This window comes from Anticarsia gemmatalis, chromosome 15 (genome assembly GCF_050436995.1).
Source record: "Anticarsia gemmatalis isolate Benzon Research Colony breed Stoneville strain chromosome 15, ilAntGemm2 primary, whole genome shotgun sequence".
NCBI lineage: Eukaryota > Metazoa > Arthropoda > Insecta > Lepidoptera > Erebidae > Anticarsia > Anticarsia gemmatalis.
In genome coordinates, this window is record NC_134759.1 from 7,449,344 (window position 1) to 7,571,239 (window position 121,896).

Consider the following 121,896-nt stretch of genomic DNA (forward strand, 5'->3'; position numbering starts at 1 on the left):
TTTCCTGGTAGCAACGAATATTAAAATCTCATTTTGATCTAATTCCTATTTTATTTCAATTAATTTAAATTATATTATCGATTATGTGTAATTTATGCGGTTCAGTTTTGATATCGGTTTCAAACTTTTTCTCAGTCTGAATTTGAACCAAATTAAATTTACAAACTAAATATTTCATTCTCCAACACTTGTATATTTTCTATTACGTTTCTATTTTGTTGTTAGGAGAAACGTTCATGCTACATACATCTACATAACTCTAGTCAATTTATTACCATTATTTTGTATTCAAATGTTATATGTCTTCCTTTTAATATGTATTTTACTGGAGTTTTATAACATTTAAACATTTCAGGTACTAGTTACTCACTACTAAATGAATACTAACATCCAGAGTCTAATAAATAGTAAATGCTACTTTGCTTTCTAAGAATACTGCAGGGAATTCTAAAAATTATGATTAATGTTGGACTAAATAGCCTCATTTATGTACAACTTTGAGTTAAATCGTAGTTTGTAAACGCCAGTCGTAATAAAACTGCCAGTATTTGTTTGAATAACGATATTTAGAATTAGAAAAATTTACTTGAACATTGAAATGCCTAACTGTGTGTAGTTTAATTTTTATAAGAAGTCTAAACAGTCTTAAATCAACTGTAATTTTACTAAAACAAATATAAAATAAGAGAAACCAAACGAAACAATAAAACGATATCGAAACAACAAAACTGTCAACTCAAGCACCAATTAGTCCACCGCTATCGAATTTCAAGCCGCAAATTCGCACTCCCAAAATAGGTAATGCATTGTAATTATGTTAAAAGCTGCACTTAATCGTAACGATTATACCGTACTTGAACAACCACTGTAAGTCATAAACACACTGTTAAAGGCCCATAATCGTCTCATAACCGACGAAAAGGCTCTCTGTTTGATAATTAACAGCACCGCAGGTAGCGTTCATAAACTGTGAATTCGCCCGTCGATACTCAGTGGCTTTCGATGATCAGTAAAACCCAATAAATCTGTAAAGAGCATCCTGGAATTTGCTGTTCTTTTTTAATACAAAAGTCTTTTTACAGGCTTTTTGTGTCTCTGTTTAATTAAGGTTCATTGTTTTTTCACACGTTTCTTTTAGTGTAGTATTTAATTAGTTTTGCTTTATTCGGACAAGTGATTTACTGACTTGGTTAATTATGAATCTTCAGAGTTTTATGTTTTTTTTGGATAGTTTTCATCGCTGTCCAGCAATTCCAGATTATCTCGTTGAAGCATTTTTTTAGGTAAGTTATAAAAGTGAGTGCTTAATTAAAAAAAAAACCTTTAAATTTTTTTCTCATTGAACCGAAAAACAAAAAATTGATTTCAATTCAATCGGTAGTCCGCAGACAATTTTAGCTCCTAAAAAAGAAAGTGACCTTTGTATTCCCTGAATTGGTAATATCTAAAAATAAAAATATGCAAATCGTTTTGAGGCAAAGTTAGAACGCAACCTTTACTACAAAAATCTAAATCGTCAAAATAAAATATTGTTATATTACGTCTATATCAAAGCAGTAGCGCGATTTTCTTTTCTACAGTCGGTTCTAACGAGTATCGAGAATTTGTCATTTCAAAAATACTGCAAAAGTAGTTCCTTTTAGGTCCGCTGGAGGCGCTGATTCGATCTTCATAGAACAATTCTTGATAGTTGTCGATAGTGGTAGAAAATTGCGATACTAAAGACTTTTAAGCTATCGAACATCACTGCGGTCTTCTTATAAAATGTTCTTTAAACGCAACAACTGATTTTGTTCCCATTCCGTTTTCTATCTTTAGCCGCTATTCACAGCCGAAACGTTTAAAAATCTGGTCCTCCAGATTCCTATCTATAGCATTGGAAACCATTAAACTGGTAGATAAGATAAAAACTTTTTGAAATAGCCTACAATAAATTTTTCCTCAGGTTTCCATTCTGCCTACCTATTTTATACTTTCAATGACTTTAGCACTGATTGCAGAAAAAGTTTTAAGATTCCAAAGGCATCGATAATTTTTGATGAATTTTAATGAGTGACCACTAAGGACTGGTTTAGAAAGAGTAATAGAATTTGACAAAATAAATGATGGTCACTACGTGTGCTCCCCAGTAAATAATAGTGAATGCAAAATTCGGCTTACAAAATAAGTCTGTTGTTGCTTTACATTTTGATAACATTTTCTGTGTTTGATAAAAGTACAAAGTGACTTTTAGCGACGTAAAAAGCTTAATGATGAAAGAAACTGTATTTCTCAACGGACTCCTAAGACTTCGTAATTAGCAAAATATATTTATAAAATATATTATTTCTTTGTAGCTAAAGAAATGCAGCTTACTTCCTTTACAACGGTAAAACCGGATAATTAAAAGTTTTAAATTATAAAACCTTTTTCATCGTACCTACTAGAAAATAGCGTCACAAATATTGGTTAAGCATTTATTTAACTACTTATAATATTCCTTAGCAACTAAGTACAGCATGTGACTATTGACCAAAACCGACAAAATAATATCAATATGAGTCTCTTCAATATCAATAATCTATTTTGTCTACTCAAGTGTACAGAAATACAAACATTTTTCCTTATTGTTCGCTCGCAACTGATGTAATTGAAAACACATTATAGTATTCCCAATGTCACTTAAGGTCACGGCCTTATGATGAATAGTCGCTTAAATTAACAGGAAAAAAGAAAAAAATAAGATGCGCCCCTCTGGCAAAAGCGCTTTCATTTTTCAGAGCTTGATAGGTACATTAGGAAGATACTGCAAATGTTCTGGAAGGAACGTACAATAGGCGTTCTTTTTTTGATCGCCCGCCTCCCTTTGTAGGAATTCTGGCGAAAATTTTAATGATAAAAAACAAACTTATTTGAGTGTTTTGATGTTAGGACGATTAAAGTTACTTACACCTTATTGTCGAGATATTTTATAAGCGAACAGACGAGGGAAGTGAGTGTTAAGTAGCAAAAGTGACAGTGGAATTAATGCTGCGATCTGTGAAATGTGTCTTTTGCGCAGTATGCTTTGTAACTTTAATGGCGTTAAAAGAAATAAACGCTGAACGACGCTCGTGAAAAGGACACAGAGATTTCATGGCTTGAGTTATTAAATGCAAAATAATATTGTGTTGTCTCCTAGCATGATTTTAGTTGCCGGGGATAATAACCTACAAAACACTTTCTACACATAGCTTGCGTTCTTTTTTAAACAGTTCTATAAGGATGTAAGCTCGCACAAAATCGACATAGCAATCTCGCTTTTTAACACCATACGAGACTTGTGCCTGGCAGTTACTTTTAATGTTATTTCAAACAAAATCAATGTTTGGTAATACATACTAAAACCTTACAAACCGTGACTTTAAATTAAGTTGACGTATTTAGTATAACAATTTGGAAATAAATAATGGTCTAATCTATTGCCTTATCTAAAGGAAGAGTAAACAATTCCTTCACAATACTTATTAACTTAGTTAATAAAGTACGGAACTCTTAACTTGCTTAAACTTGTTACCCACAATGGATTTATGCTTCGAATTTATTTTAAAATTTAAATAATTGTTTTCATCTTGTCAGGATTTGTCTGAGAGGCTGGTTAAAACAACTGATTGGCTTTTATGGAAAAGTTATAAATTAAGTTCTTATAACCGTTATCTACCTACACTAAACTAGTCATCGTTTGTCGTGTTTCAAGAAAATACTGATTGCTGTGAGAATATGAACGATAAAACAATCTATGCAATACGGTATTTTGCTTTTGATCAAATCAGCTACTCTTTATGAAACGTCAAAAACGCTTTTAATTATAGCAATAATAACGGAATGACGTCACTAGTCACTATGGTATTTTCGATGGGAGCTATAATAGTTTCTGTCTTTTATAATTCAATATTTTAATGTTATTAGGAAATAATATAACATAGCTTAAAAATTATAGAGTGTAGATATATTTATTTACACAAATTTTGAATTTTTTCGTTATGATTGTTTCCTATTGATACATTTCATCATAGATCTACATTATTAAATCTAACTCTTCAATATTGAATATACTGTTTATAGTGAAGTCAATATCCTAGAGGGGTGATACCTTTAAGTGTTTCTTGTCGAAGCTGCACTGCAGTGCTCTGAGATTGATCGCGAGCATACGCGTTGTCATGGCAACAACACACGCCGTAATAGAAAGCTGTGAGATGAAAAGTTACTGAATAAAGTACTTTATTAAGGTGAAAGTTAATAATAATATACGATCATATTACAAATGCGAAAGTTAATATGTTAGGGCGTTTGTTTCTTAGCGGCGGCAGAACTACTGAACAGATTTTGATGAAAGGTACACAGAAAGTTTATAACCTGTATTAATACATGAGAATGTTTACCCTGGTGAATCTTTTCACGCCAGCAGCTATATAAATTATTATCTAATAAACTTAAAAACAGGCTTCAGTTTTTAATTTTTAGTTCCTATCTAAAATCTTTCCGCTTAGGACAAATTTTAATAATATTTATAACCGACTCCCTGATAAGAAAGATAATAATATTATATTCAATTAAATGATTGCCCAGAAACTGTATTAATTTCAATAATTGTTTTTTTTTATTGTATATTTTTTCGAGAGACCCGTTTAAATTTGGCTCGAAAAGTTGAATTAAAATGTAGAATTGCAAATGCAAATTATGGGTAGGCATTTCACATGTGTATTTTAATTCAATCAATGTTTTTTTTTATTCTAAAACAAAATGTACAATTTCAATACGCAGAATCGGAACGGAGTATTGTTGTACTTTTTGAAGCTTTAATATGTTTTTTGCTTTTTAAAATTATATTCATTCATAATTTTATTTTTGTATCGAGGGTTAAAATAATTTGTATAAAATAGTACTAGCACACTTAATTGAAACTGTAAAAAACTCTGAGATGTGTAATTTTTATACCACAGTTTTACCTTTTTACTTAATCTAACAATAAAATGAATCACAAAACGTTTAATGATCGAATAACATTTTCTGCCACAAAGATGTTTTCCTTTTCTATTTAAGCAAGCCAAAAACATTTCCTAATATACTTAAAACTTTGAAAAGTCAGAGACCTTTCCTTTAAACCCTAATCTCTTGCGTAGGATGTTGAACGATTATGCCTCTTCGCTTTAAATAAACAAATATATATTACAAATCTATTCTAAAGTTTGTTTTATATTTAAATTCTACAAGGAAGTAATTTTACTTCAAATCCTTCCTCTATTTTAGAACAAATTATAGAGGTAATCTATGCTAATCTAATCTGCTTTATTACTATGGAAAAAAGAGTTGGAGATTTTTGTTAGCTTTTATTATGTTGAGATTGTTTATCAAAGTATTTGGAACCGTAACAAATATAAAGATCTGTCTATGGGACAATTTCCTACTCTGCCTCGACAACTGGCTCGAATTTTGTATTAAAACGGATCAGTGTGCCTAACGGACGCTGCTAAAACTATTTTCTTCAAGTAATTCTAAATGCATAAGCTGTTTGTAGATAGATATAATATGTATAAATGTAATATATATATTTGTATAAGTATAAAGTTTTGAAGGTAATCGTATTACTGATAGATAAAGTCTAAATTATGCCTAAATATGATGAGTTTCATTCACCACTGCCTGTCCGTGTACATATGTATGTATATTGTATATACTTGTGAAGTTGTAGAGAGCTGCTAGTATTTAATAACAATATAACAGAGTCTAATTCTGAAACAAACTTCTCCCGTACATTTGAGTACTGCAATTCAGATTGCAATAATCACAGTTAGCTCACAGAAACTTAATTATGTACTTACGTGAGTTCCCAGTCATTCGTAGTTTGTAATAACACATAGAGTTACTGCCTGTTAATAGAACAGCACAATACTCTTGTATAATTAAGCAGAATATTGCAGAATAGAGCCTTGCTTTAACTTACTTGTTACATTTGTAAGTAATGCATAATAAACGTCAAAATTCATTTGAATATGTTATAGTGCGTTCATAGTCTAAGCATTGTATGTACCTATGTAACTAAACTCTTATTTTTTAGGCTTTGATGATGTACCCGTATAATATTGTTTGGCGCCAACTTTTGCATAAAATGATGTGAAAGCATGCTTATCCTCTTTTTTATTTGATACTTCTTCATTACTATATATCTGGGGGCTTAAAGGGCCCCGCCAAGACAAGCAAAGCGAAGCAGCAGAAGCGTAACATCCTTTTATTGAAGCAGTAAGACCAATCTTTCCTCTATAACAAAATTCAATTTCCATCCAAACAAACAAGTAATACACGAACATGCTACAAGCTGGTGGTCATTCTCAAACTTCAAAGGTGGTGTGTAAACCGAATTGCTTCGCTCTCGTCTATACGGATGTGCGTGGGTGCGGAAAGTGTACGGAAGAGAAAGTTCCGGCGCATACGACTCACTCACTGCGTGCGTTGTTGCGTAAAGGTCGGCAAATAGCCGGACAACTGGATTTTAGTTTGATGGATGGTGTATGCTGGCATTACGCTGTAAGGCCCCACTTTCCTGTAACATACATAATGCATGCAGTTGATTTATATTATGGTGGCAAATGACGACGGTCATATCGTGTTTGCATAATCCATTGATATATTTTTTTATACAAAAAATATTTTGTTCGCGTAGCTGGGGATTTAAATAAAGCAAAAACTTTCTGAAATAGGTCAGCAGGCTTCAGATAAACAGAAAAAATAAGTTCCATCATGCTAAATCTGATGGACTAGTTGAAAGTGGTCTTAATTGGCAATTATTGAGCACCGATAAACTAAAACTGGCTAGTTAATTTAGGTAGACAAAAATTGACGAAACGAAATATACAAAGTCAAATGTTGTATAATGATGACAACCCATTATAAACTCATCCAATTTAAAAAACACAAACGAAACCGCGTACAAAAGCCACACTCGCGACAAAATATCTGCTTTGTCTCATAACGGGAGCGATTCAAAGGGACAATACAAAAATAAAATTCGTCGGAACAAAACCTGTGGTACAACAATACAATGTGTTGACTAATGGTCCCAGTGTGAGTGTTTCCGGGACCATGTCGGGCCCCTGCCGACATGGGCAGGACGGAATTGATTGCCTGGACGCCACACCTGGAGTTGTGGTGCACTTTTATTGCCCCTGTTTATTGTAGTCTTCTGTAAAAAAATGTTTGTTGGTTGTTTATTTTATTGGGCGGAAAATCTGTAGTACGGTGTTGATATACAAGTAAAAAAACAACAAAATAAGTTAAGATAAGATTTTGTAAAATTACTTAAATCATGACTGTACAGCACAATTCACTAGTTCTAAGTTTAGTTTATTATTTATTTATTTATTTATTTATTATTATTAAAACAGTGTTTCTTACATGAAACTTATACTTATGGTCCACAAAACTGTTTGAACAGTTTGTCTGTGGACACGGTCGAGTCTCATTTAATTATAGCAGTACTTAAGATGTACATATATGTATATATTGTATAAGAGCTTTGATTATATATTATAAGTTTATGTATTATAATGTATTTATATTGTATGTATAAGAGTAATATTATATGGTTCAGTAGCTTGTGTTTTATACATGTATATTTGTATGTATGTTTATAGATATTTATAAACTACTAAGTAGATACTTTTTTAATTTTTTAGAAAACTTATTTTTATTTCTTTCTGTTGCGATGTCCACAGGTAAACTGTTCATTACATATGGTATGCGTTTCGATAAAGTTCTATCACCATAATAATTATTAACTCTAGGCACATTGTATCTACCACTGGTTTTGGTTCTTGTGCCAAGTTTGAATGATAGGAAATCAGGAGAACTATTAAAAAATATTATTCAAAGCTTAATGAATTCTAAATCGCACTAAAATATAGTACTACCACTGTCATTACGCTAGCAAAAAGCTACGCTCTTCCCAAGCATAAATTTACAAAAGATACTAGCGTCAAAACACATTTCACAGTAATATAAAACACTATAACGTATCACGACTCCACAAAAGCCAGACTTTATAATAAGAAGAAGTGATCATGCAAGATTATACGACTGAGGAAAACGCTCCCTTGATGTTTTACACAAAACCTCAACGTTACATTGCTTGAGCCTTCATGTAGGTAATACCTTGTAATTGGATATAAAATATCTTATTTCTTGGAAGTCACGCGTCGTACCAAGAAGTATTAAGATACTGGAATTTAGGGCTTTTATAAAAACATCTGTAACTTTGAATAAAAAGGTCACATTATACTTATAGACATATTTGTATGTTAAGTAAATGGTTACGGTACGATAAACGGCCATGTAATATGGGACTGCTAACCATGATGATCGATTTTTTAAAGTTTGCGATTGAGTAAGTAATGACAGTACGGAGTTGATAACATTGGCTTATAACATGGATTTGCGGAAAGTGTTTTAATAAAACTTTTCATGAGTGAAATCGAAATCCAAACATAGTCATACTTCCAGGAAAAAGGTATTGAACATATATAAATGAAATTCAAAATGATTTATAGACTTACATAAATCAAACACAGTTGCGTCAAATAGTGTTTTCTCTTGTAGTTTCTAGTTTGATGTATGAAGTAACTTACTGCGCTGGTCGTAGGTGGTATGTGTGGGACGAAGTGCTAGCTTGAAATAGAACTGCGATACTGACCGAAATACATCTGTCAAATGTCCAGGGAACGTTGACTCGATGTAACGGAACACTACAACAAGTTAACTTTACCAAAACGAAATACGATGCAAGTTGTTTGAGACGGAATTTATAGGGTTTTGTGTACTATGGGAATGAAAGTGGATGCTCTTTAAAATATACTGTGTAACTATTACTGACAAAAAGCGATTCTTGCTCTAAAAGGTTTAAGTTTGCGGTTCAAATATTGCTGAATTAGTCCCAGCAAAACTGTAGTGTCGTGCTGTGACGCAAAATACACAATGTGAGTCAGCATACAGCAGTCATACCGCACTGCAAATAAACGCGTCGAACAATATCCCGGAACAATTAAGAAAATATACTATTTATACTTGAAATCGAATCGGCACCATCGTTCTTCCCATATTTATTTCGGTCTAAATCTGTTCGTTACCATGTCATATCCCTACGAACAACTAAGCAAAACAAAATTATATATGCATAAAAGTGGAAATCTGAGGATACTCGTGAACTTTTTAGGGGCTATAAAATTTATATTCTCTCTTTATGGCGTCGTGCCATAAGAAAAACAACTGTCTCAAATAATAATAGAGAGTTGCGAGTCTCGGACACTAAGGCTGCCTGGCCATCGATGCGGAGCGAAGCTGCGATGCGGAGAAACGGAGAATTATCAACCAATAGGAGTGCGTAAAATTTTCGTTTCGCTTCGAAAACTCAATCCTTTTTAATTTATCGTTTCGTTAATATTTCTCCGTTTCTTCGCATCGCACTCGCTCGCGCCCTCGCTCCGCGACATTATCAAGCGAATTTTATTTGACAAAGTAAAAATACCTAAAAGTTTATGTAATATATTCCCAGCTTCCATGTTTTATTTGTTTTTTCTACAATCGGCCGTTTGTGTGGAAATAACTATCAAATCGATTTCATTCGAATAATGGAGTGAATATGTAAATCGGAAATGCCAGAACCGTCGACCGAAATTTTATTAAAAACCAGACCTTCCAATCCGATATGCTGGCCGCGACGATTTATCTTATATATTCCTGCTTTATATTTTATTAGGAGAGGCGGGGAGACCTTGAACTTATTTCATAGTCGACAAAGAATAGTATTTTTACTCCGGAACGACGTTTTATTTTAGTTGTTATTTTATGTATTCTAAGAATACTAGTTTGATAGAGATTATTCTCGAAGAGACTTCTAGAACACAAAGATGTACAATTACATTGTCTTAGTTGTATTTTGTAGGAGTTGGATCTTAACAGTCGCGAATTGACATTCATTTTTCTTATTGTAGAACATTTTCATATGTGATGAAAGCGCTATTAATGGCCGCCTCTTTAGGCAACATTTTAAGCAAAAAAGTCATATCGTTTGAAGCCTTGTTTTGTAAATGTCAAGTGATTTTACTCAGGAAATATAATTTCATTCTGCCTTTTATCTTGAAAGTTAATTCGACAATATTATTTTTGTTTGGATAAAAGTACACTTACGTGATTTTTGAACAGATCCAAAATGTTTCACTCTCTCATAAACTTATTATGAAGAAATTCGATTTTGAGATACCAAAAGGTTTGGAAATTAATTTAACTAATATCCTTGAATCTTTGTTGGAGTACCATGTTGTTATAAAGAAAGCCGAGTTACTGAAAATGTTTTATAGGTAAATATGCTTTAAATACAAAAACAAAACATATGATGTTTACATAATTAACAAGGCAAAGAGAAAATAATTAGTGCTAGAAAATATTTCATTGAATATTTAAATTCTAGTCTTTATGTCTGTGTAAATAGCATAGTTTTATTTAAAATTATATTTCTATTGCGCTTGCTATTACAGCTTTCATGAAAAGCTATGGTATTAAATGAAGCAAAACAAAGCAAACTTGCTTTAAGCTGTTAAGGAGCTTATTCTGTGCCGTATATTAGCTGCTACATAAGCTTGGACACATCAACCGTTTGTAAGTATGCGATTTAGAATCAAAACGTCGTAAGTGGAGCAAACAGTATGTGCAATTTAATACATTTTGGTATTGAGCCTGCATTGTGCGTTCATCTATTATGAATATTATCGTACTAACTACAGGTGGATATTACTCACAATGTTTTAATACCTGTTCACTGTATCATATAGTGTGTGTTTTTGTTCAATTTTTATTCATATAAATGTCATAATACTGAGTTTTAAAAATGAAATAAAATTTTTAAAACTAACAATTCCATGAATGAATGCATTATACAAACTATGAACATTTTAAAATATTCTTTGTTCCGTATTCAAATAATTTACCTGAATTTAATGCTCTCTTCATTAGCCACTGCATGTCATTTTAGTTTTGTTGAGATGAACAAGTAGTTCTTTATACTCACAAAGTTATAAGCACATTCATCCTCATTAAGTCGACGTAATTACTAAGATTATAATTGCTCTTGCTTCATTTACAAATACTACTTTTGTAGTCCGAGTGATAGTCTATGCGACTTCGAATCAACGGGGTTATAAGTTCGATACCTAAAACTGTTATTTCCAATTTCTGTTCCAATATTTCTAATTCGTAGCACAGAGTTGGGTACCCTCCCAGTTTCTGTTAATGTCTGTCTTTTATAATTTAGCCACATGTGACATGAGAAGTGTGTAGTATTGTCTTCAATAAGCAAGCTCGAACTCGCAAAAAATATTAAGAGGCTAGCGGCCCGGCCCGTCTTCATTTGCGTATCTATGCAATACAATTTTATCAAGTTGATCCCATACAATCGTTGTCCTGACAATTACAAACACATTAAAGATATAATTATTTAATTTTCATTACTTGTTGAAATGTTACGCACGTCCACACATTTTTACTATTCAATGCAGAAATAACAGCATTTAGATTCTATTCTCTTGAAGAAAGTAGAAGAAAATCTTCAAAGGGAGAATAGATAGATCTTTTAAAGGCTTTTTAGTGTCGCCACGTCAAATTGAACGCCAAACAAGGAACCTAGTTTGGAACTTGGAGCGGAGTCAAAGTTTAAGTTTTAAGTTTATTTATGGAACATTTTTACTTTTGGCACGTACAGCGTACGTTTTCAAAGAACTCTTTTGTAGTATTCACTTAAACATTTTAACTAGATATTGAATTGGGCCTAACCTATTTTATACTGGAAGGTGACAGTATCTCGATTCTCTACTACTCTAGTACCAACTGTACAGAATCGTGCTACTGTGCAGTTACGGACGGGTCAGGAGTGAATTAAGTGCGATGAGTTGCATAATGTTCTCTCAGACGACCAGATGCAACTAGCCAACTAAAAAAATGGTTTTATAGTGACTATGTGCGCACATGGGCAACACACAGACAGTTAAATTCCATATTCTCCATCTCTCAAAAACAATCAAAATTACGTGTTTTTAAAAAATATGTCGACTACGATAAAAAACGCGTTGAAAATAAATCTTTTTCTTTTTGGACCTTTTAAATTTCCCATTTCATAAACCTTGTTAATTTAGCTAAAACCAACGTTTTGGCTTTTATTCATTTGACCGCTGTTTAACCTACTGAGTTCTGTGAAATCGTTCTCATTTTACTAAGAACTGGCACTGATTTCAACCAAGACAGCTGAAATGGTATGTTCTAAATTTTATTTTATTACGGATTTCATGTCGTAAATTATGGTCACTAGCTGAACCTCGGACTTAAGTAATGAGATGCTGAAATTCAGTTGCGCTCAGGGGTAAAAGCATCCTTTAGTGAACGTATCTGTATCTAACTAACTATCTACTACTCTTACCAACAAATACAAAACAAACAAGTCGGTGACCAGATAACTCAGTTTTTATTCTTTTAATACCAATTCTCAACAAACCGCAACATTAACTTTACACTACATCCAAGTCAAATTGTTAATACCCGCAAAATGAAACGGGAACATTCTATTTCTGGTCCAAAAACATTTTAAAACGGAATTATTATTGGAGTTACGTACAAAAATGGTTGTTTTCGTTGTCCAAGACCGCTCCGGGGGAAATTGAAGCGAACACAACAGCAGTTTCAGTGTGACAACGTTCTAGCTGCACAATGCAATGACACTATTCTGTGCTTATTGCCCGGTGAGCGCAAGTTGCACACTCATTGCTATTCCAAGACCCCTTTATGAAGGCGAAAATGTACTATAAAGAGTTCCGCTTGATTTCATTTGCGAGTATATTGTTTAATCAGATTTCTGCGGTCAGTAGCTTTTATTCGCGATGTCGTTTCAATTTTTTTATTAATTTTCAGTGTATGTGAATTGCGATAAAATATCTAGGGAAGTTTTATTGTTACCCTGCTATTCTTCATTAGTATATTGTGATGACAAACAAATATTAGTTGATCTGAAGTTCCTATAGAATAAATAGATATTTTTCCTAAAACATTATCATCAACATTTGTCATCGTCATAATCTGGTAAGGACTAAAAATGTATTCAAATAAAAACAACCTCATCCTGCCTGTTCTAAGACTTTCGTTTTTAATCCCCGGAAACGCCATTTACAAAAATCTGTCTCAAGTTCGATAACGCAATTAGTTTTTAGTCGAACTGTATGTGGCACGTTGTTACGACAGTTGAAACAGAGGGAGTTAAACTCATCTGAAATGTCAGGCTGTGCGCTTTGATCACGCGATCAAAGCTGCTAACAAATCACTCGCTGTTGAAAGACACGGCGTAAATTACAATCGAGGCACGCTTTCCACGTGTTTTTGTTGCTAGTCGTTATTGGGAACTTTAATTGAGTTTTAGTACGAAACAATCTAATTTATTAACATTTTTAAGTTTAGCATTAGAGGTAAGTAATCCTGTTAAATCCTTAAGGTTAAGCTTAAAAGCACTGTTAGGAATATATTTATGTAGGCATCGCAATAAAACGAGATATGTCATATTTCTAACGATAAGTATTTTACTACAGGTAAATAAGTACCAAGTATTTTTTTAAGACTTTGTTGTTAAAAAAATAAAACTATTTCTTTACTTCAAAATTTCGTGTTGCCTGACCTATAGCTAATATTGTATGAGGATTATTACTAAGAAGACCTAACATATTTACCTCGATTTTCGTATGAAATTGCGTCTTCAACGTGCATACAACTTGGAAACCAAACAGCAGCATTCAAAACACATAGAATCCAAAAACAATCAACCAGCTTATCCCACTAATGGTTCCAAGAATTCCCTTGAAGGCTGTGTTGTTCTCTCGTGTCACTTACAAACATCGCCGCGCCGATGCTTGCATTCAGGTCAAAGGCATTTCACACCCACTGAGTGTTATTAAGACGTCAAGAGGAAGCTTCTAGACTTCAAACTTCGAGTGATAGAACAATTTGAGCTGTTTTTAGTACTACTTTGTGGTACTCGGTGTGTGATGGTTTCGGTGCATGATGAATGGAACTGGTTTCTTTGGTATGACTTGTGTCTTATATTGCTAATACTTTATCGGATGACTAAATAGGTATGTGATAGCTTACCAGACTGAAATGTCTGCAAAATGTTTCCGCTAGTCGTCAAAGTTGTGTGATGAATCTAATTTCAACGCAATATCACAATACCTAAATCAGGTTATTTATGAATGTATATAAAGATATTTGTCTAATATTTAAAAAGAGTTTCTTTCTTTCATTTTTGATTTTTGCAAATTTAATTATTCTCTCAGCTGCAGTTTACATGAGTCTACATCACGAAAGACTACAGAATTCCATGCAACCTCAGTGAACCTTTCATATCTACACTAAATATTGTATCAACAACATATTATAATACATGTAGATCAATAGCCGTCCCCAGTTTCAACCGTATTACTCCCAGCAATAATTATTCGCAACACTATCCCTCGCAACTCATTAAAACCATATCAAATTGTCAATAGCAGCATAATATGATACCGGGTACTAATTAATTATCGCAATTAATACAGCTAACACTTCAGTACATTATATAATTCACTTGGGAAATTATTAAGACGCCATTGCGGTAGTGCAACGTATTTGCATAGACGTAACATGCCAACCGTTATGAGTATTATGTTATGATTGAGGAAGACGGTACTGCTTGTGTTTGACGTAAGCTGGCTGTAAAATCAGCGATTTTATGTACAGATGCGTCGTTTGTTCGAAAATTGGACGTCGGCTGCGTTTTATTGCAATTTTAGATTGAAATGTGGTTCCTATTATTAAAAAGCGATGTTCTACGGTCATTACAGTAACAATCAAGTTTTTGATTGGTCTTAATATTTCTAAAATACATAAAAAAATAGTTTTTAAACAAGTTGGTAACGTTTAAAATTGTTCGTAGAGTCTGCTACGACCGTAGCACATTGCGTAGATGATGCTACACACGTAGCTTGTGGCTACGAATACAACAGCAGTTTGCTCTTGCTTTGCGTTTTTATTAAACGCTTATATGTACGCTAAATTTGTGTTACCATAACTATTAGTCAGAGTAAACTGCATGAAATTTGGCAGTAACCATTCTCCAGCGTGGGGAATTAGATACAAAATTGTGTGTTTGAACATTTCGTGGTTTAGTGTAACACTGTGGTTCTGCACTCCTATTATCGTCTAATTTTGTTTAAATTTATATGCACTGCGTAATCGCTGTTAAGTCTGTTTAATGTGTAATTTATCTGTTTTTATCTAAACCTAGGTTTTAATTTACTAACAAACATTACCTTAGACATATTTTACGAAGGGTCCATTAAAGTTACGTAAACCTTAAACCGAGTTTTATTACTCGAAAATATCGTCTTGAACTGCATGTAACAAAACCAAACATATTCTGTGAGTTTCATTTCGTATCGGGTACAACAATATCCAATACTACAAACAACATACACATATAAAGCGTTTTCAACAACAAAAGTCAATACACAAACACGAATATCAAGACACAAATACTTACCGTGAACCGATACTCTGTGTTATTCTTTAATCTTATCCGAATATCGGTGGAACATGCACGCGAACACAGTGTATAATATAAGCAGTATGGAAATATGAACAGACGCTCGAAATTTCAACAAGAATTCAAACAGGACAACGCAGTGCTGTATGTCACTTACACATATTTCTATATTGCACAAATCTATAAATGTCAAAATTTCTGTTTGAACAAAGTCAAATCTAGCACAAAAACTAGTCTTTTCGCGCCGGGAGAAGTAGAATTTTACGAATATAAAATCAACGAACACAAAGTAAAATCATACAAGATAATATTTTTTTTTAGTCAAATCTTTGCTGCATGTTATATAATCTAACTCACAACTTCTACAAGTAGTGGCAGCGACGTGGTAAACCATCACGGATGTTAGTTATCAATACGTTTTTGCTAGTTTCCATACTGCTACTTTTACACTGTGACGTAACGTATCCGTTATCGATACGGGTTTGCTCCGAAAATTTTGCCACTGAAAAGTTCGGTGTAACCAAAGTGCATGCACCATTTACCGACCATGTTTAGAGTTGGAGATACGATCGTGTTCTTGTCACTGTTTGGTATTGGTTATAGAGGAGCTATGGTAAACTGTGCAGTTTGAGTGCCTTTGTTACGGAAATTTATTGACAAACGTTGTTGTTATTTGTAAGTTTTGCTCGTAGTTTTCTTATTATTATCTTTCTATTTCTTTGAAATTAGGCGTTCTGAGACAGACATAAACCAAGACAAAGCGTTAAGTATAAGAGACACCCAATGACCGCAGGTTTTAAGTCACTTTTTCTTTATGTCCTGGCACAACTGCAGCATTAAATAATAAAGATGTAAAAAAACCTTTCCGATTTTGGCACATTACTGGATCAAATCTTGTTAGTTCTACAAATTTAAGGCTTGTTTTACAACTTATTAATATAAAAGTTTCAAATAACCTATCTGCTTAATAAAATAAGAACTGTAAAAATTCCACTTGAAAAGCTATCTTTTATATATTTATTGCTGTCGAAACCGGGTCTTAATATGAATATAAACCCTATTAAAATGATGGCATGCCTATTGTAGTAGAATCAAAAGCACCGACACGAAATTTTATAATCCTAGTTACTATCTACATGTAGATTCAAGCTAAGTTTACATCGAAACTTACACTAGTTACAAGCGTCCATATAAGCACGTATCCTCGCTAACCGCGCAGTAAATCATAAGCAATTATCTGGGTATGAATATATTCTGTGGTTAAGAGACCACCTGCAGAGTCATGGTTCTAGTGCTGTATCATCCATCTTTAGGTAATGTAGATTATTATACTGATTAATGGTTTCAATAAATGTATGGTTTAGGAAGCAAAAGTTAAGTAACATTTGATTGATATGTTGAAAATATGCAGAGATCTCGGGTTCAAATCTAAGGTCAAGCCGCAAACACTTTTCAGAGAGCTATCTTTAATTTATCAGAGATTGTCTAGAGTCAGGAAGTTAAGGTCGATGACCTCCGTGTCTCGGTGAACACGTAAAGCCTTTGGTCCTGCGCCTGACCTCTCACTGGTCGTGTCGGATACCCGCCCTACCGGACTAAGAGTAAGGCAATTAGAGAATTTATATCGCTTTCTTCCAAATAATCATACAGGCATATATGTTATTTACGGGACTTCTGTACAATAATCTTGTATTGAATTACATTTGTGTAAATAAGAAACTTGACTGTAACATTTTTTATTTGTTTTTGTAATATTCTGGTATTTACGCGGTTTGTATTACGCCATTATAACTTCTATTGTTACGTATTACTGGAGAAAACGATACAAATAAAATGTTGTGTGCGAACATAGATTGGAATTTTCATTTGCGCAGTAAAATATTTTATTGTATTGCCATCGTAAATATTATATTCGTGTAGAAATAATTTCTGCTAACATAAGACAGATTGGTATTACGACTAGTCTGTAATCTGAAAAAAGATTCTGGTCATGAGAATTGCTTGTTCTCAGTTTATAACCTCTGCAATAAATTAATATAGAGATATACAAAGGGGCGGTTTTTTTACAACTATTGAATACTAGCTAACCCGCGCAACTTCGCTTGCGTCACGTAAGTGAGAATGGGTAATAATTTTCCCCATTTTTGTAACATTTTTTACTGGTGCTCTGCTCCATTTGGTCGTAGCGTGATGATATATTATAGCCTATAGTCTTCCTCAATAAATAGTCTATCTAACACTGAAAGAATTTTTCAAATCAGACCAGTAGTTCCTGAGATTAGCGCGTTCAAACAACCAAACAAACGAACAAATTATTCAGTTTTATAATATTAGAATAGATTTACAGTCGCGGAATGTTGTATAAAAAGGAGGTTCAACGTACCTCAAGAACAATGACGACATAAAAGAAGTTCTTAAACCAAATTAAAACAACTCTTAAGACCTCATTATGTTTCCGAAAAAAATGCTATGTTTCGGTTCAATTTTATTGGAAAATAATTTCTTACTTTATAATTGTACACAGAAACAAATAACGAACGTGACTAAAAGCCTTAAACAATACACCATTACACCGTAGCTTAAAGACAGCACCTGTGAAGACTTTATTGTACAACGCTATTAAAACGTTATTGTTAGTACTACCTTCGTAAATTAACTTGCACTAAATTTACACTTAAATGCTTACTCAGACACTTGTGGGCGTCACTTGCTTGCAACTTAATAATTTTGAAGGGATTTGTGTAGAGTGAAAACTTTCAGTTGGAACATCTTCACTGTTTTAACCACCAAATTTTATGACGTCATAATGCATTTTATCGGTCTAAGTTCGCGGGATAAAATATATTTTTTTGTTTTATTTTCAACGTATTCAATACATTTCCTTCAGATTTTCGTTTTTTATTTAAAAGCGGTCTTTCATGTCGTACTTTATAGTTTTGCGTATGACTGATGAACACTAGTAGGATTAATAAACTACAAATAATTATGAGAACTTTATAAAAAAACATACAAAAAAAAATCTGAATAAAATCTTAACATTTCAAAACCGACATACCTAGCTAGAATTATAATATTGTTACGCAACTGACAGCCAACATTTCGCTACAAAAAGTAGTCGGTGTGCATTTCCATAAAGTTTCAAATTAAGAGCATTCATTGAAGCATGCATGCTCCGACTGCGAATTTTACAGAACATTAAGCTCTTTAAGTTCAACTGCTACTGTATTAGCCCGCTTCATGCCGAATGTAAGCCACGTACTCTCCGTCTAAGTAATTTTAAGGCAAACTTTTTCTTAGTTACGAGTAGTGACATTTTATTTTTGTTGTGAATTTAATGTGAGATTATTACGTTAAAATTATTTCGTTATTATGATATTACTAAAGAATTAGTTTGTTTATCTATAGACCCATCCACTTATACGTAATTAAATATTGAATCAATTGCAAAACAGATTATTCAATGTAAATTTTTTTCTAGTGACTGTGACGCTTCAAATAAAAACCATGAATTTTACATTTGTAGTACCATCTTATTCGGGTTTCGTTTCGCTTGATACATGTTATAACCGTATAAAAGCTTCACATCCACGAAACAATAACACTAGAGTACAAGATAATAACGAATTAGTTCTAATAAATCAACGCAGTCATTTTCCCAACCACAAATTTGGCGAGCGTAGACGCAAAGGTATCCCTTTATCTCGCGTCGTTAACCATACTCAATAGTCCGGCAGTTAAGATATTACGGAGAACATTTATATATGTATCAACTGATATGTATACGTATATGTCAAATTTATGACCCCCGATTTGGGTTGCGTAGACGTGACGAAGCAAATTCGCTAGAAATTTCTTAGGCCTTACGATCAGATTTATTAAGTAATTTCCATTCTAAGTCACACGCAAAGGCCGGAGTTGTAACTTTGTATGGTCTCGGAGTAACATATGTATATTGATGTTTTTATGTTACACATCATTTTTTTATCCTTAGTGACAGCCGTAACTAATTTGAAATATGAATGGTTCATAAATAATGAATTTGCATTAAAATCAATTTTGTGCGTTTAAATAATTACTCATGATTTTAAACAGTCTATTATTTGAATATGATTGACGATAAATTATTATTCTAATAACATAAAATAATTATCTGTAACCTGACCATCCATTTACGCTACACTGATTTATTTTCGATTCACCGTTGCAGTAAAATGAATAAATATTTGCGAGACGAAACTAGTTTATCAAAACTTAGTTCAAAGCAAATGAAAGTGTTTGTCATACTTTGCTCTAAACAAATTGAGTTACATCATAGAAAGCTCTTAAAGTCTATTACAGTAATTAGATATCCTAGCTTGTGGTGAAACACTAGACTGAATTAGAAAATATAATAAGACTTTGCACGACTTACCTAAAAGTAAACAGCATTTTTAATAAAATATTTTAATATTATTTATATCAAGATGGCTTTCATCAAGGATTGAAGAGGTTAATGTATCTGCTGAAGCATTAACTGTAAAATTGCTAAGTTTGCTTGAGGTTCTAGAAGAGCGCAACAGTAGATGACTATCCCCAGCATGGTTTTACACTATCAAAGTGAAGAGAAAAATACTGGCAGTTCTGATAAAACTGTCATGAAGATGATAGTACAGCTAATGAAAATAGAATCACATTGTTTTTTTTCTACGCACATACCTTTTTTCAGTTGACGACTAGTGTACGTTAAATTAATAGCTATGTTTCAGTACATTGCTGCTTTGACGTATCGTGCTTATCATTATAATCTAAAGGAGAAGACAATGCAACAGCATGGTAGCTTTCAAATAGTATTCAACTGAGATACGTGATAGCCCCCCTGGGCCGCTTTAATTGGTTGTAGCTCTGGCTTTAGAACAATACATATATGTATAGTTTGGTTTTATTGCATCTACGAAAATAAATTGTTAAAAAATGGGAACAAAATGCTGCAATGTAATAGCGTGTAAATCAAAGTTTTGTGTATATTTTTATTAAAAATACCTCCACCATTTACACATCACTATAGTATGATGAAAACCGATAAAATTCAACCGGATTGTCCACAGCTATACAGCCTATATGGGCTTAGTTTTGAGTGGTTTTAGAGTACGTAGTGACGTACTTCCTGTAGCGACAGACTAAGCGGCAGTTATTTTATAGAGGCAAAAAAATAGCCGAGCCAGCAGTGAAGCCGTTAGTACGAATCGGCTGCAATTTTGCAAGATTTAGCCTATATTTTGTTCCGGTCAAATCCGATAAAAACGTCTCTGTATTTTGCTAGTGATTTATCTAACCTGTGTGTCTCTAATAGCTAGCTAGTCTATCCAAATATTTACAATCATGAATAGTTTAGCCTATCATAACCAGAAACAGGCAATAACGAAAAGTCAGTTTCAAATGGCGTTCAAAACTATATGAGACTGAAGTTGACTTAAGTTTAGCAGAAAATGGATGTGAGTATTGGCCATTAAGTAACGTAGCAGAGGCTCTGGTGGTTTCTTCATAATAAAATATTTGCGTTTTGTGACCTATGTTTTAGTTTCGTTTCAGATATTTAATATGATATTATCTGGGTGCCCATAAAACTCAGGACAAACTTACAAAAAGTATGTTTGATTCTCCTCTAACATACTTTTTAAAGGTCAGTTTTACAGCTGCATATGTGCTAAATAACCTATTCTATAGATAAAATGACAGAAAAGGTCTGATACGATCACAATGAAAAAACTGTCAAAATTCCGCTTTGTAAGTAAATTCTTTTAAAAGTAAAGAAATTTGTTATATTATGGCTAAAGAGTAAGTAATCTTCAAATTCATACATATTCATAAAATATCAAGCTTGCGATAACATTATAAGTATACGAATAAGTTATAATAACGTGCGTATGTATTTCTAAACAAAAGTTACATATATGTTCAAAAGTAAGTGCTTATAGACATAATAATGAGCCTTCTTGAGTTTGAAAATGCTAATTTTTGTGTGTTTGTTTGCAGATCACGTAAAATTTAATTGTAGATGAGTTTTTCATTACAAGAAATGCTTCTTTCATTATAGCTATATTATTATGTTTTAAATAATAGCTGCTCAATTTGTGTTTGTTTTTGCTAGGATCCTAGTCGATTTTAATCCAATAAACTCTACTCGTGTACCAATTTAGATAATCTAGAACAAACTAAAATACAAAGAGTTATAACTTGTTAAGATTCCTAAAGGTCAAACTCGACAACAACTTGATCAATTTTGATACATTTGCTCATAAATATAAAAGCTATTTTACTTTATAACCCTCAATAAGGTATTGACGAGTCTTGTTTGAAATGTTTGGTGCTGAAGGAAATTCAAAAACTTCAAGCATCCACAAACTTTGCTAGACACTAATTGCATCTGCTTACAAACTCGAATTTCGGCTTTTAACGAATATTACTCTTCAAGCTGTTCTCAAACATAGCAATTGCGAGAAAAATATTCTCATTTAAAAATATTTTTAGGCGCAGGCCACTTTACTGTGAAATTATTCTTTTCTTTTTACACCAGTCGACCGACGTCATTGTTTTTTTAAAGGCTAAAGGATAAACAGAAACGGTTTTTGTATTTTAATTAAGGTCACATTTTGCGAATTCAAAAGATAAATATGCGCTTATCATCATATTTGGGAATGTTTCCTTTTGGCGTTTTAAAAGGCCCGAATTGTCCCTGTCTAAACGATGTTATGACAATGCACGAATAGCGCAAAAACTCAAATAACCGATATATTTCAGGCGGTATTTCAATTTAATGACACTTTTTGTGCGTAGCCCGGGACATTATAAAGTCGCCATCAGTTGGCCAAAAATAATTTAAACTCGTGTTTGTTTATGCTCGCTTTTAGAACGTTTATTTATTTAGTTAAAACGAAAACATTTCTGTTGATAGCTGTCGTTTTAGGGATCTGATGGCATAGATTGATATATATTTGCTTCATACATAGATACTGGATAGGTTTTAAATCTATAATACGACGGTTAGTATATGTATTGAACAACACCCGACCCTGAATTCTCTGAACATTAAGCTTAGAAGTATCGCAATTAATTTAATTAAGATGTTTACTGGTATTAATATTTTAATCTTTGTTAACTAATACTTACGTATTCAAACAACTTGGCATAAACATTTCTGTGAGTCTAAAATAATAACCGTAACATTTAATGGTATATACAATAAAAGTCAACAGTAATCATAATTCACACCTGTTAATTGCAGCTTAATTCGAATCACATTGTTTATCTATTCAATTTGAAGTCATAACGATTCTGAAATCGATTAGTACAAACGTAATTATTCGATTAGAATTGTGCGAGTTTATGCGAGCTAGTTGCTATCACTATTTGAGGTTTAGGCGAGGTCTAAATGCAGGCTTACTGGGTGATACGGTTCACGAGCAAAAATTATGGGCAGTTAGTGCGAAGTAAATACTCGACGTTACCATTTGGTGTTTGTTAACACTCTAGCAGCGAAATGTTCGAAAATGAATTTGCTGTGGAAACCACACTGAACTGTAGAATAGAGGTGAATATATTTCCAACAGTGATTTACTGGTGTTTAGTATAAAATACTGGCTAACTTTTAAATTTCGTTCTACGCTACTTCACGTTAAATAAATCGTATTTTGAGAATAGGAATTCCAGCTAAGAAGAAAATAACACTGTTGAAAATTAATTTATTAAAAAAGTGCCTGCAAAAGTACCTACTTAGTATTTTCGTAATCTTGCAATAAGTAAAAACACATTCATTGGTAATAAATTGAGAAAGACAAAACTGAAAGTAAACGCTACTGTAGTTCAAATCTCTACAATCGGTACTATCGAATACGGAAAGCGTGACATTCAAATTGTGGCGCAAAAATAGGTTCTACGAAGTCCACTAGAGGCTCGGATTAGATTTTCATACAAAATTCCTCAATTCTCTACCACTATCGACTACCGACAACCGACCTGTCATCGAGAAATTTTGTATGAAAATCTAATCAGCGCCTCTAACGGGCGTCGTAGAAACTTTTTTGGCAATACATTCTAAATGTCAAAATTTCGATAGCTAGCCGGTTGCCGGTAGTCGATAGTGGTAGAGAATCGCGCTACTATTCAGTTAAATGCATCTATAAAACAAAATTAACGAAAGTCGTGTATCGTCGCTGTCCAAGTTGGATTGTTTATTTTAGAGTAAATCGCTTTCAATGCATGTTTATTTAGGAATTTGCTCGCTCGGCACTGTTGTATTAACAGTAATGTTATTGCGCACTTAATTTGCAGATACGTGCTAAATGTATGGTAATAAGTGATTTCCAATGATTTCAACTCAGCTTGGGTTTCACAACTACTGAATAAGCATCGATTAACTTGTCAGGAGTAATTTTAACTGACAGATATTTTTGTACATTTGCTGTACCCTTTATCTATCGAATAAGCTGGCCGAGAGAGTTCATATTAAAAATTGTTTGACGAAATAGCATACACATTTTTGAGCATGAAGTTAATTGTTTTAAAACTCGGCAGTCCCGTATCACAAAGCACTCCTTTGATATTTCAATGTGTCTCAAATAATAATTAGTGTGCTGCGTAGGTGTATAAGCAACAGTGATCTCAGGTATAAACGAAATATTATTACCTATATGCTTCATAAAAACAGAGCTCACATAATAATTCATAGCCAGGTGCGTTAAAAACACGTTATTCATACTTACGTAACGCTTCATAACAATGTAGGAGTTCAAGTGAGGCTACCGAACCCGCTTTCTATAATACTACTTATTTACTCTTACGAAGCATTTTTCCACGCCTCAGCTCCGATTATTCCTTACAAAGGAGCTTTTATCATTATTTTACTTCACGTTTCATTTAGTAGGTGGCTGGTAATCACGGGTGTCAGTGGGGATGATGAATCCCTTCCGCCTACGTTTTACTACCGCTAAGGTTCAAGTGAGTACAATATAAATAGCCATAATCAAGCGTAGCCATCATTTTTACGGTGCTACGAAGGTTCGTAGAGCGGTAAAAATGTTTGCTACGGAGGTTGATGTCTAGTTTCCATTTCGTAGCCGATAGATATCACTGTTGAGTACTAATAAAACGTTGCTCTACTTGACTTCTATGGGCACATTCGAATTCGTAGTGATATCACTTTTTTATCTTTCGTACTTTATTTCGATTAGGAAAAATAATTAAAGTGACAATGACGACACGTGTCTTTCTTCATTAATTAAAGTAAATTTCTAAATATAAACGGAAAATTTGTGAATCTTCAAATAGGTACTTAATTTAATGATAATATAAAATTTTATACGCAAAAAACTTGTTTCTAAAGGATAGCGAGTACGAACGACATGGGATATTGAGCGGGCAGTTTGAGCCAACCGTATACGTGCCACGCGTTTAAAAGGTTCTTTTGAACTTGTACTGAATAAAGACATTCTTGTCGTGATCGAGCGTCGTATATGAAACGCACTGCATTTTGTGTGACGGAAATAGTTCGTAAAAGTTAGTGCGAAAAGCGAAGATTTATTTTTAGGACAGGTTGCGTTGAACGAGTGAAAAATAGCGTGCTAGTTTCTTTGAAGAGATTTTTTGGTTTTGTTAAGGTTGATAAAAACAATAAGGTAACGTTGAGGCTACGACTGGCACTAGACCGTACAAGATAGCGTATTACGAAGTAAATCTGTAAACAAAAGTGTGTGGAATAGCGTACATCAAAACACAGTTTGAAGGTAGGCAGTGAAAGCATTAACACATTACAATACGTCCAGATTTTCTTTTGCTGCAAATTAATTCGTACTAGTGAATAAATTGATGGATAGCGTAAACTAAACTGAAACATACTCAGTATTTAAATGTTAAAATGTCAATCGTGATACAATGTAACTTAATAAAAGAAGACAGCAAGTCTCCGTTTAATCTAGTAGAAAGACAAAAAAAAGACCCGAAACATCCCCAAGTTTGTAAGAAAAATTTAATAAAAATCACCCAGCGCCCAAACCATACTTGTTAAAATATTGTTCGGTATTTATTATTATTTTTTCGGTCCCTTTCTCGTCAGAAAAGATAAGAGCGACGATGAAAGCTGAAAAGGGGTCGCAATCACAAAGGCGGACGAAATAATGACGTAAATTTTTGGCATTATTTTAATTAAAGGCTAATTTGCGACATTCACAAACCGGAAAATTACAATTTGTTGTGGAAATTTTTAGTTGAAAAAGAAATTCGTGAATTACCTGCTACTGTTGGTAACACAAAGGATAACGCTAATATGTGGTGGCCCGCGTATATACGCAATAAGAACAAAAGAGGTACGCTGTACGTAATTAAAAATGTATGTATTTTATTATTTCGAAAGAGGTTTTTGCTTGTTTTGTTTTTGCTTGTCTCTTGACAAAATATGGTGCGAAGGGCGGTTTTTTATTCAATTATTTTGAGTTACAACCAGGAATTGAAATAATACAAACAAACACAGAAATGTAGAAATGTTTAGTTAATAGGCGATAGGGAAGTAAATATGCAACGTTATCGTAATATATTTGGGTATTAGGTTTTCGGCGTAAAACAAAATACTATGCGAAATCGCAGGCAATCGTGTGACAAGATGTATGCACTTGCATTAAACAAGAAGAGTTCTTAATTATTTTCCTATTGTAACAAAACTTGATGTTAATCATCTACTAGATGATTCTCTTTTAGACCATTGAAAAGTACTCTTCCAAGAAGGTATTTGTAACCTTCGTACATTTTCCCTTAATTCGACAAAGCAAAGTAATTCTTCTTTTCCGTTAAATTAAATGAAAAGTAAAACAAATTACAGGCGTTTGTTTCGTGTCGTATAAAAAAGTATCTATCCGTGATCCTATCGAGAGTTCAAGGTAACGGAATAAAAAATACAAAACCTCGAATTCAACGAAACAAAATGTCGAGTAATTTCCTTTTGTATGTACAAGTGTTTTTCTGACTATTGAGTGAATAGGCTCACGTATAATGAATATAAGTAATATCTCTGATAAGTACTTCGTAATGTTAAGTCATTTGTGACGCTGTAGGCCTGTTTGTTTTTTGACGAGTTTCGGTAACATAATTGTGTACATTCAAGTATGGATATATATGGAATTTTTTTTTTACTTTTCCTAGAACCGGTATGACTTGGCCTTTCATCCTGTCTCAGATTATCGTTGAGTTTTGGGACACCCTGTATATCTAAAACCAGCCGTTAAATGCTTTATGGATAGCCTAAGTACTAAAACATTTTATATCTAATTTATTTACTGTGGGTATCCATATCTAACGGAAGTAGTTTAAATGACATTACTTGACAAAAAATACAAATAAATGATTTCGGTGAAAAGACCAAATTCCAAAAAATCCTTTGTTAAAGAGCAGTTGTAATGAATCAGCTTATTGAGCGATAGAATTTAATACAATTCTATAGCTTTGAGAGGAAAAACCCGGAAATTTTATTCCGAATAGTATTATTGAGAATTTTATTATTTTTGACTATGTATTTGAATATAATCAACAATATGACATGTGTTCGCACTAGAACTGCAAAGCTCAGCAGTTGGAGTGACCTTTAAACAAAATAATCATAAAAAAATGTATACTACAGAAAAAATACTTTGTAGTAGTAAGGCGTGGCAACGTCCCGTTTATCTCCTTTATACTTTAAGACACCTGAATTTACACGGCGAAGCTACCTGAAAATGATCGCAAAGACACTTAGGTACTATGTCGGATTACCAAAGAAAATTCGTTTAAGTAAATAAGGAAAGGAGATCGCTCAACTATTACTGCGACGCATTTTTCTTTTGTTCATTTGCTTACGAAGATGATTGCCCAATGAAATGTGCCCTTGGGACATCTTGAAGATTTTCTTGTATTCTACTTAGGCCCTCCCAAGAGACGGGCGTATTTGTTTTATCCAAGTTTATCCTGTTAATCGACAAAAGGGTCAACTTGAAAACAACTCGATTTATTGAGCCGGTGCTCGAGTTACGGCCGGTGAATTAAAATTTCTAAGTAAATCAGTGATATCGACACGTGTTTTGTGGTCGTTTGATGAAAGAGGTATTTTAATCCTTTGTGTTTTCGACACTAGAGTGCTTAGATTTAAGGTAGAGTGGATGTAGAGCCGTTGAGGTATTTCAGGTTTAATTATTTTCTAGCAACAAACTTTATGTTCGCGGTTGGTAATAATGTAATGCGTGCTGGTAGTGAAATTTTAGTGCGGTCACGATTTATTAAAACCGAGCACGGTATGGCGGCACTCTCCCATGTTTTTATAGTTTGAGGAAATAAAAGTCACCCACCGTTACACTTAACATTCGAGTCGACTCACGCTAGAACGTTCTTATGTTAACAATGCTTATAAAACTGTTTCATCAGATTTGAGATTTTTATCATAAAGGTCCTCGGCGCTATTGGAATGTAGGAAGCTATAGATTTGTATGCCTAATTTTCTAAAAATATCCTTCAATAGGATTCGGACAAAAGATAATTTTTGTATTACTTGATATAGTCAGATGGGCGAGAATACTCGTTTGTCACATCTCTAGCTGACGGAGAAAACTTAAATATCATACTAAATGTTGTATTTGTAAGCATAACTAAAATACAACGTATTCCTATAAATATAATGTTATACCTCCATAAGGTATTTAAGTAGAAATGCACGCGCACGTAGCACTAACATAGTGCGCTCCCGGTGTTTGAAAGTGCCTAACTTTTAATATTAGTAAACGGTTAGTATCCAAAATATTAATAGTTAGAGTTCTGAATGTTACGATGTATTTTAATAAAACCTTTTAGCTTTGTAATGTCTGTTGTTTATTAAATATTCAGTCTCAAAACTAACCCAAGATCGAGAAAAAAGGAGTTCAATAGGACAAGAACATGCCTGGGATGAATCAGGTGACTGTTGTAATAACTATCAGACTGCTATGCCATCAAAAACATTCTGTAAAAACCTCAAGTCTCGCCGTAAAAAGTTGTGAGATCTATATAATACCAAGTCGATTAATCTACTTAGTCTCTACTTAAAGGTCCTTCTGTCTTAAGTTATTACGTATGTTATTATCATGCCAATTTTTAAAAAAATACCTCTGAAACAAATAGACCGACCTGGCCATCGCATGATTTGATTATTAGTATGTATCACACTACACAGCACGACGAGAAGTTAATGCTCTTGAAATGTTAATGGCGAATTTGTGTTTTCTTGCGATGACCAAGTCGATCTATTTGTTTTAAAGGTATTTTTTTTAATTGGCATGATAATAACATACGTAATAACTTAAGACAGAAGGACCTTTAAGTAGAGACTAAGTAGATTAATCGACTTGGTATTATATAGATCTCACAACTTTTTACGGCGAGACTTGAGGTTTTTACAGAATGTTTTTGATGGCATCTCACTTCTTTTTGTAGAGCGAACATAAGTCCAATTTGTATGGAAAGACGTTTTTTTTTTCATAATTCAACATATTTTCCTATGGGAATGTTGTTCAGTTTCATGGGCTAAACACCCTTACCCACCCTATATCCCCTCCCGTTATGCCTCATATAGTAGGTACCTATTTACACCTATTTATTTTATTTTCTACAGAAATAATAATTTAATTCATTAACTGCAAATGTAACCTTGTAATCTTATACATTTATATGGGATTACAAAGTTATTGTTGCAGTTGGTGTATTTAGAAAACTGGACCGAAATTAGAAAATATTACATTTTTCCCATGATTAAGACACTAAACCCTATTTGTATTCTAAATTTTAAGCGTCTAAGTCTGCTAGAAGTACCTTAGACTTTTGATGATCGGTGAGTCAGTGAGTCAGTGAATCAGTGAGTGACAAAATTCAAAATTTTAACAAGTTGTCATTCTTAAACTACTGGTTCAAATTGACTGAAATTTTAAATATACCGTGTTTATACAATGACTAATTAGTTGCTGAAAATCCAGGCTTCTTGTTTTATCCACAACGAAATTATAGGGGTGTCAAAATAGCCCGAATTGCTTCGAGAAAAGGATGTTACGGTCGTGCCGCTTTTTTTTGCTCGACTTGCGGGGGCACTTCCGTGCCCCCAGATATACAGGGTGTGGCGTAAATAATGGATAATCCTTTACCAGCGGATGGGCGACAACCCAACTGATCTAAATATCAAAATTTACATCGGGCACAAGTATCATAGTTTTTGAGATTTTCGCCATTTTGTGTGTTTTTTAAGAAAGCGCTTTAAGCTCGTTCTTTTTAATGCTGTGATCACAATTTAAGGCTTTTTTTAAATCCGTTTTTTGTAAATAAATCCTGAATAGATGTGCTATTGAATCTACAATCTTGTTTTGTTATTACTGCATGTTTTTTATTTAAATTATGCATTCAAAGTTGAATTTTATAATTTTTCACAACATTTGTGCAACTTTGAGCACTTGTGGTGAAAAAAAAATGTATGGTGGCTTTACTGCCCACGCCATAAATAATTTTTAAATTTTATTAGAATTCTAAATTGGTATAACATGCAGCATTAATCCCGATTATTGTCAAAATATTACAACGAACTTAAATTATTAACACTTTTGCCGGTCGACTAATTTTATTTTATCAGCGCGTTTAAGCTAAGTTTGCTTTAAAATATTCATGTCTATAGGGTTATTACACTATAAAAGATTATTAAGATGATAAAAAAGATTGGAACTGTGCTGCTTCTACCAAGTCTATTTCAAAATAATGTATTACAATTTGATGAAAAATTATTTTTTTGTCAACAAAGTAGTTTTCTTTAGATTTCTAATTATCTTTATTATTTGAATAGTATTTATGTTTTGTATTTCTTTTTTTTTTCAACACTGCACACAAGTGCTCAAAGTTGCACAAAGGTGTTGAAAAATTATAAAATTTAACTTTGAATGCATAGTTTAAATAAAAGACAAGTAGTAATAACAAAACAAGATATTAGGTTCAATAGCACATTAATTTAGGATTTATTTGCAAAAAATGTTGGCCATTATGTGTGTTTAAGAAAGCGATTTACGCTCGTACTTTTTGGTGCTGTGATCACAAATTAAGACTTTTTTTAAATCCGTGTTTTGCAATTCAATCCTGAATAGATGTGCTATTGAATCTAGAACGCGCTTAGCGTGAAAAAAATAAATTAGTCGACAGGCAAAAGTGTTAATAATTTAAGTTCGTTGTAATATTTTGACAATAATCGGGATTAATGCTGCATGTTATACCAATTTAGAATTCTAATAAAATTTAAAAATTATTTATGGCGTGGGCAGTAAAGCCACCATACATTTTTTTTTCACCACAAGTGCTCAAAGTTGCACAAATGTTGTGAAAGATTATAAAATTCAACTTTGAATGCATAATTTAAATAAAAAACATGTAGTAATAACAAAACAAGATTGTAGATTCAGTAGCACATCTATTCAGGATTTATTTGCAAAAAACGGATTTAAAAAAAGCCTTAAATTGTGATCACAGCATTAAAAAGAACGAGCTTAAAGCGCTTTCTTAAAAAACACACAAAATGTCGAAAATCTCAAAAACTATGATACTTGTGCCAGAGGTAAATTTTGATATTTAGATCAGTTGGGTTGTCGCCCATCCGCTGGTAAAGGATTATCCATTATTTACGCCACACCCTGTATATGATGTGTTTTAAGTATTAATTTTCGAGGAACAATAATATTTAAGAAATATGTACTACATTGGTATTAACAGTCTCGTAAAATTGTAAACGAAATTCTAAATATAGAATCTAATTATTACCTTATAAACATTAAACAAAATGGTAGCTTTATAATGACTTTTCTCACCTTTCATCACGTCGTCACTTCTAATAAAAACCACACACGTTGAGACATTCTTTGTCGTTGAAACCACAACGGGTTTTAAATTTACCTTAAATTGCTTCAGTCACGAGAACTGTGCTTTATTTTACTAAAAATATGGGAATCTCTTCAATATGTTAAAATCTAAAGAAAAAAATACGTAAGCGTTGAGAAAATACTAAGTTTACACGCTAAATTGAATTTGTTTTACATAAAAAATTACGCTATTATTCACTCAAAATGTTGAAAAGTAAACGACTTAATAACACGTAAAACGTATTTATTTGCAAACTGTATTTACAATTTTCTAATTTTTTTCAGACTTATTCCACTAAGACTTATATTAAAAGTTTAATGACATTTAGTTTCAGTTGGGTAATTATTTCGGTACAATTATAGTTATAGGAAAACAACATCGAGTCTATCATGTTTCCTTTAATTTTCGAAGAAAATATTATAAAAGAAATTACTTTTTACAATATATTTTTGAGGCGACTTTATACAAAGTGAGGCAGAATTGTCTTTTGTATTCCCTAGAGTAGTATGTTTAGCTGCCTCTATTAATTAAATGTAACTACACTGCAACTTCATTGATTTATGATTAACTTTATATTAATTACATTTGAAATTAAAATCTAATAATTATGCATGTATGAGCTGATTAATGAACCATGTATTCAATCAAAATTATTTTAATTGTATGCTACAAAATCAGAAACTGTTATAAAATTAATTATCATAATTGACATGTCAAATGAAAAAGTAATTACTATCTACGCTTGTTTTTTGATATTATTATTCATATTTTAACAAACTAATTCAACAAATTATTTTATTATAAAGTAGGAAAGAAACATTTACAAGAGACCTTAATATTGTCTAATGTCATAACAAATGTCTTTTTACAAATACATGCAAAATAATTCCATTATAAACTTTTTACATTGAAGTTCTAGTATGAAATTAAACTATTAGTTATTTGTGAGAAAGGTCTAACGCAGACTGCTTTGATAGATAGTGCACAATTAAAAAGAAATCGAGTCAATCTGTTCTATCCATTCTCACGTCTCAGGTTCTCACACCTACTTACTCATTCCTAGTAACTTAAGAATGATTGATGAATTTCTCTTTCTTTTTAATTCCACACACTAACAATAAGAAGCAGAGTAGTTAAGACCCAAAAGATACTTATTACAATAATTCGTTTCTTTATACGTCAGTTTGACTTAATCTAACTTTAAAAACTTAGGTAAGTGTCAATGCTATGCATTTAAGCAATAATATTAACATGACGTTCTACTGGTCATCTAGTGACAAATCGTCTAATGTAGTAATTGTTCCATAAAGGTTTGATTTTAGTTAGAAAATTTAAGAAAAACGCGTCCTGTAATAGTATCAGGATTTGTAAGATGATGTTCATGAAAGATCTTCTCGCGCAAGATCTGAAGGAGAGTAGAATCAATAACGGTAGAGGTGATATTCTGTGACCGTTGCTCTGCATGGCCGCCGGACGTTCTCCATTCACAACGTGAACCACCACCGAAGCCGAATCTATTACAAAAAAAATCAACTTGATATAACTTTAAGAGAGGAAATGAAAATGCAACGAAAGTGTCCCGCAACGGAAATTAAATCATACGTCAAAGATTTATTTGGATAAAAAACGGTAAAAAACCAGTGATAGACCGCCTTCCTATTTGCATGCCACCCGCGTAACGAAATAAGATTAGGTTTTTTTAAAAAAGAATTGTGTAAAATATATAAATGGGGTGTAAGGAATACAAATGGACGATAAGAACGCTGAGTATACAGTGAATTTGAACACGTTGATTCAGTACTTGAGGGGGAAAGGCGTGGAAAAAGACAAATGGTTTGAACACAGCTATAGACAGAGATGTAGTACAGTGTGTACAATGAAAAATGTAGGTGTGCCATAATTGACTGGCTGGAGGTCTGGAAGGGCAGTAGGTATAATTTTTATACCGTCCGTATGTCCCGTAGAATAAAAGTACTTTGTAAAGTAGCTTAGCTGTAAGCTTTTAGAAAAAAAAGCATGAAACAAAAGAGGGAGGATTAGCCGCTTTACTTACACAATAACTTCACTAAGGATTTTTTGCGCACTGCCTAATTAAACAGCGCTATAATTTCTGCTTTGTGTTTTCGTAAACAACGTTAAGGAGGGGCTTATGTTTACATTTTTGTTGACTTTCAGACAGTTTTCATCCTTTTTCCTCAAGCTTAGGGACCATTCACCTTTTGTTAAAAGTTGACCATCTGGGCGGACTTTAAATTATTTCAGTGTGCGTTTTACAAGCGTAACATACATTAGCACCATTTAGATGCAAATAAACCCCGTAGGAATTTTTGGAGCAGTTGCTTACGATATCATTATTTGGGTAAGTTGCTGGAGTAATAAGTAGATTACGTTTTAAATAATAAAACTAAAGTTATAGTTATTACATTCTTGACCTTCTTGGGAAACCTAAACTTTATTGGTCTGCAGACAATTAAAAAGGGTATTAGATATTATTAAATGTACGAGAACTAAAGCTACGCAGTATTGGAACATAACCTTCAACACTCGTTCTGGTAGTATTTATAGCAAGATGATCATCTTAATCATTGCGGTAACCGTGTTACAAAATGGAGTTTAAAATATAAAATAAAATGTAAGCAGTTACCTGAACTACTGGGTGCACAGGTGTAGTTGCCAGAATCTCGGGGTGAAGCCCGAGCTATGAGCAAACGACTAGTTCGTGTCTTCTGGACTGTCTCCACGCTGATGCCTCCTCTCTGGGCATAGTTCACTACGTTCGACCCTCGGTACCAGTAGATGAAGCTGTGAACAAATGGCCAGTTTTACTTGTGAGTCTTCAGATCAAAGAATTCTGAGAAAATCGGTCTTCATTTTGAGACCATGATCTTCATGATTTTGGGAAAATTTCATTGTTTTATAAGTACAAGGTACGGGTATTGTATTTCTAAGTAAAATAACCACTTTTATTAATACATTGATAAAATGTACATATAATAACTAAATTTTTGTATTTATTCAAAGTGCTCGATGGAGAACACTTTTATTTTAATCCCATGTAATCTGAGACCGGCTCTGTTATAAACTCGTTATGTAGCGTAAGTATAAAATGAAAAGTACAGCATTGATTTTGTTTTCATAACATACAGACCTTGGTGGATCCGGTGCTTGCCTCGCGATGCAAGTAAGATTGATATCAGAGCCCGCTCTCACGAACAACTCTGGGCCCGCGAGAATTTCTGCTTTTGATACTGTAACAAAGTTGAAACATTGAGTTAAGAAATAAAATAAATGTTGCTGGAACTATACAAGTTTGGATTTGATATGTGAAAAAAAGGAAATGCGAACAAACTAGAAAAAAGAAATGATCCGACAATACTAGACCAATCGACTAGGTTGAAAACGTTCATACTATTCTACTAAATATGACTATTTCTTTTTTTTAAACGTACCTAGTATTCATAATAGATTTGGATTTCGATTCCAAATGAAAGTAGAATATTTGCGAATGTATGTGTGCATTCATGTTTTTATTTTTAAGTTTTCCTATATTCGAGCGTGCTACTCGTATCAGTTACTTCCGGAAAATATTTAGTACCAACAGCAACCGTTGTCTAATAGTACTTTTTATCTCAAATGACTACATCAAGTTTTGTTCGTTTATTTACTTCTGCTGCGATGAGAGTATTCCAAACTATTCCGAGGGTAATTTATTTAGTGTTCTCCACGTCGAACACTTTCGCAGAGCAAATGTTTGGTCCCGTAGGAGCTAATTATCTCCAACAGTAGTATAAGTTACTTTTGCACACATTGTTTTGATTAAAACAGAATTGTTTGGTAAACAGATCCTAGACTGATTAAAACTTAATGTGTTTGTGTTTTAACTTGATTTTGTTTGTCATTAGACAACAAGTTGGGAGGATTAATTTGGAACTTGCAAACAATGTTTCAGATATTTTGAACGATATTTCCGTATCCAGTTGTAATATATGGAATAATGTTATTGTATAAATTTCATTTAGTATAGGTCCGCAAAACCGCCGTTTGGCAATTTTTGTTTTTAGATAGATATATTTTGACTAACTTACAAACCTTCATTCAGAAAAAATAGATGACGCAACTTATAGAACTCCATTAAATTGCAATTAAATAGCGAAGTTTCTAAAAATCCTAAAGTTATTTCTTAGTCTTTAATTCTAAATCTAATAAATTTTTTGCTCTATATGAATATAAAAATAAATTTTACTTACCAACAACACTAAGTGTAAACGACAAACTGATTTTCGGCTCAGTAGACACTTGGCACTCGTAAGCGCCGGAGTCGCGCGGTTGCGCGGGCGCCACACGTAGTGTCCATTCATCAGAGCCATCTGTGTGCAGCGCAGCGAAACGAGCGTCGCTGCTGTAGGTATGCACTCCCACTGTGAGGATGTGCAGGTCGCGTTTGCGGATCCATGACACCTGGTGACAAGGAAACATTCATTTTTCAACTGTGAACTAGATCAAAGGAAATAATTTCATAGTCAAAAAACTTAGAGTGAAGAATCATTAACCCCAGATTTCTGAGTACATTTAGTGATAGTTTATCTATTTAATAGCGTTTTTTTATATGAATAGATAAACTACTGCTAAATGTACCTCAGAAGCCGGGGTAAGAGATATAGTGCCTAGTATTTTAGTATAACGACATATTTTTTCTTAAATAGACAATTGATATTTGATGTCCAGTTGATTTCGTACTAAGCTAGTTTCAGTAAATAACTGGTTGGTAATGACTTTTCATATAATATTATTATGCAATGCAATATTTCCCAGTGCAGGAAAGTTTAAATTGTATTTAATGGTGTCATATTTTATACAAAATCCTCAAAGTTTACCAAACAATATTCACTTTAAACGACACCTAGCGAGCGCACCCCGAACACAGGAGTCGCTTGTCGGGAGTAATAAAATGCATAATTTCTAAATAACCACAACATAATTTATGACAGCGTGCGGTCGCGAGCTAAGAACACAACTCAGTTATCTTCCCCCATGGGAGTCGTGAAAGCTTCTAACAGAATCATTTGGGAGTTACAGACCTGTTTATTTTTTCAACTTCCTCTGTCACCATGGTACTATAACACAGGGTAAATGGCCTGACTGTGACGGGCGGTTAATTAAAAATAAATTGAATTAATGTCCTAACCAAGCACTCAGCATTTCCTTGAGAAAATTACGTTTTTAAACTTTTCTTCTTGATTATTTTGTGTGTCAACGTTGTCATCGTCGTGAGTAGTGTTATGCTTTTTAAGAAAACATTAGAAGCTAGCAAAACGTTGATCATTTCAAAATTAAAGATTATTTAAAAAATAGTCGGTACGTACATTTCAAGCGATTGCACCAGAAATGAAATATAGCTGTTTCGGGAATATTTTCGAAAACAACAAGTATTACCCGTTTGTTGTGAAGTTTGTTGGGAAACTACACAATAGTGGCATAACTGAGATTTCTATTGGTGCTGTAAGCTTTTATTGCGCAAGATAAAGTGTACTCATTCAAATCAAAATCTCAAAAATATAGTTATGATTACTTAGAATTTACGGTTGTTAGGAGAACGTATATTAGAAAGTACAGTACTACTGTCACCATAGAAACAAGATTCTTATATAATAGAAGCAATGGCTTTTCAAATGGAATCTACAGATTTCTCGGAATCAAAACAAAACGAATTCAAACGTGATATTCTAAAGGCACTGCCCTACACAACCTCGCTTAATCGAAATCCACTGGTACTGTTGCTAAGCTGGTCGAATGGAGAGGCGGTCGTTTTAAACAATGTTGGTCGGCCTGAGCCTTCAATTAAATGCAACGCTAGCCAAGAGCACACTAGTAGGGCGGGCACCAGCGCACTGCCCTGTGTAATTTGCTGTTCCACGAACTTTACGCTGTTGGCAAGACAACAAAGAACAACGCCAACTTTGTCGAAAGCTTTACCCAAATCTAATCAACCTAAAAACAAAATTTCTGCAGCAAACATTAAATAATATAAATTAATGGAAATGTACATTCATTTATCTCGACGATTCCAAAATACTTTCTTTTGAATTAATTAGTTGAATGAATAAGATAATTCAATTTAATTAAACTTTCTCGACGTTTCCTTTTGATACAAATGGAAATTTATTGTCAACATTTCAACAAAACCATCTTCCAAAATTTATTGTTGTTGCAGTTAATTAGCATCAATAAAGCGGAATGAGGTGTACATTTGCAAAATCTACGAAACAGAATCGTGACTTCAAAATAAGTATGATAGAAAATAGTTTTACACACACAAAAGCATTTTCGAAAATATTCAATGGCGTACTACCCTTATAAGGATATCAAGGCTAAATTACTACATGATCTATCATGTGATATAGTTTTGAACCTACAAAATGTTCAAAACGATACTGAAAACGTTTTACAACCGTGATTCGAATTCTGCGCGAGTAAAGTAACACAGTGCCGCTAGTTCAAGCGAATTGATGAAGTTCCATTCAAATCAAAGCTACCGAATTGTTTGTGGATGTTGTCACAGTAGGCCATGAATAACATAGCATTGTGAATAATGTTCATATCATCAAACAACCAGTTTTAGTCCGTAAACAGTACATTATTAATTAACAGCAAACATTTCGTTGTTTAGTAATGGAATATGAATGGTTCAGATAAATATTTCTTATTGTTATAACCTTTAAATATGAAGTTACGAACGTCTGGTCTGACTTGAGCGAATCTTCGGTTTCAAATGTCAACGGGCTTTTGAAGATAAATGAAAACTTTGACTACCTTTACTGTAAAATTGGCCGCAATTAATAAGACTTTAATATCAATTTAATTCTAAACGTAAGGAGTATAATAATAATTTATGACGAAATAAAAATAAATATAGGACTTATTTTGTTTAAGACGATGGACTAGTAAAGCCTTCAGCATCAACAATCGTGGTGGAGCTTAAGTGAAATTGTCGGATCAAAATTTAATTAATGCCTTAAACTGCCGATCCCCGCTCTTAGAGACGTCTTTGTTCGTAACAATTTTGGAATACAAAATACTTTCTAATTATCACAATTTGTGAATGGTTTTGAATTGTTAAATGTAGCAAACAGGACGTGGTCTAGTTACATAAATTTTGCTTTTGTAAGTGTTATAGAATTGGGTGAATGTATTATTTTTGGCTTAATGCTGTCAGACGTTGCGACGCGCCCACCTACGTTATTCCGTCAAGGTTCTTCAACACTAAGCCGGAGTGTATCAGCGATAAATCCCGGCAAAATCCCCGTTGAATTTTTAAGTGACGCGCGTACCAACAGAAAATACAGCCTTAAAATATCATTCCGTAGATTTAGAAAATGATTATTTAGCAGAAATTATAAAAAATGTAGCCTAACATGACATGCAATTTATTATATATTTTTAGATGATTAAAGCCATTTACGTAATGACTAGTAAAAAGCAAATGAGAAACGGAAAGGAAACAGAAGTAATTGTGCTTGGTAGCTTTAAAATTACCAGTTTCAAATTTGAATGTCGGAAGTAATTTACTCTGCAATGTCGCGTAGTCCGTGACGTGATAACGTTAACTACGATCAAAGCGATGGAAACGATGAAAACGAATGCTAAATGGAATAATTTAAAAAGAAGAATTCTGATGCTATTATAGTAATAACTTACAAAGCTGGATGCCAGTTAATTTGCTTACAGAAATGTCCTCACCGTCTATGTCTCAGGTCTTTTAATTTGTTACACAGAAACCAATATTGTCGCAGTATTACACCGCTTAAGTCATAAATTATATAGGTTTATGGGCACTTAAGATTGTTCAACAACTACTATAGATTTTAATACGACACAGGCGAGCTTCGGCGGAGAAAATTCATTGTGAAAATCAATAGTTTCTAAATACGTGACAAAACATTTTCTAAATTGAAGTAATTTTAAACCCTTCCATTGTCACGTCCGAAATCCAATATTATTGGGTAATTCGTCTTCATCCTTCCCCGAGGGATATATATCAGCCCTTTTTTAACGGGCTATATACATAAATTCAGTTTTATCCCACATTCCGGAACACTCACGTACTCGTTTTTATAGTTCACATTGAGATACGTGACAAGGTCATCTGGTTTGGACACTTTTATACACCTCAGATTTCTAGATTTCTTCAAGTTTCGTCTCAGAGATGACACAATTTATCTTTCTTTTTTGTATGTTTTTTCTGAGATAGTTGTCAACTTTATTTTGACCTACTTGCCATTGTTAGTTGCGGTTGTAAAGCCGCTTCATGAACACGCCTGTTTTTGCACATTCATTTTTTTCTTAAAGATAATTTATATAAACATAGTACACTAATTGTACAATCGTTCTTTTCAACAGATATTAACGTTCTCCAGCTTAATTTTCTTTTTGTTTTTATACGAAAAGCAATTGGAGTTTTATCAAACATGTCGGTGCTATATATCTACGTCATATATCAACTGAGCCCTATACATTTCCGCAAAAATCCCGCTTTCATAAATGCGTTCTAATTTTGTACACGCACCTACGTATAAATCTTTCCGTACGGCAATATGCAACATACGAATATGAGATGTATGTACAATTTTGATGTAAAATACACACGAAACGCGTTATTAGAATTCTGTTCCGTATTTACCTCTTCTTATTGCAACGTATATTTCGCATAGCTTTAGCATCGAAGAGATCAGACTGTCACGTGAGTCTTCGATTAAAGGATTAAGGTCTCTCTGGCTGCCAATCCGGGTGATTACCTGTCTTATAGCTATTTGTAGGAACGTTCGATAGATAACAAACGGTTTGATTGGCTGGAAAATGTAGTACAGACTACAGCTTTGCAACTAACGGCTTACAAACAATTAGTTTAACACAGGTCTACAGAGAAATAGTCCTAAGCAAGTTAGTGCCGATTTATTGCCATTTGAGATGAAAATTGTAAAAAGCCTTCATAAAATATTTAAAAAAATGGTGACACATTTCTTCTACACCGTTCAGTCTAGAACCAAAAAATTAAAACAAAAAAGAAATCTCGAGAGCGTCAAAAAGTTCCAAGAATCCCTCAATTCTTCGCAACTATTAAAGGTTTCGAATATATAAAAGCATTTTAAGTGAGTGAAAACAGTTTCAATGTTTCTTACACAGTTTTGCTCTCTGATTTCAAAGTGTATAACTGGGTTAGGTACCTGTAAAGCGAGCCAATCCTTTCATGTAGTAGTAAAGGTACTTTAAAATAATTTTTCTCTGGGGAAATTCACAAGTTGCTAGCTTATTCTGAATTACTTTCACATACCATTGTAAGGGAGAATTATTTTTTTCTATTACACGAACTTAGTAGTTAGACCAAAATATTGTAATTTAAAATACATCGCAATTTAGTTGCTTCGTCACATTAGTTTTCGTTTGTTTTAGATCGGAAATAAAGATAAACAAATAACAACGGGGGACCGTAAAATCACTTGCTATGAATGCATGGTTTCTATTGAAACTTAAATTGACATTTAAATTTAAAAAATATATACAATCATGTCAAATAAGGATACAGGAAAACTGTCTGAATGTTGATGTCACTACAATGTATACATTACTAGGTCAAAATATACATTTTATATTAAGTAGAAATACCTGTCGGAAATCAAAATTCCAAGACGTTTGGCATCGGCATCGCAAGCCTACAACATCTGCATACGAAATCATGGGAAGACTTTATGATTGAATACCCAAGTCTGCACTAAATTCCTATCTGCGAAGGAGATTCCTTCCCGCACTAATATGAGATGCGTGGGAATATCCGTGGTATGTACTGCAATATCCACGGCTTGCGACCGTTACTCTGTATTATAAATTGCAGCACACAGGTGTTCTAGGCCTACCTCCTACTAAGATAACTGAAGCATAAACATGACCTTTATAACTTACTCGGTTTTGCCAAAGGCATTGCTATCTTTGTAGTTTACTAGACTCAAAAACAATATGCAGATGTTATCTTTTCAGTCGTCTGCTCTAAAATATCTCTTAAAAACAATTGCGAAAATTATAACAAGCTGCTAGCGAGGGCTTCAATAAAATATTTTAAACGGCATTTCACGTAAGTATTCTCATGCAAAATTTTTAATTCGGTTCAATAGTTAATGTGATAAATGATCAAGCCTGGCTATAATTGTACGTATAATGCGAACGTGGACGATAACAACCGCTGACTAATTTTGGTCCAGAGCCAAGAATGGCCAGGATCAGAATGCAAACAATACGGATAAAAAGGGAGTTATAATATAATTACCTGCGTAATACTTTGTAAACAATTCAAGCCTCTTGACTGGCTGACCTTTTCCTAGCAGGTAAAAATTATATTATAGCCAGTTATGCGAACGCTCTGAATTTTCAAATCCCAAACCCGAGCGACCCCGACCTCCCTAATCTGTTTATTAACTTTAAAAATCCAATGAATAATCCACACGCAGCGCCCAATAACCGCCTTTCCATTGTGACATACAGTCATAAATGGCAAACGCCATTATTAACCGGGACTAAATCGTTATACAGTATTTTATTTTTCCAAAATAAAACAAAATCGCCTCTGCTGCGGCTGGCTATGTTCCAAAATGTGTGGCTTCGCGGGCCTCGACCCAATTCTCTTTGCTTTATTCGACGGCGACGCTCACGCGACATTTCCTATTGCACTTACTAGGGCTTGTACGGAAAATCAAATCCCACATACGAACTGTTAAGCCACATTGCCAATATACGCCTGAAGCGGGGAGTTTGGTAAAGATGTCTAATAGAATTCCTTTGCCGTTTTATTACTTGCACGCTTTGTTGAATTTCACTTAGAGCTCCACGTTTTTCTTTAAACATATAAAATGAGTTTCACGCTCGTATTTTTCGCTTAGCGTTTTATTAAGCGGTGTAAATATACAGTTCCACGAAAAACTACAGCGGGGCTAGTTTGGTAATTACGTGCTTAGAAACGAGAATCGTCGTTAAGGAACTGCTTATTTTTATTCCCGCAGCTTTGCATCAGGAAACAGAAAAAGAAATGTAGCTTGAAAACATTTGTTTCGTTTATTGTTAAGGACTGTCTCTGGTTAAGCGTTTCCGGGTAATAAAGTCATAATTGAAAAGTATTTAAGGTCTGTCGTAACCCTAATTTCGGTCATTACGGATGTGAAAAGGATTAAGTGCGTTCCATCCTTTTTCGCTTTTATTTAAAGTACCGCTTTTTGTTAGCATTTAATGTTTTATTCAAAAAACAATTGTAGGTGAGTGAAAGCGGCTTGCATTTTTCAGTCTGTGTATACAGAGGTGAGATTTGTTTTAAATGTATTCGTTCCTTTACAGCTGTGATGTGCTTAACGTCGCGTGTTACCGACAAATAGAGACTTTGCCGCGTTCACTCAATTTTTACGGCAACGGTGTATGAAAGTTATGACTGTGTTGTGCGGCCAAATCTTAACAAAATTGTTTCAGGTTGATGTTACTACGTTATTTATCGTTCGTGAAATTATAACATACAAGCTCAGTCATCGACATGTCGCCGCAGTCTATTTGTGATAAACATGTTTCGCAATTTGTTCGCAAAATAAACGCTTGTCATTTTATGTATAAAATACGCTCAGATTATAAATGTATACTCATTAAATTTTACGAACGTGTAATGTGGGAAACACGAAGCTAAATGTATGTTTAGGCTGGGTTATAATATTGTAGGTACTGTGACGTCATAAATTGTGCTATGTAGTAAAGCGGTCACACGGCACATTTCACCGTTAGCAAGTGTTGCTTATAAAATATGATACGTTTAAGTGCTCCGCAATTTACAATAGTGGGTGGCGAAGAGAATTTATAAAGGTAAGCCACGTATGCAATATTGCAGTGCTTGGTGTGGAATTTTATATATTTTTAACAAAGGATCAGCTTCCTGGAAGGAAAATGTGCAGAAAATTATTATACATATTCTTAAAGCCGCTTTTTCTAAAATATAAATTGTTATCAACAAAATATGCTTCATCAATTAATGAAATATGTAACACGTAAAATATATTTAATAGAGCACGACAAAATCTGAACAATAAAACTATAAGCCACGTCCAAATGCACATTTACTTTGACTGCCATTTAAATATAAATGTTGACACAGTACCAAAGTTAGATATATAATATTATAAAGACCAAAAAGTTACAGCAACGGGACAATGGAGTCAGTAGAGCAAAACTACGAGTGGTCGGTTTTATTGTAGCTGTTCTAATGCAATAAAATAGTTTAGGACGTGACTTCCAGAGCATTGTAACGTATACTGTAAAAAGAGATTTCGTGGAATACCGTTCATGCTTGCAGTCCTGCACTGAACTCTACAATAGGTTATTTAAATGTAGCTAGATTTTTGTGAAAAAGAGAGAACAAAATAAGCAGTAGAATTGTGTTTTAAATAATTCTACCTAAATTCAATTTCAATTGTATAGATATCAGTAGGTTCATATCGAAAGTATGTAAAATACAGTACTATATCGGGCAGACACAGTTTTATCGTCGTATTATTTTTGTATAAAATTCTTACAATGATACATGCCTAAACTGCATAATTCAAGGTACATATACGATCGGCAAGCGGCTACAATAGAAGATGTAAATTACATCTTCAGTTGAGAGTTGGTCAGCTAGTTAAATAATAAAACAACCGTGGATTCTTCAAATACTTAATAACTAAAGACAATGAACTCACTCCCCAACTATTATATTCTAACAAAACGAAACAAAGACATTAATTAGAGCCATTATTCTATTAATAAACAAGAAACTCTGGGCCGAAAACTAATTAGCAACACGGAATAGGTTTCATTGAAATCACTGAAGTATTTTCACAATTTATGAAGCACATACAAACTATAAATCATGTTTACGAACCTTAATAACAGTGTAGTGTGGCCGCGATGGCTTGAGGCGACTAATTAGTTCAAAGTTATTTATTTAACCGGTTAACTAGATAGATTGTAGGTTGGATATTTTGATCGTTTTACTGTTGATAATAGGTGTTTTATTAGCAGCAGAGCAACAATGTTTACGTGGCTTTAGTCATATGAAATGAAGCTTTATAAAAAAAAGAATCTAGCACGTAGCTTTAATCTAATTTTGAGGCTAGAATAATTTACTGCATGCTTATTTGAAGCAAACTAAACTAAGGCAATATTGTTTTATTTTTAATGGTAGCTTACGTCAAAATGGTATGTTACTAAGAGGCCCTCCGCGAATAAAAACCCAGCTATATAAGAGTATGTATAATAAACAACAGTATTTATATTCTTAGTATTCCTCTATCGGTTTAGCCTACGGCTTAGATTACCAAATTCGAAGAAAAGAACGTAAAAAACGTATCTTATTCCTTAAAAACATTTGTGTTCTAAGAACCTGTGTTTTCGATACAAAAACCTTTTGTAAAAAGGATCAGAAACTAATTTTAATAAACAACTAAACACTTAAGAGATTGAGAGAACTTCAATAACAGATTCTTGTTTCACGTATAAGCGGGAATCTTGCAATCGTTCGTGCAAGAACTGTAAGTTTTTATTAAATTCCTTGATATCAAAGTAGCAACTTTTACCTTACATTCTTGAGAATAAGCACCTGTTTTAATATAACGTTTGATATTTTATAAAGTAGTTACATTTTGTATGTACAAAGCCCTTAGTAAAACAATGTGATCCTACTGTTTAGTGGAAGGGTTAAATTCTGTGAAGGCGTCAAGGTAATTTCCATACTGATTTATTATGGACGCAGACAATGAAGAATGAGAAGAAATTTCAACGTTTCCTCGAAAAACCTTTCTTTGACCAGGCCTAAGCCTATTTTTAGATTTCTTATGTTTATTTTTCCTGAGTGAAACCATACACCTACATAATAGGGGGCGTTCCTGAGATTTTTCTATAAGGAAGCCAATATTATTTTACAATTTTGAAACATAATCTTCGACTTCATACTCCACAGTTGTAACCACTACTCTTGACCAAAGGAGGTTACTAATGTAATTAAGTAGCAGTTGTTATTAGACAAACATACGTATATTAGTGAAATTCTATGAGAAGCAGTCGTTATTTTATATTATGTGTGTAAATATGTTTATTAGTATACGATCAATATATTGAAAAATGTGTTTCTTGGAATAGAAAAACTCTTCAAAAGAAAGTCTGTTGCTCCTGCTGCCTAGGAAAGGCTGCTGTTTACATTATAAAATTTCCAAGAAGTAAAACTTCCTCCCATCGCAGCATCACCAGGAAACCAAATTTCCTGAGTTAAATTAATTTTCATAGTACATTTTCTCCATAATTTCCCAACATATGTTATACGAAAGAAATCAAATTATTATAAATGTATAACCACTTTTGTTTAAGTGGGTAAGTTACGAGTTTGAAATTTATTATTATGTGCGAGATAAGTCGCCAAGTTTTTACCCAACATGTCATTTAGTAGCCATTTTTTATTAAGCATTTTTGGTCGTTCTTGTGTATTGTTCTACTTTATGATATCTTGGTAGCGACCCAACTTGTCTCGTTAAGCTACAAGAAACTTTTCTTTTTGGGTTAAGTCCATATTTCAAGGTTTACAAAACTGGACTTTAGAGAATGTTGGTCAGAAGATCTTTACATGGCGTTGAATACAGTGAAACTTATTAGGTACTTTGCCCTCAGATTAGATCCTGCAGTATGCTATACTATAAGAGTTTATTTAAATATCGATCCAACTGCATAATTGGCGATTAATAGGCGGACTATATGCAAAATAAACAGCACTTACTATGACTTCATGAAAATCGTCGTGGAAATATATATTTTTTTAATTACATTGAACAAGAGAGTTATTTTAATTTTAGCAGAAAAAGGTTTGCAATTCAAAATCCATGACGTCACTCCTTTTAAGGGATTAAGATATCGAGCGTTAAGATGCGGAAACCCAAATCTTACGTAACACACTGATGAGATCAAAGACTCAGTAGTACTGAATATTTCCGTAATTGACAGGCTTCGACTACTCGCACGGTTCGTCGAATCGAATAAACACGTTTTCCTCTAAACTTTGAATTGCGTACGTTAAGGATAAATCGTTCGGAGAAAGTGTTATAGGTTGCTAGGTAAGAGGCTTAACAATTCAAAATCTCTATGGTTATAACTTGCAATGTTGTTACCCGAGTTCTGTATCATTTTTATTAGAAAGACGTTTTTCAACTAATCTAAGTATTTTATAAATACATATTTAAAAAATGCTTGGGTAAGAGAACCCTATGATCATAATATAGATCACGCAGTTATTATCGGCAATGGTATTTATTAAAATAAATCTAAGATTAAGTTCCGGTAACTTTTCTAAGGAGAATCGCGCTACTGAAGTCAAATAATTTCCAAAAAACATAGGTTCTGGTTTCCATAAACATACGCACTTCCACATAAAGATTACTGTGCGAATACATAAAAAAGAGCAAATAAAATACATAAAACCGAAGAATAACTGTGTTAGTGAAATAAGCAGTTTTCCCGTGAAATAATAGGATCCGTAAAATCCACCTTTATTCGCGACCTCGTTGTCGTTGACAATTTCTTTTGTAGCGATTTTAGGAAAGCATTGTAAGCGGAAAATGTGATACAGAACTAGAATGTGGAGGGAGTTATTTGTTGATCGTTTAATATTTATGATCGCGATTGTTTATTGTTTTTGATGGATTTGTGTCTATCAATATCTATTAAAACAATACACGTTTTTGCTGCTGTTATTCTGAATTTATTATAATATATTGAATTGTTTAATAAAGAGATTGTCATAAGTATTAACCAAATTGTTTAATAAAGAGATTGTCATAAGTATTAACCAAATAGTTTTGTGGTATAAAAATTCCCCTTGAGAATACGCCGCAAGAAGTTCTTAAAGTTTCACGAAGTTAGTCTCATTCTATAAAAATTTAGTTCTGTTCTAAGATAAATTGTAAGTACGCTTAAAAGTGTTCAAATTGATATGTGAAAATGTCCCGAGATTCTTCGATTTTGGCAAGAGTTACAAAAGTCTACACATAAGCACTTTTCGATAGACGGAGAAACTAAAGCGAGTTTTCGCATTTTTATCTTCAAGAGACCTAGTTTTAGAAGTTATAGAAAAGAATACAGAACTGACTAGCTAGCTAAAACTGTAATAACATGATTTCGTTCGGCAACAAAAGTAAAAGACAGTATTGTTAGACGAAAGTAACTCAAAAAATGACTACACTTTACTCTTGGACGTGCTATAAAAGTCTATAAAAGCTTATAATTTTAATAGCCCGACATTCTATGCCTTTGTCTTGAACAATGGCCGATAAATTGAGAAAATGAAACACGACGAAGAGACTATGACTTCCTATATTATTACGAAACAACGCCAACGTTGCGCACTATTTTATAAATTGTTTTTCTCGTTTTATGACATTTTTGAAACTTATATTAAAATGCTTGGAGGTGAAAAGTATCATATAAAAATATATGCTCCTGATGCAAATGGCAATTTAATTCTAAATTCGGCATCTTGCACTTACGCTTACTTGCCAGTCAAACAGATGATGTTATAAAATCTCAATCATTCTGACAAAATATATCATCTACTCGCACAAGTTAAAATATTCCTCTTTGAACTGAAGATTTAAAACGAATTTCATATTCACAAAGTTAATATAAAAATTTCAAACAAAACGTTTAACGACTGAAATATGTCCATGAACCGGCGTAAATCAAAAACAATGTCCATTCACTGCAGGCAAGTGCAATACCAAACAATAAACGGTTCAATATATTTATTTAAATATCTGTTATTCGCTGTAATTCTGTACTTTATTAAGCAAATTGCAATCACTGGGGTCAATGCGTTGACGACTCGTGATTCATCCGACCGTTGACAGATTGACGTGACGGCTGCTGTGACGTCACACCCGTTCATTATTTAAAATCACTGCGCTATGAGCACATTACAAAGAGATATTGGCTTTTCTGCTTGTATAAATTATTGATATTGCATAATAAGAATATTTTTGGTATTCATTTGAGAGTATTCGGTAATAAATTCACTGTACACAAAAGCGACAGAATACGCTAATGTATTTTTTACAAATTTCCAACGATAGAAAACAAGATCGTGATATATTATTATATTTTGTAAGATTTTAAGCCATTTTTCTCACATTCTTTCACAGTTCTCCAAGCAGCTTTGTAAAGAGTTTCCGTCACAATAGACTGCCGCGAAAGATAAACCCTTTCCCCAAAACTCGATGATATAAGAGCCGTATACACGGACGTGCTTCGAATCAATACAACCGACAAACTAACATAGAATCTTGATTATATACCATGTTAAGATATGCACACATTTCCTTAGCGCGGCTTGCGAACATTGTTTAATCATTCAGTCAATTGTAGCAGTTGGTACAAATCTCACAACACAACAAGTATGCGGGTTGAATACACAATGATAATGCACGGGGCAAATTCATGGATTTCGGCTTATGTCTAAATTAACTCAAAATTTGCATGCTAAGCTCGTAAAATTACGGGATGACATTACGAGTGCTTTTCGCAGTGAAACAGGGGCTCTGTTTACTGACAGTAATCCGGTAATTGCAGCGTCAATATAGCGGAGTTGTGCACTGAGTTAAAATGCAATGTTTACTTCATTGCAATTTGAATAATGCATTCAGCAGTTTGCTATCTAAGTAATACAATATTCTGGGTGGCTTCGAGCGTTGACTTTGGCATTAATTACGATCTCTGTAATTAAAGTCAAATATGTGGGAAGAAGTTACAAAATATTAACAAAATTAATAATTATACTATAAGAAAAACAGTGTTTTAGTTCTGTTTATTAGAATCCTCCCAGGGCCTTTGAATTTAAACAAGCACCAAAATACATTTCGCACCCTCAGTAATATAAAGGCACAATCCAAAATTATGGTAAACTGAGATTTGAAATGCTAAGGGCACAAAGTCAAATTATCTACCGGTTAGCGCTGACAGAGAGAGAAAAATAACAATAATGACTCGGCAACTATAGTTGTGTCTCTCTCACACTCCCTCCGCCCGTCGCCCGCTCTTACTGCTTCTTGTAAGATTTCAAATCTCAGTTTACCATAATTTTGGATTGTGCCTTTATATTACTGAGTTTATCAAACAATTTTGCGCTTTAATAAAAAATCTAGATTGTCTACATAGCTTTCAAAAAAACAAAATTCAATGAAGGGCGGTTATTTCCAAGAACTGGGAACATTTTAATTTCTCGTCCTTTGTTTACTCGACGCTGTACAAATATACAGTTTACTAAGAATCTAATCAAGCAAGAAAAAGGTCTGAACTGATACTATGAGCTCATAACCTCGGTTCGTTATGTTTAAGGGAAAATATAACAAGGAGAAGTTACTCTACAATATTACGTAAACTGAATATATGAATATTTTATAGCGCGATTCAAATATAGAAAGAATGTTGAAAAACTATGTAGACGCTTTTGTTTTGTTTGTTTTTAGAGTTTCCAACTACGTATTAACTACTTAATTGTTGATTTTAAATTCGGCTAAATATTATACGATAAAAGAGAAGAATTAGGATAGTGCAGATTGTAGTTTGTTGCTCAAAAACTGTTTCTATTTTACATTGAAAAGTTTGGTTTGTTCTAAACAAGGTATAACCTGAACTGACACTAATATTAAAATTTGTGAGATACTAAATCTGTATAACTTTAAAAAGTCTTACATCTCACACTATTGAGGCACTCATCTATAGATTCAAAGAGTACCTATAGGTATTTGTGTCCAGAATATAAATTGCTTTTGGTCGTAAAATTTCTCGATTTACGGCTGCACTTTTGTGTTTACATTAAAAGGGTCAACTTTACATTCAGTTACATGAACTCCTATCGAGGTCAAGTCTGTAAATGTCGAAATAAAAAACACATTTTATTTTAAAGCCGGAAAAGCTCTGTTTTCTACCAGTATGTAGCTTATCTATGGAAATTAGGTTACAACTTTAAGCTAAGTTAGTTGACGTAAAAATATTTAGGTTAGTGTATTTAAAACCTGAGTATTTTTAGAAACTTATTTTTATCTCTCTCTATGTAAAAGTGAACCAAATACCTAATAAAATTTTAAGCATTGTAAATGCTCTTTATTAACAACTAGCTGACTCGCGCAACTTCGCTTGCGTCACATAAGAGAGAATGGGCCAAAATTTTCCCCGTTTTTGTAACATTTTTTATTGCTACTCTGCTCCTATTGGTCGTAGCGTAATGATATATAGCCTATAGCCTTCCTCGATAAATGGACGGACCGATCCGATTTGAAAAAATCTTTCAGTGTATCTAACACTTATATTTTTTCAAATCGGACGTTCAAACAAACAAACAAACAAACTCTTCAGCTAAAATGTCTAGTAGTGATATAATAGCTTAATACAATGGAATATCGTGAAATCGAGCCTGAATCGTAAAACGAACTTATAATAAAATATCCGATATTAGATCTGTAACTGCTAACAAAAAAGATTTTATTCTTTTTCTTGAGCTTGAGCCCCGTCAAAGCCCTCGATTTCATTGTAGATTTCTAAAAATAGCAATTTCAATTAAATAACTCAATTCATTGAGACAAAGGGAAAAAGGTACCTTTTAAATGTATTAAAAACGAACTCAACGGCTGATCAATCTACACTAATTTTATTCTATTTATACTCGTATCGATATTGCTGCGTATGGGTACTACATAGCTTTAGTATAACATAACCTTTTTATTTTATAAGTACTCAATTACATTATTAATTGTATACAACGTGATTGCATATTAATTGGTTCAACTATAACACAATGCATTGTGCTACAAATCGATAGTATTGTTCTATACATTGTCACCAAATGGCCAATGATTGTATCGCAATTAGTGATGCGCCGTTCCCAAATTCCCTTTCCCGGTAATATTTCCAGTGGAAAAGTTCCAGGGAATATTCCGGCATTCCCGGGAACGTTCCCTCATAGTGGGAATTGGACATTTAAAGTTGTAAAGTTGTATTGCAGAATATGATAATTAACAATAATTCACTACAAACAAAATATAGAAACCTGATATTTGAAGAAGATACTTGGGTCGAAATAGAAAAACTGGAATATTTCTTAAAACCGATCGTCCAGTGGATAATAACACTAGAAGGAGATTATTACGGAGTACACTTAGTACACCGAGCCTTTTAAGAAATACAAAAAGTGTTAAAACACGTAAATTCAAGAATGCTTTTTGGAGAGATGGTACATACTCTACAACAAAATTTTGAGAGTAGAAAACTAAATGCTCTTAAGCCAATTCATTTGGCAGCTGCCATTCTGGATCCACAAAATCAAGGAGTACTATTATCTAGTCAAGAGAATGTTGAAGGCTGTGAATTGATTATTAATATTGAAAAAGATGCAGAAGCTGCAGTTAATACATTTACGGAATTATCGCAATACAAAAGCCGAACACACTTGTGGGAAAAAAGTTTTATTTGGACTACGGTCGAAAATATTTCACCATTATCATGGTGGGAAACTTTATTTCCTCAAACGCTTCTGGGTAAGATTGCCATAAAAATTTTATCAGTTCCCGCTACTTCTGCAGCTGTAGAAAGATCCTTTTCAACATTTTCAAATATGCATACGAAGAAACGAAATCGTTTAAAGGCAAACACAGCAGGGAAGCTAACATTCATATCACACAATTGGAAGCTAATTAACAAACCCACCCAACAATATCAAAGACCACTGTCAGATCATAATTTATCTTCAGTATCAAATTCTGCCTCGGAAGACGAATTTTCCGAAGTAGCAATAGATGAAACGGAAAACTCAGAGCTTATTTTTAATAACCCTGGCACTTCCAGGGTCAGATTAGAATTGGATTCCGATGATTCCAATATTATTAATTGTACAACAGAAGTATTTGATCCAAATAAGCCAGGCCCCTCAAATATTAGGACAAGTGCAGAGAAAAAAAGAATAATAAGAAATATATTTCGTTCCGATTCAGACTCTGATGACTAATTTTGCGTAGTCTCCGTCAAACAAACTGATTTCTATTACACTATACTGTATGAATTATTTTTATTACACTGTATGGATACTAATAACTGTGGAATTGATATATTTTAGGTGTCTGTAAAACACTAAAATAAAAATCTTTCCATAATTTTATTGTGTAATCAAAAACGTTACTTTCTGTGATTATAACGCTAATCTGTAAGACTGATTTGTATTTTATTTAAACTAATTAAAATTGTTAATCTATAAGACTGGCGATTTATATACTCGTAAATACTTTATATAGGTACATTTGATCATAAGCCATGATATAATTATTATTAAAAAAAAATGTGGAATTTTGCTACCTCATTAGACTTTGTGATGATTCTTTTTAAGTTTTGTTATCATATCCAAAAGAAGAAAATGTGTGCCGTTTAAAAAAATATGTAAAATTATATATATCAAAGTTTTTCTTGATTAAAATACGGAATAAACACTTTGTTTTAATTCATATAATGTCTTACTAAAAACCTTGGAACGTGCCCATCGATTCCGGGAACAGAGGAATATTCCCAGGGAATATAGGAATATTCCCAGAGATTATCGGGAAAGTTTTCAAAGCAACGACTTAATTGAATTATGTCTATGTATAAAGGTGTACTTGCTTTTGCACATAGTGCAAAAGTTATTAACAAAAATATAAACAGCTATTTAAGTCAACGTTCTCAGTTGTTCCCAACGCGCCCGGGAGCGTTCCTGGGAATTAGGGAACGTAGGAAACGATCCCGGGAACGGCGCATCACTAATCGCAATTACTGCTCCCGATCTTGCACAAACGTGCGAATGAACCACAAAAAACAATCAATTCAGCAAGACATAAAACGGTTTATTGCCTCACATAATGTTCCGCAAGAATGTATTGTATCGCATTAAATATGATAGACGAAAACGTATTCGCTCTACGTAAAAAGGTCGTCATTTTTCATTAAAATAAATGGCTTCCCTTATCTAAACATTTCCTAAAAACTTTTCCTTCACGCAGAAGGCTACGTTTTCAATAAAGTAGGTAATTACTTACGTACACAATGTCACTTTCACAAAAGCGACCTCACTTTATTTAGGAGGGTGTACGCACCTAATTTTGAAACTGTTCCCGTCACTCCCTTTGCTTTGACTTCTTTGTGGGTAACTAACCTTTATTTTCAGTTTATAAGACGCTGAGAAATTCTTTAGTGGGTCCCTTTTAAGTCCGTTAAGAGAAATGTTAGACTTTCGCAGTCGAATGAAATAAAAATGTTACCATAACTAAGTAGGTATTGGGTGTAGTTTCGGGTCCGAGATAAAGACAAAAAGTGACCACTAAATCTAGGTCGAAACCATTAATTTTCGTTAAGGGTAGCATCTGTCTTCGCGAAATAAGCCTAAGGGTTCTGAATTTGATAGGGTCATTTAAAATAAGTTACAGGTATATAACCTCTCTAAATTGACTTTCCCTTTAATATATTTTTTAGTTATCATTCAGATAGCTACTGGCACATGTATACACACTGAAAAGTATAGGTAGGTAATATTCTACCTCATAATCTGAATCGTACATATATCAGTAGATCACATAATAATACCCGTACTAGTTATATCCGAAGGTATATTAAATACACTCACGTTGCACTATTAACAATGACAGTCCCATGAAGCTATTACACATTATTACATATAAGCTGACCCGCGCAATTTCGCTTGCGTCACATTAGAGGGAATGGGTCATGGATAAATCGGCTATCTAACACTGAAATAATTTTTCAAATCGGACCAGTAGTTCCTGAGATTAGAACGTTCAAACAAACAAACAAACTCTTTAGCTTTATAATATTAGTCTAAATTTGATTATAAAATAAAAATAAATAAATTTAATCAATTACTGTCCCACTGCTGGGCAAGGGTCTCCTCCCGTAATGAGGGAGGGGTTAGGCCTTGAGTCCACCACGCTGGCCAAGTGCGGGTTGGGGACTTTGCATGCCCTCAATAAATGTATTAAACCAATTTTAGGCATGCAAGGTTTCCTCACGATGTTTTCCTTCACCGTTGGAGCATGTGATAATTAATTTGATTATGAAATAAATATATTAAAAGTGGCATGCAAGCATAGCCAGGGTCAGCGACTAGTTCATAATATGTTAATTGGATGACAATGCAATAATATGGTGACTTTGATTAATGCTCCCTGCGGTCAGGATACCACAAAACCCAAATGCAGATCAACCCATAGTTACTACGTAATTATAGTATTTTAGGACATTACTAAAGGGTTTGAAAACGAATTTTAATTAAGTTTTAATGACTAATTCATATAGTCTGTAGTTTTAACTATTACTACCACTTTATTACGGGAATTACTACTTGTCTATAACACCAGTAATCGGAATAATTGAAATGAGTAAATAATAATATTTAAAAAAGCACAACTAATTTACTATAGGTACTAGGCATTACAAACGTGCGAGCAACGTTATAGTCTAAACGATGATAGAAAGGTTAGAATGGAATAAATCATTCATCAAATTAACACCTGTAAGTGCGAGTGAGAGGAGATAAAAATTAAGTATGACGTAGTTCGCACATTTGTAATGTGCTATGTACTGTAGCTCGATTCCTTAATACTATCGACTACTGGCAACCGGCTTGTCATCGATAGTTTTGTTTGAAAATCTGATCAGCGCCTCTAACGGGCGTCGTACGAACTATTTTGGCAGTACATTCTAAATGCCAGAATCTCGATACTCGACAAAACAGATTATAAAGAATTGCGCTACTATTCCTAAAACGACTACTAATTACGCGGCTTCGGTGGAAAACTATTACTAAATCTTCGAAGCTCTACGGATTTTTAACTTATATTTGCTGTCCACAGTTGAAAAGACAGCAAGATTATATTGTAAAACAACGTTAAGTCAAGCGTCTCGTCACCTAATCTCCGTGCCCCGCGGTCTAGATACGGCTAATCTAAGATTAAATCAGTTGACAGATTTTTTCAGGCTTATGATTGCCCGTAAGATGTTTAATATTTTTCCAGACGTAATTTTCACTTCGAAATAAAATTTACGTAATATCACCTGATTTGTGAAAGGCTAATGTATTTTTTGCGGGGTATTTCTAGGTCAAAATTTTTGATGTAAATTACCTATTTACTTATAGTTATAATGTCCTAACTTTTTTATTTCGTGGTTTCAGTATGTTTCAATGAATTCTAAATTGATTATTTGGACTGAAATACCTAGCGTAAATACTTAGTGTTCATGAACATTTTATTTAAACATAAAATCCTCATTTATTTTTCGCAATATTATCAGTTAACCGAACAACCAGTCCTGAGTTCTAAATAACGTATTTTAGTAAAGTAATTGACACATTCTCACAGTCCTATTTAAGCGTAAACACAGCCTTATTTTACCTCTTGGTGTTCACAGTAATACTTAGCCTTCCCCTTACCACACGTTTCTAATCTTCCCGCTAGACATGACCTGACCACAAACTAAGCGGTGACTTACTATATCTTATACTAAAGCTTACATATCAAACTACTAGCTGACCCGCGCAACTTCGCTTGCGTCACATAAGAGAGAATGGGTCAAAATTTTCCCGGTTTTTTTATCATTTTTCACGGGTTCTCTGCTCCTATTCGTAGTAGCGTGATGATATATAGCCTATAACCTTCCTCGATAAACGGACTATCTAACACTGAAATAATTTTTCAATTCGGACCAGTAGTTCCTGAGATTAGCGCGTTCAAACAAACAAACAAACAAACTCTTCAGCTTTATAATATTAGTGTAGATTTATAGTATTCCATTCATAAATTCTTCGTATGGTTAGCAGCCAACCAAGTGTCAAAGTTGATGCCAACGTCATACCTATATTACAAGATATACATATAAAAGGCATTATTGTTTTTGCATTTTTTAGACACGTACACCATAATATACCATAAAATTAAAATCATGAATAATACCGATTTTTTTTCTGGCATCCAGGAGCCTAAGCCATTCGTAGGTCTTTGACGTGGCTTGACGGCCACCTATCTATTAAATGTCGGCGTCAAAGTTGCTTAACCTGTTTCCCGAGTGGTGAACGCAACTATCTATAAGTACTTCATAGTATCCTATACAAATACACAATGTATAGCAAACCGGAAACAAAGCAGTATATTATTACCACGTAGTTCCGGATACGAACAGCATCCTTCCCATGGGTGTCATAAAAATGGCAGCTAACATATAATTCTAAGAGGAGCAACCGACTGTGAAGCGAATGTAATATATTATAACATCTGTGATGCACATACAATTACGGTAAAATGTTTTCTATTTACATGGGTCTTTGTGCTGAATATTTTGTAGTAAAACCTATTTCATAAACTAAGAGACAACGCAGTATGTGTTACGAATATTGTTAAAGTTATGTGAATACAGTAGTGCTATTCCCTACCTCTCTCGATAGCGATAACCATCTAACTATAGAAAAAATTGATAAGCGCCTTTAGCGGCGCTAATCAGTTTTTCATACCAATTTTTAACGCCTTAGGAATTAATGCTGCACATTTGAAATGTCAATCTCTCGATAATCGAAAGTACCAACTGTTGATAGGATCGTTTTATATTTAGATATTGTTAAGAGTTTACTATAATTAACCTCCCCAGTTTATATTGCAAACACTGGTAATTACGTCAAACTTAATGTTTTTGCTACTGCCACGCGGCTTTTTAACGCCCAAATAAAGCCACTCATAAGTTTTATTTCAGACCCTTGTTATGTCCGTACAACATAATTTTACGACTTCAATCGATCTCTCCTTAAAAAACCAGTACCAGTGAACGTATTCGGACGATTGAACAATAAAAAGCAGCAAACATGTTGTAGCTATTCAGAGCAATGCGCATTACTCGGCTCATATAGATCGAAAACCATCGAAGCACACATACGCCAGCCAGGTAGAAGAAATCGGTACCAGCCAGCAATATTGTACACTAACATTATTCTCTAGGCTATTTTAAGTCAAGCTTCGCGCCTGCTCTGTTTCTCACTCAAAGCAGGTACGAAGCTAATTTTATAGTCACGGGACATACATTTTAGAACGAAATTCAGGTTGTTTCTTCGGGTTTTACTCGATAAGGTTTGTAGCTATATTTAAGCGACGCTTTTGTAAGACTACCGGATTAACTCAACAGAATGGAGAGAAAACTATATAGTGGGGATTTAGTGAAGCAATTGTTCAACGAATTGCGACCACAAAGATAGCTTTAAAGTAACGTTGAGATTACAGTGCAGAAGTTTATGCTGGTATAAATCGCCACGTTGAATGCTACAACAGCCATTCAAGATGACCACTAGAATAGTGTTGGCTCTATATTTCACCTTGGTTTTGCGTCTTTAAAAAGTTTTCGTCGTTATTTTATGTTGATTACAAACAATATGTTAAGATTCTGAAATGTGCTATACAACAAAGGGAAAGTTATCAGGGATACTCAACCCAAAGTTTCTTGGGAAGAGAATCCGCCTCGTGCAATGTAGTTGCAAGAAGTATAGTGTGTTTGTTTTAAAAAAGGTAAAATACGTGTTCACGTTCACTTAATTACCATATCCTATTATATGTATATTACTCATGCATCGCGGAAGTTAGTAATGGTTGGAAAATTAAAAGGGTCGAGTTAAACACCTCTAATATTCCGTCTTATATCACAATAAATACACTTACACAAACTTTAGTCCTTGCCTATGAAGCATGACTTTCAATTACTCCCTACATTTTAATTCACTACATTATGTAGCTAGTGTACTTACCGCTCGATCAGCGAGATTCTTCACACGACAGTGCAAATAAGCCGGCTGGCCCACAGCAGCCGTGTATTCACGTTTGGTCTGATTGTCGAAGTAGGGTTGTCCAACACTCTCAGTGGAAAGTGTTGAGTTCACATCGTAGATCACCGTGGTGGTGCTTGTCTCGGCATTTTCGCCGCCACCACCCGCTGATAACCCTAGAGAAAAAAAAAAGTTAAGTAAAATAAATATAAAAAATGCATGTTCGTGTTACTTCCCTTATATAAACTGTTCTCTGATTTTGGCTTACCAATGGGAAGATGACGTGTATGTATGTATGATTGTATGTATGACTGCATGTATAAGCTGTTAATGGTTCATGGTCTACCAAATAATCTTCAAATGAATAATTAATTAATCAAATCATTTATTAATATATGTTTAGATTGAAGTAATGCGTAACTCTCTATCAAATTCTTAATTTGAGTTGATTTGCTTTTTTCTTTGAGTCGAATTCGTATTAGGTCCCACCATTTGCATATTTTAATTAGACAAGAAAATTGTATGTTAATTTTAAAGTTTGTTCCATCTTTGGTAGCGTGGCGGACTGTGGACTTAGTTTACCAGACTTTACTTGCAGTAAAAGAGAACTTATGGCTTATTAACATGGTTCATAATTTTAAAAATAATTATGAGAACAACTATGACGATTTTACTTGTCAACAAAATTGTTTTTATGAAATCACGCTTTATTAATAAACGCAAAGATAATAACTTTCTTGAAAAACTGTTAAATGTATTCGAATACCTACTATTGATTTTGAGATACTATAGTGTACAAGTATTTTAATATGTATAGAGTATAACTTATTGTAATATCCAAACAATAAAAAAAAAGTAACTAGTCATAGTGACAGAACTAGTAATCTAATCGTATCCAAACGATTTATCATCGTCGACAAAACTAATAATATAATCTAACGATATCCAAACAAAATTATAAAAAGTAACTTGTCATCATCAACAAACGTATAGCAATCTAAATAAAACACATCAAAGTATTTAAACAGTAGAAGTAGATAATCACAGTCCAAACCTAATGATAGTCTGTACGACATTTACCGTCCTACAATCAGTTCAGGTGAAGGTCACTTGTAATAGAGACGTGTGGACATTAGCCTTTATCAACACGTTAGATTAAAGGGTATGAGGAAAACCAAGGATTCTGTGATCGTATGTCAAGTGGTGGACGATTAGAGAGAGCCGTGTTTAGTACTGATTGGTAATTGATATGTTATCTTGTTAAGCGTTTGGTGACGTCTGGTTGTTCAATGAAACTGATATAGAAGGTTCCCTTTTGAAGTTTTGGTCTTAGTGTAACCTCTGCAATAATTAAAACTAAATTTGTGAAGTTGCGCAATGTATTAATTGACATTGGAATCGGTTTGTTTTGTTTGTTATTTTCGATTTAAATTCACGTTAGTTCAATTGAATCATTTCCGAATTTGAATAATGTTTTCAGAGACACATGATTTGCTATGAGTCGATTTTTTTCTTTTAAATCAATTCTAAGAAACCAATTGAGCAGTATATTTATGCACCTTAACCGTCTAAGTGGAAATGGCGCTTATATTAAGTTAAAGACTAGAATTACTTTACAAACTAGCTTTTAAACGACACTTTAGAACGCGATGCCTAAACTCATTTTCATTTACAATGTTTACACGCAAACATGTTTTAGGTAGTAACCTACTTTAGGCATTAATATTTTAGTATATTAAACACCACGGTACCTAACTATCTAGGGTAAGTACTAAAACAATTAGCTTTATGTGTCTTTCAAGACGTTTACGCAGACTAATAAAAAATTAAAGATATTTTTCAGACTAAAACATTACCTAAAAATTTGGGACATGTCCCTGAAGAAAGCGAGCATTATTGTACTTGTAACGTAAGAAAAGTTTAAGCGAATAAGTTCATTTTGTTAGACACCGGTACTGGAACAAAGTTAAGGTACAAATAAACACAACAGTACAGACAAAGTAGTCCAAAGATCTCTGATACAAACTTTCCCTCGTGCAATTCAAAAGAAGAGTTAAAACGCCCAAAAGAAAATTAAACAAGCCATTCAAACACATAAACTAAATGAAGTCCGACAAAAAACTCCGTAGAAACATCTGCTATCTATTTCGGCGGTAGAATAAGATAGTTAATTTCACTTTATCGTCGGTAAGATCCATGGGGTGCAATTCAACGAGCACTCCATTTACATAAAACGTCGTTTTTGTACTAAAAGACATCACTATCTTGTACGCTTACGAAATTTCAGGCCCGTTGCGGGACATTGGATTAAAAATGTTTGCGGTCGTACCTTGAATAATAGATTGTTATTTGTGTAATTTAGTGCCCTCTGGAAGATGAAGAAAGAGACTGATGAGCTTGATGGCTAGATGGAAGAATATGCTCTACGTCCATTCAATTTTTATAAATGTTAAAACCATTTTAAATTGCGTAACACTTATGTCAATTGCATGTGACTTTACACTTTACACGTGATTGATTTTTAATTAAACATGGTCTATCGTACAACGAGTTGATTGAAGGTAGATTTTTGTATTTATTTACACAGGCTCTACTACATAACAGTTACTGACTTTAAACCCTCCAAATCAGTATATAAATCACCTTTTGAAGGTTGCAGTTAGTCTAAAAATAGTTCCGTAATATTCCCCGAGTACTAAACCCTCACTCACCTAAATTTTCGAAGCGAAATATACTAATGACAGCGCTGGAAGTCGCTTTAAAATGTTTGCAGTTTCAAAATTTAGCTAAATGTTTATGGAAATTGCATGCTTAAAGGGACTAATGTGTTTACTAAGGAGAATATCCTAATCCGCAGTCGCAGCACGGTAGAGTTTGTACAACGTTGCGCATTTATATTGCCTGTATTTTATATGGGACATAAGTTATTTACTGCCGAGCATGTTTGACGAAGTGTGGGAGGAACGACGTTTTACTGAATAACGTTAGTTTACTTACACACTGTATATCTGTTGGCTTAGATAAGAATTTTACTTTTATTACACGGCTTTGCTGGAGACTTTGTTTTGCTTGGTACAGTTTATAATATTATTTTAGTGGTACTGCTATTATATTTAGTAATAATATATAATAATAGTTAATTATTATGAAGAAATCATAACTCTACATCAGTCTTTTGTTTATACAAAGCTTTATATTTACTATTGATTGTTATTGCTGAACAATCTTTAGGTAAATATTAGCAAGTATCAATTAGTTTCTATGTATTTTATGATAAAAAACAATGAATGTTCGTTCCTAAATAATTATAAATTATTAACTTTTGGAAATAAACTTGGAAATTGACCTTGAAAAAAATAGGCTTAAAACTTAAAATAACACTTTTTACAAACAAAAGGAATAATCTTCAAGTACTTAGCTTCTGAATTATAAAAATGAAGGTCCATTTCATAAGGTCCTTGAAAATTTTAATTTTTATTTTTAGGTACTTTTCTTCTTTTCATTATTGCGAAGTAGCAAAAAACAAAGTAATTTAACATATAATAAAGTAGGTACATATGTAACCTCATAGGAAAAATAAATATCAGTACTATGTCAAACAAAAACGGCTACGGAGGCGTACCGATGCGGAGGTGTAGTAAATTCGTATATTTTTACGAAAGAAGGGTATTATTTTGCACGTATCTTCATATAAAAAAGAAAAGCTTTCCTCCTACAGTAAATATTGTATTGTAACTGAAGTCTGACAACTTAGTAGACAGCCTTAAGCAAAGTTCTCGGCTAGCGGAGGTATAGAAAATTTAGTTTAGTATTTAAAAAACCAGTAATCCGACTACTTGTGTTATGCAGTTGACGTTGATTTTGATAAAACTTATTTATTTTGGAAAAACACAAAATTATTTATGACAGTACAATACATACCAAGGCTTTATACTGAGTAGTCGGAATACAGTTTGGATTTGAATTATTGAAATAATGATTTATAAACAGTATACTATGATAAAAATATAGAAGTAACAGTTCATCAAATTTATCCGTATCTAGGAGAAATGGAAAAAACTATAAATAGGTACATTCCATTTGATTAAATAATCACTTCACAAAATTAAAACATATGCATTTTAATACGTAATGAGATTCACTGGTTAATCCGTGGATCAATTATTACCCGATTCACATTGCAACTTTTCAGTTTTACGAACCAATTGTAAAGTTATTCCAATAATAAAAGCATTAACATAAATGTTAATTGTCATAATTATTAGCTCATTGAATTTCAAATAACTTGAATTGAACTGTTCTCACTATGAAACATTTTTTACATTTACAATAACTTCTTACTGACTTCGGAATTTAGATCTTATCGTAACTATGTCGAATAGAAAATATGACGTTAAATGGCTTATTTTAACATCTTCCTGTTAATAATTACTTTATATCATACTGGGACTGAACTACTACGTTTGTTGTTGCAAAAAATAATGGCAATGCAAGGCCGCTAGAGGTGGTGATGTGTGCATAAATCAAAAGCAAAATTTTAATCTGATACATTGTAATTGAATAAAAAAAATGCAGTGATAGCCGAGTGGTATAAGTTGATACTTCCCACGCAAATGGTCGCAGGTTCCAACCCGAGGCAACACGCTAATGACTTTTCGAAGTTTTGTGTGTATCTATACTTATACTTAATATTATAATTACTTTACTTAATATTATAAAGCTGAAGAGTTTGTTTGTTTGATTGTTTGTTTGTTTGTTTGAACGCGCTAATCTCAGGAACTACGGGTCCGATTTGAAAAATTCTTTCAGTGTTAGATAGTCCATTTATCGAGGAAGGCTATAGGCTATATATCATCACGCTACAATCAATAGGAGCAGAGTAGCAATAAAAAATGTTACAAAAACGGGGAAAATTTTGACCCATTCTATTTTATGTGACGCAAGCGAAGTTGCGCGGGTCAGCTAGTTAGAAATAATTATCACTTGTTCCAACGGTGAACGAAAACATCGTGATTCAACCTTGCATGCCGTTTAGAACAGTTCTTGAAGGTATGCATAGTCCCCGACCCGCAATTGGCCAGCGTGGTGGACTCAAGGCCCCATCCATATTACGGGAGGAGACCCTTGCCCAGCAGTGGGACATAAATGGGTTAAATTTATTTTACTACTACATTCATGTATCTATAGACACCACACATTACGTCTTACCTACATTATCTGACATACACAACTCTGCTATTTTGACTGTGTTCGACATCGCAAACATGGAGTTTCTAGTAAAATAAACTAACAAATAATTCCCACGCTTCGGGTAAGTCGACTTTGTGCAGACAAACAGATGATCTCGTCTTACTATCAAGGCTAAAAGCCTCTACACCCAACTTGATGTATTTGCTTGGCCGACTTTAGGGTTAGGTCACATGCGTGTACTTGGATAAGTAAATATTTATATTATTATGTTCTTGGTGTTGTCTTGTTTGTCGTTCTGTGTTTGGTATAGGAATAAGACAAGAAATTAAGTGTGGAACGTAATTAATGCTATACATGAATGAGCACCTAAGTTTATCATTTTTAAATTTGGTTTTTATTAAAAGTATATGGCATACCTTTAATAAACTCACACGTTTTGCGCTTTCCACACTTTGAGCTGTTGAATCCAATACCAACTTATCCTTTTACAAAGCCAGTTCGTGTACAAATTAATAAAAGTTCAAAAACGTCCGTACTAGAAATTCGTATCAAAAATGTTGATCCACCCCCGCACATTGCGTAGTCGACAACATTTTTGATTAAATATTTGATTCATAAATTCTAACGTAACTCACATACTTTATGAATTCACAAAATTCACAAATGATGGTGACATGATAATATGTACAATGAAATGCAATTTTATTTCACATACCAATAGATAAAATTAATATGTCTTACTTTATAACAATTCCTTAATTTCTTTCCTTGAATGTCACTCTAAAACAGAGCAAAGTGGAACAACAATAGAAGATAAAATCATTTACCACAGTACCAGACAAACGCTAAAAGCAAAAATCGATTTAGGAGCTTTTGGCTAGTGGTACGATTTTCTACTACTACCGATTATCTACAATCAGCTAGTTATCGATACATTTTGTATTGACTACACAGATTCTGTCAAGTCATATGTTTACGAGTTTTCTTGCGACGCCCGTTAGGGGCACTGACAAAATTTTCATAAAAATGTTTTGATAGCCGGTTGTCGATAGTAGTAGAGAATCGTGCTAAATTCATAGTATTATTTATCCGTATCACAATACTGTTTTGACTCCTACTGTTAACACTGTAAAATCCACCAAGCCGCTATTAGGCAATGATTAGAATTAATATCCGTATTTACAAACACAAAAGCAGCGATCAAATTTCCTGTAATTCTAACTCATAATCGCCAAATTAAATTCAACTTTAATCGCAAAATGTAGAGCATTTCAATCCTCATTCGCACTTCAATGCTTCATTAGTTAACGTCGGAATGCGAAATGTGTATTCATGTGTCTATCTGAATATGTCTTTAATAATGAAACTATCTATTACCGAGGGACGGACAGTCGGGTATATTTAATTAATATAATAGTAGATATATCTAATTGGTGTATTCAGTCTGACGACTATTTAACTTAAATCTAAATTATTGTAATAATGAAAAGGGTTGATAGAAATGTGAGCTATCAAATTACGACTCACTTTAAAATGAGTGACTTTATATACCTTTCTATTGTTTGAGTAATCTAAAGTCTGCTTTTTATTTTGTGGTTAATGGTGAACTTAATGTCAAAGTTCTTAAAGTTCAAATGCCTTTTAAATTGACTTAAGGACTGTTAAGTTGAAAAGCCTTATTTATATATCATTTATTCCTAAGCCCGACGCACTATTTCAGTTGGGATATCATGGATACAAAATTAAGTTTTCTTTCAAACAATAATTATGTACAATTCACGATCACCGTATTTATAAATGCTAAAATCTACGATCACATAAACCTTGCCTTGAAAGTTCCCAAGCTCTTCGACCCAGCCACCGTTATTTACATAAAAGCGATACTATTTGCACGCTTTGTTGACCTCAATATAGATGGGCTATACATCACATATATAGCAAAATTGAACCATTTCTCTTTACATAGCCCGTACATACTATGTTTGCTGGTAACAAGCTGTCATTTGCAACAAGTTACACGCTCGTGGTAGACAATACCTCGCAATGAATAGCATTGTTTGTTTTTTCATTGGAAGGTTGGACATACGCGACTGATGGACGGGATTGTGCGGTCCATTACTTCCTATTGCTATCTCTAGTTTTATGTATGTGAAAAAGAGATACAGATTAGAATAATTTTATGACTGTAAAAACATTAAAAGTTTGAGAGATGAAATATGATTTACTACATTAAACGCTGTAGAGAATCTCAATATAGGGTTCTAGTGTATGATACAGCGATAACCATTAAGATTTTATATGACACGGCACTCTGTCTTGAGACGTCGCAGTTCTTACTCATATATTACCCCTTGCCAGCAATACCAGTTACTAGCGAGATTGCAATAAAATGCGCCAATTTCCCGGACATTTATTACTTCAAATAGTACACTCGGTGAAAGAAATGGGTGCCTATTCTGCAGCTGTTGCAACCACACATTGTGTAACCGAAATATTTCAGTGTTATTAAACCTCGTGTTCGCTATAAATTACGTTTACACGCCATAACTGCGGAACCCGATTGAACATCGCTTATGGTCTTTCGAGCACGCTTATGCATAAATTCGGTCCTTTGAACCGTAATGGTAGAAATACATTAGACTGTCGTACACGTCTGACACTTATTAGAGAGGCCGCTAACAATTTAGTGGCGAAAGGCCTAAAGACCGCAATACGGTTGTGGTTTTGTAACTGCTATCGCAATGCAGTATCTATACAGTCACGATTCAGGATTCGCACAAATTCGATTCAGATCCACATTACCGAAACGACTATTGAATTGCTTCAATTGTCGTAGGCGACCTACCTTACACAATGTGGAACTTTCATGGCGTAATAAAATTCGCTAATCGAAGCTTAATTTTTGCAATATTTTATAGGGTGCTTCTTTAAAGTGACGTAGAATTGTTTTTTATCGTATGTACATATATTATTGTACATACAATACATATACATGAAAACAACCTACCTTTACTTCGTTTCAAATGTCAAACGCTGCATATGGATTCGCTACACAGTATCGAAAACTTGACATCGAGTAATCGCATAACTCGTAAATTGGTGTGTACCGAGTGGCCTAATGTAGATATACCTTTACAGTTCCACGCATTTCGGGATACCGGCCCGATTCACGCAACACGTTACAATTATGCCAAATCGATTACCTCTTGATTCTGAATGGTGTACCAAGCTTGTTTGATCAAACAGTTATTGGTAGGTCGAATGATTACAAGGATTTAGTGAACTAGTTCTCAGTGTTTGTGCTTTGTTTATTGGAGCGCAAAAATTATACTTAGTAAATTATTTGGCGAACCAAAAGAATGCTTGTAAGTTTTTAGTTTGCTCGTCTCTTTACCCATTTCCAAGTAAGGTATATAATTGACCATTGAACCATAATCACTGTCATGCTTTATTTTGACCAAAATGTTTAAATAATTTGATTTGATTTCATCGAATGTGTAGTTAGTATGTAATATCATACATAATGCTATGTATGATATTGTATGCCTACACGCTTGAATATTTTAAATAAAAATCGTACAATGTACAGAAAAATCACAAACATAAAATGTTCAACTCGATTAGTATTAACAAAGGCTTAATACAAAAACGTATTCTACTTAACAAGAATGTTCTTGATACTTTCGCCGGTCAAGAAAATACTTCAATATTATTTTCTAAATTGAGTCGCAGAGAAAAACAGCTGAATGTACTTAGACTTATAAAATTCAGCATATATTTTCAATAATGCGTTCAAAGTATGTCTGGACACGTTTCAAAAGGGCGACACAAGTTTCAAAGGCATAACGATCTTTATAACGAACAGATTAGGTATTTCTAAAAGGTTCACATTCCGTAGATAAAAATATGAAAGGTTTATTCTAAGATATTGATAATATTTTCTTAGCATCGAGTATTACAAACTTTTTACATAATATTACAGAGGATAAAATGGTTTTGATATTCCCTAGTGGACATTATATCTATTTCAATATTTGATACCCCAAAGCTAAATTTACAAATCATGAATTATGTATGGCGCTCTGTTTATAAATAGTGGATTCATTACGAAATAGGCATCTATACTTATATACAGATGTAAAACCTGACTTATTCTTATTACTCTGTGTAAACCTATCTTAATTGGAACAAATTGCACGGTACAATAAATAATGTAATACTTAGCATCAATGGTGTTGTTGGTTATAATAAAATAAAATCAAAATGCCAATTGCCAATACACGAAGTAAAAAATAACTTTGTTTATTTTAATTACAGCAAAGAAGTAAGTTAATAATTGTTTTTTTCCGAAGCAGTGATTTATTTTCAACATAGTTAAAATTCTAAGTAGTACTTGCTTTGAACGCAAAGCGGCCATCGTACGAGTGCCAGTCTTTTGCGGGTTTTAATTAAACCCTATCGATTTTATCTTATAAGTAGCGCGATTCAACGCTGTAATAAAACCGTTAGGAATTTTTCGTGATGACCCCAAATGTAGGAATGGTTTTATTGGAAAGATAAGATTTAAACCAAAATAATAACGTTTATTCTGTTTATAAAAAAGGCTTTTTTGTCTGGCAAATGAAGAATTAGACTGCAGAAAAATGTATATCTGCAAACAACTTCGGCAGTATACATATTTACTACTAATGTTATGTTTATACTAAGAAAGAATGGAAAAACTCACAAAGAAAATGACCTTTCCTCTTTTCGCTCATCAAAATCTATGTTTGAATAAGGTAAGCTAGTGTTTGACATTTCTCTATTCCACTCTCTACTAACAAAAGCCTCTCGACCTATTCTTCCACATAGTCTTCAAATATGTCACGCATTGACGTGGTTATCGAATAAAAATCTTTTATGTCACACACCCGCGTCCAACGACATCCCCAAACATTTCTCTTTTGTGACCAAAATAGTCCTTTGATTGAAATTGACAAGGGTTTTCACGAAATACAAAATTCATCAAACTTCTAATAAGTAATTCAAGTCGTCATAACTATAATTTGTTCGGGACACTCGGGAGAGTGGCGAGAAAAATAAGATTAATCAAATAGATGTGAAAAAAATTGTTTTATTTTTTTGTTGAGACAGCCTTGACATATGATTAAGCGTTTTTGTTTGTAGATGTTATTGTTAGTTTTAATTATAATACTTACTGTTTTGGAACTCTCTGGAGGCTGTAAGTAGTTAAAGTTATTTTATTGTTCTCTTTAATGAGTTTTTGGAAATTTTCTGTCCTGGGATCAAAATATACCTATACACTTTCATGATAAATTGACGTTGAATATTTATTTACATAAAATTACAAACACCAAAGGAACATAATAACATAAAAGGAAAATAATATACGTATATTAGTTTTTGTTTCAATCTATTTCCGAGACAGTAAACCGGTGTACTCTCGAACAAATTTCCGTAAAGATGTCTTATTGTATTTGCGAACAACATCAATAGACATTGTATTTGATCTTTACTGTTTGCTATGACGAAATTACAAAATATTTCACTATACGAAGTAATAAAGGAACAAGCGATATTGAATACAATGGGTGAAGGACATGTACTATATTAACCCTTTCACAGTTCATGTGGCATAACCCTACAATGAAAGCACTGAACTGTTAACGTGTTAACAGGTAAATCCGTTTAGCTTCAGTCTGTTGTATGAAAACAGCAAAAAATATCATAATATTTCAATGTGTTATGATAAATGGGTGAGATTAATGCTGTAGCGAGGTTACGAACATTTAATACTGTTTTTCGATTCGAGTGTTTGAATGTTAATAATACTTATTTAAAAAAGAGAGAGTTTTAGTTATTTGACATTGAACATGTTGATAACGATTTCTTGTTGATCAGGATCACTCCAATACTTTAAAAATGTAAAGTTTAAGCGATTGATTTGTACAAAAACTTGGTTAGATAAACCTATATATGATGAGTGTACTAGGGATTTCTTTGTGCTTAAACAGGTTACGAACAAACAATTAGACTGGATTTTTAATCAAAAATAATCTCGTAATCTCTCAAACACAATAATTCAGAAAATAAGAACATATATTACAAAGGCCTTGTCTAGATTAAGGTTGAAGCTTTCATTTATTTAAAACGTCCTCCGTCTCACGAGAGAGACGATAAATTACAAATCCTTGTTCCCTCACAAAAATATAATTAGATTTTAAATGCTTAAATCTTTAATATCAGTTGGAAATACGCGGATTGAGAAATCTTTCGATCAAGCAAAAGCGATTAGTAATCGAGTTGAGAAGTAAAGCAGTGCCTTTGAAGTAAAAAGGTCGATTTGTTATTTCCACAAGGCGTGTTTATCGGAGTGCCTGACATTGACCCCTTGACGAATAGTCCGTAGATTGAATAGATTGTGGGTGGACTCAGGTTTCACTTTCAGACCAGAACGTCCATCAACTAGACGGCTGCCAATATCGCAATCCTCCCTTTCTTTCACGGCAAAATTATTAAACGACGACTCTCTGCCAATTTACTTCATAATGCAAAAACTTTGTCAATCTATCACGCTTTATTAAATTTAAAAATCCGCCGATGCAATATTCTTAGAATCAAAATTGAAAATGTATATTCTGCAGTTTCTAAGTTTAATAAATTTGAGAGAGTAAAGATCTTTATTTTGAGATCACTCCCCACTTATCAACCGCAAAAGGTTTGGAGAAAGAAAAAAGAAAAATTGCTAAACTCAAAAACTAATCCAGTAAAGTACTTGTAACGAGTAGGATTAAAAGAAAAAGAGTCAGACAAAAATAAGAAAGGTTAAACAAAAAGTTATGACTACGACTCAAATATTTTAAAATGCTTAAATCGATATTTATATTTTTTTAAGTGGGTACGGATGACTCTCTCAGTGCAATAGGGGCTACCATTCATTATTTACCGCTCTAATCCAGTGATTTTTGGTCATTAAATCCCCCGGAAAACCTTCATTAAATTCTAATTTATGCAGTTTTCCTCACTTTTGCTGACATTCATACAAAATGTAACAGTAAATATCAAAGATACTCTAAAACTCTTGTGAAATAAGAGGACTACGCCTTAAATTGAAGCCTTCGTTTGATAAATAACAAAACTGTCTTCAAGTATAATTTGTTAAAGTGTACAAAGAACATTAATTTTATTGTCCTACTAGACGATATTGTAAAGGTCGTAGGAGATCACGGTTAGTTAGTTATTTAATCGAAGAAATCTAAGAGCGTAACAAAGAGCTATTGATGTGATTACAGTACTAAAACTAAAATCTATTTGAATTTCAAAGGAGAATGATTAATTTGTTTCAAACTATTTGTAACTATTGTCTGACAACGTGGGTTGCAGATTAATCGATGACAATTGTTTATGGAATTTCAAAACATGCACAAAGCGGATCTATAGCACTATTAACCAAATCAACGACCTAAATCTACTTTTTTATAGGTTAAATCTATATCGAGTGTTAGTTTTTGACCTTAATCTACCTATTCTATTTTGACATGAAGCAGGCAGTATCGGATAAGCATACGTTATATTTTTGTACCATACTTCAGCCGACACTGCAAAATGGATAGTATTGAGATAAGTAACAAACGAAATTTCAACAAATATTATTTTTCGTTGATTAAAGTAGGACCTATTTGACTATAAAAATGCATTTACGGCAGTAATACTTTCCTGCACTGCAACGATTTACTGATTTCTAGAAAAATGCCGTACAGTAATAATGAGGATTAACCTATTTATCTGGGGGCACGGAAGTGCCCCCGCAAGTCGAGCAAAAAAAAAGCGGCACGGCCGTAACATCCTTTTCTCGAAGCAATTCGGGCTATTTTTGACACCCCTATAATTTCGTTGTGGATAAAACAAGAAGCCTGGATTTTCAGCAACTAATCAGTCATTGTATAAACACGGTATATTTAAAATTTCAGTCAATTTGAACCAGTAGTTAAAGAATGACAACTTGTTAAAATTTTGAATTTTGTCACTCACTGATTCACTGACTCACTGACTCACTGACTCACCGATCATCATAAGTCTAAGGTACTTCTAGCAGACTTAGAAGCTTAAAATTTAGAATACAAATAGGGTTTAGTGTTTTAATCATGGGAAAAATTTATTATTTTCTAATTTCGGTCCAATTTTCTAAATACACCAACTGCAACAATAACTTTGTAATCCCATATAAATGTATGAGATTACAAGGTTACATTTGCAGTTAATGAATTATTATTACTGTAGAAAATAAAATAAATAGGTGTAAATAGGTACCTACTATATGAGGCATAACGGGAGGGGGTATAGGGTGGGTAAGGGTGTTTAGCCCATGAAACTGAATAACATTCCCATAGGAAAATATGTTGAATTATGAAAAAAAACGTCTTTCCATACAAATTGGACTTATGTTCGCTCTACAAAAAGAAGTGAGATGCCATCAAAAACATTCTGTAAAAACCTCAAGTCTCGCCGTAAAAAGTTGTGAGATCTAAATAATACCAAGTCGATTTAAATTGGCATGATAATAACATACGTAATAACTTAAGACAGAAGGTCCTTTAAGTAGAGACTAAATAGATTAATCGACTTGGTATTATTTAGATCTCACAACTTTTTACGGCGAGACTTGAGGTTTTTACAGAATGTTTTTGATGGCATATCTTTTTATTAGAACTTTAATAATCACAAGTCGGAATAGATAACATATGTCATTAATTCCTAATACAGCCATTTGAGATCGAATATTAAAAAGACTATTAACTAACTGCAAGTTTCTTTTCGAAGTATCGTTTAGGCACCAAGTAATTTCCCGGGAAATAGTTGATTATGTCGATAAAGTTGTTAACTCATAACGAATAAAGAAATAAAAAAAGTTATATAGTAAGTTACAACGTAAACAAATATGAAAAAAATGCGTTAATTTCGAAATCAAATACTAGTTTTAATAAAATCATATTTGATAACACTTTACTACGCTATTATTCTTTGTTTGATCCATGTCTAGATCACAAATCCCCGAAGTAATCCATGTTATAACAAAAATAGTTCAATTAAAAGATAATGTGAATAATTGGATGAACTTTAGTTTATGAACTAGCTGACCCGCGCAACTTCACTTGCGTGACATAAGAGAGAATGGGTCATAATTTTTCCCGTTTTTGTAACATTTCTTACTGGTACTCTGCTCCTATTGGTCGTAGCGTGATGATATAATAATATAGCCTATAGCCTTGCTCGATAAATGAGCTATCTAACACTGAATCAAATAAAGCTGAAGAGTTTGTTTGTTTGTTTGAACGCGCTAATCTCTGGAACTACTGGTCCAATTTGAAGAATTTTTCAAAATGGACCAGTTGTTCCTGAGATTAGCGCGTTCAAACAAACAAAGAAACAAACTCTTCAGCTTAATAATATTAGTATTAGTATAGATAATAATTTTGTTAATCTGTTTTATCAAAGGAATTTAATTTAAAGGTATTTTAAAAGCTACCTATACTCAGAGATACACTATGGGACAAATAATTGGATTTGGATTTGGATTTGTATTAAGAAACTCCAAAGAATTTAAAAATCCCGTGACTACAATTCTTCTCTATAACAACTTTGTAAGAAGTAGGCTTGAGTACTGCAGTGTAGCTTGGAATCCTATATATAAAGTTCATTCAAATAGAATAGAGGGCATACAAAAGAGACTAACTAGACACATATCCTACCGATCCAATTTATCAGGTATAATAAAAAATTATGCAGAAAGACTAAAATACTTCAGAATGCATAGTCTTGAGTCCAGACGATCTGTCTCTGATCTATTATTTTTATACAAACTCCTAAATAATCACATAGACTGTACTAATTTGTTATCTAAGATCAATATAAATGTACCTTGTAGAATTCCTCGCTCCCCCCCACCTCTTTTTAGTATAACCCGCTGCAGAACAAATCTTGGCAAACATAGTCCTATCAACAGAATAACTCTAAAATATAATGACATATCTAAATTGTCGGAGGATGTTGATATATTTTGTAGCTCTTTAGGAAAGTTCTCTAAGTTGATGTTAACCCTCTTGGATATTTAAATATATGTCAATAAAACTATCAGTATTGTTAAAACTCTTATATTAATATGATACCTATTAATATAATACTTAGCACATAAGTTTAGATATAAGTGTTCATTTTTATATATATATATATATATATATTAATATTTTATGTTAATATTTTAAAGACTGTTAAAAAATTTATGTAATATTTTTTGAGTATGCTGTAATCTCCTATAATTGAAGGAACATTTTGTTACAAATGTTGATTATGTGTATTCAAATGTGTAATGTATCCTTTGTTGGAGATTCATAACAATAAATAAATAAATAAATAAATAAATAAATAAATGTCCTGCAACACGTATCGGCAGTGCCATCAGTGCCTCGATTCTCTACTACTATCGACTACCGAGAACCGAACTGTCATCGAGAAATTTTGTATGAAAATCTGATCAGCGCCTCTGGCGGGTGTCGTAGGAAACATTTTGGCAGTACATTCTAAATGTCAAAATTTCGATAGGTAGCCGGTTGTCGGTAGTCGATAGTGGTAGAGAATCGAGGTACAGGTGAAGTGATTTTCTTTAGGCGGTACTATCGAGTATCGAGCTAGCCGGTTGCATACGACTACCGCCAACCGGCTAGCTGTTGTATGAAAATCTTATCAGCGTCTCTAGCGGGTGCCGTAGGAACTATTTCTGCAGTACTTTTTGAGTGCCGAAGTCTCGATAATCGACAAGCGGCTTCGCTTGACATTTTTCCTTCAACTCCTATTATCGACAGTTTTAAATAAATTTTCAAATGTCTTAAAGACCATCAAGTGTTATACATTCTATATTAAGTACATACATGAACATACATCATAATGAATAGTGTAGCAGTATGCTAAGCAAGTAGCATGATAAATGTGTTATTGGCCTGTAACTTGTAGAGGCGTATGAAAATTTATGGAGGTAATTTTCTTCATGTAACGCTTAAGGCATTTCTGAATATAATAATGTTTGTTATAGTAACGTGTTATTTGTCGTAAAGGTGATAATTGGGTTTGTGAGATTTATGTTAACATGAACATTTGTTTTTTTATCAAACGATTTGTAAATAACTTGAAAAACTAATAAGTGAGGTTTTCTTAGAAAACCAAATCTGTATAATAATATTTTAGAAATCAAAGAAAAGTGGATGGAGACTCATAGTTGGTCAATGAATAAAAATAACTGGCCCCTTTGATTGCTGCTATATTAGTAGTTATAGTTAGTAGTTTATATTTGAAATAGAAACATCAAGCATACAGTGAGTATTTTTTTCTTTATTATTCTGCCTGCTCATAGACTTGAAGCAAGGTTGCGTTGCGGAGAAACTGAGAAATATCAACCAATCAGATTGCACAACCGATGAATTGCAAAGGTTTTGCACACTCCTATTGGTTAATATTTCTCCATTATTTGATGCAGAGAAAGTGGTCTTCGATTTCTACCACAATAGTTTAGTCTAGTGCTGCCAAGACTATCTAAAATATCCGTCAGAATAGAGCTTAAAATTTTATGGACTGGACATATCGACATATTTGAAATTGGTATGCCACTGGTTTTAGTGACGTCGTCAACGTATGACATGAACGGAGTATAAAAGATATCTTTGGACAACTCACTGATTTCATAACAATCAAAGCTTATATTTTGGTTACGAGACAATGGCACTCGTCTTTATATACTTAAATGCATATATACATTTAGCTTTTAAGATCTATAATACCCAGGAGTAAAAGAAAAGTGACCATTGTGTCAAGCAAACAGTAAACGAGAAAAGTAATCATGACGCAGATGTTGCTTATTACTTCTATATAATAAAGCCTATTATAATTAAATTAAAACAATTACAATCATGAAACAATCTACCAGTAATTAGGACCTTTTAAACCTGTATAAAATGACGTTACAGTTAGTACACATCTAAATATGACGTCATTATCGCTATCGCTTTGGCGTACAGTTGTTCAAAGTAAAGTCAACAGGATAGCATTCAGACAATGAGCCTTATGGAAGACTAAAGCCCGTTAAACCCTGTTAACGGCGATACGTGAACACTTGAGCTTAAGCAAGGACTTTGAAAGCTCCATCTAATTCGCTTAAGCGCTCTCTTGTTCGTGAATATCTCAATTAAAAGGCACATCGGGTACGAAAACAACTGCGTTAATGATGACTAAATGTCATTTAGGTTAGGAATTTATTGTTAGGAGTTTTTAAGTAAGGGCTAAGAAATGTTTTTGGGGACCTACTGAAAGAAGACGACACATTCTTTGATGTAGGTAAACTGATAGTGGGATAAGGGCAAGGCCATGTTGAATAATACAAATACATTGGCAGGACAGATAAATATTGGTTTTTTATGCCCCATACGTGTAGTGTATTTCCTGATTTGGTAAACTTTTCTATATGTTTACCTTCTTTGTTTCAACTTTTTTTAACAGAACATTTGATTTCACCCGCAAATTTCTGTTAGACATCCATTAGCTATTTATATGCAGAGGCGCAATCAGAATTAATTGAGGTCCTTTTAAAAATACGAATCACTTAAAAAACTTCAAATTAAATGTTCTACAACGATTAGAAATGCAAACAATTTAACCTTTATTGAGAAAAACACTTTGTACTTGGAAACTAAGATTACTCTTTAAGCCTATAAAAGTTTCTAAGCAAAAAATTATATTAATGTCCTTTCGCTAGAATTCTGATAGGCTCCTTTAACTTTAGTAATGCTAACAAAAATTTTAATTGAAAACTAGAATTAATAGTAAGATTAATTTCTAAGTAATTTATTAAGTGCTAGCTGGAGGCGAAGTTCTGCCCTTGTTTGTTCTCCAAATAGCTTTGACTAGCTTCTGTCTGCGACTGTACTTACGCTGATAGGCTTCAAACGATTAAAGTTAAAGTGAGTCTTGTAAGCATGGAAGACGGGATGAGAGTCATAATTAACAAGCAAAATAATATAATCGTATTAAAACTGAAATTAAAACCAAATCAATATTTTTTTCGCCTTGCTTGTGTTCCACCGCCAGGGAAGACCTCCCCTTTTTAAATTTACTTCCATGCATCCATGTTGGTCCGAAAAACCATTCGCTTTTTATATCAATAATATTATTAATTATTTTTTTTGAGGATCTGCAGTTAACTTTAAAAGCAAGTGACATTAACGGTAGACGTATTTTAAAATCTTTTAACATATCTGATTTTATTTATTCACGAAACGGTTTTACGATACAGATGTACGCTCTAGGTCTATTTATTTATGCCCAGTCTCCCGTACAGAAGCCAGAGAGCAAGCGGTTGTATATTTTACTGGTAGAAATCGGACAGATGCATGCATAAAATAGTTCAACGAAATACCTTGATTTTTTTCGAATACATAAACTGACCTATAGTTTCGTACATTTATTTGGTTTTAAAAAGCAATACATCAAAAGCCGTCTGTACGAGCTCATATGATAAAGAATTAAAACCAGTCTAAAATTAAATGGATAGTGACAAATAATCGGTGAGCCGGTAGCCTTAGTACCGTCAGTACATGAATAAAACCTGATAAAAAGTTTCAAAGCCGACGTAAAAAAAAATGAAGCCTGAAGCCTAAGTACATAAAACCTTGAACTTAATCACTAATATTAAGGCTCAGTAGCTTACTAAACTTAGGCCCCGTCGACAGGTCATTAGTATACAACGTAGGAATATATAATGACGTAATTAGGGTTACTTATCTGCCCCAAACGAGGATTACGGCCAACTTCAGGATTTATCTAAACGGGTCATTACTGGGTGCGTGATTTTCGGATACTGTATTTTGTACGGCTATCGATGTAGGGAAAACTTGGGTACTAAGTACTTTGAGTTCCGGATCCGAACTAATAAATGGAACCTGCAACTTGCCGATCTAGTTTGCTTCCGATAAACATTAACATGGATATGGCGGAGATGAAAACGCAAATTTTCCTTTAGATATGTTTTCAATTGATACCTCGCAAAAGCCATGTTTATTCATGAATTTTCATTATTGGAAAGTAGTTTGTTTTAAAACTTGAATTTTGTCGAAGAGGGGTAGAGATATTAGGCTATTGAACTTCTTAGCCGAGGGTGTATTCGAAAACCACAATTGAATTCTAAACCTGAAAGTTTAATAACTTAGCTTATTATTGTATAAAAAACAAAAATGTTATCGTTACTTGATTCTTGACCTTTGTTCTCTAACGACTAACAAAGATTTTCAATCATAAGCACTCTTCAACTAGTTCACCGCTACGTTTTTTCACTTTTGTTTCTAAAATCAATTCAAGAAATTCAATGTTTACTTCCACGTCAAATACATTTACAAGTATTGACACCAATCTACATTTGCTAACGCCGGTAAACCTCCTGTAAATCTTAATTTACCTTGTTAGATAGCTAATAATTTATTCAACCAAATTATCGGTGGCAGTTAGATGTTACGACTGCCAATCTCGGGCACACATTAGTTCTATTTGAATATATCTTAATCGGCAGGGCGACACCGAGCCCCAATAACACAATGAATAATGTATAAAGTTTAATATACCTAGATATAACCGTTCTGCTTGAAATGGTTCTAATTGTGATGGCGTTGCGTTCAGCGGCTTTCGTTTCTCAATTAGAATTCCGTTTGCGATTGTAAGGGCTGCGACACAATGCGCCAACGAGGAAACCGGGCTTGCCCGCCCCTGAGATAACAATACCTCCCGCTTCGGGCTTTCGACTTACCTATTTTATGAGATATTTCTTTATGCTTACTTTCAATTTTGAAGTTACCGATGTGACGGTTACATTTAATCAATTCGAGATGGAATGGAAATGTAACGGACGTATTTTTTGGTGACCCATTTTATATTAACGTAACGGGAGTTTCGGAAGTTTCAATCCGATATTACTTCCTGAGGATGAAACTTATATGATGTTTATTTTTGTGATTGAGTATAATTTTCTTTTTCTTCTTGCTTTTCCTGGTGAGTATTTCATATTGGATTTGTTTTTTATTTGTATTATACGCACCCACTTAATTAGAATGTTGATACGACGATTTATATAATTACGACGCATATTGCATCAGTAAATTAAAAATATAATAAACAGTGGTACCGCATCGTTGTTTAAATTTATAGAAAAATAGTCTAGAAACTGTAGGCTAGACTGAAACAGAAAAAGCTTCTTACCACAGTTTTTATTACATAATAAGACATATTGAAAAAATACTTCCTTGAGCAGATTGCCTTCGTCTCTCCGTGCACACACCTTAAAGAATACAATTATTTCATAATTGTCTTCGGGTTATTTAAAGGATTTATATTTGAAGTCTTTGTTCAATTGCGCGCTTCATTTGCATATTTAAAGGGTACAGGTATTATGAGTGCTTACTCAGATAAATATCTTTAACTAACTAGCGCTCTATCATTTACATTTACGAGTTGATTGAGTTCTATCTGTGAAATTAAAACGATAAAGCACCTAAAGGCGCTCGGTTTGATCGTGGGAATTAATAGACTGCTCCAAAGCTTTTTGTAAGTACTTAGGTACCTACAATTTCCTTACTACAGAAACACTGACGTAATTTATTTTCATCTTAAATAGTGTAGCTTTGTGGGTAGATTTTTGGTTTTTACAGGTTGAACCGCATAATAGATATAGTAACATTTCTAATGATTACACTTCACAGACTAACTCTTTTTATTTTACCAAATTACTCTCTAATTACACGAACTAAAAGAAAATTATTCGATCGGCAATTCCGATTACTAAACCAAAGTCCTTTCACTAAACCAAAAACTACCCTTATTATTTCCTAAAACACAATACTACAAAAAGTCCGTATGAGCCATACAATAAAACACTTGTCCAAGATATTTGTCGTCCATTGTGTACGATCATACAGCATTGTCATACATTGTGCCCCAGCCTTATTTCACTAAAGTGGGTCAATATCAAGGCAAAGAACATCTCGTTATTCCTATTGTTGTTCGTCGGGCAGATGAGAGGATTCCTATTATCTGGTGAAAGTAGTTTTATAGTGAATTGATTTGAGTTAAATTGTGGGGTAGTTTGAACGTTTTGTTCGATAATGAAGGTCTTGAATTAAGAGGGAGAATTGATTGTATGGGGGAGTAGCTAGTATAAATTTAATTTGATCCCTATCTTAGACTAAATATTTATGGTTTCATGAATATAAAATAATTATAACTTCTAAACTCTCGCGTTGCATGTTTAATGTATAATATAATACGGGAATTAACGCGAACAAGCATTTTACCTTAAAATGCCTAACGTTTCGGCGCAGGTTGCACTCACCATGGTCGCAGGCTGACTGATCACGGCGAGTTAACGCGAACACGCATTTTAAGGTAAAATGCGTGTTCGCGTTAATTCCCGTATTATATTATGCATATAAAATAATTACTCGTGAATCAAAAGTCTAAAATAACTGAACTGTACGAAAATGAAATACATCATATTTTGCTTATTGTTGTTGCAAAATTACAAACAAAATAGGTTATTACCTTACCTTATTTTCCAAATCAACAAACTCTGTTATAAAAACCTTCCAAACTTTGGAAGCCTAAGTACATTCCAAAAATTGTTATAGCAGTAATAAACGATAAAATTTACTTTCGCCTTCTTTTTTACGTTCTAAACTCCCGCAAGGTATTTGCACAATGATCATTTATTTCTATTAAAATAGCGTGCCTCTGACACTAAAACAGGCATAGGCATTCATTCTCGCGCAACAAACACTCACTGAAATATATTGCTCAATTACATGTCTCGCCAAACACAATTATTTATTTATCACTATCCGTATTTCACTATCATATTATCGGAAGTGGCCGTAACATAAATAGGCCAACAATAATAATAGGGGATATTTATCGTTGGCCCCTCCTTCTATTAGCGGTGATGAGAAGCTAATACTTATTTACACAGCAAACAAATCAAAATTAGTGGAGGCTAAAGTCGAGCAGTACGTTCATCAAGAGCCAATGTGTTTTTATAGCGGTCATAATGACCAGCAACATATTTTTATTGTGGTTAGCTTTATTGCACTGTAAATATCGGTAACTGCGAATAAATGCGAAGGGCGAATGGTACGATCGTGTTTTTCTCTGGTAAATATATAGGACGAGATGCGACATGGAGTGTGATGGAATAAAATAATACGACGTCGTATTGTCCTCGCTTGTTTTATGCGAGGTGGAATGTACTCGTACTTACGTACATGGGAATTGCTCTCATTTTATTTTTTTACATACGTGAAATGAGCTTGTTGCAGAGTTTCAGACCCAAGGCGTAGCTTGTATGTTGTAATTGAATAAACAATGTGACCTGTTATACGCACGAAGGAAACAAGAGCTTTATATTGAAAGGACGAAAAACGTTACTTATTTGCATCCTTAGCAACATTTTTGTTCTTTTTAAAGCAAGTCACTTATATCAACTATTTTATGAAACCAATTAAACTAAATAACAAAGCTCTTTAAGTTAATGACTGAACATTCAAAACCTACCTTCTATATTCTTCAATCAAATTAAAAGAAATCTTTAAACAAAACTTTGCAATCCCTAATCAATCAAATCCAACCAATAAAATAGCCCCTTTTTATTCCTGGTTCAGTGTGTACAGTTCCTAACTTGGTTCCATATAGGTCTCGGTATTTTTCAATGGTTTGCCGCGATGCCGCGTTGTTACAAGGCCCGAGGCTTCACTAGATAATGACTTTGGGCCACAGCTCAGGCATGCGGCAAATATAGTCAGTCCCGTTTAATTCCGTTTAGCCTTTGCTGCCTTTGTATCGTGTTCGCGAATAGGTTTTTTTCAGTTTACGTCTAAATATGGTAGGGAAAGTTGATTTCTATGAGAACTTCAAGAGATATGAACTTTATTTTGTTGCTATTGAAATACATATGTATTAAAATGATTCTTTGCATAAATAATTGTGACTAACATTCAAAAAAAAAAACTTAAATAGTTGTGAAAACACTTTAATTAAAATACAAAATTCATTTATTCATATATTTATTTCGCCAATAATAAGTAATTAAACTATTGAAATTAAATATACTGATAGCCGATAAACATACCATTTATACAAATAATTTAATTTATTTTCCGTTATTCAAACCAATAAATAAATTTAGCCTGCATTAAAATAACTGCGCACAGTATAATGAGAGAAAAAAATTAATTACAAACCTCTTTATCTACGAAACAACCTTTCAAGTGAAGGTGTTACCCCTCGATTTCGATGCTCCCATGGGTGACATGGGCGTCGTACATAGATTGCAGACTACTGCTATCCATACATGATCACACGATTTCTTTGGGGAGCTCCTTGCAACATATCTACTACTCGTTTAACACCCCTCATGTTTGAGCATTTGCTTAGGTTAAATTAGTTTATTAAAATTGGTATTAAACGCGAAGTTATAGCACGTAAATACAAACTCTACGGAACCCCATTAATTTTGTAACATCAGAAAGATACTGACGGTAGTCAAGCCCTAATTTAACCCTATTGCTCATGTACTCTATCCACTTCCGTAACTATTTACAAACTTTTAAGCAAAAGTCTTAAAAGACAATCCGCTTAGTAAGAAGACATTTTGAATGAAATGCTCGATTGTTAAACTAAAGAAGAAATCTTTTTTAAGCTGCAAAGTAAATTTAATTTTACCGTGGTATTTTCCTTGTTTAGTAAATAATAGTTGTAACGTCTGTCTACTAAGTAACGGTTAATTCAATTCATTATAAGCCTACTGAGACTAATTTCGTTTCTAGTTAGGTAGCGAAGGTCGGACAGCTGTCACGTTTAGTAAGTTTTGGTACCGCATAGCCGACAGAAAATCACCTGGGGAAATGTTACGAACTAAGCACCTCATTTCTTAGATAAATTCCTTATTATGCGTAGTTTAGTTTTGCTGTTATATTAAAATAAGACTAGTTTTTATCTGGGATGTTCTTAATATACGTAGTTCTTAATAATAATATATCAGGTGCGTAAGAAATATTTTTATCACAAGAATTAGAGATAAAGTTATAGAAGATGAAGTGTGAGATTGTAACAGGTGGCGTTCTTGAGTCACTGCAAACCTCCATTGAAATCAGCCCCTGCATAATTTTGTGTTTTTCTAGAGTACTATTGTAAAAAAATGCAATCAAAAATACAGAAATCTAGCGATAACGCAGAACACCCAAACGGTGATGGCGGAATGACTAAGATGCATCTCAAAATGACTGCTCGGAACTTGCCGCCGAAAAGAGAATTTGTAAAAAGAGAAGGGAAACATTTGCTCAAAATTAGGACACCTAAACAAGCTCAAGAAAAAAAAGCTATTTCTAAATGCCTTTTTAATAACTATTTTATTTTAAACTATGAATATTATGATATATTTTCCCGTTCACATAAACAGTGTGTATTTATTTCTCTCTACTCTCTCTGCTAGTTTCTTACCGCACGTCATGTAAAGTTTACTTTTTAGTCTCCCGCGAACAGAACACAGATGCTACTTCTGAAGTAATACATATTGTATCATACATTATTTATTATTTCTCTTCGCCTCTGTTATACTATAGTATGTCCCGTAGTAGTGTGTAGTAGTATTCATGAGCTAGTCTGTAATAAAACAGTTTTCTAATGTGTTTTGAATTTATTTGAAACCACTTCTAAAAAAAATTTGTTTTACTGCAGTATGTTAAATAATGTTTCTCGATACATTATATATTATGTAAAAGTTCGTCGAATAAACGTAGACACACAGAGTAGAATTTGCAGATTTGATTCACGAACTAAACTTTGATCTGTAGATTTTATAATTGTTACATCCATGTTTTTAACCGGACAAAAAATATGTTGAACATATTTTTTGCCAAAACACAACACGACAATAAAAAATAAATAAAAACAACGTAAAAACAGTCGAAGTGCAGATGTTTTATTTTGTTTTCGATAAAAACTGGATGTAGAAAGTTTAAGAAATAAATCTTGGCAAGTCCAGTAACGATGTATTTAATATTATTTAATTCCCTTGCAAAATTACCTTCTTGGTGGGCTCTTAAAGGACAGTAGTAAGAATTAAAAGCCTGTTACATTAACAATTCATTTTCTCAAATAGGTACCGAGGGAAACGAATGGGTACCTCCAATAGGCAAGACTGGGATTTACGGACCTCACAACGGGTAATTAACGTAAGCGACAATTTTGCTGAATAAGTAAATTATCTTTAATGAAGTCATTAATATTAGACGGAAATGCTGTTTGTACTTGTTAAGGAAGGTGTGGATGTATATTTTAATCTCGTTTAGTGTGAGCATACAATTATAAAGTTGCATGATGACAACGCTTGTAAATTAAGTAAGACTTGTAGGTCGTTTCTTTAGAAAAGTCTTTGAATGAACGTTATCTAATTTCTTTGAACACTGCCTAACCATAAGTGAAAAAGGCGTTGTTTTTTGCGAGTATAATATGCTTCTATGCAATCGAAATTTAAAGTAAATATTAAATTGATCAATTCTTCTTCATCGTAAAATGTTATTTTTTTAAAATTTTAGCAAAGTTGATTACACCTTCTCCTCTTAAACCTTGTCCTTAAACCTTATTTTTAAGACTACAATGCGAGTATATTTAGTTGAGATTACAACGGATTAGTTTTGGAATTTCGAGATCTTGCACTTGACGAAGGCTTAGTGACTGTCAACTGCATAAATTACATTCAAGCAAAGTGGACAATTACTAGCTGTACTAGACATCTAGTCATACCCAGGTTGATGTAGATAATAGCTCAATTTTAATCAATTCTATTCGGGCTTAACAAATATAGTGAGTGAACTTGGATGCAAATTCTTGTACCTATTTAATGTTATTTATGGATAAGTCTCTTTTTTATACAACCTTGCTTGCCTGAGAGATCTTTAGAACAGTTCTTAGAGGTGTGCAAAGTTCCCAACCTGCAATTGGCCAGCGTGGTGGACTCGAGGCCTAACCCTTCCCTTATTATGGGAGGGATCCTTGCTCAGCAGAGAGACATTAATGGGTTAATTGACGCGATCATAAAAACTTGTTCAACGGTAGACAATAAATACAGGTGAAATGAAACATCTTAAATAATGAAATAAATGTTACATACACAGATCATATCAGCGATGTCTTGAAAAAAGGTCAGTGCCTCGATTCTCTACTACTATCGACTACCGTCAACCGAACTGTCATCGAGAAATTTTGTATGAAAATTTGATCAGCGCCTCTGGCGGGTGTCGTAGGAAACATTTGGGCAGTACATTCTAAATGTCAAAATTTCGATAGCTAGCCGGTTATCGGTAGTCGATAGTTGTACAGAATCGAGGTACAGGTGTGTGGTTCTCATAACCGGCGGTCCTGTATGACAAGATGTATGGATGTGATTGAGATAAGGAAAGTTTGTATGGATCGTACCAAGAGGCATTTTTTGGTATCTCCCTATCCTTTTGGGTAAAAAGGCGTGATTTTACGTATATTATTACACAAAGTCTAAGCTTATTAATATATACGTTCGATATAAATTTACAAAACTATATTAATGTTTCTATGTAATAAACAGCATAATAGCTAGTATTAATTTAACGAGCGGCCTTTTGTCTCGATCGTTTGATCATCAGTCAATGCTTTCCGCTTCACTATTGTCGTTTAAATAGAGCTAATTGTCATTATTAACCGTCAACAAAGGTTTCAATACTATTTAGTTCTCCTATATTAGCTGGTAATAATATTGATATAGAGGGATTTTGTTTATAATTAGACCTTACACGTGTTATCAGGTAACGTAATTTTGACTAATCAAAGGTTGATAGTAACTTAATATTGCGAATTAGGTGGATCTTTAATAATATAATCTAAAAAATATATTTTATTTTTATTACTGCAAAGGAATTTGTATGAATTACGTTTTTCTGACTACAATGCAGCAAACAGTCAGTTATCGACCAGTAAGGAATAACAGTTAGACTGCCAAAACGGCCTGCTAACCAATATAATATATCCATCGTTAAAAAAAATAGCTTTTAAGCTAGAATTTTTTATTAAGAAGTTTGCTATCGCATTCGATATGATAATATTATTATTTTCATTTATTTTCTTATAGTTAATTGTTTATCAGTAGACGATAGTGATAGGAATTGCTCCTCACTGCATCTAATGCATCTATCTTAAGTCGTTCAGTACCCAGTTGTTAATATATTATCTATTGATCTTCCCGCTCTCTGCAACTGTCTGTCGACGGAGCGATCAAAATCCACTTGCGTCTCGTCATCGAGTCTCTATCGTCAATTTTCGTATAGTAAATTGAACTAGACACTGGCGTATGTCTAAAGTACTAATCGATTAATACCTCAGCATTTGTATTGATAAAATTGTATGAAACATTTGCTATTTAATTACTATAATATATTACTCTTTAAGATAGTTTAGTGGTACTGTAAGCCTTTATTGCCTGAGATCTTATATTCAAATGAATCGAAGTTGTATTACTCTTTATCAAAAAATGATATTTGATTATTTCGAGCATCATCTAAACAGTCTCAACCTACCAGAAAATTGACGCCATAACCTCTGTAAATCAAAACACTCATTATTTCATGACGTACTTAAATAAACAACTCCCAAAGCCTAGAAATCTCTTTCCATCCAGATGAATTCAATAGCTACGTAATTACATACATGCGATCCAAAGGTTCCATCAAAGCAATTGCAACCTTATCAACATGTAGTTCCGTACTCACTTAGCAAATTATTCTGAAGCAGATAATATTAGTCCTTGATATGCGTTATTACTTTGATACATATCAAGAAGCGAATGTACGTACGATTCCCTATTACCGCAGTGATCGATCACATCTGTAGACGGAAATTGAGTCAGCTGTAGGTATACCTTCTGTTGTCGAAGGTATAAGTCGTGAGTGGAACATACGGATAAATCTATATACTTAATATTATAAAGCTGAAGAATTTGTTTGTTTGTTTGAACGCGCTAATCTCAGAAACTTTATCGAGGAAGGCTATAGGCTATTTATCATCACGCTACGACCAATAGGAAGAGTACTAGTAAAAATGTTACAAAAATGGGGAAAATTTTGACCTATTCTCTTATGTGACGCAAGTGAAGTTGCTCGAGTCAGCTAGTATCTAAAAATGTTATGATTGGAGTTGTTTCGTCAGAGTTTGTATCCGAATTCAAATGAAAGGCTGATGCAGACATCAATGAAAATAAAAAATCTTCTTTTTGAATTTCAAAAAAAATATACTGAAATCAAATGTAACTGAAAGAATATACGCGAAGAAATACATAGAAGGTACGCGTGATCGACTTTTTCGAATACGTTTCCATAATTTTACATTCTTTTTTATACAGAAGCAATAGAAAACGATACTAACCTATACCATGTAATAATATTTCCAAAAACGTCACTCAAATTGCATAAATTTAATAAAAAAAAATCTCACCAACACGCTCTAAATCAAACATTTTCCTCAAAAAGAATAAACAGCAACGAAAAAAATAAAAGACAATTTGTTAATGCAAATTTTAGTAGTCAACTCGATCCCCTACATTACTGCACTTAACAGCTTTATCACGTCGAGCCACTCAAGAATAATGGAGACATCGTTCCAAACAAATCACCGAAACACGTTGGGGGCGAGGCTCACCCCATCAAAACCAGCCGACACTTATGACGGCCTTGCTCTACTACTAAAACCTATATTTAGTGAAGTTGACAACCCCGTCTAGAGGAAAAGCGATATTCCTAAATGTTTGTTTCCAAGAAAATCTTAATTTTTTACAGTTTGTGTTAATTTTGCTTGCAGGAAAGCTTAGCTGATACACGTATTAACATTAAGAATGACTTATTTATAACCCAATTTACGATTAACGTTATGTTATCAAAACAATGCTAGCTAACACCAATTGAGGTTAACATTCATTTGGAATTATTTGATGTAAGATCACTACAATCGACTACCAACAGAGAGCTGGCCAGATATCGAAAAAAATTGCACAAAAATCTGATCAGCGCCTCAAACGGGCTCTGTAGGAACTATTTTGGCAGTACATTTTAATTGTCAAACTTTCGATACTCAACGGTAGCGACTGTAGAGAATTGCGCTATTGGATGTAACATTGCAACAATTGAGGCTATAAATTATAAAATTGTGTGAATTCCTTCCTGGCAAGTACAATATCTACAAGTGGTGTTTTTTAGCTCCTGCCTACCCCTACACCCTTGGGAACTAAACATATTACCCTATATGTAATAGTTAATGGAGGGCTTTAGGAAACTTGTATTAAGAAGTGATCAATCAATCACGTCAATTTAAGTCCCTTTAGGCTTAACATAGTCCGTACTTGAACCATCAACTATTTTTTAAGATAACGGCTTAGCGCCTTACACCGCCAGAAGTGCTGTAAGTTTTTATAATCTACAGACACTGAACAAAGCTTGACTGATCTTTACGAAGATTTATCAGTCCTTTTATTCTGTAATCCTTAGTAGCCAATTTTTTTAAACTAGTGATCGCGGTCATTGCCCTTAAAGTATACCATTTTTTTGGTTTTAAGTACTAATTGCGGTTATTGCCCTTTAGGTACGCTTTTTGTGAAAATAGACGGACTTTTTTAATGGCTCACCAAAAATCAGCTACAGAGTGCGAAATAGTTGTGACATACGATTTCTTTTTATCTATATCTAATGATTGATAAACGTAACATGTGAATAGATACAATTCAATGAAAGAAGACTGTGGTGTTGAATTAACAGAAAGATAAAGGGTTTTAATATTCTTATTAACTCTCTTTTCCTCTATTTCTTTTTTACCATTACATTTACAGTGTTGCCTAGAACAAGTCAGTCAAACTATTTTTATTTCTTGCTACTAGGTATAATTCTCTTAGAAATCAACTGATGAAAGCTTTTACATGCCCGTGTTGGCTTGACATGTGTCGTTTATAATCTAAGAAAATATGGAAATATAAAATTCGACATCAAAGAAAAATCCGACCTTTAAACATCAAAGGAAATGTGAGGGCCAACTAGAGTCAACATCGCGTCAAATGTTTCTGTTTACTAATAAATTCTTAGATTTTTCTTGATAAAAGTATTTAGTACGCCTACGTACCACGACGAAAGTATAACAAATATTTACAATGTTTTAATTTGTTTATAATTTAACGCTTATTCTACCTAAAAGTATAGGCATAAGAACTTTGTTCAAAATACCTGTTTTGCTATTTTTAAGGCTGATCCCATTTACTTGTAACAGGATGTAGATATAAGTAGGTACACACCCATATACCAAGTACTTTATTAAAATTTAGGCTACTAAATTGACAAAGTTCTGTTTGAGAACATAATCAGCCTTAACCACAGCTGCAATTTCTTATAAAGAAAAACTTAACATAAAAATGTAGTGTTCATTTACCAGTCAATTGTTTTTACTTTAAAAACACTATGTTCTCGTTCAAAACTAACCACGACTTGAAATAAAACTTCTCCCTTTGGATCTGTTCCAGTCATGCAATGAAAAAGAAAACGATATCGTAAAATATCATTTCTTTATATTCATATATACTTCGACGAAATCCCAAGGCTCAAGACGATATCGCAGTGTATCTCGACAGATAACTATTTATTTGCAATGGAACTGTAGACGTCATCTTATAAATGTGGACAAGACGCCGTAATTCTTGAGCCTTACGTCGTAATGTCGGGAATAAAAGTTGTTTAGGATTATTGGAAAGCGACTTAAGATATGGACTGGCTTTATACCCTATTGAAGTTTCATTTTCAAGGATTCAAGGCTTAAGAAGTTATGGGTTCTTTACTTTTATCAAATAACAGTGAGTTTGTTCCGCGTTCTGTAGATATTTGCTAGGTGTTTATACAATAGTACCGTTATATACTTTTGTCCTGCAGCTTATGAGCATAGGGCCCTCCTGTATTTGCTCATTGTAGCCTGTTTCCGGCCTGTGCCCATACGCAAAGCCTTACTAGAAGCCCACTTCTCAACAATTTTAGAGTAAAAAAACTGGTCTAATTGATAACCTTTTCCTTTTTTGGAAGTCAATAAATATAATGATGATATCGAGTAATAAAAGTTAACATTTTTCCTCTCATGCGTAGTCACGTTTCTAACTTCAAGACTGATAAGTTTATTCTATTACTATATTCTGTATTTCTCCCACACAATCGCTTTGAGTAAACAGGAATACCTGCGAAAGGCCGCGTTCTCGTAATTCACACGTTGATTCTGGGAATTTAATTATATTATTTTGTCACGCGTACTCTAATACGAATTAGAGGTATTACACCTAAGCAAACTCTACTACGAAATAAAGCTTACAATTATTATTTAACTTATCCATTCCTTAGGTATTCGTTAAAAAGTTTTGAAATTTTTGTTTACCAGCAATTAAAAACTTACTTAATTACAATGAACCTTTCGATTCTTAACTACATAGGTATTTTCATTGACAACGCATTTTAGGATAAGAATCATAAAATAATAAACCTTTTTCTTACTTCTAACGAACACTTAAAGAATATTTATATATCTCATGCCAAAATAATATATCGTTCCCACATAACAGTCAAGTGGACTAGTTTGACAGTTATGAAAACCTTCCCATTTCTTCCAGAGAAGGGGACCAACATTAGTTTCAAACAAGCATCGATACTCGACCCGAATAGGGGAGGCACTAGATCAAAAATTACTTACAACTTCGAAAGTTCCCGAGTGTAGTTGATAAAATATTAATCACAACATTCTGTGAAGCATCCAACTTTTGAGGGAGAGTAGGTAGGAAATTACTTATTGCCCACTAACGCTACCCCTTTCATACGCGACCTAGCACCCCGGTACTCCCACTTGACCCTTTGCACAAAATAAAATCGCTTTAGGTCGCAGCCAACGAGCTACTTACTTACCTACGTGGTACAAAAATAGAGAAGCGACGCGACTAACTCGGGGGATTAGACTATACCGGGCCAAACAGTTTATTCAAGGTAAACTAGTAATCATAAGTTTGGATGTTCGAAATATTTGTAGGTTAAATGACCACTTACTTTAGACGTTGACAGTTTCATTATAATTTACAACGAACTTATAGCAAGTGTGATACGAGTGTAAAATGCTAAAGCAAATTTACTGCCTCTTGAGCCCAAGTAGCGTATGCATCTACCAATCACGATGTCTCGGTTACGATTCCGGAGTCCGGCAAATTGTTGGAAGATTCTCAATAGCAGTAAATTACAATTGCAAAGGCACGCCTCTGTTGCATGGAGCAGCAATAAATATCAAAAGGCAAAACATCATTTACATTTTTTAGACTAGACTTTCGCGTATAATAAAAGTGATAAAAGTGAAAAAAAAAAGTTATTTGTAACAGTTGAATAAAGACGTACTATCCTTCATAATATATGTAGTTTATGAATTCGTAAGAGGCTAGAAGGTCACGTGTCAATATAGATATAAATGTCAAGTAAATAATCCTCCAAGGAAAACAAAAAGGTCGAAAGTTCGATAACTAACTTTGGAGGTCCTTCTGTACACGGTACGAACTGTGTTTGACATGACAATTTATCTGGAGCCCAGCTATGACCGTCCTGAGTTTCAGTTGTAATTAAATAAAATACATTTTACATTTCTTGATAAACTAGTACAGGAACTTGCATACCAGTTTTATTAATTCATTAGATGCAACTGCATTTATTTACCATACTTTTTTACCGACAGTGCATAATTGTGTTTTTAATATAGAGAGTAAAAAATATTATAGTTAGGTATATTAAAAAAACATTAATTTTAGTATTTTGACTGCAGTTGATGAATTTGAATTTATTAATTAAATCGTAATTTTATGCAAAAACCACAACTTTAACTTATTTTAGTACTGAAGGTCAATTTAGGCTTCTCTCCTTCTAGGGAAGGCAGCATTTGTTCTAATTCTTATCTTTCCGAATGAAATAACTTCCAAAGTAACAAAACTAAAGCGACCAAGATTTTTCCAACAGAATAATAGAATTATACTTTCAACCGAGATTGAATTCATCCGTCAAAAAACTACGAAGCAAAACTTTGTACTAGATAAATGAAACGTCTGCGTTTTCAAACATCTACTTAAAGTTTCTCATTGATTGAGAGGGTGGTAGGGGGTGAAATAAAAGAAGAACGGTCACTATCAGCCTTATATCTTTCCACCCTAGTTAGGAAAGTCACGGGGTAGTAAATTAATGATGTTCGGGTAAGAGAAGCAAACTGTCAACTTGTGCTCTATCGCGATCGTTAGTCAAGATAAGTGTGGTCATGTCCCAAGTAGTAACATACCTCGACTTGTTGTTTGCATAAACAAGGAAGTACTTGCCAAGATAAATGATACACTATCGACAGTTTCGAATTCTCATCGACGGGTGTGTGACGACTAAAGACGAAATACTGAAGTTTTGCGCGTACATATTTCATAGTTTGACAGTTGCGTGACATTGTCATATTGTAATTCTATATAGTGGGTACTATCGAGTATCGAAAGTTTGACATTTAAACTATAGGTTCTGCAATAATAGTTCCTACGGCGCGGCGCCTACTGGAGGCGCTGATCAGATCAGGTTACAAAATTGTTCGATAGCTGTTCGGTTCTCGATAGTCGCTAGTGATAGAGAATGGTTCCTCTAAACGACTAAAGCAACGAATTCCTAAAAGTAAGAAGTCAGAACAAAAAGACGTAAATTTATAGCTTTTAAGGATGAGACGAGACTTCACATTTAGAAATATATTTGACACACGCGTCACGTCTCATCACATCGCTTCACGTTCATCACTCACATAAGACAGGGGGAAAGATTTCAAAATGAAATGTCTTAAATCTATGCAGAGTTAGTGCATTGTTTAGCGGGAAAAGATACCAGTATATCATCCACGTGTCTAGAAATTATGCTTTACGTGTCTACAATCGAAGTTATCAAACTGCGAGCTGCTACTAAGAATTTTGTAACATCAGAATTCAATAACAATATCCCGATTCGTAGAACATGTTATCGTACATAACACTGCTCTTTATGAAAATGAAGATAGGTATGAGTAAAATATATTCAATACAGTAAATAAATCGAACAGTGGAATTATACGATTCTAAAGTATCTCGATTGTAGTCTCACTACGATCAAAGGAGAACATTTAAAAATAAAAAGGTTTTACGTAAAGAGATTTCTTTCAACTGCATTCTTGTTAGCTTTCTATTAATCCTTTCTTTAACCTGAGAACTGTTTGATTCTAATTAAGTTTTCTTAAGAATCTCTTCGGATTCTATGTCTTTCTAAATTAAATTGCGTGTGAATTGAATTACATTTGTTTTATTGAGCTTAACTTTTAAATTAAATACAGTTATTTAACCTCTACTTACTATGTCTAATGATGTGAAAATGTTATTAAATTGCTCAAACTAAACTCGTGCATTGATAAACCCAGTTATGTACTGTAGCTGTATGTATCAGTTTATGAAAATGTACAGCGCTTTTAGCACTGAATAGGTTTTAGAACTTAAATCTCCTGACAGGAAACTTATTAGAGATGTCAAAGCCACCCAAATTAGGTAGGAAACAAACTATTCAGGGGTTGAATCAAAATACTCAGTTGTTAACAAGTTTGTTTACAAAGTTTGGACTATAAATTCTAAATTTACGTGAATAAATAACAACGTACTAAAAATAAGTCTGACAGTAGCTCGATTCTCTACTAGTATCGACTACCGACAACCGATCATCGAGAAATTTCGTATGAAAATCTGATCAGCGCCTTCGACGGGTGTCGTAGGAAATATTTTGGCAGTACATTCTAAATGTCAAAATTTCGATACCGACTGTACAGAATCGCGCTACAGTACCTCGAGTACAATCGAATACAGTAGAATCGAGGTACAGATGTCATAATATTAATACTTTACTTGAGGCGATACGAAACTGAAGCATATTATTGCGTTACAAAATTCTGTGTGTCGCGTAACCTTTTAAGTTTTAATTTAATATTGTATTTAGGTAAAAATATTTTAATTTTTACTAAAAAACTTTGACAGGCTATTTATTTTATTTAACAGTGTTGCGAAAACTTCGTTTCAACTACAAATAGGTTACAGAGCCATTGTGTTTTCAAATAAGTTATGATGGACATAAATAGTAAACCTAGTTCAATTTTCTTCGAACCAACATTATTTGATGGCTGGGTATTTTGCGGGCTTTAACGAAATTTGACCTCTATGTGTAATAGTATATAGGCTGGTATTTGAATAGCAGCTGCTATAAATATATTCGGTTTATTAAATCCAGAATAGAACAGATAAAATTACTTTAGTATAGGGCATAGTTTATAAATATTTAATAGCCATTAAAACATTTGGAGCAATGTATAATCGGGGAGCCAGGAGTTATAAAAAGCAATTTATTAATAAACTATGTAAAATATAATTTCTGAATGTGAAATACCGCACCGCCCAGAGTATGGGCTCAAATCCCATCCAAGATGCATTTGTATGATGTGCCTGAGTGTAACTTTCTATATTTAATTTTTATATAACTATTAATTACTAAAAAAATATTGGCGTATGTCAGCCCGATTACCATAGTATAGGCTCTGCTCCGTTTGAAACCACATCATGATCGTGTGTGTGCACATTGTAAATGTATACATTGAAATTTTTACTTAGTTCACATTGATGACTGCAGACTTATTAAATTGTAATTTCGTAAAATAAATTTAACCCATTACTGTCCCACTGCTGGGCAAGGGTCTCCTCCCGTAATGAGGGAGGGGTTAGGCCTTCAGTCCACCACGCTGGCCAAGTGCGGGTTGGGGACTTTGCATGCCCTCAATAAATGTCTTAAACAAATTTTTAGGCATGCAAGGTTTCCTCACGATGTTTTCCTTCACCGTTGGAGCATGTGATAATTATTTCTAATACACACATAACTTCGAAAAGTCATTGGTGTGTTGCCTCGGGGTCGAACCTGCGACCACTGGCGTGGGAGGTGTCAACTTATACCACTCGGCTATCGCTGCTCTATGTAATTTCGTAAATATCATTAAATTTTTTAAATTGCACATTCATCAATATCAAAATTCCCATTACAGAGATAAAATATTGACGTATTTCTAATCGAATCTGTGGTATATAATTAACCGCACGTCCGACTTTTTTCGCGCCACTAGTCCGAACATGGCTATCGATTACGACTTCATACGTTCGGAAATTGACTGAGGCAGTTTCCTGAATTATACGGGCTGAGGGAGCGATTTGCTGACGGACTTTACCCAACGTTTTCCTCTACGTAACAGTAACGAAACGGTTCGCATGCCCATTCAAGTGTGATTTTGTTTAGTCAACTGTTCTTGTATTGAAAATAACCTTCGTGGTTGAGATGCGGTGGGTAAGTTCATTCTACGACTTCAAAATGAAACGCATTTTTTTTAGTTTGTAGCATTATGGTACAGCAAAATCTTGATACAAGATAGTAGGTAGTAGTAGATTATAGAGAATCGCGCTACTGAGCAGTCGGTCCAATCGAGTTACGAGAGTTTGAAGTTTAATATCTATTGTAAAAATAGTTTCTACGGCGTTCACTAGAGGCGTTGACTATAGCCTACCGCTAGTCGATAGTAGATAGTGCTAGAGAATCGCTCTACTAGTCAATGAAATTTCAATGAAGGGCCTATTTTCTCACAAATAATTCATTTAATTTTAATGTTATACTTTGTAATACATAATTCAATAAATTTATAATTGTTATTATCCTGTTTCGCGAACAAGGAAATAAATATTTGTTCCAAGAACACTTATAAACACGTAATAATAAAAAAACAACATGATTGATAAAATAACGCAAGATTTTTTGCACGTGTACACGATACTTCTAATAAAAATAAGGAACAATTTGCGAACAGCGCTCTCGGAATGTTTTAAAAAATTTCAGTCATGTCCTCTGACTAAGCTTTGAAGATACTTTGATTACATTTATCTTGGAGCTCAGTGGGTGTAAAGTAATATACCATTGCCTACGGCTCTTGTGAATAGCTCCGTTGAATTACAAGCGTGACGGATATCACCTATTTATTCGGTGTAGGTGGGCAGGTTTACGCATTTCTCTAGTTTCAGTGCGCCATGGATTAAAATTTCTACCGCTAGAGCAATTCACAATGTGTTAAATTTTGCTCCTTATTTATTTATATAGAGAAAGTTGGATTCGAACAACGTACAATTTTTATATCTGGGGGCACGGAAGTGCCCCCGCAAGTCGAGCAAAAAAAAAGCGGCACAGCCGTAACATCCTTTTCTCGAAGCAATTCGGGCTATTTTTGCACCCCTATAATTTCGTTGTGGATAAAACTAGAAGCCTGGATTTTCAGCAACTAATAAGTCATTATATAAACACGGTATATTTAAAATTTCAGTCAATTTGAACCAGTAGTTTAAGAATGACAACTTGTTAAAATTTTGAATTTTGTCACTCACTGATTCACTGACTCACTGACTCACCGATCATCAAAAGTCTAAGGTACTTCTAGCAGACTTAGAAGCTCAAAATTTAGAATACAGATAGGGTTTAGTATCTTAATCATGGGAAAAATTTAATATTTTCTAATTTCGGTCCAGTTTTCTAAATACACCAACTGCAACAATAACTTTGTAATCCCATATAAATGTATAAGATTACAAGGTTACATTTGCAGTTAATGAATTATTGTTACTGTAGAAAATAAAATAAATAGGTGTAAATAGGTACCTACTATATGAGGCATAACGGGAGGGGGTATAGGGTGGGTAAGGGTATTTAGCCCATGAAACTGAACAACATTCCCATAGGGAAAATATGTTGAATTATGAAAAAAAAACGTCTTTCCATACAAATTGGACTTATGTTCGCTCTACAAAAAGAAGTGAGATGCCATCAAAAACATTCTGTAAAAACCTCAAGTCTCGCCGTAAAAAGTTGTGTAATCTATATAATACCAAGTCGATTAATCTATTTAGTCTCTACTTAAAGGACCTTCTGTCTTAAGTTATTACGTATGTTATTATCATGTCAATTAAAAAAAAATACCTTTAAAACAAACAGATCGACTTGGTCATCGCAAGAAAACACAAATTCGCCATTAACATTTCAGGAGCATTAACTTCTCGTCGTGCTGTGTAGTGTGATACATACTAATAATCAAATCATGCGATGGCCAGGTCGGTCTATTAGTTTTAAAAGTATTTCTTATTAAATTGGCATGATAATAACATACGTAATAACTTAAGACAGAAGGTCCTTTAAGTAGAGACTAAATAGATTAATCGACTTGGTATTATATAGATTACACAACTTTTTACGGCGAGACTTGAGGTTTTTACAGAATGTTTTTGATGGCATATATTTAGCATAAACAGGTACAAAGGCATCTGATCATAAAGCTTTATATAAAACATATTATGTTTTTCTACGCATGTATGTATTCATAGTTTATCGGTTATAGATGATATATGGTTTTGTATTAACAGAGACTGCCTTAATAATAATTGAAATATTTTCTCAAAATCTTACGTCGATACTCATATTATTATTAGTTAGTAAAGCTTTAATTAATTTTATTTCATAAACCTACTCCGTTATTAAAACAGAGTTAGTATTCTAAAATATTTTATTTATTTTTACGCAACAAAAATGTAGCGAGTTTTAGTAAAAATAAAGGTACGATATAAATGAAAGCTTCATCCAATTTGAAACCACAAACGGTCCTCAAGTTTTTTTTTATCATCAAAACACAAGCTGTGTTTTTATCTCCAAACATCTTTGTTTGTGACGCCGACGGAAAGAATGCCGTAACAGGAAAAATTAAACACTTATCTTGATTAAAACAGATTGAGGGACTACAACCGTATATTTTTTTATTTAATCTAAATTCTGCACAAAATTTGAATTCAATTAGTATTCAGAATTTTGTTCTAATTGAAATCTGTTCTACGAAATTGAAACAAACTCTGTCCATGCAGATTTTGTTTCAATTTCGTAATGCGAGCTACCATTAGCAATGCTATGAATTATACGACAACATGGTAAAGATTATTTAGCTGTATCTATACTATCTATACTAAAGCTAAAGCTGAAGAGTTTGTTTGTTTGTTTGAACGCGCTAATCTCAGGAACTACGGGTCCGATCTATATAACATCACGCTATAGTCATTAGGAGCGGAGTAGTAACGAAAAATGTTACAAAAACGGGGAAAATTTTGACTCATTCTCTTAAGTGACGCAAGAGAAGTTGCGCGGGTCAGCTAGTGTCTAATAAAAGTATTCGACACAAACATCTAACTAAAATTTTAACTAATTCGTTAGTCTTTCAATATTCTGAACTTAGTTTGCTTGTACCACTGGCGCATCTTGCATGCAAGGATTTACTTAGATGTTGGCCTGTAATTATTAATAACGATCACATATGATAGTGCCTAATGTGACTTTCACGACAAGGATTTACAACGCAATATTACAGCATAGCACCATCAATAATGCCTCACAGATACACGATAACACTAAATCAAAGAGTTATTAATGGGCAATATTAAACAGCCATTAATTGCGAACGTTTAAACAAAACGTTGCTTCATATGGTCCCATAACCTATGTTCCAGTAATTACAAAGATCGGAACAGATACTTACATGTTGCTGGCCTATAAGCGGCGTTACGTGAACCGTTTTCCTTAATTAAATGTAACAACCTGTGTCGAACGATAAATTTGCCCACATTCACAGTTTTACATTCAACTTTATACGTTGAAATTAAAATGAGAGACTGATATTGCACATTTCTGTGTCACTCCACTGAAATAGTTTGGTACAAGCTTGTCGAATTCAATGGTATGTTGGAAGTGATTTTAACCGGCGCCATTTACTGCCAGCCAGTTATATGAATCTGAAACATTTTATAACAAAAGTAATATACTGCCTCGGTTTCGAAGCGAATACGTGTGACTGTTGTATTAAGGTAATTTAGTTTTTTAAGTGTTTTTTATGGCCAAATTTTAATGAACTTTTGTTGTACCCGATCAGTCGCAGTTTTCTTTTGAGAATATGAGTTATACATTCATTACACATTCGGAAAGGCAGATTAAGTTTTATATAATCCCATGAAAACATAAAGAATCGTTTAGAATACGAAAAACAAAAACGTTTGCTTTCTACACATTATTTTTATAGATAAAAGGTTCAGTCTATGATGATCTTTTGTTGACTGTACGTAATACGCTATACGGAAATTCGTTCAAGGCCACGCTACTTTTTTGCTCAGCCGAAGATAAAAAGCTCTTTATGTATAGGCACGGGAGCCTTCCATATCCTTATCATATTTGCTTTGCTATTTTCCCAAAATTAACTCGTGCCCGCGTAAGTAACTTAGGCGTATGATAAGAGAAAATTGCCCGAAATTGCAATTTTGTTTACCCAATAATACCGTCGCCTTAGTACGCGTACTTTACCGAAATTAGGTATGAGTCTACCTTATTTATGTCAAGAGTTGGGAGCACACATTGTGGAATTAATAACCGCTGGTAACACGGTTTACCGAAATGAAGGGTAACGGAGTTAGTTGTGTATTTTATCTTGTACTGTTGGAAGTTAGTTTGATTGTTTTAATAAAAGCTAAGCTACGGGCTTAAACTATTGGATGAGACTTGCCGGCGCCGCAGACTGTTGAGTCTTCATATTCCTAGTTATATCTGAACTTTACTAAGTAAATTATAGATTTCTGTTAATATACATAAGCCAGAAAGTGGTAGTAATATATTATGAATATTTTATAATCTTATAATTTAGTAACTTCTTTAAATTGTACTAGCAATTTATCACATTTTTCGTTATCTATAACGATACATAACATCTATCAAAGAAAAAAAGTATGCCTGCGGACCAACCACGTTGATCCGACTTGTACAATTTACTCGTTAAATAATGATCGCATTGTGCTAGAAAGAATAGAACAATTTTGTCCTTATAATTATCTATAACAAAGGTTTCTAAAGGGATTTCTTAAGAAATGTCCTTTTATAGTGTGAGTCTAGCTTAGCCAATACGATGTACCGTGGGTTCATAAGCAAAAGTATTTTTAGGATCCCTTTAATTCGTTTTTCTTGTGCTTACTGTTTTATACTGTTCTAAAAAAACAAACCTGGTATCGTGAGTTTTCAAGCACTTAAAAAGTATATTTTCCAATAAAACAAACAACATAAATTACTTCAAAGGACTATTTCACAGAATTAGTAATTAGATATTTAAACTACTTGAGCGAAATTACCGCGGCAGGCGTTCGTGTATTAATTCAGACAGCATTTGAATTTAATACAGTCATGTTCTATTGTACTAGAGGATAATGCCAGTCAAAGTCATATATTCCAGTAGGATTTACAGCTTAGCGGAATGATTTATTAGCATAGGAATTAAAATTCACATAAAGTTATTTGCGTTCTGAAAGTTTCCTATTTTTAAAACGCTCAAAATGCTGAATAAATCTTCCTAGCATAGGCTTAACGTAGTTCAACCTATTTGCATTATTGAGATAAAGTTTACACTAACATTAAAACATTTTATAAAATCATTTCTATCGCTTTCACGATTAAATCGCTGAACGGATAATGATAGCTAAGACTCAGCTTCAAAATATTATATTTTCAACCTCCTATAAACAGTTTTTCTTCCTACTATGTTAAGGTCGTCTTCCAGTCTCATAGGATGCAGCTAAATATCAGTATTGTACATGGATCGTCAAGCCTTTTTAACCTCGTAATCACCAAATAAATAATCTAGCAAGAAGCTGCGTGGGTCAGCAAGAGATTTCTAGCAGATATAAAATAAATATATTCCAAAAGATATTCGAATATCTTCAATATTCAAGTGTAAAGTCTTGCTAACTAATTGATTTAATTACTAAATTGTTTTACACTTAATAGTTTCGTAATGGACGCAAATATTGTTTCAGAAAATTTGAAATAAACTTAATTTTAGTAGACTAAACTAGCCAAGCCAATTTCAATAAACTACATAACACTTATTATACATAGATTATTATTATTCTGGATGTAAAATATTAATCTATACACTTATATATCACTTTAAAGTAAACTCAAGACAAAATCACTTTTAAATAACCTATCACTACATAGTACAAATCAAAATCGTTTACCACTATGTATGTATGCTTAAATCTTATAAACTACGGATTTTGAAGCGGTTTTTTTCATAGATAGAGTGATTCAAGACAAAGGTTTATGTGTAAAACTATAAAAGGTTTTCTTTGTAAAATATATTTTTAAACCGGTTAAAGTTGGGCAGGCCGCTAGTTTACGATGTTTTAAAACATTTGAAAACTCTATAAATAGCCTAGCATGTATCATAACTTCTACTAAAATTGACTACACCCTATATAACCTCAAACTTAACAATCTAAAACCGCCATTGGTTTCAGTGTGATATAATTCAGATACATTTTGGTTAGACCCATTGTAAGTAATCCGGGATTGCTTTACCGGGAATAAAATCTACTTAGGATAAGGGTCTACCTAATTTGCCACCTAAATCGCTAGGCGACAAGGATTGCGCACAATCAGTAGATTGTTCAATGAATTCGATACTAGCTCGAGACTATCGGTATTTACTCGTGTAAGAGGGGTGCTGAGTACTCGTGCTGGGTGTTGTCTAAAAATAGAAACATTGTGATAATTTCACAATGTTTCTATGTTTATTATATAAGTATAGTAGTATGTACTACAGAATAGGAAAGAAATACTTTTTAAACATAGTTTTTCCCTCTATTTTTATTAATTTTTGTATGGCTAATGAAACCCACCGCCGAAATTCAGGTGGTCTAAAAAAATCAGACAATAAAAAAATCTGTTGGGTGCTATCTAGTTACCGTAAACCAAAATATAAAAGTTATGTTTTACTTTAATCCACAGCAGAGGTACTCCATTTCAGTTCCTGTCATTAAATTTTGTTCAACCACATTCGGAGCAAAAAACTGATATTTATTCACGTTAAATATTTCATTTCAGGTCACAAGGTGCAAACATTTATCTCTTTATTGCCAAATAAAAAAGGCTTTTAAAATATAAAAGCGAAATTAATTAAACTTTGTTTCTGTAAGCACAGACAATGCGTAGGGTAGCTGGATATTAAAGCTGGCAAACAACATGTTAGCCCAGAACATGAGTTTATTCATAAATGTAGGCTTTACCAAAAATATATTTAGTTTGGAGTTTTAGCTGGTGTTTTACTTTATTTAGTGCTGTTTTATTTAGTGAGCTTTAATTGAATGTTTTTCATACACGCTTTGACATATTAAACGTCTATTGAACACAAACTTTGATACTATTTTTTCGATTTATCTATTTTTTTGTTATTGTTTGTTTTGTCTAGATACACCGTACATTTCTTAAATCAACCAATGAAGACAGATGTTTTTAGATTGCATAGCAATTTAATACAGGTCAAAAAGAATGTAAGCAACAAAACATTTTATCTCCGTGAGAAAATGCTCTAATGCGCTCCAATAGATCCTTCAAAAACGGGGACACGGCTTTCAAAACCGTATCTTTAAGCTTACCAACACAAACTATATTGGAAACTATTGTGTTACATTTTCAATGCACCCTATACATTGCTGGTACAGTGCTTGCTAACTTTGTGCAGTTTCTAAGGAAAGTGGCAATTTAATTGGCTCGGTGGGTTGTAAGGAGAACTCGTGTCTTAGCGTGGCCACAATAAAGCCTTGCTTCAGCGGCTTAGGCGTCGATGTCACTAAAGCAATTTGGTAGAACACTGTAATGGCTCTATAGTTTCGAACTTGTATGACGAGGAAATATGGAGATAGTTGGTTACGGATTTCAGGCATGTTCCTTTGGTAATGGTTCCATGAAATTGGAAATGAACGCTTTGTTGTACGGATTTAGAAACCGTATTTATAAATAGCTGTTGTAGTTACTGTTACACTTTAGAAATGTAAGCAAACTTTGAATTACAAGAACCTAAGTTAGAGCCTTAGGTCGGAAAAGATAAGCGATATTTTGGCGCTCTTTAAAAATCAAACTCGATTTGTTTGACTACTTACATTTTAAAAGTAACACCTATGTAATTACTCTCTCTCTCTCTCTATCTCTACACGGATAATAAAAGAATTGATATAGCTATGGCTATAGTTCAGCCCTCTATTACAAATTTTATTTTTTGAAATGCCACGTTGATATGGACTAATGCACATTGCTTCTTGAAGCAACAGGAGTACATGTCCCAATAATATATTACATGCATAAATGTTAAAACAGCTTCCCTAATTCACGTAGAAACGTATCTGCTTTTTGCATATTAAGCACTTAACTGTCCGTATTTTACGAGTTGATTTATGTTCGGACCTAACCCGTGTCATAGATCACGACAAATGACATCTGCATTCTATGGCCACTATCACTCACGAATTGATGACCGCAGAATAACAATATGCTATTGTTCACGTTATAGTTTAGTTGATATATTATCTATGCAGTAGTAAATAACAGAATATTCAATTACCTTTACTATACTATATGATTCAAGTTGTTGAATCGCCTAAGAAAGGCCTCAAACGATTGATGCCTTCAATTGATTGCTATGTTTTAAATGCATTGACGCTAGAATGGCTTATTAATATAAGCCATTCTACCATCAATCGTTGATCAATGTTGAACACTTACAGTAACAATACAACCTTAGCTCGATTTTCTACTACTATCGACTACCGACAACCAGCAAGGTATCGAGAAATCTTGCATTAAAATCTGATAAGCGCCACTAGCGGGCTCTATAAGACCTATTTTGGCAGTACATTTTGAATTATAACCTCTCGATACTCGATGGTACTGACTGCAGTGTTCCAGTAATATAACTTAAAAAAGTGGCCTTAATTTACATCAATCATTGTCTGGTATCATTTTATATTTTGACAAAATTGTACAAGCTTGGCATTTGGAAATAGGCTCGCCTCCAATTACAGCGGATCAACACTATAATCGGCGAGAAGTGGGTGTATTTCAATACATCTCGACACCTTCAGGGCTTAAGCTATAAATAAGAGAAGATTCCAACTGGTAAATTTCTTCTTATTTTATATTCCCGCCTGTGATCATTTGTTATCATTATTATGTGACATAGAACTAAAACTCTGTGGCACGATTCCACACCACTATCGACTATTGACAACCGGCTAGCTATCGAGAAATTTTGTATGAAAATCCAATCAGCGCCTCTAACTACATTTTCAATATCAATATGTACTGTATAGAATTGCACTACTGCGTATAATACATTTCTTAATTTGCTTGCTGTTAAATTAGTGTCAGGTTTTCTCACAATACATTCGTATCACGTATATCATGTCAGTCAAATTATCACAGAATACACTGTGGGCGTTGATAAATTTTCTATTGAAAGTTACTCGATAGCTGGCTAGTAGTGGCTCGATAGTAGTAGACAATCGCCCTTCTAACATTACCATACTGAAGTTTCTTGCCTGTTTTTCCAAGAACAGTACAGGCAAGTTGAAGTTATTAAAACTACATAATATTCAGCACAGTCGGGCGTAGCAGTGGTTTGGCTCAGCCCCCGGTGCCAGCAGTCGGTGACCCAATTAAGTTGTCGCTTCCAACTCGCGTCATTAGATAACTCCATTTACTTTTTATTAGATAAAGTGATATGACTGTGACATCCGCGTTCTCTTGTGTATGCTAACGCCGTTAGAATGTAGGTTTTCCCGACGTTGATTAAATTTTGCGAAAAATATTTAGTATTTGCAAAGTGCATGTGAAACGAGCCCTGTTTATACCAATAGAAAATGCCTGAGTAGGAATCGAAACCTCTTATTTTCTAACAACTAAAACCTATCCTTGAATTAAAAAAGTCTGCACCATAATTGTTTAATTTTAACTTACTTTGACCACTTTGACGCGCTTTTTTAACTTTACAAGTCCCTGATTTTTCTTAGCTATATAAACCAAAATACCTCTACAAACGAAGTATACGATCTTTAGATTTTTTCAAGTTTTATTCTCATTCGAATTTAATACCTCACATAACACAGGTTAAAAGGAACGGAGCACTTTCCCTTATACACAAATATAGTCTGGAGGACGTAATCTGAAAAGGTTTCCTTTCAATCGGGACTTATAAAGCTCAAATTTAGATCGTAAAGCATAAAAAAAATATGAATATACTTTTATAATACACTTGTATACAAATATTCCAACATAATAGCCATAATTATACGTTAGAAGGTATCTTCTTTGAAATTATGTGACATAAAAGAAAATTTAGTACCGTTATTTCTTTTAATATAACATTTTTCTTTCTAATAAGATTTTTATATTTTGATTTCGAGAATATGTTAAGTTTGTTGATTTCTGGAACTGAAGGTTACTGGAAAATTATGATTTGAGTTCTTTGGAACATGATGTAAAGTTTATCAATACCAAAATAATCACAGCAAATTATGGCTTGAGAGCACTTTTCCGTGAAATATATTACTAAATTGTGACAAATAATGAGACTATATTTTTTCATTGATTAATTCGGTTCTTCTTTTATACACTCTTTAATGAAGGAGTCATTTAAGATGTTTATCATTACATAGTGAAAATTAGTCGCTTACCGCGTACAGGGGCGGTAAGCGACATAGGGACAGCCCTTTGTCTGTAGGTATGATTATCTCTGTAAAAATACGCAACTGATTTTGATGCGGGTTTTTTTAAGAAATAGAGTGATTCAAAAATAAGGTTAATGTGTAAAAGTTATAAAAGTTTATTTGTAAAACAAGTTGTTTTTTTTTTGTAAAGTTGTAAAATAAGTCAAGGCAGGCCGCTATTAAGTTATATTAGAATCACGTACATATTTTTATTATGTTAGTCTCTGTGAATTATAAGGTGTAAAGTGTATAATATATAATTAATATAATCGTGTAAAGGAAAGCATTTCTGAAAAATACATTCTAAGCTTCATATTATCTGTACTTCCTATATTAATCTTAGTTAAAAAACTTACCTAAATGACAGAAGAAATACACCAAAACGGCCAGCCACATCATGATTGGTCTCTCACATAATTAGTGCACAATCACGAGTCACTCTTCATGTCAGAAGTCACTTTCATGTGTCATCGGTCACAGTTCACTTCGAAAACTTATTATCCATACAATATACCTGCAAAGTGGAAAAATGTGTTGTCAGTAATTGATTTTCATAGTATTAATGGAGGGTTTCGAAGAATTCAATAGTTTCAGAAAACTTATAGTTATATTTATTATATTAATAGTTTTTGCTTTTAGTGTATTGAAGATTGTTATTTGATGGAATAATTCACCCTTTACAATGTAAGTATAGAATGCTTACATATTCATTCTTTTCATAGAATTTAAAAAAGTCACTTTGAACTTATGGTTTTTATTTAATGTATTCAGTAGTATAAATTATCCAAAATTCTATGTGTTTGCCTCATTAGACAGCGTTAAAAACGCATTATAATTTTATTATAAAAATATAAAACAACATTTCGTAGAAGGAGCTCCCTTTATGTCCTATATTGTGTACCTGAAAAAAACATATCCGATTGTCCCCTACATTGAAACATAAAGCTGTCATCAGCAGAAAGTGGGTTGACCTGTCCAACGTTACTGGGATCCCTTTAATGTTGTTTTTCCTTCCTTTTATTTATTTTTTGTACATTTTATTACTGCATCGGACCGTATCCTCTGGCGCGGATAACATGAAAGAAAAATTGAAAAATATCTCGTAACTTTGAAGTCGAAAAATTCCAAACAGGCGACGCTAAAACTCCGTTTGCGTGTTTGTATCAGAATAGGTACAGATAACCAAACGATAGATCAATATTATACGACAATGGAAAGCAATAATTCATAGCGAAAACTTTTCATAGTTTTCAAACATTTGGCTCGGAGAACAACGCATTAACTTAATTTGTTCTGCTCTTAATCTCACACGAAGACCGAGCCAAACACATTCATTGATTAAAACCACGTAATAAATCATACAAAGAAAAAGTAATTTACTTAGGAACATAAATAAACTGACTATTTTCAACACCGATTTAATGTTTCTCAAGTGAAGTATAAACGAAATTATTTTTATAATCACTTACTTATTCGTGAAACATTTCAATTCTCGACCTCATTCAAGTAATAAGTTGGGACCGTAATATCGCGTCAAGGAAATCGGGCACAAGCAAACAGCCTTCATTCAACAAACAATTACGTAAGTGTGCAAATATCATTGAAGTTATCATAACAACAAATAAATAAACACAAATAATAATAAGAAAAGTAGGAGATCCCGTAGCGGGGGAAACTTGGAACTTCTTTTATTCATAGTTAACAAAACTTTAGCTAACTTATTTCCATTTGCTTGCTGAGGCGACAGAAGAAAAGTTACGGACTGGCAATTACATCCGTCATAGTTAATGCTGGATGAAAGAACTGGACTATACTCTAGTATCGGTATAGCTTTGAACTTACAATTAAGTCTCAGTTTCAAAAAGGCGTGAAAAATTACTTCGTTTCACCTATTCGCATGAAAACTGAGTGTGTACAGTGCACACAGTATAGTGTGTAACGTTTCCTAAAGAAATGAACTTAGAGAGGACTTATACATGTCGAACGGTATCGAGTATTTGACATTTGGTACCTTTGATTTAAAATTCTGTTACGTTTATCTCCAGCGAAGTTCGTACCTACTACACAATTGAAGTTAAATTGTAACTGTAATGAACATTGTACAACCTTTTTTTATAAAAATACCAAAATTAGATCATAGTCACGTTTCTTCAGTCGATAACAGCTATAGAATAAATTATACTATACACCCAAAATAATACCGCAACACATCCATTAATTTGTGAACCACCTACGCATTAATAATAAATTCTTGACACGAGTCTAATGCCTAGAATAGACGGCAGGTAATACCATCTATCTTATCGAGCACGAAATGACGCAGTACAGATGACTGGAGTTCAATAGTGTGTCCCAGCTTAAGCCATTAGACTGCCTTAATTATACTGATATTATTACAGGGGGAAGCTGTTTGTATACTTCACGGGCCGTCAGTTTCCAAAGGACGATGACCTCTTGAGGATAAAATGCATTCCCAGGTCAAAATTTACGTAAAATAGGCACAGTACGTAATACGATGCTATTTTCCCTGAAGGGTGAAGGAGACACCTTCGCTGTTAACCTACTTTTTGTGAGATATGACAGGTAAACATACACCTAAATAAGGAGTAAATACGATCTTATCCTACTTCATCTTACGTCCATGGCATTATTTGCGTAAATGATATACTCAATTTTACCCTTTTGCTCAATCTTTCTCTTTAGGTTTTGTCAAAAATAAGATCTAACAAACTTCTACTAGGTGCTTCTTTATAACGAGGAATTAATCTCTATACTTACTGTTATATTTTGTTAAGACTACGATAGAGTTCGAAATGTACAATAGCTAATAAAAGTTTAAACATTAACTTGGTCAGCTCCTAAAATAAATTTCAATGATGACCAGTCTACTTATTTTAAATCAATTTGAGGGGCATAAACATCAAAACGCGTTAGATGTAAGTTCCCGCTCGGCTGGTCGTAGCAAAGCCTTTGATCGGGGTGACTGGCTGTGTTGCACTGGCTGAGTGCCCCTTCACTCGGAATACATCCACGTTTGTGTAATCAACAGGCCCTTGTACTGTCGTTTTATTTTTGTATCGGACTTGGCTACTGAATGAATCAAAATGGAAAGATATTTAAGGGAAGGCAGTTTAAAATTAAATGATCAATGCAATCTACAAGTAATTAAACAGTATACGCAACTATTTAAAAGGTACATTGTTGCCGCATTGTAACCTCTTTTATTATTCAGCCAATGAGTTGAGACATTTCTAAATAAAACACAATGTAAAAGGAACCATAATGCGTTGAATAAAAGCGTAATTTTGACAAACCAAATTGATTGAAAAGAGTGACCTTAAGTATCTCGACAGCTCTTCACACAAAGCTCTACTTCTTTCCTGGGCTATTGGTCGATTCAGTTGTTGTAACGACACGTCATGTCAACATAATGTGACCTGAATGAATAAATGATTTGATTTTGAACAAAATATAGCTAAGACAATTAAAATCGTACCTTAGATTCCAGACATTTGAGAAAATCAAAGGCATTCAAGCAACATAAATAACGCCCACATAATGGCAACTTAAGACAAAACGGAGAATAGCATTGCGTAGTAGTCACCACTAAATAATAAATTATATCAATATCATAAATACTCCAGTAATACTGTATTGTACGCACTAAAGCCTGAAGATGATTTATGAACGTTCTGCCTCTTCAGAGACTCTCATTAGTAATCGTAACTTCAAACAAGTTAGGTAGTTTTTCGTCTCAACTTTTGGAGTGTTTGGAAAAGTTATGTATTATAATATATTTAAGTTGATTTAGGCTGAAGTTCACTTGATTTAACCTAAGGTCTAACCGTTGGTCTTGTGTAACAAGAAGTATGGTTGTGAATTTGTCAAGAGAATTTGGCATGGATCGTTGCATGTGGCGATATTGGGTTTCGGTCTACCTTTATTAGAAAAGCCGTGATTTTAGGTACGTCGTACGAAATTGTAACGTATGTAGGAAATGATAACTCAACAATTATATTATTGTTTATTATCGAGTATACGATTCATTTTATTAATTACCATACTTAAATCAAATCAAATTCATTTATTTGTCTAACATAGGTGATCCATAAAATGTGGTCTTAAACAGACCTTACATACACACGCAAATAAATAAACCACTCTTACTGTATAAGCAAATAAGTAAAGTATTTTAAATCGTTTCATTACTTCCTGTACATTAAACTTCGAAATAAAAATAATTAATTGAGAAGAATGAATACTTGTCATAATTCATTTCACTGGTAAAAGGATTAAATGTAACAAAGTTGTAATGCACGTTGAAAGCCGTTTACATGATTCATTTACTCTACTTGATAATTCTTCGGGTGATAAATCATTTTATTAAAACAGAATGTGTTTAATCAAGCTTAAAATTATGTTAAAATTAACGTGAGCGCAGAAATGATTTCTGGTGTATTACTCATGTAATTAAAACCTTTGTTATTGAGAACATTATGAGCAAAAATATTACTTTTCAATTATTTTCATCACAAAATTACATTAAACAATATCGCGACAGATTTTCATCTGAAACAAAATTTGTATCTCCAAACTCCTACATCATAAGGGACTAATTTGAAAGTTTCAACACAGCTGTTAGGTAAGTACATGTCGCTGGAATATATTCAGTTCACGGCGTTATTGAAGCTCCACTAAAAGGCGGGAATGTGATGCCAACCTCAAAAAAGGGACATTAAAATATTCGCCGAGGCTGCGTATCTTTTGATCACGGTGTGGGCCTTTTAAAGCCATTCCATACGCGTTTGTGCAATCATCGCCAGAAAGGAAATCTGTATCAGCTCCCTAGAGGCCTCAATCCGGAATCCCACCTATATTATCTAGAAACTTTCCCTTTCCATGATACGGAAAAATATTGGAAAAGTTAGTCTTTGTAGACGAGTACATGTAAGAGCACGATTCGTAACTAAGGCGAGTTGGAACAACGGATCATAAAGGAGAAATAATCGTAAGAAAACACGAGCGTGACTTAATTTGGTGAGATAAGAAAAACGTGACTGTCTCGGTGGTCTGGTAAGCTAAAGCGGTTGATAAGGAGCTTCCAGGGTTCGATTATTGGTAAATGAATTTATAAAATTGTTTGGTTTAGCGATTACTATTTTGACTAAAAGATATACTGGTGACTTTTTTCTTACATGTATCCCATAAGATGTGATATAAACATATACAAGTTTTATTTAAGGTAAACAAGTTTTAGAAATGAATGCTAGAAAAATACAAAAGAGAAATAATTAAGTCTATTAACCTAAATAGTTTTCACAGAAGAGTTTCAACATGAATAATATTGCCTAGACTTTTAATTTATTTCGTTCGTATATTTTAAACTAAACATGTCCTTTGTAAAATTATTTTTATAATTTGATATTCATTTTTCTTTGGGAATGGAAAGCTCTAACAATCTTTGCGTTGTTTTCATTCAAAACTAGGATAGTTGAAATGTGGGTCGGCTACTGGCGGATCTTATATTATGGTTGAAGAAGGTCTAAGACCGGAATGAAATTAAATCAAAGCATCAAGAATGGACCAATACTTACTGAGATGAAAAACCATTTGCAAAAGAAACAAAGCCCGAACAAATATTGAAGATAAAACGATATCTTCAATGATGAAACTTGAATTGAACCCCATAAAACATACTCAATGTTTTTATGAACTTAAATTTTAATTTAACAATAAACTAGAGCAAAAGGTTTATCTCATATTTTCTTTCGATTCCAATTTACAAAAATATATTTGTAGAATAAAACTGATACGTACTACCTATATAATTGAATCCAGTCGTAAATGCCGATAGATCGTAATTTTTCCTTGCGAAGATGAGAACTACAAAAAATAAAGAAAGAGTCCGGATAGTTTTTTCTATAAAAAAATAATAATGGTCGAACGCCGCTCGCCGATCGCCGTAGTGGGCGGCAGTAAAAATTTTACGCTTCACGAAAAGCGTTTGTGCAATCAGACCGGATTGTGCCGGGAATCTAAGCTAAGTCGCGTTAAGAGCCGTAGGCACCGGGAAAACATTTCACCCCGTCTGAATCCTATTACTGATTTTTAAAAAGGTTTACAGAGTCTAAGTACTTGTATACCTGTGGACGTCTTACGTTTCCCTAATGCTCTCGGTTGTACGAGCTTATCAAAAGCGATAGAAACTCTCACTTCTAATCTTTTACATTTAAATATTCATGCGAGTACTTATGTTCTTACACGAATTCAGAATTTCCATTACAGTAGATGATATATTACGTCTTAAGGTTTTGCAAAAGTTTTGTTTACGTTTCCAGGGAATGTTGGATGAGAACCTATTCGTATCTTCGTGTGACTTATATTGCGCGCACTTGAGTCAAGTTAACTGTCTTTTCCACACGCGATACCGGCACGCAGCTGCGTCGAGACGTGTAAAAAACGAAGCTGCGATCCTCGCTTTACTCCAGTTTTTCCTTTAATAAAATATTGCATGGAAAAAGGATTGAGAGAATATTAATTTTCTGTGCAATTTGCAGCTGGTTTCATGTTGTATGCACAGGTAGTTTGTTAAAGTTTTACTTGATAAATTAATCACATTGCAGCACTTTAATAACAGTTGTATTTCTGATCAAATTACCAAAAGAGAGCCAGTGAGACTCCAAAATTGAATTCACAAAAAATGCAATTAGCGAATATATTGATTACCTTATTGTTTTATTACTTTGCAGTTCAATATTTGTTTAGATGCTAACTCTAATTGTCAATTAAAACTGCTCACCGAATAAATCAATGGGCGTAATCAAAAATCCGAGAAAAAGGTCACTAACGATCCAATTTAAGGGCGGAATAAAGCCAGGAAGAATGAGCTCATTATATTTTATAATGAGTTACGGCAAATGTTACGGTTGAGAGGTATCGCGTGTAATAAGGAGCTTATGACGTAAACATCGTGTCATAATAACAAATATATATTATGTGGTTTTGTTTACAAGATTAAATAATAGTACCATTAACAAATAAATGTCTAGATTGATAAAAACGATAGCCTTTTCACGAGTAAGTGTTTACAATAAAAAAAGAAATAACATCTTAAGCCAAAATATGTAAAAAATATTTTTCGAGCTCGTGATTAATTGAAAATGTATTTAAATAGTTCTTTTGACAGATCGTGATTAATTGGAAATGCATTTAAAATGTCTTTTGAGGGAGAATAATTCATTTGGCTTGTCGATATTGTTAAAAAGAATACGTCAATAAAGTTATGTCGATCGTTCCCGATGCAACATCCTGCATACCTAAGACCTATTTGAAAACGCAGTTAACTTACTCTTGTTTATTATGAACCTACGCCTTTCTCATATAATAAGGGATCTTATACCAAAAAGTTGAATAAATAATAGCAACAATTATCATTGGACAACATGATCATGCGGATCCAAACTACCCAGATCTTGTACTACAGCAAGCAACACTACACTTCAAATAAATTATATATTAACAACCAGGCTTGGAACAGATACTCGTGCTCATTATACATATATGTTTGTCCCGATTAGGATTCGAACCACCACACGCGGCGCTACGGTTAAATTAATGTGTGAAATACAATAACGAACACTTCACAAAACCAATACTCATAATAACAATGATAAATGTATGATTCCCATTAGTGACAAAGCATCAAAATATTAATATGTCAATTATTCATCATTCGCTTTCAATAAGTTTCAATAAAACATGATTTTACTATTTCTGATTTACAATGAAAGCATTCAGTTATACGGAACACTAAATAAATGCTTTTAAATGATTGAACCCTGAGGCAATGAATGAGGTATTTTTGGTTATGGCAACGTTTCAAGTTATAAAATAAAAATTATTCTTAAGGACGTATTATATTTGAGCAAAAGGTTAGGTAATTCATACATTAGTAAATGCATCGTATGGTTAGTGGTCAGCCTAGTATCAAAGTAGTTCAGAACGCACGAATACCTAAGACGTTGTTTAACCTTTGGAATCTTATATTATTTTTTACGAACCCACTGAAGCACGGAGATGCTCAACTCATATACTGCTATTCGGCCACTTATCTATAAAATGGCAAAGGTTTCTAACCCACTGTTTGTTTACCGACTCACGAACGCAACTAACTATGAGTCTGTAATAATTATGTTGACGTCACCACCAACAACCCAAAATATGAAAAAAATGTTCAATACTATAAATTAATTTAATAAACACTCACGCCGGACCTTATTCACGTATACTAATTGTGACGTCAGCAGAAATCCTGCCTCATGCAAATTTAGAATTCCTAGTACTTTATTTTCTTAAAAAGTAAAATCTGTAAGTGGTCAAATGTTAATTGCATTAAGGCGTGAATTTTCGTTCTACATCAGCAGAGAACAGTGATTAGCGGTGTAATCAATGGCCTGCCACAACATTCTACCCGCACTGTGGGAAGTCTGCCAATCAGCGCTTGGCTAGCGTGGTGGACTAATACCATTATAAATATATTGAGGACATACGCCTGGATCGTTGATGAGTTAATTATTGAAACATGTCGAAGATAGGGTAGTTTTTTTAGGTGGTGTGTTTTAAATAAGCCCAGCAGGCTTATCACGTATCTCAGTTGACAGCTAGATTACGTCAAATCTATGGTAACTATTCAGTACATTGCTGCTTTGACATAACGTATTAATAACTATATAATCTAACGGAGAAAACAATGGTCAGCATAGTAGCTTTCAAAAGCTTTTCAACTGAGATACATGATAGCGCCCCTGATGACAATTTTGGTTGATATTTCAGTACGATACTTTACGTGATGTCAAAAGCAGTTAGTAGACGATTTGCTGCTATTATCAGGTCAGGTATCTAGGTGTCACCTATTTATTAGTGCCTCCTATCGTCGAAAGTGAGAACAATTTCTGTCAAGTAATTTTCAATCTAATATACCTAAATCAGCGAAAGTCAATAGAACATAAATTCTATTCCTTCGCAATGAAACAGAAGAGTAGCGTTTCCTAAATTAAAAATAGCATAATAATATGGCCCCGATACTAAATGCTAAACAGACATATAATACTATCGTATCCAGTGAAGCTATATTATTATAATTTAGTACAAAACATGATACGAAAGCCTTCAAAACCCAAGCTCTGTAATATAAACACTAACCGCAGTATTATTATAAAGGGGTTCTAAATTAACTGAATATACTAGAAACTGTTTATGTAGGTCAAATGGACCTAGTAAAAAGCCTTCTGGTACTGCTTTTTTGCTATGACTCTCTCTCATTAAAGAATAAAATTGTATGAAATAACGAATATTTATTCAAAACTTTGTATAATTTCTATGGAATTCTTTAACAAAATGTGTTTGCTTTGAAAGTTGTAAAACATAATAAGCAATTTACATTAAGACAAGGTTAACAAGAAAGTAACACAAGTAATATAAACATGAGCTACAAAAAAACAGGTTTTTATGGATGATTTCTTAGCTCAAAAATTTATTAACACTTTTATCTGCATGCTCCGCTTATATCGCATGCCGCATGCTTCTTGGCTGGTAAATATTTCATTGTCGATTAGCAACAAGCTAGACATTAAAAATTGATGTGATTGTAAATGACCGTTAAAACCATTTTTCTGTTACTTAATCCTATTCACGTAAAAAGGTCTATGAAAAACGCGTGCAGAATTAAAAAACAGCAAGCGTATTCTATAGGTCCAATCTAGATTTCAATATAAATGACTAAAGCTGAATATTTTAATCAGAATTTTAGGCACGTCTGAGCCGAGATACCTACTTTGAAAATTAAAATCCACTTATTACTTTTCCGGTCATCAGTGGACCCGAAAGATTTGGTAAATTAGATCGTTAGCAAGTGGGCCGTACTTTGGGATACTTGAAGATAAAGTGAAATGACTGTAGGAATGACTCTATCTAACCAAGTCTAATGATTATGATTTAGAAATCTTAGACTAGATTGAAAAGTCAGTGTTCTTAGTATTTCCGTTGGCTTTTTCAGATTCTAAGGCTTTTTGACCCTAAATGGAGAAAAGGCAAAGATTCTCTGGTATGAATAATTTTGTGTTTATGTTAAATTTCATCAACACTCATATTTCGTAAGTGCATCTAAATAATTTATCCAAATCCGTCTGAATAACATAAATACGATGGCCTGCAATATGCAATACATGACAACTTATACATACTCACCAGAGGACAAAGGAACTGTTGTATACTTAAGCAAAGCTAAGTATATTGTATTTATTACACCGTCTTCTCACACTCTCAAACTTATTGATTTTGTCTTGTCTAAATGCCAAACACTATGAAGTTCTGTTTGACACTTCTTGGTATTCTCGAAATATACTGGGTGACAGATGTCAGTCATGCGTTATCATCTTTTGTAGTTACATTTGAATAAATATACCTCTATATAAGTTAAATATTGTATTATTTTAGTGGTAAGTTTTAGAACTTATATGATCGGTAAACAATCGGTGAGTTAAGCAGTTTTCGAAAATTGCAGTTGCGAAAATTTCATAGGTTGATGGCTCTGCTCATTGGTATTTGAGTTAAGTATCCCTGTGTAGGCACGTCACGCATTGGTCCTGTAGCGTGATTCTGTAAAGTCGGTACTGTCGAGAATCGAAAGTTTGACATTTAGAATGTACTGCCAAAATAGTTCCTACGACGCCCTTCAAAATTCTTGATGACAGGTCGGTTGTCGGTAGTCGACAGTAATAGAGAATCGAGCTACTAATTGTTTTTAATAAGATACATTGTTTATCAATTTTAAACATCTTGGAGTGGTTTGAGTACTGGACCATTTACCTGACGATAAATAAAATTAAAAAGCGTTTTAGATCTTTAAATAATTTCGCCCGTTTTTTATAGGGTGGACTCAGAGTATCATTAATTAAGAAACAAATCAAGTGTTGTTTGAACAGTTTGTTTTCAACCAATTGTCTGACTTTCTTCGCAAGAAGTTTGCAGCCACTTTAACGGATGTGTAAATAATGCTCGGACGCTTTCTGCAAGAACAAAGTTGTTTGTTTGTATGTGTTTCAATTACTGGTTCTAGTTAGATGTTTTGCGATAAGTTTTAACCGTTGTTATTTATACCAGTAGAAAAAGAATAACATTAATGCCCGGTTTCTGAGGCACATCTAGGAGTAGTTTATCTATTCAAACTATTATGTTTATATCCGTTGAAACACTATTAAATAAATAAACTACCGCTAAAGGTACCTTAGAAATTGGGCATAAGTGGGATACTTCTTAAAGTTTCCTACTATGATCGATTTTTATTGAAAAGTCGTATTCTAAAGTAAAGATCAGTGCCCCTAGCGTGTTTTGCTAGCATTATTTTCAGCAATTTTAATTTTTGAATCCGGATTTGTACATATTATTATTAAATTTATATTAAAGGAAATTATTCAATCATAAATGTCGTAAAAAATCGAACATTCTGAATGTGTTTTCATCGAGTCCTTCTGTTTTGTTTTTCCCTTTCCAAATTCCAGTTGTTCAAATACTCACAACATTGTATTAAAATGTAATATTTTCATTATTTTCCCTATAGTCCTAATGTAACGTTTCCCAATTCGTGGCCTGCGGGCATGTCCCAAAAGATTTGCGGACACATTACACATGTACCTATTTCCAATTTAAATATTATTATGATGTTTCGTACAGATGATATTTTTGAGGTCCCTTGAGAGCCCGCGGTATTTTTTTAGGAGTCCAATAAAAGCCAGTTTTGAAGGCTTGAACAATTTTTACACGAGATTGATCGATCATCAACCACGCATGGTGGAAAAATGGACGTAATGTGGGTGACATTTTTTTTTAAAGTTAATCTACTTATTGTAGATTATTTGCTTGCAATTATCAAAAAAAGCACTTAATGGGGTCCATTTCTTCAGACATTTGGAAATTCATTTTCATACAAAAATATGATACGACTAGTAAACACGATATCAATTTACGCGTCGCTTACCTTTGTTTTTCCAGAAATACAGTAAAAAAATCCTCTCTATCAACCTAATAGCCCTACAGGCATAACACCAAAGAACGTAAGTACCTTACAATTTATTAGAAGCCCACGCGTTACCTTAGACTGTCTGTTTTGCCTATGTATGTTTACGAACCCGTTTATTATTCTGATTAACCACATATCTCAAGCCTGACAACTTCTCTTCATATAAATTTCACACAGACATAAATTTGCGTAGAGATAACTTTGAGCATACCAGGATTTACCCCAGAGAATATACATTTTAGATTAACGTAATTTCTCAAATAACAATGGTGGAAAAGGGATGATATGGGCTGTGCATTCTCTGAATGATACTTTGAACAGCTACGTTTCCACCAATCGAAATTTAGTTTCTAATACACCTGGCATCGGCATTCCAAAACGTTTGTTAACAAAAAACATCTAAGCAAATTTGACTCTTATACCTTTAAAAATAAGCTTGAAATTTATTTTTTCCGCGTTATGCAGTTAAGACCTTTTAGCTCGATTGGGTGGGACTGATCCCTTCCGCTACAATAACTAAGGAAATAGGATAATCCTGATGTCGTTTTGGTGACGTCATTTTCTTGTAAGTTAATTTAACAAATAGTTTATGTTGCTTATTTATTAGGAGCAAGAACCTTTGAACCCATCGCTGTTTTAAGACCTTGCTAGAATACGCTGGACTTATTTTGCAATGAATAATTTACTCTTCCAATTACGTTTCTCTTTGTTCATCTGATTAGTCTTATAAGTCGTTTTTATTCGTTGTTGTTTGTGCATAAGTTACGTTGAAGTTCTTTGGCTTATCAATTGTAATATTCACTTTTATTGTATCCTTTGACACCTCTTTGTACCTCATGGTAGTAAAAAGAAGGCACTCGTAGATTACTAGTCATGATCCAAATTCATCTGATTGCAATGCGTACCTATTACTTACTTCTCAATTAATTTTGTTGAAGGGGTTTCTACCGTTGAACTGTAGAAACAGAGTCTTTCTAAACTATATATGCCATCCAACTTTTGGTATATCTATGGTAGGTAACTATCTTGTTACAACTTGTGTTGTGTAAAGACTTATTTTAATGCTTTACTACCTATTGGATGGCCTCATCAAAATCAACACATTCTTATGTCTATTGTTTGTTTCTTTATAAAAAAAATGCCGAAATTATAAAAAAATATACTAACTCATGCTCACACTACATCTGTCCTCTCGTTCAATTGTAATTCCCCATTTGATTGTCGATCGACAACTCTTAAGTTACAAGAACGCATTATTTACGTAGAGCTTAAAACGTAAGCTTAAAACGAAAAACTTACATGCAATCAATCTCCGTAAAACAATTTAGTAGTACTAGTACAAAATCGTTGGATTACATTCAAAACTATCTCTACTTCTCTTTCGCTCAACAGACTAAACATGAACTCTCTTCTTAAACGCGCTTGATATAAAGTCGATTACTCCATCATCAGTGTCGAGATTTACTACAACTATCGGCTATAGATACTCGAGTAGCTATCGAGAATTTTTCTAGGAAAAACTGATCAGCGCCCCTCGCGTAATTTAAACGAACTATTTTTTTCAAGTACCAGTGTCAAATGCCAAACGCTCGAAACTCAATGCTATCGAAAGTCAAAATTTGAGCTAGAAATAATGTTAACAAAATCTGCCAGAAGCGCTTAGTCCTAATCAAATATGTATATTTTTTTGAACAATATGTAGAGATGTAAATTTTAACTACTGAGAAACCTCTCAATTCACTCCAACTATGTATATAATATATCATGTATATAGGCCAACATGTGCCTAGTAAAAGAATTTTAGTTTATACATGAATACCGCTATAGACTTTGCCAATATTTCTTTAAGTTTAGCGATGTGGAAAAAAAGCGTTGACGAAAATTTTCAAATATTTGTTTACCATTATTTTTATAAGTACTTGACTCAAAGACATCGGGAATATAACCAATACCGAAGGAGCAGACAAACTAATGTTTGAACGAATATGTATCTTGTGTGCCAATTATTGTAAAAGGCATCCAATTTTTATAGAGGGTGACCTTATATTAAAAACGAGCATTGAAATGCGCGACGAAAATGTGCTTATAATTAAATTTTGTCTAAAATCTACATATTGTCTCATATGTTTCAACGTAATAATCTTTATAATTCGGTCGTTTTTATTAATTTGAAATAGCCGAGGTTAGGAAATATTAAGTAGGCATGCTTTTTAATATGCAAATTAAATATAAAGAATATTACAAATTATTTATTTCATTTAAAAATCGTTACGACTTTTACTTAATTATAGCACGAAATAATTAAAACAGTCGTAACCTAAAGTACTTTCACAGGCAAATATTATATTTATTACGCTTATAAGATACTTTAAAACGATAGTATAAAAATATAAATCGTATTCTTACCTACGAAGACGCTGTTACAAATGATCCAGAAATAATTCATCACCACACAATTAGGAAAAACAAACACGAGAAAGGTCCGCAAGTATCGCAATTAAAAGTTTTACTTTTCAATTATTAAGCACACCCACAAAGTACACACATTTTGGAATAAAAGAGGCAGGCAATTGAAAAAAAAGTTTATTATTTACGCACATACTGGCAATGGTCTTTATTTTTTTTATAGTTCGCGAGTCGTTCGAGTTTCGAATTTAAAATTGTAACATGGCGCTGGCCCGTTCGGAAAGATCACGAGCGTCGAGCAGACTGGAGGCCGCGGCCGGCGGCGACCACCGCGCATGTGCACACAACCACTTATAATTTGATATCTCACATCACCGCCCCTGTGACATTCTGTGGTAAAACCTACTCGTAAATTATTCAATTTTATTTACTTATTCGTTCGCTTCTGTGGAATATTATGACATGGGTCGTGTGATTTTTTTATCGATACCGGTCTCGTGTATTAGAGCCGCTTTCCACTTTTTCCCACTCCGATATCGCTGTGCGAAGAAATAATTACGTGATTGTACGTCATAATTTCTACTTTTACGGCTTACAACTTGTTTGCCTTATTTTCAGCGCTCACAGTTGCGGAAAGCTGGACTAGTTTTATTTCAACGTGAACATTCATTGAGACCGTTTTGTTCTCTTTGGCTTAATGGATGTGGACTTCAAACCTGAAATAGAAATACCATATTTATTTCTGCACTACATTCAGCAAGATACCCTATAAATGTATTGCACAATATTGTAACATAGCAAAGAATGTGAAGTTATATTAAAATTTATTCTGTTTATGTCAATATGATGATAAAGAAAATAATCGATCTAATGCTTTTAATACATTAAACTCACTGTGTAAGCTCTGAGCAAATCAATTAAATATTATTCAATCTATTACGCTTCTTAAAACAAATTAAGTCAGTCGTGTAAGAGGGCGATTAAATTATAATCTAAGCTCAAATCGTTGAATGTGTACCTTATCGGCATTTCAATAGAATAGGTACACAAAAATACCCGAATATAAGAAAGATAAAAGGTTTTTCTTTACATTTCAGCTCAGCGATAATTTTATTCTAAGTTAGAGGCACGTCTGGATTTCTAGAAAATAAATTTATGGCTGCTGCCTTGGAAACGTATCTCCTGTTTATATTTGAGGGCTTAGAAAAAGAGTTTTTCTGTGAGCGGAAAATTGATCAAGCTTTATAGCATGAACAGTATTGGCAGTAAATATGGCTTACATTGCCCTATTTAAGTTAGTAGATTCGTCGTAAGGCCGGGAAAGATTTACTTCAGAGAAAAATCTATATCAGTTGTACGAATTGTGACGAAATGCGGGTTGAAAAGTATCAAGATTATCCTTAGATCTTACGATATGAAAGGGGATACTGGCATGTATGACGGATAATGCGATTGTAGGTGTACAAGTATTGACATTGTACGCCTATGTATTGAGTTCTTCGAAGCAAAATACACTTATATTAAAATATATTATCCCAAATATATTGAAGTAAGTGCGGCTAGAGATTGTCGCTCAGTAAGCTGACTACAAATAAAGAGGTTGAACGCTTCGGTTTTGGCTAGATGCCCGGCCTCGAGTTATTCCCTCCAGTACCTTATACCGTAAAATATAAAACCTCAAATACGTCAGTTTTGACATGAAATCTTTTCATAAAGGTCTGAGAAGTGACTGGCTAAAGGGTTGCGGTATAAGGGTCGGAATGTTAGGCGATTTATTTGCGACAGTGAAATCTCGACGCGTGATAATGCTTTGAAGTAATCAACAAGGGGACCTTTAGTTGAATCTGGTGACGGCTCGTTTGTGTTTACCAGAGTTTAGCGGTCATTGCCTTTGTCATGTATTATAT

General features: G+C 33.5%; 1 protein-coding gene across 1 annotated transcript; it reads right to left on the minus strand.

The window, feature by feature from the left end:
• Positions 1-31,751: 31,751 nt before the first annotated feature.
• LOC142978792 (zwei Ig domain protein zig-8-like) lies at positions 31,752-120,302 on the minus strand. The gene is made up of 7 exons (XM_076123363.1): positions 119,990-120,302; positions 105,864-106,021; positions 58,431-58,624; positions 35,773-35,983; positions 34,674-34,773; positions 34,170-34,327; positions 31,752-33,039 (listed from the first exon to the last, which is right to left on the minus strand). The coding sequence occupies exons 2-7, from the start codon at positions 105,904-105,906 to the stop codon at positions 32,792-32,794; spliced, it is 954 nt and encodes a 317-aa protein (XP_075979478.1). The 5' UTR covers positions 105,907-106,021; positions 119,990-120,302; the 3' UTR covers positions 31,752-32,791.
• Between the last annotated feature and the right edge of the window lie 1,594 nt (positions 120,303-121,896).

Bases quoted from the DNA above. Each gene is read 5' to 3' on its own strand.
- LOC142978792 (XM_076123363.1), bottom strand. From the start codon at position 105,906: ATGATGTGGCTGGCCGTTTTGGTGTATTTCTTCTGTCATTTAG. The intron at 34,774-35,772 runs GTAAGTAAAATT...ACTTTGTTACAG, and splicing joins GTTTACACTTAGTGTTGTTG to TATCAAAAGCAGAAATTCTC. The intron at 33,040-34,169 runs GTAACTGCTTAC...TTTTTGTAATAG, and splicing joins CTGTGCACCCAGTAGTTCAG to ATTCGGCTTCGGTGGTGGTT.